Here is a 127,375-nt window from a genome sequence, read left to right on the forward strand (position 1 = left end):
GCACAGTCCTGCCTCGAGCCCCAGTCCTGCCCCCGGGGCCTCTGGGCAGGTCCAGGGGAGCAGTGTCTCTCTTCAGAGCCTGTGCATAGCGCCCAGAGGCCCAGGGGGAGTCAGAGGCGCTGGATGGGGAGGAATGAACTCTGGGCTCCTCTGTCCTGAATGAGAATCCTTCACCGAGAGGCCTGTCCAGAGGAGGGGCAGAGGAGAGGCCTGTCCAGAGGAGGAGAGGAGGAGAGGCCTGCACAGGGGTGCAAAGGAGGAGAGGAGGAGAGGAGGAGAGGAGGAGAGGAGGAGAGGAGGAGAGGAGGAGAGGCCTGTCCAGAGGAGGGGCAGAGGAAGAGAGGCCTGTCCAGAGGAGGAGAGGAGGTGAGGCCTGTCCAGGGGAGCAGTGTCTCTCTTCAGAGCCTGTGCATAGCGCCCCGAGGCTCAGGGGGAGTCAGAGGCGCTGGACGGGGAGGAATGAACTCTGGGCTCCTCTGTCCTGAATGAGAATCCTTCACCGAGAGGCCTGTCCAGAGGAGGGGCAGAGGAGGAGAGGCCTGTCCAGAGGAGGAGAGGAGGTGAGGCCTGTCCAGAGGAGGGCAGAGGAGGAGAGGCCTGCACAGGGGAGGGGCAGAGGAGGTGAGGCCTGTCCAGGGGTGCAGAGGAGGAGACGCCTGTCCAGAGGAGGAGAGGAGGAGAGGCCAGTCCAGGGGTAAATTTAGGAAGTGAGGCCAGTCCAGGGGTGCAGAGGAGGAGAGGCCTGTCCAGGGGTGCAGAGGAGCAGAGGCCTGTCCATGGATGAAGAGGACATGAGGCCTGTCCAGGGGCAGAGGAGCAGAGGCCTGTCCAGGGGTGCAGTGGAGGTGAGGCCTGTTCAGGGGTGCAGAGGAGGAGAGGCCTGTCCAGGGGTGCAGAAGAGGTGAGGCCTGTCCAGGTGTGCAGAAGAGGTGAGACTTGTCCAGGGGTGTAGAAGAGGTGAGGCCTGTCCAGGTGTGCAGAAGAGGTGAGACTTGTCCAGGGGTGCAGAAGAGGTGAGGCCTGTCCAGGTGTGCAGAAGGGGTGAGACTTGTCCAGGGGTGCAGAGGAGGTGAGGCCTGTCCAGGGGTGCAGAGGAGGTGAGGCCTTTCCAGGTGTGCACAGGAGCTGAGGCTTGTCCAGATGTGCACAGGAGGTGAGGCCTGTCCAGGGGTGCAGAGGTGGAGAGGCCTGTCCAGGAGTGCAGAGGTGATGCCTATCCAGGGGTGCAGCGGAGGTGAGGCCTGTTCAGGGGTGCAGAGGAGGAGAGGCCTGTCCAGGGGTGCAGAGGAGGTGAGGCCTGTCCGGGAGTGCAGAAGAGGTGAGACTTGTCCAGGGGTGTAGAAGAGGTGAGGCCTGTCAAGGGGTGCAGAGGAGGTGAGGCCTGTCCAGGGCTGCAGAGGTGAGGCCTGTCCAGGGGTGCAGAGGAGGTGAGGCCTTTCCAGGTGTGCACAGGAGCTGAGGCCTGTCCAGATGTGCACAGGAGGTGAGGCCTGTCCAGGGGTGCAGAGGAGGTGAGGCCTGTCCTGGGGTCAGAGTGGATGAGGCCTGTCCAGGGATGCAGAGGAGGTGGGGCCGGTGCAGGGGGTGCAGAGGAGGTGAGGTCTGTCCAGGGGTGCGGAGGAGGAGAGGCCTATACAGGGATACAGAGGAGGAGAGGCCTGTCCAGGAGTGCAGAGGTGAGGCCTGTCCAGGGGTGCAAAGGACGTGAGGCCTGTTCAGGGGTGCAGAAGAGGAGAGGCCTGTGCAGGGGTGCAGAGGAGGTGAGGCCTGTCCAGGGGTGCAGAAGAGGTGAGTCCTGTGCAGGGGTACAGAGGAGGAGAGGAGGAGAGGCCTGTCCAGGGGTGCAGAGGAGTTGAGGCCTGTCCAGGAGTGTAGAGGAGGTGAGCCCTGTCCATGTGTGCACAGGAGGTGAGGCCTGTCCAGATGTGCACAGGAGGTGAGGCCTTTCCAGGGATGCAGAGGAGGTGGGTCCGGTGCAGGGGGGTGCAGAGGAGGTGAGGTCTGTCCAGGGGTGCAGAGTAGGTGAGGCATGTCCAGGGGTGCAGAGGAGCTGAGGCCTGTCCAGTGGTCAGAGGGGGTGAGGTCTGCCCAGGGATGCAGAGGAGGTGGGGCTGGTGCAAAGGGGTGCAGAGGAGGTAAGGCCTGTCCAGATGTGCCCAGGAGGTGAGGCCTGTCCAGGGATGCAGAGGAGGTGAGGCCTGTCCAGTGGTCAGAGGAGCTGAGGCCTGTCCAGATGTGCACAGGAGGTGAGGCCTGTCCAGGGGTGCAGAGGAGGTGAGCCCTGCCCATGGGTGCGAAGGAGGAGAGGCCTTTCCCGGTGTGCACAGGAGTTCAGGCCTGTCCAGGGGTAAATTTAGGAAGTGAGGCCAGTCCAGGGGTGCAGAGGAGGAGAGGCCTGTCCAGGGGTGCAGAGGAGCAGAGGCCTGTCCAAGGATGCAGAGGACATGAGGCCTGTCCAGGGGTGAGGAGGAGGAGAGGCCAGTCCAGAGGTGCAGAGGAAGCCAGGCCTGTCCAGGGGTCAGAGGAGGTGAGGCCTGTCCAGAGGAGCAGAGGAGGAGAGGCCTGTCCAGGGGTCAGAGGAGGTGAGGCCTGTCCAGGGGTGCAGAGGAGGTGAGGCCTGTCCAGGGGTCAGTGAAGGAGAGGCCTGTCCAGGGGTGCAGAGGAGGAGGGGCCTATCCAGGGGTGCAGAGGAGGTGAGGCCTGTCCAGGGGTGCGGAGGAGGAGAGGCCTATACAGGGGTGCAGAGGAGGAGAGGCCTGTCCAGGATTGCAGAGGTGAGGCCTGTCCAGGGGTGCAGAGGAAGTGAGGCCTGTTCAGGGGTGCAGAGGAGGAGAGGCCTGTGCAGGGGTGCAGAGGAGGTGAGGCCTGTCCAGGGGTGCAGAAGAGGTGAGTCCTGTGCAGTGGTACAGAGGAGGAGAGGAGGAGAGGCCTGTCCAGGGGTGCAGAGGAGTTGAGGCCTGTCCAGGAGTGCAGAGGAGGTGAGCTCTGTCCAGGTGTGCACAGGAGGTGAGGCCTGTCCAGATGTGCACAGGAGGTGAGGCCTGTCCAGGGATGCAGAGGAGGTGGGTCCGGTGCAGGGGGGTGCAGAGGAGGTGAGGTCTGTCCAGGGGTGCAGAGTAAGTGAGGCCTGTCCAGGGGTGCAGAGGAGCTGAGGCCTGTCCAGTGGTCAGAGGGGGTGAGGTCTGTCCAGGGATGCAGAGGAGGTGGGGCTGGTGCAGAGGGGTGCAGAGGAGGTAAGGCCTGTCCAGATGTGCACAGGAGGTGAGGCCTGTCCAGGGATGCAGAGGAGGTGAGGCCTGTCCAGTGGTCAGAGGAGCTGAGGCCTGTCCAGATGTGCACAGGAGGTGAGGCCTGTCCAGGGGTGCAGAGGAGGTGAGGCCTGTCCTGGGGTCAGAGGGGGCGAGGCCTGTCCAGGGGTGCAGAGGAGGAGAGGCCTATCCAGGGATGCAGAGGAGGTGGGTCCGGTGCAGGGGGGTGCAGAGGAGGTGGGTCCGGTGCAGGGGGGTGCAGAGGAGGTGAGGTCTGTTCAGGGGTGCAGAGGGGGTGAGGTCTGTCAAGGGGTGCAGAGGAGGTGAGGTCTGTCCAGGGGGTAGGCGTAGAGGGCTGTCCTGGCTTGTCCTCTGGGTAGGAGGAGTGTGGACTGCCTCAGCCGCGGTTCTCACCACCCAGAGATGCTCCTTTCCAGATGGCTCTTTACAAAGGCCCACATCTCCTCGATTCATTGAGTTTATTTTTGAAACCACTGTCTTTAGTGAAGTCACGGAGACTACAACTCCCAGAATGCACTTACGTATTACATGAAATTAATGGAGAATATTCCCTCAGTCTCTGGCGTATTGCCACTGATGCTGCCTCTCCTGTAATATTTGCTAACATTATAGCTGATACCTTGGAATAATTACTGTTGGACTTGGCCCATCTGGCAGGTTCACCCCTAAACTTTTTGCTTTTAATTGCGACATGGTGCTAGTTATTTTATTGGCTTCTGCGCACTTTCACTGTGTCCCAGTGGAAAGTGCGTGCGCACTCTGAGTGCGTGTGGTGAGACTGGCCTGCCCTCCCTTTGGAATGCATGGGGAGGGTTATTATATGTGCTATGTTCTAAGTGTTATTCCTACAAAGTGCTAATTCTACCAAGTGCTAGTTCTAAAAGTGCATAATCCTGACAGTGGTCCATGTGGCCCTGTCCCATGTATATAATCCCCTGTAAATCCTGCCCAGGCCTCTGGCACATTGTAAAGTGTGTGTTTCTTATCTAATGTGTTTGGTATAATACAAAGGCTATTTTTATATATAAACTTGTGTGGAGTTTCCTTTGTGGTGGGCCTTGGGTGTTGTTACTGGGTGCGCGCACAAACACTTAACCTACATTGCCTCCGGGATAAGCTTTCCTGCTCGCGTCACGTTACCTAGAGGGCGAGCAGGGGTTATCTTTGGCGTGTAACTCCCTTGCCCTGACTTGAGTGGTGGTTTCTGCTTGACTTTGGCGCAAGCCTTAGCCAATCGGAAATCCCATTTCTAACAATTACCTGGTAATTTCATCATCAAGGTTCTGCTCCGTACTCATTCTATATCTGTCTTAATACTTCCGGTATCACTACTAAGGAGGGAATACCATGAGGTCTGGTTTATATGGCAGTGAAAACTGTACCCCAAGAGGTGCAATCGTCTATAAGGGGCGCTACTCCCATTGGCAAGCCGATTGTTAACATTCTGTGTTTTTCATGTGGGGTAGTGTGTAGGAACACTGCCTCCAGCTGTGTTATTTTCTGAGCTAGCCACAAAGGCATTTGCTCACGTTTTGTGGGCAATTTGCCCATTACTGCATGTAATGTTTGTGGTGTGATCGTGGTTGTAGAAGGCTGGACTGGGCCTGTTGTTGTTGTAGCCGGTGTTGGCTGTAGTGTGAGTGTTCTCATCACAAATTGTCATGTTTCTGTATAGTCTTATTAGTTCTTTGTGGAGTATAAGTAAATCTCCTCCTGGCATTGTCTCAATGTCAGGGTGTGGCGTATAGGTCGCTAATACTGGCCATGTTGCTCCGTGTCTTCCGAGCAGACCCAGTCTGACTCTGTTCCTAGTATGGGGCAGGGCGCCTTTAAACCAGAATAGTTGCTCTGGTAAGTTAGTGGAATTTCAATATATTCGTAAGGATTATAGTCATTTGCTACTTCATCTTCTGTGTAGAAATGAAATGTTTTTGTTACTGCATTTGCTGCTGGGATTGTAACCCACGAACAGAAAACCTCTGTTCTATATGATTTGTGTGCCTCAATCACAAATGTTACTGGTTCACCCATGGATTTTGAACCATAAGCACCCAATTTTAATGACGACATTTCTGACGTTTGGTGTCACTTGATTTGCATCTGCATCATTTTCATCATCTGTGGCATTTAACTGCAGTCGTTGCTCCACTGCCTCTCAGTTTAAAGACATGGGCCAGATTTACAAGCCCCTTGCGCCACTTTTATGCCGCCGTTGTGTCACTTTTGTGACGCAGCGGCAGCACAAAGCCAGCGCCATGTTGTGGGGTATTTGCAACGTGACGCATCTGGGAGATGCATCACGTTGTAAAGCCCTGCGCCACATGTGGGCGTTCCGGCGCAGGGAGGGGGCGTTCCGGCGCAGGGAGGGGGGGGGGCGTTCTGGCGCAGAAACGCCTCCTAAAAGTGGCTGAGTGAAATCTACAAGATTTCACTCAGTCACTTTTAAGGCCAAGCTGCGTCAAAACCCTGCGCCTGCTTGAAGCAGGCGCAAGGATTGATGCAGCATGTTGGGGATAGGGCATCCCGGGCCTTGCTGGAGCTGCATCGCGCTTGCGACGCAACTCCAGCAATGCGCTGCCGCCAGCAATGCATCGCCTTTCCGACGGTGGATACGACATGCATCTGCCCATCCGTGTGCCACGGTGCGCCGCATTGTAAATGCGGCGCATCAGTGGTGGCGCACGGGTGGGCAGATGCTTCGCAGCTCTTCTGGAGCATCCCTGCTGATTAGCAGAGATGCGCCAGAAGTAGTAAATCTGCCCCATTTTATTTTATTTAAGAAGAGCCTTGTTAGGGTTTGAGATAAGGTGTTTATGCACTATTCTAGGAACAATGTGTCCTTCGAGCTTGAGTAACCAGCAGCCAATAAATAGCATTTAGACGACTCAGCTGTGGCGGAGTTTATGTGTCCTCCCACTCCAGACGTCTCTGGAATATGTGAGTAGGGTCTCTGACGATAGCACGACTGAACTACTCAGCTTCTATTATTAAATAAGGACACAACCAACGTTGGTGGCACCATGTCGCGTAGTTCCTTTATACCTGTATAGGTTCTGCACGTTTAGACATCATAGACTATAGGATTGGTGTCAGACTGATTCTGGACACCTCTATCTGGTATGTTGGCGTGTACACCAGCCAGCTCACAGTGCCACTAGAAACTCCTCTTACCAAGGAGGGAATCGTTCCTGGCAACTATCAAACACGACAACTCTGATCCCTCTGGACCGTGGAAATAATGTACCACTATTCGCTCGTGCTCACTTTTTCCCAGATAGATCCACAGAATAAAAGGTTGGGACGTTTTCAATAAGTATTTATTGAACAGTCGTTATTCTAGTGTAAAATAGATGTGCTGAGACAATCAATAGACAGCACGGGATATAGATAACTAGAAACACTAGAAATATAAAATGATAGATTTCTACCATTCTGCTAAAATCACGAATGCATACAAGCATATAAAATACATTACAGTAAATTGTGTAGTCCTACGATGCAATCCTAACTAGATGTACCTAAGTGTACCTAGCATGTGTGTAGGTGTTGAGCCAAGAATCCTCCTAGGATAAGTCAAACCCCATGACCTGAATTGAGAGACTGTGGGACCCCCATTCTGGTCTCGAGCTGGACACCCTGCAAGGAATGCTCAGACCTCTGGGAGCTGGAGTGTCTGCATGCAGGAACCTCAGCGTCTCGCGGCAGTGTGTCGGCATGGACGTCCTGATCTCCTCTCTCTTAACTCAGTAAGATGTGCTGTATTTATAAACAAGGTATCTAGGGTTTCTTTGTCCCTTGTGTTAGCCATTGTTGGATTTGAGGATGACGTATGGGATGAACCTTGTATATGGATATTATGCAGGTGGTGTAACTTCTGCCTGGTTTCCAAGAACCCTCATGAATATTCATTCATACTGTGTGAGTCCATTGATGAAGTTACAGGAGGCTCTTGTTCAGGGAAACCCCTCCTGCTGCACCCAGGACTAGAACTAGGTAAAGGTTCAATCCTAAAAGCTCAAGATTGTGTAGTGTAGGGGAAATAATGTAGGTGAAGGTATATGATATTACCCGGGCCTATATTAGGGTATCTATAAGGAACATAACAGGTCCTCACCAGGCCACGGCTTACATCCTGGTCCTCACAGGGCCCTGACTCACATCCTGGTCCACCAGGCCCCGGCTCACATCCTGGTCCTCCAGGACCCGGCTCACGTCCTGGTCCACCAGGCCCTCACTCACGTCCTTGTCCTCACAGGACCCTGACTCACGTCCTGGTCCTCACAGGGCCCTGACTCACGTCCTGGTCCCCACAGGGCCCTGACTCACGTCCTGGTCCTCACAAGGCCCTGACTCACGTCCTGGTCCACCAGGCCCTGCCTCACATCCTGGTCCTCACAGGGCCCTGACTCACGTCCTGGTCCACCAGGCCCCGGCTCACGTCCTGGTCCACCAGGCCCCGGCTCACATCTAGGTCCTCACCAGGCCCTGACTCACGTCCTGGTCCTCACAGGGCCCTGACTCACGTCCTGGTCCTCACAAGGCCTTGGCTCACGTCCTGGTCCTCACAAGCCCCCGGCTCACGTCCTGAGCCTCACAAGACCCCAGCTTACGTCTGTGTCCACACAAGGCCCCGGCTCACGCCCTGGTCCTCACAAGGCCCCGGCTCACGTCTTGGTCCTCACAAGGCTCTGGCTCACGTCCTGGTCCTCACAAGGCCCCGGCTCACGTCCTGGTCCTCACAAGGCCCCATCTCACGTCCTGGTCCTCACAAGGCCCCAGCTCACGCCCTGGTCCTCACAAGGCCCCGGCTCACGTCCTGGTCCTCACAAGGCCCTGGCTCACGTCCTGGTCCTCACAAGCCCCCGGCTCACGTCTTGAGCCTCACAAGACCCCAGCTTACGTCTGTGTCCACACAAGGCCCCGGCTCACGCCCTGGTTCTCACCAGGCCCCGGCTCACGTCCTTGTCCTCACAGGGCCCTGACTCACGTCCTGGTCCTCACAAGGCCCCCGGCTCACGTCTTGGTCCTCTGGCTCACGTCCTGGTCCTCACAAGGCCCCGGCTCACGTCCTGGTCCTCACAAGGCCCCAGCTCACGTCCTGGTCCTCACAAGGCCCCAGCTCACGTCCTGGTCTGTTTTGAGTCTTATTTGGGGTTTCATTTTGATCAGAGCGCTCGACTGTTGGGTGCAATTGTAATTGACTGCTGCTGAAGATCGTAGCGCTTGCTCACTGCTGCTGGTTGCTTAATTTTAACATAGCGCTCAATTGCTCGCCCCAACCTCACCCTGATTGCTTTTGTTTTCATTGCTGCCATTTTGTTGTTGTGCCGTCCGAGCCCGTCCCCCCAACACGCTCCCGCCTCCCAGCTGACCCCACCTCGCCCCGTCCCCCCCCCACTATTCACTTATGTCGCTACTGCTGACGCGCAGCGTTCACGTGCAGCGGTCGCGCCCCATGCGCGCCGAAGGTGCACCAAAGGTAAGCCCGTCTACGCCCGTCCGCGCCTGGACCACGTCCAGCGCCAGACCCCCTGGTCCCCGCATCACCCACTCCTCCCGCATTACATACGACGCCTTCACCCTCTTAGCACTTAACCCCGGCCTACTCCCTAACTGCGCCCAAGCAGCACCAGGACTCACTCATGGACCCTTCACCTGCCACTCCTGCAAATTCACCTGCATCAAGACCCACACCAAACCCACAAACACCAAACAGAGATCCAACACCAACCACCTTAAATGCATCCTTCTCAACACCCGCTCGGTTCACAAACACGCCATCGACCTTTGGAATCTACTCGACACCGTTTCTCCGGACATCGCCTTCCTAACAGAAACCTGGATGAATGCCTCTTCAGCTCCAGACATCACCATAGCCATCCCGGACGGCTACAAGATTATCCGCAAGGACCGCACCATCCAAACAGGAGGAGGCATCGCAATCGTCCACAAGAACACCATCCGCGTCTCAACCAGCTCAGAAGTCAACCTCGCTATCGCCGAACACCTTCACTTCCAGATCCACACCGACCCCAAGACCACACTCAGAGGCACCCTCCTCTACAGGCCACCAGGACCCCGTACAAAATTCAGCGAAGACATCACTGACTTCATCACCCCACACGCCCTCCCCTCGGAAGAATACATTCTACTGGGAGACCTCAATTTCCATCTGGAAAAGAGCAACGACAGTAACACTACCACCCTTCTGGACAATCTCGCCAATCTCGGACTCAAACAACTTGTTAACACCCCCACACACTATGCAGGACACACACTCGACCCTATCTTCACTTCCAGTAAGTATATCTCCTTCACTCACACCACACCCCTCCACTGGACGGACCACAGTTGCATCCACTTCATCTTCAATAAGACCACGATCCACAACCACCCTCAACCAACTCTGCGAAGAAATTGGAACAAAATCACCATCGACCAGATCTCCACATCGCTTCTTCAAATACCCCCTGCCTATTCAACGAACCCTAACCATGCCGCCATCAACCTCACACAATGGTTAACCCAAACCGCTGACAAACTAGCACCCTTGAAAAAACATCAAATCAAACAAGGAAGCAAGAACGCCCCCTGGTTCAACGATGACCTTAAGAAATCCAACAAGTTCTGTCGTTCCCTTGGAAAAACTTGGAAAAAAGACCCAAACACTACCACCCAAGCCGCCTTCAAAAACGCCACCCGCAAACACCACCAACTAATCCGGACAGCCAAGAAATCAGCACTCAAAGACCGACTAGACAACAAAGCCCACAACAGCAAGGAACTTTTCAACATCATCAAAGAATTGACCAACCCCACCGCCAGCTCCAACGACATCACCCCCTCTCAAGTCCTCTGCGACTCCCTCGCCTCTTTCTTCCATGACAAAATCGCCGACATTCATAACAGCTTTGACAACCAACCCGCAAACCAGTCCACCCCACTCACCTCCGAACCTGTCCCTCCTCCGAATAACCTTTTCGACTGGAACCCAATCACCACAGAAGACACCATTCGCCTGATGAACTCCATCCACTCAGGATCCCCTACAGACCCATGTCCCCACTACATCTTCAACAAAGCAGACTCCATCATCGCACCCCATCTCCGAGACGTCATCAACTGCTCCCTCAACTCCGCCACATTCCCAGAAAGCTGGAAACATGCCGAACTCAGCGCCCTTCTGAAAAAACCCACAGCTGACCCCACCGAACTCAAAAACTACCGCCCCATCTCGCTCCTCCCATTCCCTGCCAAAGTCATTGAGAAAGCCATCAACAATCAGCTCGCCGCCTTCCTCGAAACCAACAAATCACTCGACTCCTCACAGTCTGGCTTCCGAGCCAAACACAGCACCGAGACCGCCCTCATCGCAGCAACAGACGACATTCGAACACTACTGGACAACGGAAACACAGTCGCCCTCATCCTCCTTGACCTCTCTGCAGCCTTCGACACAGTCTGCCATAGCACCCTGATACAACGACTCAGAAACATCGGAATTCAAGGAAAAGCATTGGACTGGATCATCTCGTTCCTCGCTGGAAGAACTCAAAGAGTCCGCCTCCCCCTTTTAAATCAGAGGCCACCGAAGTCATCTGCGGCATCCCGCAAGGATCATCACTCAGCCCCACCCTCTTCAACGTCTACATGAGCCCCCTTGCAACCATCGCACGTCAACACAACCTCAACATCATCTCCTACGCTGATGACACTCAGCTGATCCTCTCACTCACCAAAGACCCAATCACCGCCAAAACCAACCTACATGAAGGGATGAAAGAAGTAGCTGAGTGGATGAAGCGCAGCCGTCTGAAACTGAACTCGGACAAAACGGAAGTCCTCATCTTAGGTGCATCCCCTTCCGCCTGGGACGAATCTTGGTGGCCAACGGCCCTAGGAAAAGCCCCCGTACCGATGGACCACGCACGGAACCTGGGCATCATCCTGGACTTCTCACTCTCGATGACCAGACAAGTCAACGCCGTCTCATCATCATGCTTCAACATCCTACGCATGCTCAAAAAAACATTTCGATGGATCCCCACCGAAACAAGAAAAACGGTCACCCACACACTGGTTACAAGCCGTCTGGACTACGGAAACACCCTTTACGCCGGTACCACTGCAAAACTGCAGAAAAAACTCCAACGCATCCAAAATGCTTCAGCCAGACTCATACTAGACATCCCCCGCACAGACCACATTTCCGTTCACCTGAAAGACCTTCACTGGCTCCCCGTCAACAAGAGGATAACGTTCCGTCTCCTCACCCACGCACACAAAGCCCTGTACGAACTTGGACCTGATTGTCTGAACACGCGCCTTTCCTTTTACACCCCCACCCGCCAGCTGCGTTCGTCCAACCAAGCCCTCGCCGCTGTTCCGCGCATCCACAAAGCCACCATGGGTGGTAGATCCTTCTCCTACTTAGCGGCCAAAGCCTGGAATGCCCTTCCCATCCACCTCCGCCTTACTCAAAACCACCTAGCCTTCAGAAAACAGCTTAAAACCTGGATATACGATAAGTAATCCCCCCCCCCCTTCCTCAAGCGCCTTGAGACCCTCTGGGTATGTAGTGCGCTATATAAATTATGACTTGACTTGACTTGACTTGGTCCTCACAAGGCCCCGGCTCACGTCCAGGTCCTCACAAGGCTCCGGCTCACGTCCAGGTCCTCACAAGGCCCCGGCTCACGTCCTGGTCCTCACAAAACCCAGCTCACGTCCTGGTTCATACCAGGCCCTGACTCACGTCCTGGTCCTCACAAGGCCCCGGCTCACGTCCAGGTCCTCACCAGTCCAAGCCGGAGAGGGCGATCAACTGGTTTTGGCCCACAATGCCACCTTAAACAGGAAGCAGACATATGCAAATCAGCTTTAGACTCCTTCCAATAGAAGCAGTGCAGCCTGAAGAGCCAATCCAGATCATTTCTGGACTGGAACACAAGCATCCCTGGAGCGGTTTCAGCCTATCTGGGCCTCGACTGTAGGGTGCGGCTTGATTCCAGGGGTGCAGCGAGCACGGGACCCACATCTGGACCCTAACTGTAGGGTGCGGCTTGATTCCAGCAGTGCAGCGAGTACGGGACCCACATCTGAGCCCTGACTGTAGGGTGCGGCTTGATTTCAGCGTTGCAGCGAGCACGGGACCCACGTCTGGACCCTGACTGTAGGGTGCGGCTTGATTCCAGCAGTGCAGCGAGCACGGGACCCACATCTGGACCCTAACTGTAGGGTGCGGCTTGATTCCAGCGGTGCAGCGAGTACGGGACCCACATCTGGACCCTGACTGTAGGGTGCGGCTTGATTCCAGCGGTGCAGCGAGCACGGGACCCACATCTGGGCCTCGACTGTAGGGTGCGGCTTGATTTCAGCGGTGCAGCGAGCACGGAATCAACATATGGGCCCTGACTGTAGGGTGCGGCTTGATTCCAGCAGTGCAGCGAGCACGGGACCCACATCTGGGCCTCGACTGTAGGGTGCGGCTTGATTTCAGCGGTGCAGCGAGCACGGGACCCACATCTGGACCCTAACTGTAGGGTGCGGCTTGATTCCAGCGGTGCAGCGAGCACGGGACCCACGTCTGGGCCCCGACTGTAGGATGCGGCTTGATTCCAGCGGTGCAGCAAGCACGGGACCCACATCTGGGCCCTGACTGTAGGATGCGGCTTGATTCCAGCGGTGCAGCGAGCACGGGACCCACGTCTGGGCCCCGACTGTAGGATGCGGCTTTATTTCAGCGGTGCAGCGAGCACGGGGACGAAATCTGGGTCCTGGCTGTAGGGTGCGGCTTGATTCCAGTGGTGCAGCAAGCACGGAACCCACGTCTGGGCCCTGACTGTAGGCTGCGGCTTGATTTCAGCAGTGCAGCGAACACGGGACCCACATCTGGGCACACCTGCAGTATTTATGAATACGGAAAATGATGGGTGGAATGGTTGAGTTCATCTCTGCCACTGGTAATTACTCTGGGACACATCCCTGCCCAACCTTCTTCTTCTTGCCCTCCATCACACCTCAGCATGCAGCCAATCAGAGAGTTTTTACCAACATTACTTCGAGATGTCTGCTCCAGGAGTCACTGCAGTTCTAACTCTAAAGATTGGCCTGTCTCTCTGCTCCTGACGTTCACCAAAGTAACTGAGGCCACGGTGAACAAGCAGCTCACCAAATACCTTGAGTCCACCTCTGCACAAAGTCCACCCAGGGCTCCAACAGAGCTCTCTGCAGAGACCGTGCTGGCTAAAGCCACGTGGGATATTGGAGACATTATGTATGGGGGTGGGGGCTCTGAGTTGATCAGATCTGTCAGCAGCCTTTGACACCATCTCCCCCTTCACTTTACTAGCGAGATTGGGGATTGTGGGTGTTAGGGGAAAGTGCTTGCTTGGTTCTTATCCTTTTTGAAAGATCTGACACAAGGGGTGGCATCAGCTAACTTCAGCCCCTCAGACGATCACCACAGGAGGCCCCCAGGGATGTGTTTTGAGCCACAATCTTTTCAATCTTTACATGGCCCACTTGGCCAGCCTGATCGAGTCATTCGATATCACCTCCACTCGAATATACACAAATCATTAGACTAGAATTAAATACAGATAAGATGGCCAGTAATTTCAGGATCTGCCACAGAGAAGTCACTGATTGGAGGAGCTCACAGCCCTTGCGCTGAACAGTGGAAAAAACGGAAATAGCGATATTTGGTTCCGGAGCCTCGCGGCACAAGGGTGGCGGCCGGTGTCGTTGAGAGATCTGTCCACCACATTCCATCAGGTCAGCAAACTGGGAGTTTGGGTGAACTCACATCTGTCCTTCAATGGATACATTAAAATCACCTGCTCTTCAGGCTTCTGACTCTGAAAGTTATCAGAAAAATACTTCCGTTCATCCCTGCTTCATCTAGGAGGGACCAGGCTCTAGCCCTGATCCTATCGAGAAGGGATTTCTGCATCTCTTTATACATAGGCATATCTAAAAATCACCTACATAGGTTGCAGCGGCTACAAACACAGCAGTTGGGCTGGTTCTGAGGTTAAAAAAATCAACATCGATCTCCAACAAACTGGTCAAATTGCACCGGCTTCCTGTCCTGAAAAGATGTTAATATGAAGCACTTTATGTCATAAACGCTCTACAATCAGGGGTTCATTCATATATGTCCTCGCTCTTTGCCTTGTGTCAGCTGCCTGAGGGGTGAGATCCCACCGTGCTTTGCTGCGTAAAGTCTCTAAGTTTAGGAAAATCAGAATAGATGGCTGCTCTCTGCCTGTGGTGACTGCAGGTACCTGGAATGGAATGCGCTCCCACCTGCCCTGTGCGCCCAAGAAAACATGAGTTCTTTCAGGAAACAAATCAAAACCTTTCTGTTCGTGTTCAGGGACTGTGTGATTTTGATACTTATGTTCTCATACTAGCGGCAGGACACCTCTTTCCCGAACTAGCTGTGCAGCGCTATATAAATTGGCTCTCACATCCCGTCATAAGTCATCCATCTCTGGGCAACAGTTTGTTGCAGCTATAGACGCCCTAGGAGGAGGAAAGGCTCCGGGATCTGAAGGTCTGGTGTAGAGTTTTACAAAGCTTAGAAATAAATACCGGCCGCATATCTGCTAGAGGTGTATGCCGAGGCATTAAAGGGTGTTGTGTCGCTGCCGTCAATAAGTGACACAATCATATCAGCACTCCCCAAGACTGGTAAAAACCCTGCTAAGTGTACCTCTTATCACCCTCTGTCACTGCTTCACTGTGATTATAAATTCCTGCCTGAGGTGATCCGACTTGGCTATCCCTCCTACTAGAGAAAATAGCCTCCCCGGTACAGTCGGGATTTGTCCCACACAAATCCACAGCGCTTCATCTACGGACGGTATACGCAGTGCTGTATCGGGAAAACACACACATGAAGGCTGGTGATGCTGATAAGGTGTTTGACTCTCTGGAATAGCCTTTTATGATCGAGACGTTTAGGCGCCTTGGTATGTCAGGGAGTTTGAGATCACGTATGAAGCTGCTGGACACAGAGCCTATGGCCTGAGTTTACGTAAATGGGCTCAATTCCAACGCCATTTAGATCGCCTGGGGCACTGGGCTGGGACGCCCTCTGTCACCCATTCTTTATACCAGGAATGAACCCTTAGGCCTGTGAACTCCAGGAGAGGCGTACCATAACCATACTGGGCATACACCTTTTAAACACTGAAACTAAGAAGAAAACAAATCTTTACAAACTGACAGGTTTATAGTCACTGTGGCCAGGCCTGGAGGTGGATTGAGAGTTGAGAAGGTCGATTGACGGAACTTCAGAGTTCAGTCAAGTGATCTTTCAGTGCTAACCGTAGTTTGGTAAATCACTGGTAGCTCTTATCTGAGTGGAGCGAGTGCTCCAAACTAGAGGTCTAAGTGTAGGAAGCTGGCTTGGTATACAATATACCAAATTAAGGTATAGTCTGCACAGAGCCCAGTGATTCCCCTGAGGTTTACAGAGGCTAAAGTAGATAATACTAAAATAGATAATACTAAAAGCTCTATTTTTGGTAGTGTGGTCGAGCAATAAGGCTTTACCAGAGGGTAGTGATGTGCATTTATTGTACACACTCAGGCAAAAAATGATTGTACACACTCAAAGACTGAATCCAGACCAATTGTTTTGTATAAAAAGTTACTGTTTGGTTATTTTTTTTCTAGAACCAAATAATTCCTGATTTGCAGGTAGGTAACAGCTTTCAAAGTAGTAACACTTTTAAAATTGCAGTAATAATTTGTTTTACATGGCGGAAGAAATGCTTTACAGTCTTAGGAATACTGTGGTATCTGTCAGTCAGACCCAGTAGCACTTAGCAATGTGAAAGATAGTCAGTTGTATGCAATAGATTGAATGTAGGGCGTAGAGCCGAAAACAGTGTTATGCATTAGCAGGTAAGTACTCGACTTACAATCCCGGTCTTCATGGGTTTGGACCAACACTGGGCAAGGTTCAGTTCCAGGTCGGTACTGCACCACCAGCAGCACTGGGGCGGCCAGGTGCAGAGGTCACTGGGCCCATTGTAAATCAATGGAGACTGGGGCACCTCAAAGAGGCACGGTTTGCAGGTATGTATCCGTGGTTTCAAGGCACAGACCCCAGGAGTTAAGATCAGCACAGGGGGCCACAAGGCAGCACCAAAGCTACACCTGCACAGGGGAGGCTGGGTGTAGGGTGCAAATCAGTATTGGGCACCCACTGCGTTTCAATGGAGTATCTCTGTTGTACAAGGAGGCCGCAGGCTCGGATCAGGAGGCTGGCTGAAGGTGACCACCGGCTGGGCAGGTACATTGGAGGACTAAGGGAGGTTAAGGCACCGTCGGTTGGGCTCCCTAAGGCCGGAGGGTTGAGGATGCTGGGGTGTCTTTTGGTGTCAGGTTGGTGTCAGGTTTTTGTGGTTGGAGCCTGTCGCGGTCACGGGGTCCCTTTGTGTAGAGGCTGCAGGAGACTTTGTGGGGTCCAGGAGTCGTCAGCCTCTGATGGAGACAAGGTCAGGATTGCTGGGGAGACTTCACAGGACAGGTGAGACACTCAAACTCGAGCCATGGGCATCGGGTACAGAGTGGGCAGGGGTCGCGGATCCACCTGGATCCGGAATCCTTGAAGTTAGAGGTTGTCTGGACAGGTCCGTTGTCCTCTGGAGATCTGGTCTTTATTGAAGAGTAGAAAATAAAATATCCTCTTGGAATCAAAAATATCACCAAATAGGTATAGCCACCATTCAATCCACTCTACTCAATCACATCTACACTAGATCATTTAATTAAACATATATACCACCAAGAAAGGAATTCCACATAATAACTTTAATATAATAAAATCCAACTTATGTTATTTCCTTTGTATGTAAAAAGGAGATTATATCTGTGACTCCCTATAAACCGTTCTAATTTTACCCCCCCTTGTACAAAACACTGGGGCATATTACCACCAACTAGCGATATTTATCGCTAAATGCACTTAGCGACTTTTTTTTTATCGCTGCCTATCGCTGGATATTTTAGCGGAGAAAACATGCTATTAGCAACGTTTTTCTCCATAGCGCTAAAATATCCAGCGATAGTGGCGTAATGCGAGAATATCGCTTAGAATATAGCGATATTCGCGCATTAGCGACGAAATGCTCTTAGCCGTGTTATCCACCTCCCATTGGATACCATGGCTAAGAACTGGTTAGAGCAGGCATTAGTTTTTGGCAATAGCGGGAATATTTCCATCGCTACGCCAGCCTTGTGAATAGGCGATAGCGACGTTATCGACTGCTTTCAGTCGCTAACGGGTTGGGTACGCCCACTTTGCATTGCATTAGCGATAAATATCGCTGACATGCAAAGCGGGCCCCAAACCGCTCACTATCGCCTTCAAGCTGTCGCTAACTGCTGTTAGCGACAGCTTGATAATAGGGCGATAGAATTTTCGCTGCTTAGCAGCCGAAAATGGCAGCTAAACCGGCAAAAAGTGCCTATCGCCCCCCTTGATAATATGCCCCACAATTTGGCTAATTAAAAACACTTCAGATAAAAATACATGATGTACAAATTGGACCCCAACTCACAAACGGGAGGACCCTAATGCTGTTAGAATGCCTTTTCATCCCACTTGCATAGAGACAGAGTGACGTAGGACCAAACACCCCTCTAAGGCTTCTCCGCCACCAGTATATTAACCTGGTACTATTAACAACCCTCGGGGGGAAAGGGGTAGGGGACAGAGAAGAGACTGCCAAGTCTTCACCAGGTCTTCTTTCTTCCAGAACACTTATGGTTGTGGTAACTTCTTGCTGCTACTCGTGGTGAAGCTGTAATAATTTTCATAAGACAACATGTGATCTTTGCACTCCTTAACTTAACTACAACTTGTACTATACGTATACTATAATTAATTAACATACGTGTATGTTCTTGGCCTTTGCCTCTCTTCTGTTTTTGGAAGATTAGAAAACTATTCTGCTCATTCTCTTATTCTTTTCTGAAACATAGAATAGTACTATTAATATTCTTTATTACTCTTGTAACTTCTTATGTACTAAATGTTATAATTTTCCTTACCTATAGCCTTCTTATCTTATTCTTAATCTATTCCTTATGTGTTCTTTGTTTTCTTTTTTTTAAATTTCTAATACTCCTTGTCTTGCTTTCTTTCAGGAGATGATTTCTTCACAACTTTATACTGAGGTGAATAAATCTTCTTAGGTAAGTATTTTTTCTGTATGTCTTAGCCTAATATAATGTAGTAAGTATTTTTCTGTTTTGAAACCTTTCCAACTATGCACACTGTGACTCAACCCTCAAGTTGCCTTAAGTCTTTACTGAAACTAACCAATGATCAAATTAACGTATCTCATTTATAGCTCACAATCCTTTCACAACTATTACTAAGGTAAGTATAGTCTTAACTAATGATTTCAACTAACTATGGCTTCCATAACTCTAATTGTTCAAATCAGAATCAAACTGTTATTTCTCACAGTTTTATTGTTTCTATTCACAATGACTCTAAGCGCATTTTAACCTTCAGGTTTTCCTCTCTAGCTGCCTGTGAAACTCTGAAAATACAATAGTCAATTGCGCAGGCTCATTGACTGAAACACTGCTCTCCAAGAAATGTGCAGACTCCTCACAATATGGAACAACCTTACTTGGAATTCACACTGCCGACTCTTCCTGGGTAAGCTTCTTGTCGTAACACAACGGAACTAGAAACGTCGAATTTAAACACCCGCACTACCCTAACTTTCACACCGCTTCAATACTGCAACCGTTTCCTCTGGAATCTCAGGTGAAGTGCGAGATTGCAGAGGGAGCACCTCATGACGTTCTAACGAACGCCTGCTGCTGTGTTGACTAGAATGCTGACCTTGTCTCCTCTCTCCGTGGCAATATTAGAATTCACACGAATTCTAATTGACTTGTTTTGAACCCTTTGCTGCATATAACGGGGAACTTTCCATATAATGGCATTGACTGTTCTCTTAACTCGCCTTGGTTTTCTACGGACTCTGACAAACGCACAGTATGTACACTTCTATTACATATACTGATCCAAGAATTAACATCCAGCCTGAGCCCTGGTGGAAATGAATTAGTTCATTATAGTTTCTCTTCGTAATTGGATCCAGTCAAAACCCAGAGTCGACACGTTTCAGTGGATTCTAATCCACACTCCCCACCTTCTTCAGGACAGTACTAATTTGAGATTTATCTCCCACAATCAAATTGACAAATTCATGAAGTATCTAAACAGATGGTAAACACATTTTTAATAATGACATTTTTAGGATATAGGAAAAAACAAAGATAAAAGACTTTCTTAAAAACAAGATCAGATGTGCCTTTATGTCTCATCTCTACTTTGTGGCATTCATCATATCCCTTCTCAAGCTGTATTCACCACATGCCCGTGTTCACTCTTAAATATTAACAAGATGCCCCCAGATTTCGGCACATCTCTCCGTTATGGGCTCACATCTCCAGTTGTCTATGCTCCTCATTCAGTCACTGTTTATCAGAAAGCACAGAATTCAATGAAGTAATGATGCTCACTCTCATTCACCCTCTAACGCGGCCTTAAATTAGTGGTGCTCAGGTATTTATTCATGGAGCCGGGCACTCTGACTGTCCGCGGCACCCTCCTCCAGGGCCAACGGGATGGGCTCCATGGGTCCCGGGCAGTCCTCCCCCGGGCGTCCGGGGATCCCTCCTCCAGGGCCATCGGCACGGCCAAGTGCCCGGGACGGGCTCCATGGGTCCTGGGCAGTCTTCCCCCAGGCATCTGGGGCTCCTTCCTCCAGGGCAAACGGCACGGGCGAGAGGCCGGGACGGGCTCCATGGGTCCCGGGCAGTCCTGCCCCGGGCGTCCAGGCCCGAGAGCCCTTGAGCCCTGCCCTGCGTGGGCAAGCGGGAGACCTACCGTGAAGGCTCGGGGTGGGCAGCTGGGAGTCCTTTCGGTCCTGCCCATCTGGTCGCACCGATCCCCTCGGCCATCTGGTCGCACCCGATGCTTTCCTATGGGGTGACCAGATGGCCAGTCTTCCCTGGAAGTACCGATGAGGGTCCATTTGCCTCCCCGATCCCAGGGAGGGCTCTAGGAGGTCGGGCGTCTCTGCGCCCTTGATATCCTCCATCGCTCTGTGTGCATGGGTTACAAGAAAGAGCGGTAGCCTTCCTTCGGATTACTAGGGGCAGAGTATGCCCGGACACTCCTCCAAGGCTGGCGGTTCTCTGCCAGGGACCAGATAGACTATGCCTGGGCTGCACTTCCCTGGGCGTCCGGGGCTCCCTCCTCCAGGGCCAATGGCACGGCCGAGTGCCCGAGACGGGCTACATGGGTCCCGGGCAGTCCTCTACCCCGGGCGTCTGGGGCTCCCTCCTCCAGGGCAAACGGCATGGGCCAGTAGCCGGGACAGGTTCCATGGGTCCCGGGCAGTCCTCCCCGGGTGTCCGGGCCCGAGAGACCCTGAGCCCTGCTCTGCATGGGCAGGCGGCAGCCATACCGTGAAGGCTCGGGTGGGCAGCTGGGAGTCCTTTCGGTCCCGGCCATCTGGTCACACTAATCCCCTTGGCCATCTGGTCACACCCAATGCTTTCCTATGGGGTGACCAGATGGCCAGGCTTCCCTGGAAGTCCCAATGAGGGTCCACTTGCCTCCCCGATCCCAGCGAGGGCTCCAGGAGGTCGGGCGTCTCTGCGCCCTAGGTCCCCTCCGTCACTCTGTGCGCACGGGTTCCAAGAAAGAGGGGCAGCCTTCCTCCGGATTACTAGGGGCAGGGTATGCCCGGACACTCCTTCCAGGCTGACGGTTCTCTGCAGGGGACCAGATGGGCTATGCCTGGGCAGCACCTCCCTGGGCGTCTGGGGCTCCCTCCTCCAGGGCCAGGGTCGGGTGCTCCGGCCCTGGACCCTGTCCCCCAGGCTGCCACACTGCCAAAGGCCCAGAACGGGGGTCCGTTGTGCCTTGGGAGCCTCCCCTTGCTTGGCTGGGTTCAGGAGCTTCATCCGGGGCCCCTGAGGGCCCCAAAGAAGGTGGCCTCTCCTCCCGAGGCTCCGTCCTCAGTCCTGCCGTGTGGCAGGGTGCCCAGGACGGTGTCCGGCAGGACCGGGGAGGCTTTGCCTGTGCCTCGGGGCCTGGGAGCCCTGGCTGGGTCCAGGGGCACCGCCGGGCCCCTGGGTTGGGTGCTCCGGCCCTGGGTTGGGTGCTCCGGCCCTGGGACGGGTGCTCCGGCCCTGGGTCGGGTGCTCCGGCCCAGGGCCCTGTCCCCTGGGCTGTCACACTGCCAAAGGCCCAGGACGGGGATCCGTTGTGCCCAGGGAGCCTCCCTTTGCTTGGCTGGGTTCAGGAGCTCCATCCGGGGCCCCTGAGGGTCCCAGGGAGGGTGGCCTCCCCTCCCCAGGCTCCGTCCAAGGTCCTGCCATGTGGCAGGGGGCCCGGGACGGTGTCCGGCAGCCCAGGGTGGCTTCCCCTGTGCCTCCGGGCCTGGGAGCCCTGGCTGGGTCCAGGGGCCCTCCGCGCCCCGGGTCGAGTGCTCCGGCCCTGGGCCCTGTCCCCCGGGCTGCTGTGCTGCCAAAGGCCCAGGACGGGGTCCGTCGGTCTCGGGCTGGCCTCCCTTTCTTGTCCGGGTGTCCACGGGCCCTGGGTCGGAGCCCTGTCGGGTCCCCCTCGCAGCCTCCATGGCTGGGGCCCAGCTGGGGCCCAGCTGGGGCCCTGGGCCTCCGGTCCCCCATGCCATGGCGCCCGCTTGCTTTCGTTGGGGCACAGAGCGACCAGATGGCTTCCCTTTCACCCTCGGCCTTCTGGTCGCCTCAAATGCTTTCCTATGGTGCGATCAGATGGCCGAGCTTCCCTGGAAGTCCTGATGAGGTGCCATTTGCCTCCCCGATCCCAGCGAGGGTTCCAGGAGGTCGGGTACTTTCACGCCTTGGGTCCCCTCTGTCACCTCGAGTGCACGGATTACAAGAAAGGGGGGTAATTCTCCTCTGGATTATTAGGGAGAGGCTCAGTCAGATCTCCATGAGGCGATTCTGAAACAGGGGAAGACAGCAACCGGCCCTGCCCGCCAGGGCCCCCAGGGGCCTGGGTACGCACCTGCCTCTCAGCCCCTTGCTGGTGGTCCTTTTTCTCCGAGTTTGCTCAGGCAGACCTCTGTGAGGTCCGGCCATGCTGAGAAGGGGAAGGCAGTCTCGAGCTTACAAAGAAGCCATGGCCAGTTTGGGTGTAGCATTGCGGTATCTTCCATACCATTCCATCCTGAGGGAAATTCTGTTGTGGAAAGAAAAAAACGAGACATAAAGCATTCTAGGGTTTTAGGTTCGGGTGATGGGTGGGTAAAACATCTTTATGGGGTCCAAAGCTCATTAAACAATTTGCTGAGAAGTTCTCCAGGGTGTGTCACTCCATATGAGGTCCTATTTGGGACTAAAATGTTGATACCGGACCTTGACATGAAAGGCACAGTGGTAGAAAATAAGACTTTTAATATCAAAGATCGTTTGGCTGTTTTACAGGACTTAAATGAACTAAGATCGAAACAAAGCAATGTGTTCCTGAAGCCAACCACCACTAGGGAAAAACAATCCGTCCCAGCAAGGCCTGTCTGAATCCCAAAGCTTGGTGATCTAGTCAGAGAAAAGATCGCAGGCAAGAAGGAATTTGGGCCTTCTTACAAACAACCAGTATCTGTCCTAGCAATCCACGGAACAAGAACAGTACTTTTGCCGCCCCTTGCTGGAAAAAAGGAGAAAATATTTGTGTCCATCGACCTGATCAAACCACACTATGTGGCCGATACTAAGCAGTAGGCAAAGTGGACTCCGACAATGTAGCAGACGCACTCCTCTAACTACAATCCAAGAGGTTCAAACTGAGAAACTCATCACCTTTGAAGATTCTACAGTGAGAAATGAAGGTCTAAGCAACACTGCTATGGAACTTATCCCTCTTGAGACGCAAATAACAGTTGGTCCTGATACACTTGTCTACAACGAAGTAACAAGTGATCAAGTGGTTCCAGCGATTTCAATGAATCCTGATGCAATTCTAACCATTAAGAGAACTGCCTCTGGCTATTTCATGAACTTTAATACATTTTCTAAGGATCCCAGCGAACCTGAAACGACGCCAGCACAAAGAACTTTCAAAGATCAAGCAAATTACTTTTTTCACCATGGATTGAACTATGGATTTTTTGGGGAATATTCTTCTATCTACTTTGGTTAGCTCTGGTAATAACTCTGGGTATGCTGATAAATGGAAGCTATATTCAAATGGACACAGCAATTAAAAGAGTGAACTTACTTCTCCAGCCAAACAAATCGTCCCATTGTGAAGCAAGAGAATTGTCAGCACTGAACATCGCAGCAACTCCTATACCAGATGGTATAGTTTGGGACAAAACTGATTATGACATTTTTGGTCCATCGGAACTCTTGAGGATTCCACACTTATTTAAAATATCACTAAGTGACGTTATTACCTCTAGTACCTTTTCTGATGATTGGGACTTCGAGACTGTTAATAACATGATGTCTGATCTAGAAATGTCTGCAGTATTCACAAATCATGAATATTTAGAAGGGTCATCTGACTATCAAGAAATGTATTGTTATAATCACTATGAACATCATTTCTTGCACAGAATTGCATCACCTAGAAATGTATTAATGTACAACCAATGGGAACACTGTCCTACTCCTCCAAAAGGTAGCTCAACAACTTTTGCAAAGAAGTTTCCATATTTTTAAGGGTTCAACTTGTCAAATCCAGAAATGTTTTTCTTTAAAAATGTAAACAAAATAGGAACGACAAATATGTTGACCAATACAAAACAGATTTATTTTGCAGCCTTTATTGTCCAACTGTCTAGACAGGGTTTCAACTTTTGGAAAGACATGATTGAGACAAAAACTGTCTGGGGTACCAAAGATTGGCCAGTACAGGGAATAGAAGCTTTGTTTAGAGCCTGTATCATCCCTGAGCAAATTATGTTTTTGAATGACACTGTCCAACAGACGTCCTGCCTTGGGATTGGAGAACCTGACCTTATGGGCCAAGTGGCGCAGGGCACGCCTAAGATCTCCGGGTTCACCTGCCTTGACAGACAGAGACACGAGACACTCTGTTAGGCGTAGAATAACAAGTTTATTAGCTGCAGCTAAGCACAGTTGTCTAAAAAGTACCAAACGGTAAGTTCTCTAGAGACTGCTACTTCATTCCGTAGCGCACAGTCTTTTATACAGAACAAGTTTACAATGACAAGCCCCAAAGCACACAAAACTGACAAACAGGAATAATTCGAAAACAAGCTATCGGATGTCTAAAACACACCTTCCTTTCAGACCCCGTGTGCTCACCTCTCCTCAAGTTAATCAACACTAGTGCCCGTAATTTAATTTGCAGGAGGTAAAACATGTGTAGAATGCTTCAAAGGATAGGCTATGTAACAAGAGAACACACGAAGAGAATAGTGAAGGCCATCTAAACAAGATAAAGTCGAAAAGAATGGTGGGACTCAAACAGTGGAGTAAGGCATGGATTAATCAATCTAGACATGGCTTTGCGAACTCGGCCAGACCCTGACATCAGTTTTGTAAACATGGACAAGGGTTACTCTTTAATCAAAAAGACACACAGCAGCTGAAAAGGCAAATACACCACATTTACCACATTTAGCCGTGCTGCCTGAGTGAGGCAACACAAAATGGCGGCTAAGCACAAAATGGCGGCTGAGTATGAAGCAAAATCGAGAACCACGTAACCTCAGACCCTCCTTTTGCCATACTCAGGCAAAGCACAAGGAGACCCACGTTACTCTGAGTCGATATCAATGGTCTTGAGGTCATTGAGTTGTTGCTGCAACATCATCCTAATATTCTCAGTTTTCTGTGCGTCTGGCTCAGAAACACAGACGTTGGCACAAAGTCCACAAATAGCTGGGCCACACTGTAAACAGAGATAGCAAGAAAAGATGATTGCTAGAATCTGTCATGCCTCGAGACTCCCATACACTGTCCCTTTAAGAAAAGTGCTATTCAGAGCACCAGGAAACAAGGAGCGACGCTTCACGTTCATTGCGTCAAGCTCCCTTTGTTTTCCGCATCCGTCTGGATCCTGTTGCCTGACTTCCGAATTCCCTCTTGGATCTTCCTGTTTGGTTTGTGCTGTGCGTTATCGGCCCCCGTGCTCCTGAGCGGGCTTCGATTCTACGCTTACAGGCTGCAGCTATTCGCTGCCTGCAGGCGTTCAGACTTGGGCGCCTGTTTCCCCCTTGCCCTTGAGTCTCGCCCGGCGGCCGGGTTTTGCTCCGCCATCCGGCTGGGCTCAGCCTTGCTCCCCCCTAGTGTTGTTTGTTCACGTTACTTGGCGTGAACCTTCCTTTCCCCCCTGGCCCTTGAGTCTCGCCCGGCGGCCGGGTTTTGCTCCGCCATCCGGCTGGGCTCATCCTTTCATCTCTGTTCGAGTGTGCTTCATCAGACAGCCGGGCTTGTGCTCCGCTGTCCGGTGTAGTTTTTTCATTATCCCTCCTGTTTTCCCAATTAGACAGTTAGCTAGTGTCCTTTTATTCCCGTCCCCTTCCTATTAGCCTACAAACCCCCTGGTACCTATTTACTTCCCTTCACTTGATTTGTTTACTGGATTTCCGCTCCTTGGCATTTGGAGTGATTCTTGCGTGGACCAGGGTGGGTGCATTTCTGCTACACTACAGGGAATCACGGTAAGAGCGCTTTTGCGCTACTTATACTTTTGTTACGATTGGCACACATATGATTTATATATTCCGTTTTGGTTTTCATAGATGGTCATAAACAACAGCAGAAGAAGTGGGCTGAAGGTTCTTTTCATGCCATACGTTAGTGAATGTTTCTTCAAAGCCTGTTACAAGACAGTTGAAGTAAGAAGGGGACAAGTTAGACCATATTATTATTACCAGTATCTAGTTTACAAGTGCTCATTTACATATTGTGTCATCCCTACCACAGCTCCAGAAGATGTTCCTTATATAAGATTCCATATGTTTAATTCAGCGACACGTTAAGAACCTGGGGTATGTGATAATTTTTATGTAAAGGTATCTTAGAGTATTCCAGATAAGGTGTTATAGCTAGAGTACTTACTCACCTTTTATTACAGCCTACCTGTTATCCAGTTCCCTTCATTGAAGCACCACGCATCCAATCCTGGAGATCACCATCGAACATTTTTCCCCCCCAAAACTTTCCTTGTTTTGTCTCCCTGTTTTCCCCTGGCGTGTCTCTCGTACTCTAGTGCTTGATAGAGTCGGAAGGCCGTAGGGGAAGGCTGTGGAATATTCTTCGGATTCCTGACGCTCCTGTGGAACCAACCTGCAATCCTTACAGAATCATTCCAAGGAAATTTAGCACTTTCCATCCCCAAGTAGACAGTAGTCCCCAAAACCATCCCATCACAGACCATTCTCCAGTGTCCTGATGAATCGAGATGACATGTAGCTTAGAGATGGCTTGGTATACTGTAGGGGCATTGTCAGGAACATAAACGCAGCAGCTAGACCCAATCAGTTTACAGACTCCTCCTCTATCTGCAAGAACAATGTCTAGAACCATCCGGTTCTGTAAAGTCATAAGACGATCCGCCTGAAGTTCAGTCGTCAAATTGTTCAATGCTCCAGAAATTACATTTATGGTAGCATCGACCACACGAACTAGGTGTCTAATGTTTCTGCTATTGATCATTGGACCCCAAAAGGGAAGAAACCCTTTCAGAAAATCCATTCCCTCTTGTCCAGATGTGTCTTCAGAATCTACAACTCCTCTACCAAATCTCTTTCTATGGTGATCAGCAGGAGCAGTATATGTAGGGGGAAGGAGAAAAGCTATATAACATGTTCCCGAGAAATATGTGGTAAGTCATGTATAAGCCCTATCATGACAAATGAAATATGTACCTTGAGCTGGCACTAATGGTGGAGCAATCAGGGGTGCATAAACATACGTATGGGAACAATTACTCTTCTCTTGCTTAATTTTGGTATTCTGGCCATTTATTTGTAAACACAAATAACCTCATTGGGGAAGAACCCAAATTGGTGTGAATTTCTTCTGTTTAACTTTATCAGAAAGGCTAGTAACATATCGAGTCACATTCCATCCATCATAGGCTGTTTTCTCATCTTTAGGAATTGTACTAATGTCAGCAATCTTTGCCATCTTTACTATTCCCTTTATCAAAGGGCTATGACTGAAATCCACTCCATCATTATAAGACCCACCAGGAGGATATCGAAGTTGATTCTGGTATGCATTAGAAAACATAGCCAGATAAGCCAAAGCAGAACCTTCATACGAAAATGGAAGGACTAAATACGGCATCCCTCTCTCTGTATTATGTGGTATGAGACCACAAACCCAACAATCAGTAGTATTTACTATTAATTGCTGCTGGTGTAACAATTGAATGAACGAATTGTTAAAATATTCCATTCTTCTCATTTGCTCGTGGTCTGGGAGTGAGTAAAATTTATGCGGAGACATAGTAGTAGAGGAAATCAAAGAGACAGAAGTAGGAACAGGTGTTGGCTGTACAATATGTATAAGCCATCCTATGCATGCTAATAAACTACATAAACATACTAAAACACATAATGCTACGCCACAACGACTGAATAATAATTTCTTATAATGATCTCTTTTCATTATTTTAATAGCATTCCCTTTCCCTGCATTATCCATTACTCTAAAGGCGTTGCTCACGATAATCTTCCTTAATCACTTGGCTGTGATTGTTAGCCGTCCTATGACACTGCAAGTCCTGTTGACCTAGTCACTATTCAGGTCACAGCTCAAGACTCCTACCGTGACCCTGCAACTTGATGGATAAAGGAAAAAGGAACGTTTCTCTTTTAATACAAACAGAATTATAAAACACAAAATGAACTGTCCTTAGGCAACCTTCTTCTTAAATTGTATCGTGTTTTGCCAGGTGCTGTTTGATCCCTAAACTGAGTCTCTGGATCTGTTGTATTTAGTCTCAAAGGTAAAGGTACAGCTTCCTGTAAAATGTCGTCGTGTTCTTTCTCTAAGCTAGTCCAATCCAGGCGTGCACTGCTGAACGGTACAAATCTGGGTACCTTTTCGCACTCGGTATCACCAACACCTTCTCGGACCCACTGGTCAAAAGGTAGAGGCAATGGTACCCGTTTGCAATGCACGCCGTGGATCCAGTTCTTCTTTCCGACGACTTTCACAGCTGTACGAGTACTTAGTAGAACTTGTCTCGGCGGCCCCCAACGAGGTTCCAAATTCTTCTTCCTCTGGAAGTTTTTGAGACAAACCCAGTCTCCAGGTTGAATGGAGAGTCCTGGATCCAAGGAGTCCTCCGGCAAAGCGTTTTGGACCTGTTGATGAATAACATGTAATTTTGTGGTGAGGTCATGCAAATAGTCAACCAACAATGGGTACGGAATTTCTGAGTATTTCTTGGGGCGAGGGACTCCCCAAACATTAGCTGGACGTCCAAAAACTATTTCGTATGGGCTAAGCCCCAAACGGGAATTAACAGTCATTCTCGTTGAAAGAAGTGCCAAAGGCAAGGCATCAGGCCAAGAAAGGCCTGTACTAGCCTGAATCTTTGCTAACTTGAGTTTAAGAGTGCCATTATAGCACTCTACCAGACCCGCTGACTGAGGATGGTGTGCCGCATGGAATTTCTGTCTAATACCAAGGCCCACACATAGTTTCTGCATAATTTGGCCTACGAATTCACTCCCATTGTCAGTCCAGACAATGCGCAGCAAACCAAACCTTGGGAAAAATTCCTTCAAAAGAACCTTAGCAGTGGACTAGGCAGTGTTGTCCTTTAGGGGGTAGGCCTCTATCCATCGGGAAAAAGCACAAACCACCACTAAGACATACTTAAGGTTGTTAAAACGTTCCATATGGATATAGTCTATTTGCAGTACCTCGAATGGATACGTAGGGGGAGCAAAGTGACCTGCTGGAGTTGGAGCTCCCTTTCCTGGATTGTGCATCATTGAGTTGTTGCTGCAACATCATCCTAATATTCTCTGTTTTCTGTGCTACTGGCTCAGAAACACAGACGTTGGCACAAAGTCCACAAATAGCTGGGCCACACTGTAAACAGAGACAGCAAGAAAAGATGATTGCTGGAATCATTCCAAGGAAAGTTAGCACTTTCCATCCCCAAGTAGACAGTAGTCCCCAAAGCCATCCCATCACAGACCAGTCTCCAGTGTCCTGATGAATGGAATTCACCACATTTTCTGCACATTTAGGAATACCTTCATTTTGCCATACTGGGGCTAGAAGTTTACATATACCCCTTGCATTAATATGGGCTGGTCCATGAGCCATAGTAACCACAGGTAGTACGTACGCATCTGGCAACAACCATCGCTGATGCTCTGATAATTCCGTCCAACATCCCATCGTGTCCAACATTCACGTACTCTCCTTCCACTTACTCAATTCTTTCTCAGTGGCCTCTTTCTGAATCGCTTTCACGCTTTCTACTGTGTCTTCATACATTCCACCTTCTGCGATTCATCTTGCAGGGCCTGCAACATACATGCGACTTTCAACATTCTTCGCCGTTTCCCTTGCTATTTCATCTGCAAATGCATTTCCTTGACCTACGTCATCAGTAATCTTTTTATGGGCACTGCACCTCACAATCGCTATTTGAGTGGGCAAAGCAAGTGATTCGAGAAGGTCAGTCTCCAACTGACCATGCTGTATTTTAGTGCCGTGGGAGGTAAAGAATCCTCTTTCCCTCCACAAACGACCAAAACTATGGGAAACGCCAAACGCATATTGGCTGTCTGTATAAACAGTCACTCTTTTCCCTTTCGCCAACACACATGCTCTCGTCAATGCAATCAATTCTGCAGCTTGCGCTGAATTCTGTGAAATACGTGCAGTTTCTACCACTGTCTGAAAAGTCGTAACAGCATAAGCAGCTGTCGTCTCACCATTAGGAAGCTTAAAACAAGACCCATCTGCCCACAGGATCCCATCCGGATCCACAAGTGGCGTATCCTTTAGATCAATTCGACCTTTTGTTTCCTCTTCTGTGCGAAGAAAACAATCATGCTGATCTTGTACATTTTTCTCATCCAAAACAGGCAACAATGTTGCTGGATTCAGAACATTACATCTTTTGATATATATATGACTAGCTAAAAGCGTCAACTCATATCCAGACAAGCGGGCACTCGTTAAGTGCTGATTTTTTGTCCTGTTAAGAAGAGTATCTACTGCATGAGGCACCATAACATTAAGAGTATGATCCAGCACCAATCCAGCAGATTGACGAATAGAAAGCGCCGCTTCTGCTGTTGCTCTGAGACAACTGGGTAATGCTTTAGCTACCGGATCTAATGTAGCCGAAAAATAGGCACATGGCCTTTGTTTGTCCCCCAATTGTTGTGTCAGGACTGATAATGCACAACCTTCCCTTTCATGAACATAGAGTGTAAAAGGTTTACTGTAATTCGGAGTACCCAACACAGGAGCAGAACACAAAGCAGTACGTAAATCAGAGAAACTCTTTTGACATTCATCAGTCCAAGGAAGAGGCTGAGGCGTATCTTTAAGAGTAAGTGCTAACAGGGGTTTAGCAAGTAGAGAAAAATTTGGAATCCATTGTCTACAATAAGAGGTAATGCCTAGGAAAGCACGCACCTCTCTTTGTGTAGATGGTACAGGCATTCGTGCAGTTGCATGAATACGTTCTGGGGTCAATCACCTTCCCTCCTTCGACAAGAGATGACCTAAATAGGTAACCTCTTGGCGGCAATATTGCAACTTAGAAGGTGATACTTTATGGTGTAAATCAGACAGATGTCGCAAAAGCGACACAGTCGCAGTTCTACAGACATCTTCCGAATCAGTAGCTATTAACAAATCATCTACGTATTGGATAAGAGTAGCACCCGAGGGTAAAGAAAAGGTGTCGAGCTGGGATTTCAAAGCTTGACTATATATAGAAGGACTTTCACAATAGCCTTGGGGTGCACGCTTAAATCGTAACCTTCGGCCTCCGAGAGAGAAGCCAAAAAGATCCCTACTCTCTTTAGCAATAGGAATGCTAAAGAAAGCATTTTTGAGATCAATAACCGAAAACCAAGCTGCCGAAGCAGGAATCATAGTTAGCAAAGCAGTGATGTCCAGCACAACAGGAAATTGAGGGACAACAATTTTGTAGACCTCTCGAAGATCAATCACAAAACGGTACACAGGTGGCTGGGAAGGATCAGTACGTTTAAGAATAGGCAAAACAGGGCTATTGCAAACATTTCCTCTGGTCTCTTTGACCACACCCTTCTGAACCAAGTCATGAACAATAGCCAACAAAGCTCTCTCACCATCGTTAGATATTTTGTATTGAGGAACACGTGGCAACTTAACGTCAGGCTTAAAAGTGATCACATAAGGTGGAATTTGCAACAAACCAACATCATTCGGACCCGTAGCCCAAAGCGTAGCAGGAAGTGAACGCAGTTCAAGTGGCAGTTGTTCTTTAGATACATACATCGGAGAAGTCAATTTATCACCCAAAGTAAGATGCACACCAGAAGGTGAACAATACAACGTAGCATGCAAGCGTTTCAATAAGTCCAAACCCAATAAATTCTCTCCACAACCCGTTGTTAAAAGAAGTGAAGCTTCCAAATCATACGGACCAATAGAAATGGGCAAAGGACAGGAAACCGGGTTAGTAACTGGGGCGCCAGAGAATCCCACAGAAACATTTGTTAAGCCAGACAAAGATGCCCCAGGGAGTTTGGAACGCATTATAGAACTTCTCATTGCACCAGTATCCAAGAGAAATGGTTCTGTAACACCCACTGCTACAACATTAACATAAGGTCCCTCCTGATCCCCTGGAACTGATACGACTCCCTTACTTTGTCTATGGCTGTCCTAGCTGGTATGAAAATCAGCATTCTCACTATCTAAACAATAGTCATCGTTGTAATACTGTGCAGACTGAGAACTTCGCTGATCAAAATAATTCATAGAGTCCTGAGGGGGAGAGGGACGTCGGTCCTGAGACGATGCACCACGTCCTTTACCCCTAGACACAGACCGAGAATCACCACGACCCCGTGGTGCTAATGATCCACCATAGCGCTGCAATAATATCGGACAAGCATTCTTAAAATGACCATCCTCTTTGCAATAGGCGCATTGATTAGGACCCAACGGAAATCGCGGAGCTGAAGATACCGGTTTCTGCAACAACTTTTGAAACTGTGGGGGCTGTTGAAATTGGGGCTGAGCAGAACGAGGGGGATAAGCCTGTTGCAGAAGAACCTTCGTTTTTAATTCCTTAGTTTTTTTCTCCACTTTTTCCTTACCTTCCTTATCCCTATTTTTGTAATACTGAGCAGTAGCTAATATCTGGGCAGTTGAAGAAACGGCCCATGAACTCTCTGATGTTTCAATTTATGCGACAACTCTGGAAGTAGATTAAAGACAAACTTATCTACAAACAACCGCTGTCCACCTTCAGTACTGATATCCTGACCACTATGGTCGATGAAAGTCTCTTCGAAACGAGTAAAGAAATGGGAGACACTTTCATCGGTCTTTTGTTTGCATGCTGCTACCTTATCCCAATTAACCCGTACAGCAGGCATCATCGTTTTCATAAGATCTATTATTCTACCAGGTAATTCCGTAATTAAATCATCAGGTTTGGCACCACCTATTTGTCCCGCATCTGCAGCCGTAATAGCAGCCCAATTACCACCTAAAGCTTGATCATGATCTTGTCTACGAATCTTAGTCCAGATTGCATGTGGAACTACATTTCCCATAAGTAAATCAATATCTGCCAGATTCATGATACATGCATCAACAGTCTGGGACAACTCTTTATAATACCCAGCAGGATTGTTATGAGGGTCCAGTAAAGACTGTTTTAGTACCAAAACTTCTGATCTTTTCCAAGGATCATGTACCCATATACGCTGAAAATTAGCTGGAATGGCTGGATTAGCACCTGCTTGAGGAACTTCATCTCTCCATATCGGAGGAACTTCTCGCATCGGATATTGTGCCATTTTACGACGAACCGCAGGATCAGACTCAAGAGAATTTTGAGAGAAAAAGGAAGAACGAAGAGTAACAAGCTTATGAATAGCGCTCTCCACAGCAGGACCCACAATAAGTCCCTTATCAAATTGATCCTGTACTTCAAATAAATCCTGAGGAGGTGAATCCAGATCCACATTTCCCCATCCTTTAATAAGGATATTGCACATAGCATTGAAAACATACCACCGTGTAGGCGCATTCCATTAAAGGAAAGTATCCAAAATATCACGCACACTATACTGTACACTACTCACGATCCAATTACGAGCAAGGGAATCTAACTTAGTCCGTTCTTCCAAATCTGGAATCTGACTACGGGATTGTCTTCGAGATGACGCAGGAGAAAAATACATAGACCCAAGAAAAGGTGACAGAAGACCTGAAACTGTGTCGACTAAACGTTGTCGAGCTGTAGGGGAATCCGACACTAAAACAGGAGACAACGTATTCTGTAAAACAGAAGAAGAATCGATAGCAAAAGAAACACCAGGTAAAGGAGACTGAGGCACAGAAGATTGGGGTACAGAAGTCGCTGGCAAAGGGGGCTGTGGTGAAATCACAGGAATAGGCAATTGTGCAGGAACCGGAGCAGCTGGATTAGCAACAGGTTGTAATGGGGGTGCGGTAGCACCTAACACATAAGGTGGAGGTAACGTCAATAAATGGGAAATAAATGAATCTTCGTCAGGATTCTTACTCTTTGATGCAGTAGGTAACACAGGATAACACCTATCTAGTGCCATACGATGCTGTCTTTCCGATACCTCAATCACCTGATCAGCTTCGTCATTCTTAAACTGTTTTGCAGCCTGTAAAATCGTCATACTCTGCTCTTTCTTATCTTTTTTCATCTGCTTAATTTCTTTCTGTTTGGCTTCCTTACGCCAAAGGCGGAAAGAGTCAAACATTGCCGGCCGGGCTTTTCTCTTAAATAGAACTGCTTCCAGATTATCTAGTATATCAGACTCAAAAGAACCATTCTGTGGCCACTGTAGGACACCATCCTTCTTTGTGTATCGGATCCATATTTCGGTAAAAACAATAGGACCCAGACCATGTTTTGAATAGAGCTCGTAAATGGGAGTTCCAACTGGAGGAATCGGACAAGAATCCTCTAGCCGGGAATCCCTAGAACAACCAAAACAACAAAATGTCCTAAACTTACTAAATCCAGGCATTTCGTAACGAACTGGACATCCTTACAAACATCAAGGGGGTTTAGACAATATAGTCACAGCACAAACGTACTTACCCCTTGGCTTCGGTTAGCTCGCTAATCGAATAACAAAAACAAAAACAAAGAGTGGGCGCTACCCACGAATACTTAACTAAATGTTCTTCTCACGCTAACAGATGTCCGTCTAACGTCTCGCAATACCGATCAACACCAGAGGGCCAAGGCAGGGCGACAGTCAGGGCAGCAGTCGTCAGCAGCCATCGGGAAGGAGTATCTGCGCTTCAAAAGACCTTCGGTCCACTTCGACATGCAGGGGTCGCTCACGTGGTTCGCGAAATTCTCTGGAATTTTCTTCGAAGCTCCTCACGACCTTCGGGCAAAAACTACTACCACTGAAGTAGCCCTACGTTGGGCGCCAATTGGAGAACCTGATCTTATGGGCCAAGCGGCGCAGGGCACGCCTAAGATCTCCGGGTTCACCTGCCTTGACAGACAGAGACACGAGACACTCTGTTAGGCGTAGAATAACAAGTTTATTAGCTGCAGCTAAGCACAGTTGTCTAAAAAGTACCAAACGGTAAGTTCTCTAGAGACTGCTACTTCATTCCGTAGCGCACAGTCTTTTATACAGAACAAGTTTATAATGACAAGCCCCAAAGCACACAAAACTGACAAACAGGAATAATTCGAAAACAAGCTATCGGATGTCTAAAACACATTTTCCTTTCAGACCCCGTGTGCTCACCTCCCCTCAAGTTAATCAACACTAGTGCCCGTAATTTAATTTGCAGGTGGTAAAACATGTGTAGAATGCTTCAAAGGATAGGCTATGTAACAAGAGAACACACAAAGAGAATAGTGAAGGCCAGCTAAACAAGATAAAGTCGAAAAGAATGGTGGGACTCAAACAGTGGCGTAAGGCATGGATTAATCAGTCTAGACATGGCTTTGCGAACTCGGCCAGACCCTGACATTGGTTTCGTAAACATGGACAAGGGTTACTCTTTAATCAAAAAGACACACAGCAGGCTGAAAAGGCAAAAACACCACGTTTACCGCGTTAGCCGTGCTGCCTGAGTGAGGCAACACAAAATGGCAGCTAAGCAGGAAACGGCGGCTGAATATGAAGCGAAATCGAGAACCACGTAACCTCAGGTTAGCCAAGATCAAAGACATGAACACTCCACACCTGCACCTGCAAGTATTAGCACTAAACAGGTGGAGATCGAAGTACATACTATTTTGCTTCACAACAGATCAGACCCAGATTGGAACAAATGATTGCTGTGGCACACATACACAAACAACTGTCAAGATAGATTCCAGACCAAAACACAGGTTTTCACCATCAATAGGCCAGACTCACGCTATATTCAAATACAGCATCCAGGGGTAATACCAACATATAGTGTAGGGAAACTTTGCCTTGATTGGCTACAGAAAGCTACACTAGAGGATGTGAAACCACACTTGACTTTACTTTAAGAAGGCGCAGACTTTAGGGATTTCTTGCTAGGACCAAGAAAACTGCGTCAAAAACATTTTATATTTGCCGGTATCTACCCTGCCTTTAATGAAGTATGGAAGGTTACCCAAGCAGAGACTGCAGAAAGAATACAAGAAATTGATTGTATTCATTTAGAGAAATATCTCGCTGTTGTAGATAATGGGTTAACGACTCTGTTGTCCAGAATATATTCATTGGACAGAATTGTGTCTTCTGCCATAGACATTATGGAACAAGACTTGGCCATGTTGCAACATGGTCAGTCTCAACTATGTTCTATCATGCTATTAGGCTGGACATTATGTGGTTCTGAAAATCTGGACCCTGTTGTTATCCCAATATCGAGGTCCAATACCCGTGTCACAAAATATCAACGTACCATGACGAATTTAGTGTCCATGAACCGATAATGATTAGGACATCATTCCTATGTATTTGCGTCACAATCGAGGGTTGCCAACACCCCTAAATCGTAGTTTCCGTCCCAATCCCTTAGACTCCATTTTGTGAACGGCATCCATCTTACGTCTTGCCCTCATGTTAAGTCAATTAAAGGTCGAGCTTGATCCAAAGGGACACGTCCACCTTCCCTGACTTCCCCCTGACCTGTCCCAACTGACTCCATTGCCTTAAGCCAAACCTGTTTGGGCAGCTCCTCGCCCAGTGGCCGAATACGATAACATCGACACATAACATTCCACAAACCATTCACCCCATACAGAACATGCTTTCTACAAACATGCACCTGTCCATATTCCTTGTTTATGGCCAGTTTTATGACTGGGTGGTACCTGCCTTTATTGGTGTTTCATCGATATCTGATGGGAGTCCCGGATCTTGCTGGGTAATCTATCACGAACTGGACATCTAAAATGTGGGCTTGCTTACATGACTCCGCACTTTGTATTATTGCAGAAATATGTTTAAAGCCATATCATAAACTCAAGAATTCTTGCTTGAAGCCATTATTTCTGTATAAAAGGAGAAGGCTGGTTCTGTAAAAACGAACACGTACAGTCTCCTGAGAATACATGACCCGTGTTTGTCGTGCTTCTAGGACACGTGTTACTTGGTAGCTACCAATAAAACTTGATCTCTGACTGCGACTTGAAGACTCATTGTTTCTGTGGTCCGGAACAAGGGAGAACTCAGAGGTCTTCGGGTGTTATCCCCTGGCACCACCGGGTTCCTAAAAACCCGGCACCTCAGTTGGCGCCCAACTCGGGGCGATATCAAGCGGCGACGGTCCAAGCCAGATGTTCGTGAGGAGCTTCGTGTGAAAATTCCGGAGGACGCCAGCCACTTCAGCGACCCCTGTATGTTGACGTGGTTCCGAAGGTCTTTGCTGCGAGGTTGCCCGCGTCCCGACGGCTACGAAGGACTGCTGCCCTGACTATCGCCTTGTTTTGGACCCAGTGATCCTTGGTAGAGCGAAACGATAGACGAGTCTTCTAGCGACGTCACCGATCTTCAAATACTTCAGTTAAGTATAAGTGGAGCGTCTCCCAGTCCTTAGTTTGTCCTTAGTTTTTGGTATCCTTGAGATACGACTTGATTTGGTACTTGCAAGCCCCAAAGCCGAAGGACTCGTGTTTTCACGAGAAATATCGTAATAGATAAACCTTTGAAGTTTGAAGCTAGACTAGTGAGCGAAGATGCCTGGTTTTAGCAGACTTGGAAACTTGTTTTGTCTTGGTTATAATAAGGACTCCCGATTAGAGGATTCTTGTCCGGTTCCTCCGATTGGAACTCCAACGTATGAGCTCTATGTAAAACATGGCGTAGGTCCTATCACATATAATGAAGTGTGGATAAAATACACCCGTAAGGATGGTGTTTTAAAATGGCCCCAATATGGTAGTTTCGACTCAGAAGTTTTAGATAACCTAGAGGTCAAACTGTTCAAAAAGAAAGCCCGACCGGCGATGTTTGACTCTTTCCGCTTATGGCGTAAAGAGGCCAAACAAAAGGAAATTAAATTAGAAAAGAAGAATAAGAGGGAAAGAGGTATTTCAGTAATGCAAGCCGCGATAAAATTTAAAGACAACGAAGAGGATCGAATAAGTGAGCAGTTGCACAGGCAACGTAAAATGGCAATAGATAAATGCTATCCTGTTTTACGATCTCTTCAGCAAGAGACAGTAAAAGAGCGTGAAAAAGATCCATTAATGGCGCATTTGCTAAGTTCGCCACCACCCTATGCGCAAAATGCCACAGCACCTCCGCAACCTTTAGTTGCACCTCTGGTAGCTGTTATACCAGCTCCTCTACAGCACTCACCAGCTACTCTTCAGCTGGCTTCTATTTCTCTAGTGCAGCCTCCTCAAGGCTCACCAGTCACATCTACTTCTCCTACTGTTCCTTCTACAACTTCGCCTAGCGCACCTTCTATTTCTTCTGATACTAGTTCTGCGAATGCTTCTGTTTCTGCTTTGCGTGACTCTGTTCTTCCACCAGTTATTCCTCCGCTTTCACCTTCCGTCTGGCATAAAACGGCCAGCATTGTTACTAACATTCCTTCATCACTTTTTCGGTCGCCTAAAACGACCCCTAATACGGGACAAAGACAGTTACAAAGCCAAATGCCTGATTATCAAGAGAGGGAATCCCTGAATAAGTTAGCACGGAATTGGGCTCTGTATACAGCCAGATATGATGTAGAGTCCGTCATGAACGTCTTCCGTCAATGGGATGAACCGACGCAAAGATATGTTTTTGAACAGATGTGTGTTTTTCTGTGTGAGGATTTGGAAGATAATGGTCAAGAGAGCAACGCTCGAGAGTTGTGTAATGTACGATTTAAATTTGGGGAAGGGATGATTGTAGGTCCCGATGTCGACAAAGCAGTTGAGGTATTAATATCATATCGAAGTACAGGTGGTAACTCTGGGTCATCGTCTGAATGTGGTACGTCTGGTGGGAAAAGAGCGAGACAGTACCCCATGAGAGAGGTTCCTCCAGTTTGGAGGGAAGGTGATGCGAATGCTAATCCACCAATTCTGCCCCATTTCCAGCGTGTATGGGTACATGTCCCATGGAAAAGATCGGAAGTATTAGCACTCAAGGAGTCACTACCTGACCCTCGTAAAAACCCAACTGGGTATTATAAGGAGTTATCGCAAACTGCAAGCTCATGTATAATGAATTTAGCGGATGTAGACATGTTATTTGGGAACGTTGTTCCACATCCTTTATGGAGCAAGATACGTCATACGGATCACGATCAGGAACTAGGTGACTCGTGGGCGAACATTGCGACTACAGATGCTAGACAAGTCGGTGGTTTTAAACATGAGCCGTTAATAGCTGAACTTCCCGGTAGAATTATAGCGTACATGAAGACAATAATGCCTGAAGTACGCGTAAATTGGGACAAGCTATCAGCATGTAAACAAAAGAAAGATGAGAATGTGTCTGACTTTTTCACGAGATTTGAGGAAACATTCACCGACCACAGTGGTCAAGATATGGCTACCGAGGGTGGCCAAAGATTGTTCGTGGACAAGTTCGTACATAATTTGCTCCCTGAACTATGTAATAAACTAAAAGACTCTGAGAGTGCTTGGGCTGTCTCTACGTCAGCGCAGATTTTAGCTACAGCCCAGTACTATGAAAATAGGCGTAAAGACGAGCTAGACAAGGCAGATAAAAAGACGAAAGATTTGAAAACTAAGGTTCTCCTCCAGCAGGCCTATCCGCCTCGCACGGCTAGTCAGCCCGACTATCAACCACGACAGCAGTATTCGAGGAACGCGCAAGGTAACGAGTTTTCCCATCAGCGTCCTACATATGGCCCGAATCAATGTGCGTATTGCAAGGAAGAGGGTCATTTTAAAGGTAATTGTCCGGCTCTTGCGCAACGTTTAAACGGTGCTCAAGGTGTAAGGGGAAGAGGTGTACAGCATGCCCCTAGAGGTAGAGGCTGTGGAAATTTCACTCAGAATGCAATTTCTTTTCCGCCTCAGAAGTCCATGAATAGCTTTGACCAACAGAATAATTCATCGCCTAAGTCAGCTCAGTACTATGCTGACGACTATTACGCCGAACACGAAAATGAGGGTAATGATTGCTAGGACAGCCATGGACAAAGAGAGGGAGTTGTCTCAGTTCCGGTAGATCAGAATGGACCTTATGTCGAGGTGATTACCTCAGGAGTGTCAGAGCCATTTCTGCTGGATACTGGTGCTACAAAAAGTTCTATTATGCACTCGAAACTTCCTGGCGCACCTTTGTCTGGCGAAATGAATGTCTCAGTAGGTTTCTCTGGCGCCCCTGTTAGAAACCCGATCTCTAGTCCTATATCCCTTTCTGTTGGCCCATGCGAATTAGAAGCACCCCTCATTTTGACAACAGGTTGTGGTGAAAATTTGTTAGGTTTGGATTTACTAAAAAGGTTATATGCGACCTTGTACTGTTCTCCCTCGGGAGTACAACTTACTTTAGGTAAGAAGGTCATTTCTTCGATGTATTTGTCAAAGGAAAATATTCCAACTGAATTATTGTCACTTCCTGATATACTTTGGGCTAATGGTTCTAATGATGTAGGTCGTTTGGAGATAACACCATATGTCATAACCTTGAAAGCCGACGTTAGGTTGCCACGTATTCCCCAATACAAAATATCTAGCGAATGCGAAAAAGCATTGTTGAAAATTGTTTATGATTTGATTGATAAAGACGTCATCGAAGAAACGACAGGAAATGTCTGTAACAGTCCGGTTTTGCCCGTCTTAAAACGCACTGATCATTCACAACCACCTGCATACAGGTTCGTGATCGACCTCAGAGAAGTGAACAAGGTAGTTATTCCACAGTTTCCAGTCGTCCCCGACATTACTGCTTTATTGACAATGGTTCCAGCTTCAGCAAATTGGTTCTCGGTGATTGACCTGAAGAACGCTTTCTTCAGCATCCCGATTGCCGAGGAGAGTAGAGACATTTTCGGCTTCAATTTAGGAGGACGAAGCTTCCGCTTCAAGTGCGCTCCTCAAGGCTACTGCGAAAGCCCATCAATATTCAGTCAGGCCCTGAAAACACAACTGGACACGATTATTCTACCAGATGGTTCGACTCTGATTCAGTATGTCGACGATCTGCTGATCGCCGCAGACACTAAGGAAATTTGCAAGCGAGCTACATTGTCATTATTACGTCACTTATGTGACATGAAGCACAAAGTATCTCTTTCCAAACTACAATTTTGCCGACAAGAAGTAACCTACTTAGGTCACATCTTGTCGAAGGAGGGAAGGAGACTGACACCAGAAAGAATACAGGCAATTGCAGAACTGAGTGCCCCAAGGACACAGAGAGAAGTTCGAGCCTTTTTGGGCATTACATCGTACTGTAGACAATGGATACCGAATTTCTCACTACTAGCTAAACCCTTGCTGGCACTACTCCGTAAAGATACGCCCAATCCTATGCCCTGGTCTGAAGATTGTCAGACGAGTTTCCACAAGTTGCGTGATGCATTGTGTTCGGCCCCTGTGTTGGGAAACCCCAACTACAGTAAGTCTTTCACATTATATGTCCATGAGAAGGAAGGCTGTGCATTATCAGTCCTAACACAACACTTTGGGGACAAACAGCGCCCATGCGCGTATTTTTCGGCAACTCTAGATCCTGTGGCTAAGGCACTACCAAGTTGTCTGAGAGCCACCGCCGCAGCAGCTGTCTGGATTCGACAGTCTGCTGGATTAGTCATGAATAATACTCTGATTGTTATGGTTCCACATGCAGTAGACATTTTGCTAAACAGGACAAAGACACAACACCTTACTAGCGCTCGACTATCCAGTTACGAACTTACACTGCTAGCAAGTCACATACACATAAAGAGGTGTGATACACTCAACCCTGCTACGCTATTACCCATCCCGACAGAAACAGACACAGACAAGATTGATAAACATGACTGCTGCTTCAAGACAGAAGAAGAGACAAAAGGGAGAGTAGACTTACAGGACACTCCCCTTCCTGAATGCAACGATACTTTATGGGTTGATGGTTCATGTTTCAAGTTACCGAATGGTGATACGACTGCCGCATATGCCATAACAACATTACACACCATTATAGAGACCGCACGTATTTCCCACAACTCTGCACAAGCTGCGGAAATTATTGCACTTACCAGAGCATGCGTGTTAGCAAAAGGAAAGCGAGTGAATGTGTACACGGACAGCCAATACGCCTTTGGCGTGGCTCACAGTTTTGGGAGATTATGGCGTGAACGTGGCTTCCTTACATCACATGGTGCAAAGATACAACATGGTCAGCTAGTTAATGAGCTCCTTGAGTCACTGACCATGCCACTACAAGTTGCCATTATGAAATGCAGTGCACACAAGAAAATTCAAGACGATGTTGGCCGCGGGAATGCATTTGCAGACGAGGTTGCGAAAGAGACCGCAAGGAACACGATGAGTCGAATGTATGTTGCGGGTCCCGCTAGATGTATTGCTGATGTGGGAATGTGTGAGGACACCATTGAAAGCGTGAAATCTATACAAGCTGAGGCAACTGAGAATGAGTTGAATGAGTGGAGAGAAAGTAAGGGTAGATTGGATGCGAATGGTTGTTGGGTCGAATTATCGGAACACCAGCGATGGCTACTACCTAATGCATACGTACTTGCAGTAGTAACAATGGCTCACGGCATGGCACACATCAGTTCGAAAGGAATATGTAAGCTATTGGCCCCAGTATGGTAGAATAGCAATATCCCAAAATATGCAGAAAATGTGGTCAGAAACTGTATGATATGCCTGAAACACAATCCCGGTAAAGGAACTCCAACTCCAGCTGGTCATTTTGCGCCTCCTACGTATCCGTTCGAGGTTTTGCAGCTCGATTTCATCCACATGGAGAGGTGCAACAATCTAAAGTATGTGCTCGTTGTTGTTTGCGCCTTTTCAAGGTGGGTGGAAGCGTACCCCCTTAAAGACAATACCGCTTTGACAACTGCCAAAGCTCTTGTCAAAGAGTTCTTCCCGAGATTCGGTATTCAGTACAGCGCCGAGACGCCTGCGGGCAATTGTTCGCACTTAACAAATGTTAAAAATAAATAAATAAATAAATAAATAAATAAATAAATATGCCTAGAATTGTCTGGAGTGATAATGGAAGTGAATTCATAGGACGAGTGATGAAGAGAGTGTGTGAGTGTCTAGGCATACACCAGAAATTCCACGCTGCAAATCACCCCCAATCAGCTGGATTAGTAGAGTGCTACAATGGCACATTGAAACTCAAGCTAGCCAAGATCCAAGCCAGTACGGGTCTTAAATGGCCTGACGCCTTGCCCCTAGCACTCTTGTCAACTAGGATGACTGTCCATTCCAGATTAGGTCTTAGCCCCCACGAGATAGTGTTTGGCCGCCCAGCCAACGTCTTGGGCGTGCCAAGACCAAAGAAACTCTGTGAAATAGAACACCCCGTACTGCTTGATTATTTGTGCGAATTGACAGCTAAATTGCGTGTTTTACACCAACAGGTTCACAGTTCCTCTCCTCCAGCCTCTGACGATCCAGGTCATACAATCAAACCCGGCACGTGGGTCTTGGTGCGGAACTTCCAGCGCACCAGCAACGGACAGCCGAGGTGGACCGGACCGTATTTGGTGCTTCTTTCCAAGAGGTCAGCTGTTCGGGTGGACGGCAAAAAGAACTGGGTGCATGGGACCCATTGCAAACGGGTCCCTCTGCCCCTTCCATACGACAGGTGGGTCGATAAAGGACTTGCCGACTCTGAGACTGAATCCGTACCTCGTTTCATCCCTTTCAGCGATGCACGTTTAAAAGAGACTGGTACCGAAAAGGATAGTGATCGTATTTTGCAAGGACTTGTGTCACCGTCTATGCAGTTGGACACTACCGAACCTGAGACATTGTTTAAAGACCACACCGTACCTGAGAAGCGACAGTACGACCTGAGATCTAGCCCCAGAGACTAATAAAAACTTGATCTAACGTGATTTCCCTTTTCCCCCAAGAACTATTTTTGATCTTCCAGCTCTCTCGTCCCAGGGAACTAGCTCATTTTTGATTTTCGAACCGCCATCCGGTTCCGCTGCTAGGGTCGCGGTTGAAGTGTGGGGAGTGCAACCAAGGAAGTTTTAGGTCCACGGTTCTGGTTGGTCCGAGGGAGTCACCCCGGACTGAACGGAGCACACTCCCTGGCAGAATCAACCTACCACCGCGGGCAGCAAGTAGAGGATGGAGTTTCCAAGGGTAGAGAGACCTGTCAAACTTACGAACTTTGAAAAACAATTGTGTACTATACTGTCCAAGAGAATATTTTTAATAATATGTGTTCTAATGCTGTGTAGCACTGTGATGCTTTTGATTGGTTATGCTCTATTCGTATTTTGAGTTTCCCTATTCTCAAATGACACTCTGCCAACGCCTCCTCCCACTCTCTCCCCACACTCTTTTCACCCTCTACCTGAACACGAGTCTGCCAGAAGACTCGAATTTGTAAATAACTCTTTAATCCAACTCCTACACCAACACCAGTCTATAATGAACACATCAAACTGTTGGATATGCGGACTCATGCCGCTCACGACTGATAAGGGTATCCCATACTTCACTGGAACGTAACCAAACATGGCGTTTACCTGATCAAGAGCCAAGCAGCAAAGAAATCCCGCCCAGTTTGGATAGTGCCCCAGCGAGGTCACTTATGTTTACAAGGTATTGGTAGGGATCCCACAGCACAGTTAGGAAAGAGCATTTGCACAGAAACATACGTGTTCACCTCCCGAACTTCCCCTATACTCTTAGCAGCCAAAGGCACGTATTTCGTCTGCCACGACCAAGCCTATACATGGTTACCCCCTGACTTCTCAGGCACGTGTTTCATCTCATTTCTGCTGCCTCCCACCTACACGGCCCGAGCAGATTACCATCGGACAAGGACAGCTAGAGGTGTCGTGAGTAAAGACGACACCGCGTGTCAGGAATTCGCTGACTTCGCAAAAGGTTTTCTGCCATTTTGGGGGCCTATGGTGAACAGCAGGAATATTCGCCAGTTAGGAAGGATAGTTGAATCCGCCGTGACTACAACAGCCGGAGCACTTGGCAATTTGACAACCGAGCTTCAGTCAGATCGACTTATGACCCTTCAGAACCGAATTGCCCTTGATATCATACTCGCCGATCGTGGTGGTGTGTGTAGAGTCATCCAATCCAGTTGTTGCATATTCATCCCTGATAATGCGCCGACAGTATACCAGGCCATCTCTAAACTACATGAAATATCTGGTTCCCTTCACGTTGAGAAAGGGGATTGGTCCTTGCTAGGGTGGTTCTGGGGACTGATCGCTGCCTGGGGATGGAAAGCACTAATCTTCATTGGGATGATCTTAACACTTCTGTTTATGTTCTGCCTATGTGTACAGTGCGCTCCTGCACTCTGTGGCCTCTGTGCTACTTCATGTGTACGGAAGCCTGTATCAAGGGACGAACTGAGCAACAGAATGATGTTACAGCAGCATCTCCACGAATTCCTTCATACAGATTTGGACTCGGATTAACATGAGTTATTGCCTTACATAAGGGCAAAAGGAGGGTCTGTGGTTCTGAAAATCTGGACCCTGTTGTTATCCCAATATCGAGGTCCAATACCCGTGTCACAAAATATCAACGTACCATGACGAATTTAGTGTCCATGAACCGATAATGATTAGGACATCATTCCTATGTATTTGCGTCACAATCGAGGGTTGCCAACATCCCTAAATCGTAGTTTCCGTCCCAATCCCTTAGACTTCATTTTGTGAACGGCATCCATCTTACGTCTTGCCCTCATGTTAAGTCAATTAAAGGTCGAGCTTGATCCAAAGGGACACGTCCACCTTCCCTGACTTCCCCCTGACCTGTCCCAACTGACTCCATTGCCTTAAGCCAAACCTGTTTGGGCAGCTCCTCGCCCAGTGGCCGAATACGATAACATCGACACATAACATTCCACAAACCATTCAAACCATACAGAACATGCTTTCTACAAACATGCACCTGTCCATATTCCTTGTTTATGGCCAGTTTTATGACTGGGTGGTACCTGCCTTTATTGGTGTTTCATCGATATCTGATGGGAGTCCCGGATCATGCTGGGTAATCTATCACGAACTGGACATCTAAAATGTGGGCTTGCTTACATGACTCCGCACTTTGTATTATTGCAGAAATATGTTTACAGCCATATCATAAACTCAAGAATTCTTGCTTGAAGCCATTATTTCTGTATAAAAGGAGAAGGCTGGTTCTGTAAAAACGAACACGTAGAGTCTCCTGAGAATACATGACCCGTGTTTGTCGTGCTTCTAGGACACGTGTTACTTGGTAGCTACCAATAAAACTTGATCTCTGACTGCGACTAGAAGACTCATTGTTTCTGTGGTCCGGAACAAGGGAGAACTCAGAGGTCTTCGGGTGTTATCCCCTGGCACCACCGGGTTCCTAAAAACCCGGCACCTCAATTACAAAACTTGCGTGCAGGCTATGTGCCTTGGCGTTTAATCAATACTACATCACTGTTTTCAGAATTCAATCTTACTGATAAACAGATCAAACTGGCACAAAGGGGAGCAGAATACATGGTGCTTAGCTTTGAAAAACTGGAAAGATTACCATTCACCGTGGCAGAAAAACCAGCTACTGAGTGGATAATACATGGTAAAATCACTCTGCCTGTTACAACTTTCCATTTCAGTATTGCCTAAAACATATACCAGCAGGCAAATATGAAAGGTTGAGTAAAGGATACATCAAGACATCCTGGGATTTACCTTACACACACAGATGTTGGAGTGGGGGGCTTGAAGTGTTTCTGAGCGGTACTAACTGTGAAAACGCACTACGCGGTTCTCTCATATGCCAGGGTATTAACTTACACGGGGCCTGTGATGGTTCCACTTCAAAGGTATCCTGCCACCTGCAAGGTTCACCGACTACAGTGATTAATCCAACTTTCGAATGGGAGTTACTTTATGTTGAATGATCACAGCTGCTGTGGCATGTTGCCAGGTATTCCATATCTAGTAACGGTTACATCCAGGTTCGCTTGCTGTATGCAGGTCTTGTTCCCCCAAATAGACACAGTCAGGGAGTCGCCACTATGGCCTTCATTGAACATCTCTTCTATACAAATTGATACTCTAAGCAGAATGAAAGCCATTCTTTTACAACAAACTGTGCCTATTACCTCGGCCAAAGAAACCTTTGCTCTACAAGTTGAAAGGACCTCTGCAGAGATACAAGCCCTTTTGAATATAAACTGCCCTATACATTTCTCAGAAATGTTGCAATGTATCTTAAACATGTCTAATACGAGCGATATTGTTCATGTATTTAAGAACGTGTGTGCAGGAGTGTTAACACCGTTTGAAGCAGTTCTCAGAATACTCCCAAATTTCGTGCACTCTGTGTTTGGCGGGCTGCTGCTTCTTTTGAGACTTGTTGCAGGGATACTCTTTTTACTCCTACTGCTAAGATATGGCAAGCCAAATCACTAGCACCACTCCAAGCACCATAGAGCAAGCTCTACTGGAGATGAAATGTCATGAGCGCATCGTCCAAATTTGAGGTTAACCTCCTCTACGAGACCTAAATACCACATGGTTTGTGTTGTTTGGACCAATTTGGCAAGATTGCATCTTACCTGTCCTACGCTGCCTGCTTTGAGGTGAAGAATGCATGCTAGACATCTGTCTAACACTCCCATCAGTCATGCCTACGGATATCAATGCTCTGCTGGGCCCAGTAACGGCCCATGCTATGTGTTGTCCCCAGAGGCTACCAATCCTGATGACAGCATTCATTGAGACCTCACAGACGCAAATTGCTGCTGCTGAGGTATGAGAGGAAACAACAGGCACTCAGGTAACTTCCGATTTGAACATTCCTGATGCGTCCAATGCTGAAGACGATGATTCTCATCTGTGTGTGATTGATCTTCTAAATGAGGTAAATTGAACTTTCACCTACAATGGTAGATGACTTTTTGTCTACAGGACTGGAAGGTTTTATGTTTTCTCCAACTCCGAACACTGACTTTTGATTAAGGCACACAGTGTACCGTGAGACTCTAAATTTGACCTTCAATTTTTTTAAAACAAGAGATAGGGGGGCTGATTCACAGAACTAACTTAAGACAAAATCCTAAACTTACTACTTTTGGTACTCACAGAAGTTAGGATTTTGTCTTAAGACAGACTTAAGACAGAATCCTAACTTAAGTCGGTCTTAAGTCTGTCTTAAGTCTGTCTTAAGACAAAATCCTAACTTCTATGAATACCAAAAGTAGTAAGTTTAGGATTTTGTCTTAAGTTAGTACTGTGAATCGGGCCCTAAACTTGGAACTTTTTCCGATGATTCATTTTTTTCTCCAAATTTTTATTTTTCATTTTTGGCACAGTAATCTACATATAGTAGACCTATTCTTAGAGAACAGATTTTTTTGAAACACTTTCTAGACAATAACATTTGATTTATGTAATCTGACATGAAATGTTTTCGGCCTTTTTTCTTCTGTATTTACGAGCCATTTCATCATGTGGGTATAATCATGGTTCATTCATTTAGCATTCACTGCCAATTTATGCTTAGAATGAAACATTGCTTTAATATGTACAGCACCATTGCCATTTTATACATAGCAATAGTTTTAACATTCATGCTTTAGCTAAATGTTTTAAGAAATGATTTTAGCATATCATGTGAAAACTCTATTTTAGATATGTTTGACATATTTAGGATTTAGTAATGTCGTTCATGCGAAACTGGAGTGGGTGTTGTGTGTCGATTTAGATACCGCATGTAGGTTTCCCGATTTACGCCCTTATATCGGCACAATTCTCAATGTCCTTATATAGGCATAGAAATCATACCCTTATTTAGGCATTATCCATGCAAACCAAATATAGGCATGGTCACCAACATCCGCTCATCTACATCACAGTGAGTTCTTGGAAAACAAGACTCTTAAGCCTTTAGGACTTCCCCTTGCTTGGAATATTGATTTCTCCAAGAACTCATTTATTATGTATGAACATCTATTCCTTAGGGGTTCATTCATGACGTTCCTCTGCCCGACTTTTACGTTAAAACTGGCATTCCTAAACACCTTCAAGGTATAAATATACCTTCAATTACAATTTTTCGGCAACTCTAGATCCTGTGGCTAAGGCACTACCAAGTTGTCTCAGAGCCACCGCCGCAGCAGCTGTCTGGATTCGACAGTCTGCTGGATTAGTCATGAATAATACTCTGATTGTTATGGTTCCACATGCAGTAGACATTTTGCTAAACAGGACAAAGACACAACACCTTACTAGCGCTCGACTATCCAGTTACGAACTTACACTGCTAGCAAGTCACATACACATAAAGAGGTGTGATACACTCAACCCTGCTACGCTATTACCCATCCCGACAGAAACAGACACAGACAAGATTGATAAACATGACTGCTGCTTCAAGACAGAAGAAGAGACAAAAGGGAGAGTAGACTTACAGGACACTCCCCTTCCTGAATGCAACGATACTTTATGGGTTGATGGTTCATGTTTCAAGTTACCGAATGGTGATACGACTGCCGCATATGCCATAACAACATTACACACCATTATAGAGACCGCACGTATTTCCCACAACTCTGCACAAGCTGTGGAAATTATTGCACTTACCAGAGCATGCGTGTTAGCAAAAGGAAAGCGAGTGAATGTGTACACAGACAGCCAATACGCCTTTGGCGTGGCTCACAGTTTTGGGAGATTATGGCGTGAATGTGGCTTCCTTACATCACATGGTACAAAGATACAACATGGTCAGCTAGTTAATGAGCTCCTTGAGTCACTGACCATGCCACTACAAGTTGCCATTATGAAATGCAGTGCACACAAGAAAATTCAAGACGATGTTGGCCGCGGGAATGCATTTGCAGACGAGGTTGCGAAAGAGACCGCAAGGAACACGATGAGTCGAATGTATGTTGCGGGTCCCGCTAGATGTATTGCTGATGTGGGAATGTGTGAGGACACCATTGAAAGCGTGAAATCTATACAAGCTGAGGCAACTGAGAATCAGTTGAATGAGTGGAGAGAAAGTAAGGGTAGATTGGATGCGAATGGTTGTTGGGTCGAATTATCGGAACACCAGCGATGGCTACTACCTAATGCATACGTACTTGCAGTAGTAACAATGGCTCACGGCATGGCACACATCAGTTCGAAAGGAATATGTAAGCTATTGGCCCCAGTATGGCAGAATAGCAATATCCCAAAATATGCAGAAAATGTGGTCAGAAACTGTACGATATGCCTGAAACACAATCCCGGTAAAGGAACTCCAACTCCAGCTGGTCATTTTGCGCCTCCTACGTATCTGTTCGAGGTTTTGCAGCTCGATTTCATCCACATGGAGAGGTGCAACAATCTAAAGTATGTGCTCGTTGTTGTTTGCACCTTTTCAAGGTGGGTGGAAGCGTACCCCCTTAAAGACAATACCGCTTTGACAACTGCCAAAGCTCTTGTCAAAGAGTTCTTCCCGAGATTCGGTATTCAGTACAGCGCCGAGACGCCTGCGGGCAATTGTTCGCGCTTAACAAATGTTAAAAATAAATAAATAAATAAATAAATATGCCTAGAATTGTCTGGAGTGATAATGGAAGTGAATTCATAGGACGAGTGATGAAGAGAGTGTGTGAGTGTCTAGGCATACACCAGAAATTCCACGCTGCAAATCACCCCCAATCAGCTGGATTAGTAGAGTGCTACAATGGCACATTGAAACTCAAGCTAGCCAAGATCCAAGCCAGTACGGGTCTTAAATGGCCTGACGCCTTGCCCCTAGCACTCTTGTCAACTAGGATGACTGTCCATTCCAGATTAGGTCTTAGCCCCCACGAGATAGTGTTTGGCCGCCCAGCCAACGTCTTGGGCGTGCCAAGACCAAAGAAACTCTGTGAAATAGAACACCCCGTACTGCTTGATTATTTGTGCGAATTGACAGCTAAATTGCGTGTTTTACACCAACAGGTTCACAGTTCCTCTCCGCCAGCCTCTGACGATCCAGGTCATACAATCAAACCCGGCACGTGGGTCTTGGTGCGGAACTTCCAGCGCACCAGCAACGGACAGCCGAGGTGGACCGGACCGTATTTGGTGCTTCTTTCCAAGAGGTCAGCTGTTCGGGTGGACGGCAAAAAGAACTGGGTGCATGGGACCCATTGCAAACGGGTCCCTCTGCCCCTTCCATACGACAGGTGGGTCGATAAAGGACTTGCCGACTCTGAGACTGAATCCGTACCTCGTTTCATCCCTTTCAGCGATGCACGTTTAAAAGAGACTGGTACCGAAAAGGATAGTGATCGTATTTTGCAAGGACTTGTGTCACCGTCTATGCAGTTGGACACTACCGAACCTGAGACATTGTTTAAAGACCACACCGTACCTGAGAAGCGACAGTACGACCTGAGATCTAGCCCCAGAGACTTATAAAAACTTGATCTAACGTGATTTCCCTTTTCCCCCAAGAACTATTTTTGATCTTCCAGCTCTCTCGTCCCAGGGAACTAGCTCATTTTTGATTTTCGAACCGCCATCCGGTTCCGCTGCTAGGGTCGCGGTTGAAGTGTGGGGAGTGCAACCAAGGAAGTTTTAGGTCCACGGTTCTGGTTGGTCCGAGGGAGTCACCCCGGACTGAACGGAGCACACTCCCTGGCAGAATCAACCTACCACCGCGGGCAGCAAGTAGAGGATGGAGTTTCCAAGGGTAGAGAGACCTGTCAAACTTACGAACTTTGAAAAACAATTGTGTACTATACTGTCCAAGAGAATATTTTTAATAATATGTGTTCTAATGCTGTGTAGCACTGTGATGCTTTTGATTGGTTATGCTCTATTCGTATTTCGAGTTTCCCTATTCTCAAATGACACTCTGCCAACGCCTCCTCCCACTCTCTCCCCACACTCTTTTCACCCTCTACCTGAACACGAGTCTGCCAGAAGACTCGAATTTGTAAATAACTCTTTAATCCAACTCCTACACCAACACCAGTCTATAATGAACACATCAAACTGTTGGATATGCGGACTCATGCCGCACACGACTGATAAGGGTATCCCATACTTCATCCTGCCATTTAGTTATTATGGTTCTCTGTGGGCTTTTCAGACCATGTTCCTATTCGCCCTAGAACCATACCCGACCCGTTCCACTGAGAGCGATTCCAGTAACAAGGCACTAATAGCAGGGATAAGAAATATGAGTAGGGATATCGACACATATCTGACTATCCCCAAAGATGAACTGACTCCATACACTCGTTGGAACGTAACCAAACATGGCGTTTACCTGATCAAGAGCCAAGCAGCAAAGAAATCCCGCCCAGTTTGGATAGTGCCCCACCGAGGTCACTTATGTTTACAAGGTATTGGTAGGGATCCCACAGCACAGTTAGGAAAGAGCATTTGCACAGAAACATACGTGTTCGCCTCCCGAACTTCCCCTATACTCTTAGCAGCCAAAGGCACGTATTTCGTCTGCCACGACCAAGCCTATACATGGTTACCCCCTGACTTCTCAGGCACGTGTTTCATCTCATTTCTGCTGCCTCCCACCTACACGGCCCGAGCAGATTACCATCGGACAAGCACAGCTAGAGGTGTTGTGAGTAAAGACGACACCGCGTGTCAGGAATTCGCTGACTTCGCAAAAGGTTTTCTGCCATTTTGGGGGCCTATGGTGAACAGCAGGAATATTCGCCAGTTAGCAAGGATATTTGAATCCGCCGTGACTACAACGGCCGGAGCACTTGGCAATTTGACAACCGAGCTTCAGTCGGATCGACTTATGACCCTTCAGAACCGAATTGCCCTTGATATCATACTCGCTGATCGTGGTGGTGTGTGTAGAGTCATCCAATCCAGTTGTTGCATATTCATCCCTGATAATGCGCCGACAGTATACCAGGCCATCTCTAAACTACATGAAATATCTGGTTGCCTTCACGTTGAGAAAGGGGATTGGTCCTTGCTAGGGTGGTTCTGGGGACTGATCGCTGCCTGGGGATGGAAAGCACTAATCTTCATTGGGATGATCTTAACACTTCTGTTTATGTTCTGCCTATGTGTACAGTGCGCTCCTGCACTCTGTGGCCTCTGTGCTACTTCATGTGTACGGAAGCCTGTGTCAAGGGACGAACTGAGCAACAGAATGATGTTACAGCAGCATCTCCACGAATTCCTTCATACAGATTTGGACTCGGATTAACATGAGTTATTGCCTTACATAAGGGCAAAAGGAGGGTCTGTGGTTCTGAAAATCTGGACCCTGTTGTTATCCCAATATCGAGGTCCAATACCCGTGTCACAAAATATCAACGTAGCATGACGAATTTAGTGTCCATGAACCGATAATGATTAGGACATCATTCCTATGTATTTGCGTCACAATCGAGGGTTGCCAACATCCCTAAATCGTAGTTTCCGTCCCAATCCCTTAGACTTCATTTTGTGAACGGCATCCATCTTACGTCTTGCCCTCATGTTAAGTCAATTAAAGGTCGAGCTTGATCCAAAGGGACACGTCCACCTTCCCTGACTTCCCCCTGACCTGTCCCAACTGACTCCATTGCCTTAAGCCAAACCTGTTTGGGCAGCTCCTCGCCCAGTGGCCGAATACGATAACATCGACACATAACATTCCACAAACCATTCAAACCATACAGAACATGCTTTCTACAAACATGCACCTGTCCATATTCCTTGTTTATGGCCAGTTTTATGACTGGGTGGTACCTGCCTTTATTGGTGTTTCATCGATATCTGATGGGAGTCCCGGATCTTGCTGGGTAATCTATCACGAACTGGACATCTAAAATGTGGGCTTGCTTACATGACTCCGCACTTTGTATTATTGCAGAAATATGTTTACAGCCATATCATAAACTCAAGAATTCTTGCTTGAAGCCATTATTTCTGTATAAAAGGAGAAGGCTGGTTCTGTAAAAACGAACACGTACAGTCTCCTGAGAATACATGACCCGTGTTTGTCGTGCTTCTAGGACACGTGTTACTTGGTAGCTACCAATAAAACTTGATCTCTGACTGCGACTAGAAGACTCATTGTTTCTGTGGTCCGGAACAAGGGAGAACTCAGAGGTCTTCGGGTGTTATCCCCTGGCACCACCGGGTTCCTAAAAACCCGGCACCTCAATTACAAAACTTGCGTGCAGGCTATGTGCCTTGGCGTTTAATCAATACTACATCACTGTTTTCAGAATTCAATCTTACTGATAAACAGATCAAACTGGCACAAAGGGGAGCAGAATACATGGTGCTTAGCTTTGAAAAACTGGAAAGATTACCATTCACCGTGGCAGAAAAACCAGCTACTGAGTGGATAATACATGGTAAAATCACTCTGCCTGTTACAACTTTCCATTTCAGTATTGCCTAAAACATATACCAGCAGGCAAATATGAAAGGTTGAGTAAAGGATACATCAAGACATCCTGGGATTTACCTTACACACACAGATGTTGGAGTGGGGGGCTTGAAGTGTTTCTGAGCGGTACTAACTGTGAAAACGCACTACGCGGTTCTCTCATATGCCAGGGTATTAACTTACACGGGGCCTGTGATGGTTCCACTTCAAAGGTATCCTGCCACCTGCAAGGTTCACCGACTACAGTGATTAATCCAACTTTCGAATGGGAGTTACTTTATGTTGAATGATCACAGCTGCTGTGGCATGTTGCCAGGTATTCCATATCTAGTAACGGTTACATCCAGGTTCGCTTGCTGTATGCAGGTCTTGTTCCCCCAAATAGACACAGTCAGGGAGTCGCCACTATGGCCTTCATTGAACATCTCTTCTATACAAATTGATACTCTAAGCAGAATGAAAGCCATTCTTTTACAACAAACTGTGCCTATTACCTCGGCCAAAGAAACCTTTGCTCTACAAGTTGAAAGGACCTCTGCAGAGATACAAGCCCTTTTGAATATAAACTGCCCTATACATTTCTCAGAAATGTTGCAATGTATCTTAAACATGTCTAATACGAGCGATATTGTTCATGTATTTAAGAACGTGTGTGCAGGAGTGTTAACACCGTTTGAAGCAGTTCTCAGAATACTCCCAAATTTCGGGCACTCTTTGTTTGGCGGGCTGCTGCTTCTTTTGAGACTTGTTGCAGGGATACTCTTTTTACTCCTACTGCTAAGATATGGCAAGCCAAATCACTAGCACCACTCCAAGCACCATAGAGCAAGCTCTACTGGAGATGAAATGTCATGAGCGCATCGTCCAAATTTGAGGTTAACCTCCTCTACGAGACCTAAATACCACATGGTTTGTGTTGTTTGGACCAATTTGGCAAGATTGCATCTTACCTGTCCTACGCTGCCTGCTTTGAGGTGAAGAATGCATGCTAGACATCTGTCTAACACTCCCATCAGTCATGCCTACGGATATCAATGCTCTGCTGGGCCCAGTAACGGCCCATGCTATGTGTTGTCCCCAGAGGCTACCAATCCTGATGACAGCATTCATTGAGACCTCACAGACGCAAATTGCTGCTGCTGAGGTATGAGAGGAAACAACAGGCACTCAGGTAACTTCCGATTTGAACATTCCTGATGCGTCCAATGCTGAAGACGATGATTCTCATCTGTGTGTGATTGATCTTCTAAATGAGGTAAATTGAACTTTCACCTACAATGGTAGATGACTTTTTGTCTACAGGACTGGAAGGTTTTATGTTTTCTCCAACTCCGAACACTGACTTTTGATTAAGGCACACAGTGTACCGTGAGACTCTAAATTTGACCTTCAATTTTTTTAAAACAAGAGATAGGGGGGCTGATTCACAGAACTAACTTAAGACAAAATCCTAAACTTACTACTTTTGGTACTCACAGAAGTTAGGATTTTGTCTTAAGACAGACTTAAGACAGAATCCTAACTTAAGTCGGTCTTAAGTCTGTCTTAAGTCTGTCTTAAGACAAAATCCTAACTTCTATGAATACCAAAAGTAGTAAGTTTAGGATTTTGTCTTAAGTTAGTACTGTGAATCGGGCCCTAAACTTGGAACTTTTTCCGATGATTCATTTTTTTTCTCCAAATTTTTATTTTTCATTTTTGGCACAGTAATCTACATATAGTAGACCTATTCTTAGAGAACAGATTTTTTTGAAACACTTTCTAGACAATAACATTTGATTTATGTAATCTGACATGAAATGTTTTCGGCCTTTTTTCTTCTGTATTTACGAGCCATTTCATCATGTGGGTATAATCATGGTTCATTCATTTAGCATTCACTGCCAATTTATGCTTAGAATGAAACATTGCTTTAATATGTACAGCACCATTGCCATTTTATACATAGCAATAGTTTTAACATTCATGCTTTAGCTAAATGTTTTAAGAAATGATTTTAGCATATCATGTGAAAGCTCTATTTTAGATATGTTTGACATATTTAGGATTTAGTAATGTCGTTCATGCGAAACTGGAGTGGGTGTTGTGTGTCGATTTAGATACCGCATGTAGGTTTCCCGATTTACGCCCTTATATCGGCACAATTCTCAATGTCCTTATATAGGCATAGAAATCATACCCTTATTTAGGCATTATCCATGCAAACCAAATATAGGCATGGTCACCAACATCCGCTCATCTACATCACAGTGAGTTCTTGGAAAACAAGACTCTTAAGCCTTTAGGACTTCCCCTTGCTTGGAATATTGATTTCTCCAAGAACTCATTTATTATGTATGAACATCTATTCCTTAGGGGTTCATTCATGACGTTCCTCTGCCCGACTTTTACGTTAAAACTGGCATTCCTAAACACCTTCAAGGTATAAATATACCTTCAATTACAATTTTTCGGCAACTCTAGATCCTGTGGCTAAGGCACTACCAAGTTGTCTCAGAGCCACCGCCGCAGCAGCTGTCTGGATTCGACAGTCTGCTGGATTAGTCATGAATAATACTCTGATTGTTATGGTTCCACATGCAGTAGACATTTTGCTAAACAGGACAAAGACACAACACCTTACTAGTGCTCGACTATCCAGTTACGAACTTACACTGCTAGCAAGTCACATACACATAAAGAGGTGTGATACACTCAACCCTGCTACGCTATTACCCATCCCGACAGAAACAGACACAGACAAGATTGATAAACATGACTGCTGCTTCAAGACAGAAGAAGAGACAAAAGGGAGAGTAGACTTACAGGACACTCCCCTTCCTGAATGCAACGATACTTTATGGGTTGATGGTTCATGTTTCAAGTTACCGAATGGTGATACGACTGCCGCATATGCCATAACAACATTACACACCATTATAGAGACCGCACGTATTTCCCACAACTCTGCACAAGCTGCGGAAATTATTGCACTTACCAGAGAATGCGTGTTAGCAAAAGGAAAGCGAGTGAATGTGTACACGGACAGCCAATACGCCTTTGGCGTGGCTCACAGTTTTGGGAGATTATGGCGTGAACGTGGCTTCCTTACATCACATGGTGCAAAGATACAACATGGTCAGCTAGTTAATGAGCTCCTTGAGTCACTGACCATGCCACTACAAGTTGCCATTATGAAATGCAGTGCACACAAGAAAATTCAAGACGATGTTGGCCGCGGGAATACATTTGCAGATGAGGTTGCGAAAGAGACCGCAAGGAACACGATGAGTCGAATGTATGTTGCGGGTCCCGCTAGATGTATTGCTGATGTGGGAATGTGTGAGGACACCATTGAAAGCGTGAAATCTATACAAGCTGAGGCAACTGAGAATGAGTTGAATGAGTGGAGAGAAAGTAAGGGTAGATTGGATGCGAATGGTTGTTGGGTCGAATTATCGGAACACCAGCGATGGCTACTACCTAATGCATACGTACTTGCAGTAGTAACAATGGCTCACGGCATGGCACACATCAGTTCGAAAGGAATATGTAAGCTATTGGCCCCAGTATGGCAGAATAGCAATATCCCAAAATATGCAGAAAATGTGGTCAGAAACGGTATGATATGCCTGAAACACAATCCCGGTAAAGGAACTCCAACTCCAGCTGGTCATTTTGCGCCTCCTACGTATCCGTTCGAGGTTTTGCAGCTCGATTTCATCCACATGGAGAGGTGCAACAATCTAAAGTATGTGCTCGTTGTTGTTTGCGCCTTTTCAAGGTGGGTGGAAGCGTACCCCCTTAAAGACAATACCGCTTTGACAACTGCCAAAGCTCTTGTCAAAGAGTTCTTCCCGAGATTCGGTATTCAGTACAGCGCCGAGACGCCTGCGGGCAATTGTTCGCGCTTAACAAATGTTAAAAATAAATAAATAAATAAATAAATAAATAAATATGCCTAGAATTGTCTGGAGTGATAATGGAAGTGAATTCATAGGACGAGTGATGAAGAGAGTGTGTGAGTGTCTAGGCATACACCAGAAATTCCACGCTGCAAATCACCCCCAATCAGCTGGATTAGTAGAGTGCTACAATGGCACATTGAAACTCAAGCTAGCCAAGATCCAAGCCAGTACGGGTCTTAAATGGCCTGACGCCTTGCCCCTAGCACTCTTGTCAACTAGGATGACTGTCCATTCCAGATTAGGTCTTAGCCCCCACGAGATAGTGTTTGGCCGCCCAGCCAACGTCTTGGGCGTGCCAAGACCAAAGAAACTCTGTGAAATAGAACACCCCGTACTGCTTGATTATTTGTGCGAATTGACAGCTAAATTGCGTGTTTTACACCAACAGGTTCACAGTTCCTCTCCGCCAGCCTCTGACGATCCAGGTCATACAATCAAACCCGGCACGTGGGTCTTGGTGCGGAACTTCCAGCGCACCAGCAACGGACAGCCGAGGTGGACCGGACCGTATTTGGTGCTTCTTTCCAAGAGGTCAGCTGTTCGGGTGGACGGCAAAAAGAACTGGGTGCATGGGACCCATTGCAAACGGGTCCCTCTGCCCCTTCCATACGACAGGTGGGTCGATAAAGGACTTGCCGACTCTGAGACTGAATCCGTACCTCGTTTCATCCCTTTCAGCGATGCACGTTTAAAAGAGACTGGTACCGAAAAGGATAGTGATCGTATTTTGCAAGGACTTGTGTCACCGTCTATGCAGTTGGACACTACCGAACCTGAGACATTGTTTAAAGACCACACCGTACCTGAGAAGCGACAGTACGACCTGAGATCTAGCCCCAGAGACTAATAAAAACTTGACCTAACATGATTTCCCTTTTCCCCCAAGAACTATTTTTGATCTTCCAGCTCTCTCGTCCCAGGGAACTAGCTCATTTTTGATTTTCGAACCGCCATCCGGTTCCGCTGCTAGGGTCGCGGTTGAAGTGTGGGGAGGGCAACCAAGGAAGTTTTAGGTCCACGGTTCTGGTTGGTCCGAGGGAGTCACCCCGGACTGAACGGAGCACACTCCCTGGCAGAATCAACCTACCACCGCGGGCAGCAAGTAGAGGATGGAGTTTCCAAGGGTAGAGAGACCTGTCAAACTTACGAACTTTGAAAAACAATTGTGTACTATACTGTCCAAGAGAATATTTTTAATAATATGTGTTCTAATGCTGTGTAGCACTGTGATGCTTTTGATTGGTTATGCTCTATTCGTATTTCGAGTTTCCCTATTCTCAAATGACACTCTGCCAACGCCTCCTCCCACTCTCTCCCCACACTCTTTTCACCCTCTACCTGAACACGAGTCTGCCAGAAGACTCGAATTTGTAAATAACTCTTTAATCCAACTACTACACCAACACCAGTCTATAATGAACACATCAAACTGTTGGATATGCGGACTCATGCCGCACACGACTGATAAGGGTATCCCATACTTCATCCTGCCATTTAGTTATTATGGTTCTCTGTGGGCTTTTCAGACCATGTTCCTATTCGCCCTAGAACCATACCCGACCCGTTCCACTGAGAGCGATTCCAGTAACAAAGCACTAATAGCAGGGATAAGAAATATGAGTAGGGATATCGACACATATCTGACTATCCCCAAAGATGAACTGACTCCATACACTCGTTGGAACGTAACCAAACATGGCGTTTACCTGATCAAGAGCCAAGCAGCAAAGAAATCCCGCCCAGTTTGGATAGTGCCCCACCGAGGTCGCTTATGTTTACAAGGTATTGGTAGGGATCCCACAGCACAGTTAGGAAAGAGCATTTGCACAGAAACATACGTGTTCGCCTCCCGAACTTCCCCTATACTCTTAGCAGCCAAAGGCACGTATTTCGTCTGCCACGACCAAGCCTATACATGGTTACCCCCTGACTTCTCAGGCACGTGTTTCATCTCATTTCTGCTGCCTCCCACCTACACGGCCCGAGCAGATTACCATCGGACAAGGACAGCTAGAGGTGTCGTGAGTAAAGACGACACCGCGTGTCAGGAATTCGCTGACTTCGCAAAAGGTTTTCTGCCATTTTGGGGGCCTATGGTGAACAGCAGGAATATTCGCCAGTTAGCAAGGATAGTTGAATCCGCCGTGACTACAACGGCCGGAGCACTTGGCAATTTGACAACCGAGCTTCAGTCGGATCGACTTATGACCCTTCAGAACCGAATTGCCCTTGATATCATACTCGCCGATCGTGGTGGTGTGTGTAGAGTCATCCAATCCAGTTGTTGCATATTCATCCCTGATAATGCGCCGACAGTATACCAGGCCATCTCTAAACTACATGAAATATCTGGTTCCCTTCACGTTGAGAAAGGGGATTGGTCCTTGCTAGGGTGGTTCTGGGGACTGATCGCTGCCTGGGGATGGAAAGCACTAATCTTCATTGGGATGATCTTAACACTTCTGTTTATGTTCTGCCTATGTGTACAGTGCGCTCCTGCACTCTGTGGCCTCTGTGCTACTTCATGTGTACGGAAGCCTGTGTCAAGGGACGAACTGAGCAACAGAATGATGTTACAGCAGCATCTCCACGAATTCCTTCATACAGATTTGGACTCGGATTAACATGAGTTATTGCCTTACATAAGGGCAAAAGGAGGGTCTGTGGTTCTGAAAATCTGGACCCTGTTGTTATCCCAATATCGAGGTCCAATACCCGTGTCACAAAATATCAACGTACCATGACGAATTTAGTGTCCATGAACCGATAATGATTAGGACATCATTCCTATGTATTTGCGTCACAATCGAGGGTTGCCAACATCCCTAAATCGTAGTTTCCGTCCCAATCCCTTAGACTTCATTTTGTGAACGGCATCCATCTTACGTCTTGCCCTCATGTTAAGTCAATTAAAGGTCGAGCTTGATCCAAAGGGACACGTCCACCTTCCCTGACTTCCCCCTGACCTGTCCCAACTGACTCCATTGCCTTAAGCCAAACCTGTTTGGGCAGCTCCTCGCCCAGTGGCCGAATACGATAACATCGACACATAACATTTCACAAACCATTCAAACCATACAGAACATGCTTTCTACAAACATGCACCTGTCCATATTCCTTGTTTATGGCCAGTTTTATGACTGGGTGGTACCTGCCTTTATTGGTGTTTCATCGATATCTGATGGGAGTCCCGGATCTTGCTGGGTAATCTATCACGAACTGGACATCTAAAATGTGGGCTTGCTTACATGACTCCGCACTTTGTATTATTGCAGAAATATGTTTACAGCCATATCATAAACTCAAGAATTCTTGCTTGAAGCCATTATTTCTGTATAAAAGGAGAAGGCTGGTTCTGTAAAAACGAACACGCACAGTCTCCTGAGAATACATGACCCGTGTTTGTCGTGCTTCTAGGACACGTGTTACTTGGTAGCTACCAATAAAACTTGATCTCTGACTGCGACTAGAAGACTCATTGTTTCTGTGGTCCGGAACAAGGGAGAACTCAGAGGTCTTCGGGTGTTATCCCCTGGCACCACCGGGTTCCTAAAAACCCGGCACCTCAATTACAAAACTTGCGTGCAGGCTATGTGCCTTGGCGTTTAATCAATACTACATCACTGTTTTCAGAATTCAATCTTACTGATAAACAGATCAAACTGGCACAAAGGGGAGCAGAATACATGGTGCTTAGCTTTGAAAAACTGGAAAGATTACCATTCACTGTGGCAGAAAAACCAGCTACTGAGTGGATAATACATGGTAAAATCACTCTGCCTGTTACAACTTTCCATTTCAGTATTGCCTAAAACATATACCAGCAGGCAAATATGAAAGGTTGAGTAAAGGATACATCAAGACATCCTGGGATTTACCTTACACACACAGATGTTGGAGTGGGGGGCTTGAAGTGTTTCTGAGCGGTACTAACTGTGAAAACGCACTACGCGGTTCTCTCATATGCCAGGGTATTAACTTACACGGGGCCTGTGATGGTTCCACTTCAAAGGTATCCTGCCACCTGCAAGGTTCACCGACTACAGTGATTAATCCAACTTTCGAATGGGAGTTACTTTATGTTGAATGATCACAGCTGCTGTGGCATGTTGCCAGGTATTCCATATCTAGTAACGGTTACATCCAGGTTCGCTTGCTGTATGCAGGTCTTGTTCCCCCAAATAGACACAGTCAGGGAGTCGCCACTATGGCCTTCATTGAACATCTCTTCTATACAAATTGATACTCTAAGCAGAATGAAAGCCATTCTTTTACAACAAACTGTGCCTATTACCTCGGCCAAAGAAACCTTTGCTCTACAAGTTGAAAGGACCTCTGCAGAGATACAAGCCTTTTGAATATAAACTGCCCTATACATTTCTCAGAAATGTTGCAATGTATCTTAAACATGTCTAATACGAGCGATATTGTTCATGTATTTAAGAACGTGTGTGCAGGAGTGTTAACACCGTTTGAAGCAGTTCTCAGAATACTCCCAAATTTCGTGCACTCTGTGTTTGGCGGGCTGCTGCTTCTTTTGAGACTTGTTGCAGGGATACTCTTTTTACTCCTACTGCTAAGATATGGCAAGCCAAATCACTAGCACCACTCCAAGCACCATAGAGCAAGCTCTACTGGAGATGAAATGTCATGAGCGCATCGTCCAAATTTGAGGTTAACCTCCTCTACGAGACCTAAATACCACATGGTTTGTGTTGTTTGGACCAATTTGGCAAGATTGCATCTTACCTGTCCTACGCTGCCTGCTTTGAGGTGAAGAATGCATGCTAGACATCTGTCTAACACTCCCATCAGTCATGCCTACGGATATCAATGCTCTGCTGGGCCCAGTAACAGCCCATGCTATGTGTTGTCCCCAGAGGCTACCAATCCTGATGACAGCATTCATTGAGACCTCACAGACGCAAATTGCTGCTGCTGAGGTATGAGAGGAAACAACAGGCACTCAGGTAACTTCCGATTTGAACATTCCTGATGCGTCCAATCCTGAAGACGATGATTCTCATCTGTGTGTGATTGATCTTCTAAATGAGGTAAATTGAACTTTCACCTACAATGGTAGATGACTTTTTGTCTACAGGACTGGAAGGTTTTATGTTTTCTCCAACTCCGAACACTGACTTTTGATTAAGGCACACAGTGTACCGTGAGACTCTAAATTTGACCTTCAATTTTTTTAAAACAAGAGATAGGGGGGCTGATTCACAGCACTAACTTAAGACAAAATCCTAAACTTACTACTTTTGGTACTCACAGAAGTTAGGATTTTGTCTTAAGACAGACTTAAGACAGAATCCTAACTTAAGTCGGTCTTAACCTGATGCGTGCTTGGTGGATTCATCTGGCACGCTGAGAATTTGTAAATCCCATTGTTCATGACGAGCTGGGCTCGTCATGAGCGTGCGAGGAGGCTACCTCATGACGAGCCCAGCTCGTCATGAGCGTCGAAGGGGTTAAGTCTGTCTTAAGTCTGTCTTAAGACAAAATCCTAACTTCTATGAATACCAAAAGTAGTAAGTTTAGGATTTTGTCTTAAGTTAGTACTGTGAATCGGGCCCTAAACTTGGAACTTTTTCCGATGATTCATTTTTTTTCTCCAAATTTTTATTTTTCATTTTTGGCACAGTAATCTACATATAGTAGACCTATTCTTAGAGAACAGATTTTTTTGAAACACTTTCTAGACAATAACATTTGATTTATGTAATCTGACATGAAATGTTTTCGGCCTTTTTTCTTCTGTATTTACGAGCCATTTCATCATGTGGGTATAATCATGGTTCATTCATTTAGCATTCACTGCCAATTTATGCTTAGAATGAAACATTGCTTTAATATGTACAGCACCATTGCCATTTTATACATAGCAATAGTTTTAACATTCATGCTTTAGCTAAATGTTTTAAGAAATGATTTTAGCATATCATGTGAAAGCTCTATTTTAGATATGTTTGACATATTTAGGATTTAGTAATGTCGTTCATGCGAAACTGGAGTGGGTGTTGTGTGTCGATTTAGATACCGCATGTAGGTTTCCCGATTTACGCCCTTATATCGGCACAATTCTCAATGTCCTTATATAGGCATAGAAATCATACCCTTATTTAGGCATTATCCATGCAAACCAAATATAGGCATGGTCACCAACATCCGCTCATCTACATCACAGTGAGTTCTTGGAAAACAAGACTCTTAAGCCTTTAGGACTTCCTCTTGCTTGGAATATTGATTTCTCCAAGAACTCATTTATTATGTATGAACATCTATTCCTTAGGGGTTCATTCATGACGTTCCTCTGCCCGACTTTTACGTTAAAACTGGCATTCCTAAACACCTTCAAGGTATAAATATACCTTCAATTACAATTTTTCGGCAACTCTAGATCCTGTGGCTAAGGCACTACCAAGTTGTCTCAGAGCCACCGCCGCAGCAGCTGTCTGGATTCGACAGTCTGCTGGATTAGTCATGAATAATACTCTGATTGTTATGGTTCCACATGCAGTAGACATTTTGCTAAACAGGACAAAGACACAACACCTTACTAGCGCTCGACTATCCAGTTACGGACTTACACTGCTAGCAAGTCACATACACATAAAGAGGTGTGATACACTCAACCCTGCTACGCTATTACCCATCCCGACAGAAACAGACACAGACAAGATTGATAAACATGACTGCTGCTTCAAGACAGAAGAAGAGACAAAAGGGAGAGTAGACTTACAGGACACTCCCCTTCCTGAATGCAACGATACTTTATGGGTTGATGGTTCATGTTTCAAGTTACCGAATGGTGATACGACTGCCGCATATGCCATAACAACATTACACACCATTATAGAGACCGCACGTATTTCCCACAACTCTGCACAAGCTGTGGAAATTATTGCACTTACCAGAGCATGCGTGTTAGCAAAAGGAAAGCGAGTGAATGTGTACACGGACAGCCAATACGCCTTTGGCGTGGCTCACAGTTTTGGGAGATTATGGCGTGAATGTGGCTTCCTTACATCACATGGTGCAAAGATACAACATGGTCAGCTAGTTAATGAGCTCCTTGAGTCACTGACCATGCCACTACAAGTTGCCATTATGAAATGCAGTGCACACAAGAAAATTCAAGACGATGTTGGCCGCGGGAATGCATTTGCAGACGAGGTTGCGAAAGAGACCGCAAGGAACACGATGAGTCGAATGTATGTTGCGGGTCCCGCTAGATGTATTGCTGATGTGGGAATGTGTGAGGACACCATTGAAAGCGTGAAATCTATACAAGCTGAGGCAACTGAGGTTGAGTTGAATGAGTGGAGAGAAAGTAAGGGTAGATTGGATGCGAATGGTTGTTGGGTCGAATTATCGGAACACCAGCGATGGCTACTACCTAATGCATACGTACTTGCAGTAGTAACAATGGCTCACGGCATGGCACACATCAGTTCGAAAGGAATATGTAAGCTATTGGCCCCAGTATGGCAGAATAGCAATATCCCAAAATATGCAGAAAATGTGGTCAGAAACTGTATGATATGCCTGAAACACAATCCCGGTAAAGGAACTCCAACTCCAGCTGGTCATTTTGCGCCTCCTACGTATCCGTTCGAGGTTTTGCAGCTCGATTTCATCCACATGGAGAGGTGCAACAATCTAAAGTATGTGCTCGTTGTTGTTTGCGCCTTTTCAAGGTGGGTGGAAGCGTACCCCCTTAAAGACAATACTGCTTTGACAACTGCCAAAGCTCTTGTCAAAGAGTTCTTCCCGAGATTCGGTATTCAGTACAGCGCCGAGACGCCTGCGGGCAATTGTTCGCGCTTAACAAATGTTAAAAATAAATAAATAAATAAATAAATAAATAAATAAATAAATAAATATGCCTAGAATTGTCTGGAGTGATAATGGAAGTGAATTCATAGGACGAGTGATGAAGAGAGTATGTGAGTGTCTAGGCATACACCAGAAATTCCACGCTGCAAATCACCCCCAATCAGCTGGATTAGTAGAGTGCTACAATGGCACATTGAAACTCAAGCTAGCCAAGATCCAAGCCAGTACGGGTCTTAAATGGCCTGACGCCTTGCCCCTAGCACTCTTGTCAACTAGGATGACTGTCCATTCCAGATTAGGTCTTAGCCCCCACGAGATAGTGTTTGGCTGCCCAGCCAACGTCTGGGGCGTGCCAAGACCAAAGAAACTCTGTGAAATAGAACACCTCGTACTGCTTGATTATTTGTGCGAATTGACAGCTAAATTGCGTGTTTTACACCAACAGGTTCACAGTTCCTCTCCGCCAGCCTCTGACGATCCAGGTCATACAATCAAACCCGGCACGTGGGTCTTGGTGCGGAACTTCCAGCGCACCAGCAACGGACAGCCGAGGTGGACCGGACCGTATTTGGTGCTTCTTTCCACAAGGTCAGCTGTTCGGGTGGACGGCAAAAAGAACTGGGTGCATGGGACCCATTGCAAACGGGTCCCTCTGCCCCTTCCATACGACAGGTGGGTCGATAAAGGACTTGCCGACTCTGAGACTGAATCCGTACCTCGTTTCATCCCTTTCAGCGATGCACGTTTAAAAGAGACTGGTACCGAAAAGGATAGTGATCGTATTTTGCAAGGACTTGTGTCACCGTCTATGCAGTTGGACACTACCGAACCTGAGACATTGTTTAAAGACCACACCGTACCTGAGAAGCGACGGTACGACCTGAGATCTAGCCCCAGAGACTAATAAAAACTTGATCTAACGTGATTTCCCTTTTCCCCCAAGAACTATTTTTGATCTTCCAGCTCTCTCGTCCCAGGGAACTAGCTCATTTTTGATTTTCGAACCGCCATCCGGTTCCGCTGCTAGGGTCGCGGTTGAAGTGTGGGGAGTGCAACCAAGGAAGTTTTAGGTCCACGGTTCTGGTTGGTCCGAGGGAGTCACCCCGGACTGAACGGAGCACACTCCCTGGCAGAATCAACCTACCACCGCGGGCAGCAAGTAGAGGATGGAGTTTCCAAGGGTAGAGAGACCTGTCAAACTTACGAACTTTGAAAAACAATTGTGTACTATACTGTCCAAGAGAATATTTTTAATAATATGTGTTCTAATGCTGTGTAGCACTGTGATGCTTTTGATTGGTTATGCTCTATTCGTATTTCGAGTTTCCCTATTCTCAAATGACACTCTGCCAACGCCTCCTCCCACTCTCTCCCCACACTCTTTTCACCCTCTACCTGAACACGAGTCTGCCAGAAGACTCGAATTTGTAAATAACTCTTTAATCCAACTCCTACACCAACACCAGTCTATAATGAACACATCAAACTGTTGGATATGCGGACTCATGCCGCACACGACTGATAAGGGTATCCCATACTTCATCCTGCCATTTAGTTATTATGGTTCTCTGTGGGCTTTTCAGACCATGTTCCTATTCGCCCTAGAACCATACCCGACCCGTTCCACTAAGAGCGATTCCAGTAACAAGGCACTAATAGCAGGGATAAGAAATATGAGTAGGGATATCGACACATATCTGACTATCCCCAAAGATGAACTGACTCCATACACTCGTTGGAACGTAACCAAACATGGCGTTTACCTGATCAAGAGCCAAGCAGCAAAGAAATCCCGCCCAGTTTGGATAGTGCCCCACCGAGGTGTGGTAAATAAATAATTAATTACCGGTTCTATTTTTCAGAATAATCAATAAACAGATAGCTCAATAAATAAGAGTCAAGATTCGAGGTATCTGGAGTTTACAGGCTTTAATCAGGCATAAAGGACAGGAACAGGACAGCCTGCATGGGAATAGGATGGCAGCTGCCGGGGACAGGATCTGGGAGCATAAGGGGGGTAACTTTTAATAACAGTGCACAATATTTATAGTTAAACAAATACATTACATTCAATACAGTAGGCGTAGCAGTAGGCGTGGTTTCGTAGCAGTCGCGAAAGATAAGGGCAAAATGATGTAACAAGAAGGCGTGTACAGGGCGTATACATAGACATGTGATGTAAACGTAACAGAATATGTCATAAATGGGGCGGAAACATGGAGGGGGCTACCTGAGCAGCTGGGACCTCTAACCTAGTGGTGCGCGCAAACTGGCAATGACGTGTTACCAGGGAGAACTGGGGGCTATGACTTCTGTGCCAGAAGAGGAGACTAAAAGTCTGGAGTGTCAGAGCGACATGTACCCAGGCATATCTAGTATCTGGTGTTTAGAGTACATGTTGATAGAATCCAAAAGTTATCAGGGCAAAGGCTAACAGACACTAGAACTGGTGCATGCATTATTCTAAATGTATTGCATGTGCGAGGAATATTCTATGAATATGAATACAGTATTTCTCTTACAGGGAGACATAAAGGCTAGACTATGACGGAAACTATTGATGTGATGCAGTAGCTTAGGAATGCAGAGAAGGAGGGCTGGACTGATAACTAGAAACATAACATACTCTTGGCAGACTGGGAGGCAGAGCCAGGCCGGGCCGGGCACTGCGTGGCAAGAAGTAAGCTAAGGGTCAGGGATACAGGTGGGGGCTGTATCGCTCCTCGGAGAGGGTTCAGAAGACAGGAGCTGAATCTGAGTCCGGGCCCTTTTGAGGCCTAGAAACGGGGACAATTCAATGAATTAACGTGCACACTATAAAACGTGGCAACGTAGGTTTACATGGGCCTAATATTCGTAGCTTTCATGATGACTGGAAACTGGCATACTAGAGATGGACACAACTGTAATTGCGTCTTTAATCGATCAGAGGGGGATACATATGCATATTGATCATGCACATATGGCAAAAGATGGGGAACACGTAGGCACATACAACATGGCAAAATTTACTTTTCCACATTCCCTCCTTGTGCCCTACGTTTCCATCAGGAAACATCAATATTCATGATACCATCTATCATTTCATATAGCATCATTTGCTCGTCTCGAATTGTCTTGGAACGGGACTTAGGACTAGGAATACAAGAGGTAGCACAAATGCCGCAAATCGCAGGGCCACATTGTATACAGAGGCAGCAACTGAATATGATCATTACTGCAATACCTAGAAATGACAACACTTTCCATCCCCAGGCAGATATGATACTCCAGAGCCAACCGGACCATGTCCAGGTGCCTGGATTCTGGTGTAACTGATGGGCAATTTTATGAAGTCTGGTTATAGCTGAATAAACAGACGGCGCGTTATTAGGAATGAAAATGCAGCAACTAGATCCGATGACTCTACATGCTCCTCCTCTATCGGCCAGTATGACGTCAAGAACGAGACGATTTTGGAGCACGACAAATCTCATAGCAGATTGCTCTTCGGTTAAGTTACCTAGAGCAGAAGTAGTCTCATTCACTACTGCTTCAAGGGTTCTGGTTAATCTACGTATTAACTTACTATTCTGGACAGGGCCTATAAAGAAGAAGAAACCTTTATTAAAGTCTTGATATTGTTCTAGAGTAGTTTCAGTTTGATCGACAATCGGGGACTCAATCTCCCTTCTATGTCTGACGTGTACTAGATGTGTGTTTCTGTGATAATCAGATGGGGCTAGGAAAACTGGTGGCAGTAGGAAGGCAATGTAACATGTTCCATCCCAATCGAGGGGCAGACGAACATATGCGGTCTGACCACAAACAAAATAAGAATGACGTGAGGCTTTGAAAATAAATTTCCCACTGTCACTATACTCGACAGTAGTAGTACAATCACTATGTCCTACATGTGCGGAACCATTCTTTCTGACACATAATTCGCCTTTGACTGGTAGTATTGAAATAGCAGGCAAATCTGGAGTAGTATCGGACTGAACATTCAGGACCATAAAATTCGAAGAATAATTACCTAAATCATATACTTCATTTTCTAGATCTAACCCTGTTCTACGGGAAAGACCTTGCTTGTCTGGAAAACATTTTCTATTCAGAAGGGACATATCATTGGAGGATGATGTTAAAGTGGACCATGCTCCACACGAACCATTATGTGAAAATGGATAAGGAAAGAGTGGCAGAACTCCCTTCGGTGTCTGGAAAGGGGGGAGTCGACCACACACCCAACAATTAGTGGCATTGCTGGTCTGGTGTGAATAGTGTAACATTCTTATAAATGTATTATTTCTCATAGCAAGACGATAGGATAACTCGTGAGGAGGCAGATCACTAAATGTGTGCTCTACTGTAGCATTAGAAAACTTATTTACATGAGAAATTGGAAAACATAAATGTAATGCATAACTTGTGCAGGTAACCATTAAACTTAGAAACAATAAGAAACTTAGAATGATGATACATCGTATAGAGTTTTGACTAACTCTCTCACTATGGGGGTCTATCTCATACATGTCAGAAACCTGTCTAACCGTTTCACCCGAGAGGGACTTAGACAATTAAACTGGCTGACTTATTTTACTAGACCTCAACTTCAATTTATACTCCTGCTGCAGAGTTTTCTCTAACAGAGGAACTTTCAGTTCAGAATCAAGTTCAAAGTCTGGTTTCAGGCAGTCTTTAGAAATGTCCTTAGAAAATGTTTTTTCTCAAATTCCATGAAACTTCTTTACATGGGACAGATGGACCCACCCCTTGCGGCCCTCCAACTTCACTGCCGTGCGGGTGGTCAGAAGGACAAGTCGTGGCTCCTTCCAACGGGGCTCCAGCGGACTTGAACGATCAAAGTTCCTGACGAGGACAAGGTCGCCTGGAATGACCTCATGCGGTTTCACTTCGGTATTGTCTGGAAATGCAGCGGCAACCTGTGAACGACAAGAGTGTAGGGCAGACATCAAGGAAGCTAGGTAATCTGTCAGCATATTACTGGAAACATCTGTAATACTGCGGGGTCTAGGTGTACCCCACATGTTTGGGGGGCGGCCGAATACGACCTCATAAGGGGACAGACCTGATCTGGAATGTGCAACCATCCGCATATAAAATAGGGCTACTGGCAAGGCAACTAGCCAGTCTACACCTTTCTCTTTACATGTCTTGGCAATACGGATTTTCAGGGTCTGATTATGTCTCTCTACGAGACCGGCGGCTTCAGGATGGCGCACACAATGGAACTTCCACTGGTACCCTAACAAAAGGGAAACATGTTTCATTAACTCGGATGAGAATGGCTGGCCGTTATCTGAATACACGACCCTAGGGAGTCCATAACGGGGAAAGAATTCACGAACCAACTGCCTGGCAGTGGTCGCTGCTGTGTAATCTGGGACTGGATATGCTTCTGTCCACCTGGACAAAGCGCATACAACTACGAGGACATACTTGAAACCTCGACATCGCTCCATCTGAATATAATCCATCTGGAGGACTTCAAAAGGGTGGTCAGGAGGTTGGAATCCACCTTGTTCCACCGGGACACTTTTACCTGGATTGAACTGACAACATATCATACAGGTACGGACTTTCTGCTTGGCTGCAGCTCGTAAATGCTTGTTGAACCAAAGGTTCTGAATACTGTCTAACATAGCTTTTTCTCCTAGATGTGCTGGACTATGTGCGGTATTGATAATGACTTGAACCATAGAGTCGGGGAGAAACCATATGGCTTTTCCCTTCGTCACCCATCCTTGATCTGTCTGGACCCCTCCTTGTTCGGACCATTTCTTTATTTCTTCGGGAGTAGCGTGCAACTGTATGTCTATGACATCTTGTGTAGGGTCCTTAACTGTCATACAAGTAGCCTGATCTAGAGTTAGTGTCTGTGTCGTGTTAACTGGAATGTCTGGTGTCTGAGCTGTAAGCTTGGCTGTTCGATCTGCTAGATCGTTACCTTGGGAAATGATGTCAGTAACTTTCGTATGTGCCTTGCACTTCATGATAGCAATAGCTGTCGGCAAATGTATTGCATCTAACAGAGCTTGAATGAGGAGATCATGCTGAATCTTGGTTCCATGAGAAGTCATGAAACCTCTCTCCTGCCAGAGCACTCCGAAGTCGTGTACAACTCCGAATGCGTAACGTGAATCTGTATATATGTTTACCTTCAGGTTCTTAGCACGTATGCAGGCTTGGGTCAGAGCAACTAGCTCTGCTGCTTGAGCAGACAGGGTGTCAATACGGTGTGTTTCTATAACTTCGGTTTCAGTAGTCACTGCATACGCGGCTACTAGATCTCCTGTACTAGTTCTCATACATGAACCATCCACATAGAGTGTCAGGTCGGGGTGAGGTAATGCAATGTCTGTCAGGTCTTGTCTTGGCTTGGTCATAGTGTTAACAACTTCCACACAGTCATGTGTGGCAGGATTTGAAGTAACTGACGGTAACAGTGTAGCAGGATTTAGAATGTTGCAGCGTCTAATTTCTATGTGTGGCTGGAACAGCGTCAGTTCATAACCTGTTAAACGTGCAATTGTCAAGTGCTGAGTCTGTGTTCGGTTTAAAAGAACTTCCACGGAGTGTGGAACTTGTACTGTCAGGGAGTGTCCTAACACTATGGAATCACTTTGTCTGATAGCTAGAGCTGTGGCTGCAACTGACTTGAGGCACGCAGGCAGAGCCTGGGCTACTGGATCTAATGTGCTCGAAAAATAAGCACAGGGCTTGTACTGTCCTGCTTGATCTTGTGTGAGAACAGATAATGCAGTACCATCACGTTCTGTGACAAAAAGTGTAAAAGGCTTACTATAGTTCGGTGTAGCTAGAACAGGTGCTTGGCATAAGGCTTTCTTTAATTCATTAAAAACAAGTGTATGTTCAGATGTCCAAGGGAGGACAGTCTATACGGCTGCCTCCTGTGTCGTTAACTGTATCAGTGGCTTGGCTAGAAATGCATACTGAGGAATCCATTGTCTGCAATAAGAAGTGAGGCCAATAAAAGCTCGTACCTCCTTCTGTGTCTTGGGCTGTGGAAGACTCGCTATTAACTGGATACGGTCTGGTGTCAACTGCCTACCCCACTTGGACAGTAAGTGGCCTAAGTAGATCACTTGCTGGACACAGAATTGTAATTTGGAAGGGGACACCTTGTGCCCCTGCTCGGCCAGAAAATACAGGACTGTAAGTGACGCACGCTCGCAGTCACGTTCAGAACGGGCTGTGATCAGTAGATCATCGACATACTGGAGCAGGGCAGTGTCAGTTGGCATGTGAATATTGTCTAGTTGTCTCTTAAGTGCTTGACTGTAAATACTAGGACTTTCTGTGAAACCTTGAGGAGCTCGTGTGAATTTATAGCTCCTTCCATTTAAACAAAAACCAAAAAGGTACTGGCTGTCTGGATGAATGGGGACACTGAAAAATGCATTCTTGAGATCGATAACAGTGAAAAATGTAGCTTCAGAATCAATGGCTGTCAATAGGGAAGAAATATCTGGGACTACTGGGTACTGGGGTATGATACATTTATTAAGTTCTCGAAGGTCAATCACTAATCGATATACTGGAGGTGCATTTGGATCAGTACGTTTCATGACTGGAATGATAGGAGAATTACATACATTGGAGTCGGTTTCTACAACCACTCCTTGAGCAATAAGTTCGTCAATAATTTTGGATAAGGCTGCTACAGCCTCAGGTGGCAATCTGTACTGTCTGATTCGTGGCAAAACTATACCTTGTTTGAGAGTCACACGATGGGGTGTGATTTGCATAAAACCTACATCAGTTGGACCATGCGCCCATAAATGCTGCGGTACATTCAATAGTCTTGGATCAAAATCACGTAATACATAGTGACCTTTAAAGTCTCGTAAAAACAATCGGACTCCTTCTGGGGAACAGCATATAACTGCACCTAATTCTTTTAATGTCTTGATGCCTAACAAATTTTCGGGACATGATTTAGTAAGTAACAAATCAGTAGTTCGGGACAATGGACCTACTTCTAGAGTAACTGGTTTTGAAATATCATTAACAATCGGTTTTCCTGAAAATCCAAGGGAAACATTTTTAGAGCCTGAGAGCGGAGCCCCTGGAACCTCGTCATGACTGATAGTAGTCCTACTTGCCCCTGTATCAATCAAAAACTTTCTGTCTTTCCCCAATACTTGACTGTGTACATAGGGACCCTCTTGATCTACAGGTATCTCGATGAGAGGCAAGCCTACCTCCCTCTCTAGGCTGTTTCATGAATACTGTTGATACTCTGGATACTCTGTCTGGGCATACTGGTACATCTGTTGTGTAACATGCTGTGTTGCAGCGATAGGCTGCGGTGCTGAAACTGTCTGTTGTGCATTCTGTGGTGACTGAGAAGTCTGTGAAACTTGTTCTTGTCTAGGCGGACGTGGTCTTTCTTTAGTTTTACCAGTAGCTATATTGTGTTTCAGAACTGCACACTCGTTTATGAAATGACCTGGCTGTTTACAATAATTGCAAGTCCCTTTAACGGGAGCTGCAGGATGACTGGCTTGATTCGGACCCCTCTTCTGACTGTCTTGTGGAACAGATTGTGCAACTAAAACTTTCATTTTCGTGTCTTTCATACGTCTCCTTTCGTGTTCTTGCTCTTCCCTGATTCTGTTCTGGTGATACTGGAGCATTTGAAGCATTTGTGACGGGGTACTAGCTTGCCAGGTACTTTCGACTTTCAATACTCGATTTTTAACTTGTGGACTTGAATTCTCGACTAGTTTAGTAACAAAAAGATGAGGGTATGACTCGCTACTTGTCTTCAGACCACTGGTAATGATAAAACATTTTTCAAATCTAGAATAAAAATCACTAGTGTCTTCATCCTGTTTCTGTTTGCATGCTGAGATTGCATCCCAATCTTCCTTTTTCGTGGACAATAACCTTGGCAAAACTTGTATCAATAACTCGGGCAATTCTTTACATTTGTCCCCAAGACCGGTACCTGGTACTCGTGAATTATCTTCAGCTTCTAGAGCTGTCCAATCAATCTTTTTCTCTCCCACCTCCCATTCTTTTTCCTTGAGTTTTTCATATACCCCTGCGGGCAACAGGACCTTTAGCATTTTAATGATATCAGGATATGTATATTCTCCCATACGGAGCATGTCTTTTAATTCTCGATGGAACCCTGCCGGATCTTTGTCATGACAGGGAATTAATTTCTTCATCTCTAAGAGTTCCATCTTTGTGATAGGGGTGTAAACAAATACTCGTTTCATTTCACCACCCGCTGTCCTAACTGGGTGTACTTCTCGTAACGGATGCTGTCTATCTATGTAAAACGGTTTACTTTCTAGAGGTGAGGCGTGAACAAAATGCGGATTCAGAAACGTTCTATATTTGTGGCGCTGTTCTAGAATAACACTAATTAAATCGGTACCTAAACCTCTCCATTTATACTGGAGTAACTCGTTCAGAACATTATGCAACGGACCTGGATCAGAATGTTGTCCCTCATACAGTGTAATGAGGTGCTGGATCACATACATACCCACCAGTCGTTGCTCGGCTGGGGGCAGTTTCAGAAACATTTGTGCCACTATTTCGTCAGGAAAAGTGGTAGAATCAGTAGCCCATCGGACCGCTGATCGGGCTAGTTCTTGTTCATGCATGGTACTAAGTTCACTATAACCGATTCGTGATTTCAGAATGTGATCGGTAACTTGAAATACTTGTACTAGAGAACCTTGTTCTGGGGCTGGAAGAGGAAATACATTCTTGTGTTCCAGACGTGAATGTCGGTCGGGAAGTCTAGTTCTACCTACATACGCTATTCTGGTAGGATTCTCGTCGTTTACCTCTTCAGTATCAGAGTCGTCTTCTTTCTCGCTTACTTGTGCTGCTTTGCGTTTCTCGTGTAACCTTATTATTTCCTTGCGAATTTTCTTGTACATACTCTCTATACTACTGAGTGTCTTGTGTCTTCCCTCGGCTATATGATCACTCCACTTTGTCAGAACTCTCATTTCAGTCGGATCTTTAGTCGGATAATCTTGTTCTCTTATTAAACAATTAATTAGAAACTTTAAAAGCATGAGCTGAGTCTCAGCTTTCCTTTGAGACATGGCTTCGCCAATACTTTCTGGGTCTGTTCCTGTACGGATGAAACGATATATTCTGTCTAGATCTTCTTTCATATTGGGTAGGGTGTCCAAATACTCGGTCACCCGTCTTACACGCAATGAATATATGACCATATTATCATCCCCTGGGACTGGATCATAACGGCATTCAGTAAGAGCTCGTTTGATATCTGCAACGGACTGCTGTTTGGGCGTACGCTGTAACGCACGTTCATGTAACTCAAGTAACGTTACACGTTTGTGTGGCGGCGGGGTACGAGGAGGATCTCCCCCCGCGGCTCCTAAACTCGAATCGTCGACTGGTACTATTCGTGCTGGCAGAGTGACTGATGTAGCGGGTACTTGTACTGTGGGCTGGACCGGGGGTACCGTAACAGGTACTGTAACAGGTGCCCCGGTGGCTGGAGGAACAGGAATGACATTATTTACAGGAGCTGGCGGAACAGGATTTGCATATTCTGGGACTGTGTCGTCCAAGTAGGACGAGAGAAAAATATCAGCTGCGGTCGGTTTGTGACGTAGCTTAATCGGAACTAATGGCGGCGGGAAATTACTGGATGCTTCCGGGTTTGCTTTTTGCAAGCCCTCGGCAAGAAGAGGATACATACCCTTAATGAGGGCATTTCTCTGTCTGTCTGACTGTTCGGCTTTTACTCGTTCACCTACTTCGATTAATTCCCTTTATTGGGCCCTTTCTGAGGATTCTCTACTTAATTCTGACTTTCTGATTTCTTTTTCGGTTCTTTTATGAGATTCTTTACGCCATAACTCGATGGCATCTTTCTGGGACTGTCTGGCTTTCTTTTTCCATAATGCTTCTTCTACTCGCATGATGCACTCGGCATCCCACGTACCTGATACGGGCCATCTATATTTCTGTTCTAATTCCTTGGTGTACTCCACCCATAAGTCTAGATATAATATGGCACTTATGCCATGCTTATGATACATGAAATGACCTGGACTGTCCCTAGGCGGGACAGGAACTGCTTCCTCGAGCAGACCTTTTCTAGTTCTTAACTGACGTAATTTCGAGAACAAAGGCATAATTTAGACTGGAGTCTGAACACAATACAATACACGATAAACACAATAATAACTTAAGAGAACAAATCACTCATACCACGACATTGAAAACACATGGAATAACATTTAAAATAACAGTTCGGACAGAATATTACCTGAAATACTGAAAACAGAACACATGAATTTCTCGAGAACAGAACTTACTAGAATGACTAGATGCACTGCTAAAACAGCACGAAACTTACCGGTCCCATAAAGAGACGCGTCAGGACCCGCATCCACCTAGGTGGACACTTCGTGTTGGATTTGCGTACCCAAACCCACGGACCAGAGACAAATTAATTGACCCTGTCTAGATACTACCCCAGCAACGGTACTCACCGGGCAGCAAGAACGGAAGGCCTCGGACTGGACTGGACTGCTACGACGACGGACGGACGAACTTCGGACTTCAGTTACAGGTGGGCCTCCGGATACCTCGGACCTTGGACTCTCGGCTTGGGCTCTGGTCGGGACTCGCCGCGTTCCTCCACCGCCTCGTCTGGACGCTGGACCGCAACCTCCGTCTCCTCAGTGGGCCTGAGGGATACTTGAAGCAGAAATATCTGCACGTGCACGATATGGTTCCGTCACGGCTGCAGAGGATCAGGGGGCCTGCGTGGCTTCTCCGGCGCGTGGGGAAAGGGCAAGTCCCTGTTCGGGCGCCATTATGTGGTAAATAAATAATTAATTACCGGTTCTATTTTTCAGAATAATCAATAAACAGATAGCTCAATAAATAAGAGTCAAGATTCGAGGTAGCTGGAGTTTACAGGCTTTAATCAGGCATAAAGGACAGGAACAGGACAGCCTGCATGGGAATAGGATGGCAGCTGCCGGGGACAGGATCTGGGAGCATAAGGGGGGTAACTTTTAATAACAGTGCACAATATTTATAGTTAAACAAATACATTACATTCAATACAGTAGGCGTAGCAGTAGGCGTGGTTTCGTAGCAGTCGCGAAAGATAAGGGCAAAATGATGTAACAAGAAGGCGTGTACAGGGCGTATACATAGACATGTGATGTAAACGTAACAGAATATGTCATAAATGGGGCGGAAACATGGAGGGGGCTACCTGAGCAGCTGGGACCTCTAACCTAGTGGTGCGCGCAAACTGGCAATGACGTGTTACCAGGGAGAACTGGGGGCTATGACTTCTGTGCCAGAAGAGGAGACTAAAAGTCTGGAGAGTCAGAGCGACATGTACCCAGGCATATCTAGTATCTGGTGTTTAGAGTACATGTTGATAGAATCCAAAAGTTATCAGGGCAAAGGCTAACAGACACTAGAACTGGTGCATGCATAATTCTATATGTATTGCATGTGCGAGGAAGATTCTATGAATATTAATACAGTATTTCTCTTACAGGGAGACATAAAGGCTAGACTATGACGGAAACTATTGATGTGATGCAGTAGCTTAGGAATGCAGAGAAGGAGGGCTGGACTGATAACTAGAAACATAACATACTCTTGGCAGACTGGGAGGCAGAGCCAGGCCGGGCCGGGCACTGCGTGGCAAGAAGTAAGCTAAGGGTCAGGGATACAGGTGGGGGCTGTATCGCTCCTCAGAGAGGGTTCAGAAGACAGGAGCTGAATCTGAGTCCGGGCCCTTTTGAGGCCTAGAAACGGGGACAATTCAATGAATTAACGTGCACACTATAAAACGTGGCAACGTAGGTTTACATGGGCCTAATATTCGTAGCTTTCATGATGACTGGAAACTGGCATACTAGAGATGGAAACAACTGTAATTGCGTCTTTAATCGATCAGAGGGGGATACATATGCATATTGATCATGCACATATGGCAAAAGATGGGGAACACGTAGGCACATACAACATGGCAAAATTTACTTTTCCACAGAGGTCACTTATGTTTACAAGGTATTGGTAGGGATCCCACAGCACAGTTAGGAAAGAGCATTTGCACAGAAACATACGTGTTCGCCTCCCGAACTTCCCCTATACTCTTAGCAGCCAAAGGCACGTATTTCGTCTGCCACGACCAAGCCTATACATGGTTACCCCCTAACTTCTCAGGCACGTGTTTCATCTCATTTCTGCTGCCTCCCACCTACACGGCCCGAGCAGATTACCATCGGACAAGGACAGCTAGAGGTGTCGTGAGTAAAGACGACACCGCGTGTCAGGAATTCGCTGACTTCGCAAAAGGTTTTCTGCCATTTTGGGGGCCTATGGTGAACAGCAGGAATATTCGCCAGTTAGCAAGGATAGTTGAATCTGCCGTGACTACAACGGCCGGAGCACTTGGCAATTTGACAACCGAGCTTCAGTCGGATCGACTTATGACCCTTCAGAACCGAATTGCCCTTGATATCATACTCGCCGATCGTGGTGGTGTGTGTAGAGTCATCCAATCCAGTTGTTGCATATTCATCCCTGATAATGTGCCGACAGTATACCAGGCCATCTCTAAACTACATGAAATATCTGGTTCCCTTCACGTTGAGAAAGGGGATTGGTCCTTGCTAGGGTGGTTCTGGGGACTGATCGCTGCCTGGGGATGGAAAGCACTAATCTTCATTGGGATGATCTTAACACTTCTGTTTATGTTCTGCCTATGTGTACAGTGCGCTCCTGCACTCTGTGGCCTCTGTGCTACTTCATGTGTACGGAAGCCTGTGTCAAGGGACGAACTGAGCAACAGAATGATGTTACAGCAGCATCTCCACGAATTCCTTCATACAGATTTGGACTCGGATTAACATGAGTTATTGCCTTACATAAGGGCAAAAGGAGGGTCTGTGGTTCTGAAAATCTGGACCCTGTTGTTATCCCAATATCGAGGTCCAATACCCGTGTCACAAAATATCAACGTACCATGACGAATTTAGTGTCCATGAACCGATAATGATTAGGACATCATTCCTATGTATTTGCGTCACAATCGAGGGTTGCCAACACCCCTAAATCGTAGTTTCCGTCCCAATCCCTTAGACTCCATTTTGTGAACGGCATCCATCTTACGTCTTGCCCTCATGTTAAGTCAATTAAAGGTCGAGCTTGATCCAAAGGGACACGTCCACCTTCCCTGACTTCCCCCTGACCTGTCCCAACTGACTCCATTGCCTTAAGCCAAACCTGTTTGGGCAGCTCCTCGCCCAGTGGCCGAATACGATAACATCGACACATAACATTCCACAAACCATTCAAACCATACAGAACATGCTTTCTACAAACATGCACCTGTCCATATTCCTTGTTTATGGCCAGTTTTATGACTGGGTGGTACCTGCCTTTATTGGTGTTTCATCGATATCTGATGTGAGTCCCGGATCTTGCTGGGTAATCTATCACGAACTGGACATCTAAAATGTGGGCTTGCTTACATGACTCCGCACTTTGTATTATTGCAGAAATATGTTTACAGCCATATCATAAACTCAAGAATTCTTGCTTGAAGCCATTATTTCTGTATAAAAGGAGAAGGCTGGTTCTGTAAAAACGAACACGTACAGTCTCCTGAGAATACATGACCCGTGTTTGTCGTGCTTCTAGGACACGTGTTACTTGGTAGCTACCAATAAAACTTGATCTCTGACTGCGACTAGAAGACTCATTGTTTCTGTGGTCCGGAACAAGGGAGAACTCAGAGGTCTTCGGGTGTTATCCCCTGGCACCACCGGGTTCCTAAAAACCCGGCACCTCAATTACAAAACTTGCGTGCAGGCTATGTGCCTTGGCGTTTAATCAATACTACATCACTGTTTTCAGAATTCAATCTTACTGATAAACAGATCAAACTGGCACAAAGGGGAGCAGAATACATGGTGCTTAGCTTTGAAAAAGTGGAAAGATTACCATTCACCGTGGCAGAAAAACCAGCTACTGAGTGGATAATACATGGTAAACTCACTCTGCCTGTTACAACTTTCCATTTCAGTATTGCCTAAAACATATACCAGCAGGCAAATATGAAAGGTTGAGTAAAGGATACATCAAGACATCCTGGGATTTACCTTACACACACAGATGTTGGAGTGGGGGGCTTGAAGTGTTTCTGAGCGGTACTAACTGTGAAAACGCACTACGCGGTTCTCTCATATGCCAGGGCATTAACTTACACGGGGCCTGTGATGGTTCCACTTCAAAGGTATCCTGCCACCTGCAAGGTTCACCGACTACAGTGATTAATCCAACTTTCGAATGGGAGTTACTTTATGTTGAATGATCACAGCTGCTGTGGCATGTTGCCAGGTATTCCATATCTAGTAACGGTTACATCCAGGTTCGCTTGCTGTATGCAGGTCTTGTTCCCCCAAATAGACACAGTCAAGGAGTCGCCACTATGGCCTTCATTGAACATCTCTTCTATACAAATTGATACTCTAAGCAGAATGAAAGCCATTCTTTTACAACAAACTGTGCCTATTACCTCGGCCAAAGAAACCTTTGCTCTACAAGTTGAAAGGACCTCTGCAGAGATACAAGCCCTTTTGAATATAAACTGCCCTATACATTTCTCAGAAATGTTGCAATGTATCTTAAACATGTCTAATACGAGCGATATTGTTCATGTATTTAAGAACGTGTGTGCAGGAGTGTTAACACCGTTTGAAGCAGTTCTCAGAATACTCCCAAATTTCGTGCACTCTGTGTTTGGCGGGCTGCTGCTTCTTTTGAGACTTGTTGCAGGGATACTCTTTTTACTCCTACTGCTAAGATATGGCAAGCCAAATCACTAGCACCACTCCAAGCACCATAGAGCAAGCTCTACTGGAGATGAAATGTCATGAGCGCATCGTCCAAATTTGAGGTTAACCTCCTCTACGAGACCTAAATACCACATGGTTTGTGTTGTTTGGACCAATTTGGCAAGATTGCATCTTACCTGTCCTACGCTGCCTGCTTTGAGGTGAAGAATGCATGCTAGACATCTGTCTAACACTCCCATCAGTCATGCCTACGGATATCAATGCTCTGCTGGGCCCAGTAACGGCCCATGCTATGTGTTGTCCCCAGAGGCTACCAATCCTGATAACAGCATTCATTGAGACCTCACAGACGCAAATTGCTGCTGCTGAGGTACGAGAGGAAACAACAGGCACTCAGGTAACTTCCGATTTGAACATTCCTGATGCGTCCAATGCTGAAGACGATGATTCTCATCTGTGTGTGATTGATCTTCTAAATGAGGTAAATTGAACTTTCACCTACAATGGTAGATGACTTTTTGTCTACAGGACTGGAAGGTTTTATGTTTTCTCCAACTCCGAACACTGACTTTTGATTAAGGCACACAGTGTACCGTGAGACTCTAAATTTGACCTTCAATTTTTTTAAAACAAGAGATAGGGGGGCTGATTCACAGAACTAACTTAAGACAAAATCCTAAACTTACTACTTTTGGTACTCACAGAAGTTAGGATTTTGTCTTAAGACAGACTTAAGACAGAATCCTAACTTAAGTCGGTCTTAAGTCTGTCTTAAGTCTGTCTTAAGACAAAATCCTAACTTCTATGAATACCAAAAGTAGTAAGTTTAGGATTTTGTCTTAAGTTAGTACTGTGAATCGGGCCCTAAACTTGGAACTTTTTCCGATGATTCATTTTTTTTCTCCAAATTTTTATTTTTCATTTTTGGCACAGTAATCTACATATAGTAGACCTATTCTTAGAGAACAGATTTTTTTGAAACACTTTCTAGACAATAACATTTGATTTATGTAATCTGACATGAAATGTTTTCGGCCTTTTTTCTTCTGTATTTACGAGCCATTTCATCATGTGGGTATAATCATGGTTCATTCATTTAGCATTCACTGCCAATGTATGCTTAGAATGAAACATTGCTTTAATATGTACAGCACCATTGCCATTTTATACATAGCAATAGTTTTAACATTCATGCTTTAGCTAAATGTTTTAAGAAATGATTTTAGCATATCATGTGAAAGCTCTATTTTAGATATGTTTGACATATTTAGGATTTAGTAATGTCGTTCATGCGAAACTGGAGTGGGTGTTGTGTGTCGATTTAGATACCGCATGTAGGTTTCCCGATTTACGCCCTTATATCGGCACAATTCTCAATGTCCTTATATAGGCATAGAAATCATACCCTTATTTCGGCATTATCCATGCAAACCAAATATAGGCATGGTCACCAACATCCGCTCATCTACATCACAGTGAGTTCTTGGAAAACAAGACTCTTAAGCCTTTAGGACTTCCCCTTGCTTGGAATATTGATTTCTCCAAGAACTCATTTATTATGTATGAACATCTATTCCTTAGGGGTTCATTCATGACGTTCCTCTGCCCGACTTTTACGTTAAAACTGGCATTCCTAAACACCTTCAAGGTATAAATATACCTTCAATTACTATGGCAAGCTACGGCTGTATACTTGCACGGCTGGGCCACTTCAAGTTCTGAAGGAAGTACGAATCCCCGCCTGACTCACTGACCAGATGCTGCCATCCTCCTCGCAAAGAATCCAGCTCCAGTGTTTTCTGATTCCCCTTGCGGGGTATTAAAAGATCGAGACCCGTAAAGAGATTCCAACCTCTCTCATTCTAAAGTATGAAGCAGACTAGAACCTAGAAGGACTATTGGCAACTATAGCAAACTAAACCATAGCTATATATACTTTGGAGCACCTACTTCTTACCTCGTACTACACTTAGGTTAGGTACACTGGGGTAGAAATATTTAGAAGCGCCAGATGAGTATTCAGATTTTAACCTGCGTTATTTATGTATGTGTTTTTATGAATGTATCTACAAGCCAATCGGAATTTGCTTTCGCACTCTGAGTATTTTTTAGGTTTAGTTGAGTCAAGTAATATTCATAAAATTCAGTGGTGCATAGGATGGCAATCCTACTGAGCTCCAACATTGAAAAAATGTCACATCAAACGTATGAATCCTGTGTCCACAAGATACATTCCAACCTTGCACTCCTTACTATTTCAACAATGAATTAATCCATATATTCTGATGATTTCATGATTCCAATGTATATTTATTGGTAACAAAGATTTTCAAATTTCTTCCAAATTTTCATTTGAATATTTCATTTCATATTCAACAATTCTTTCTTTGCCCAATGCATTTCAAGCATATAGCCCTTCACCAGGGGACTTCTTAATATCTAGAAACAGTGTCATATGTCATTATAAATGTCTTATATTGTTAAACACATAAACATAAACAGGTACTTTAAATGTTTTCAATTACATCCACATAGATATCCATATCATATTAAATGTTCATCATATGATCCATTTGGTCTTTTAACGCAATCACCTTCTTATATACCCAGTTTTACCTTATATCCCTTGTGATGTTAAACCTTATTATGCCCTAGAGTGTATAGTCGCCGTAATGTTTACACTGACCTTATATTTTTTAGCGAGGTTCTTTTTAGTGCTGTGTGGTGAGAATAATCACGGTGTTAAAGTTGCATGAATTTAAGTAACTGTTTACCGATGCTCTCTATTTGTATTAGAAAACCTTTTTTCATACGTGTTCTCACCTTGTTTTAGTGAAGATTCACCCTCTCCTCGTTATCGTCGGCGTGCGACGCTCTCTACGTAACGTCTCTATGATCCGCTCTCTAATGCCCTGTTTTAGTCACGTGGGAATCGTGTAATAGACATAGAGGACGTCTAACCTAAATTTTACGGAAGTTACAGAGTACTGTTCTATTCGAAAAAAAAGAACCTGTGTAAATAACTTCATTAACACCCGGAACGGGCTTAGCTGTTAAACATATAGCTAGGTGTCTCCCTGGCTGTGATATGTATGTGATGTTGTATGTACAACTCTATTGTATTTCATGTTATAAAACCACCATATGTCATGAAGATGATATCAAGGATATTCTGGGGTCAAGAACATATTTAAAACCGTATTTAAAACGGTGTAGCGTATATGTGCATGTGTATACCATACAAATTCAATACTACTACGTAAACCAACGTAAATAAATTATATACATATTCTGTGTATTGCTGTACAATGAAAAAGTATACAGTGATTCATATTGATAATACAACTTATAATTCTGATTTCTGTATTGTCCATCAGTTTATAGGAAACAATTTAAATCCATCCTTTCATTTAATCCCTTCGGATGAAGGGTACATAAATGGTTTATCCAAAAGATTTCTCGTCTCAGCAATTGGCTATTGTTGTCTCTTCCTGGAAGTATTGCTACTTTCTCTAAAATACAAAAATTTTGTTGGCTTGCATTATGTTTCGCTTCATTGAAGTGTACTGCCACCGTTGATTTAAGATTATTCAAATGGATGTTGCTTTTATGTTCGATTATTCTAGTTTTAATTTTTCTTTGTGTCTTTCCCACATATGATAAGCCACAAGGGCATCTTAGCATGTAGATGACATTACTTGTGTCACATGTTCCTGATACTTTTAATTTCACTGGAGTTCTTTTTGTCGGGTGGTTAATTACATTGTTCTTGATTATTGAACAGTTTCCACAATTGTGACATGGTAATGTGCCTTTATATTTGCTTTGCTCTGGTTTAAGTGGTTCTTTTAACAATTCCTTTAAATTTTTTGTTCTTTCATATGCAAAAATTGGTTGATTTTCAAATATCCCATTAAAATCTTCCTCTAATGCCAGTAATGGCCAGTGCTTTGTGATTATTTTTTTGATTTTAGTACTTTGTGTTGAAAATCTTGAGCCGAAAACTGATCTTTGTTCTGTGCCTTTCTTTGTGGTTGTCAACAGATGTTTGCGTTGTAATTTATCAGCTCTTTCTGATGCAGATTCCAAGATGGGTTTGGGATATCCTCTTTTTCTGAATTTCTCCAATGTGTCTTCTTTGTGTTTTGTATATAAGTCATTAGTTGATGCAATTCGTTTTATTCTTAGTAGTTGTGAAAAAGGTAGATGCTGTTTAAGTGAATTTTGATGGAAACTTCTATAATGGAGTAAGTTGTTCCTGTCTGTAGTCTTCGCAAATACACTTGTAATGATGGTTCCTTCATTGTTTGTGATTTGTACATCCAAAAATGATATAGATTCTTTTTGTATTGTATATGTGAATTGTATTCTTTCATTCTCCGTGTTTAGATGTTGTATAGCCTGTGTTAGATTTTCTTGGCTACCTTTCCATAATACAAATATATCGTCAATATATCTTTTGTACAGTATTGAATTCCTGGTCCATTCTTCATTATTCAATATATGATCTAATTCGAACCTGTGCATGAATGTATTTGCGTAAGTAGGTGCCGCACAATTGCCCATGGATGTTCCTGACGCCTGCACGTAATATTTGTCCTTCCATTTAAAGTAGCTATGGAATAGCGTGAAATGTAATAATTCCATGAGAAATATCTTTAATCCTTCCGGTTTGTCTTCGTGTATCAAAAAACTTTCTACAGCCGTCATACTTAAATCATGAGGTATGGATGTGTGTAATGATTTTACATCGATACTTGCCATTATCATATTCTTTGTGAACTTCATTTTTTTTCCCTCTAATATATTCAAAAAATGCGTGGTATCCTTGATGTAGGTAGAAGTATTTTGTACGATATTCTGTAAGTGTTTATCAATGTATTTCCCCACTGGTTCATGAATTGATCCTATTGTTGATACAATGGGTCGTAGAGGAGGCAATGTAGCGTATTTATGTATTTTTGGTGTCATATATATATAAGGAATGGTGGGATTATCCTTTATAAGATACTCTTTTTCTTTTTGGCCTATTGTGCCATGGTTCACAGCTTTTTGAACAATGGTGGTTAAGACATTCATGAATTCTTTAGTAGGGTCCGTTGTCATTACAGTGTATGTATTCCTGTCTTGAACGTGTGTTTCTACTTTCTGATCATAGAAGGTTGTATCCATTATCACTAATGCTCCACCCTTGTCAGCTTGTCCTATGGTAATGGATTGATTGTTCGCCAGATTTTGTAAAACTTGTCTTTCTTTGTTGGTCATGTTTGTATGTTTGGGTCTTGGAAGTTTAAATGTCTCTTCAATTTCTGACATAACCACTTTCTCAAATGCGTCAAGAACTTTATGACTTGCCGGTGCTATAAGTTTACTCTTTGTTCTTAATCCCATCAGTGTGTTTTCCTTAATATCTGTACTTGTTGTTGGTTTATCAATTATGTTACTGAAAAAGTGTCGAAGTCTTAATGATCTTAGAAATGTATACATACAGACTTTTGTTTCCAACAGATTTCAGTGGTACACAGGGACATAAGATGATCATTTTTGTAAAGTCTGAAGTTCCAAATTGCTCAGTTTGTGTTTTGAAATGTTTATTACTGAGTTTTCTGGCTCCGCGTGTGTTGGGAAACTGACTCGGTGTTTTGCTGTGTTTTTGCTCCTCCGGATTCTACTTGCGGTCCTGGACCTGTCAATAAAAAAGTAGGCGGGTCTTTTTGTGATATTGTTGTAGATGTACTTGCTACTTCTGTTTTTTGACTCTGTAGTTCTGTGGATTGGCCTGGTTTCGGTCTTCTATTATTGAATGTCGTTCATATTTGTTGTGAATCTTCTGAAGAAGATGTCTCATCCGTAGATTTGTCAACATTTGATCTTTGTTGATGCCTTTTGGCATATATCTCTGCCCATGAGTATACTTCACCTAAACAGTAATCTGTGGTATCCCTTTTAAATTTTCTCAACTTCCTGTTGTTTATTTCCTTAGTGTATTCTTCCAATTTTTTGTTTGTGTCTGCTAGTACTTGTTCCCATTCCTCTTTGGTTACTAGTTTGTTTAGATCATCTTTTAGTTGATTGACTTCTTTCACTAGATCTTCTATTAGTTTGGCCAATTCCTCTATGATAAGCAGTATTAAGTCTAATGAACATTTGTTCAATATAGCATACCAGCGTTCAGTAAATCTTGCGTTATTTTTGCATAAGGTTGATTTTAATGATATCCGTAATCCTCGAGGAATCCTTTGTGCTTTGTGGTATTTTATTAAGGTACTTGCATGAAGTTTTTGGTTTACGATTCGTTTTGATATGTATAGTAGTTGTTTGATGTTAGCTTCTTTTGAACCTGTACCTGGACATATTTCCTCTGTTTCTTCTATTAAAGAATATATACGATTTGTGTCTTCCTCTGTGAATGCTAATATATCGGCTCTTTGTTCTGTAGAGTGTGCTATATCCGCAAATTGCATTTCTGTTGGTGTGAGAACCGTTTAGCTCAGAACTAAGTAACTACAAACCAATCGGAATTTGGTTTCACACTCTGAGTATTTTTTAGGTTTAGTTGAGTCAAGTAATATTCATAAAATTCAGTGGTGCATAGGATGGCAATCCTACTGAGCTCCTGGATTGAAAAAATGTCACATCAAACGTATGAATCCTGTGTCCACAAGGGATTAAATGAAAGGATGGATTTAAATTGTTTCCTATAAACTGATGGACAATACAGAAATCAGAATTATATGTTGTATTATCAATATGAATCACTGTATACTTTTTCATTGTACAGCAATACACAGAATATGTATATAATTTATTTACGTTGGTTTACGTAGTAGTATTGAATTTGTATGGTATACACATGCACATATACGCTACACCATTTTAAATACGGTTTTAAATATGTTCTTGACCCCAGAATATCCTTGATATCATCTTCATGACATATGGTGGTTTTATAACATGAAATACAATAGAGTTGTACATACAACATCACATAAATAGCACAGCCAGGGAGACACCAAGCTATATGTCTAACAGCTAAGCCCGTTCCGGGTGTTAATAAAGTTATTTACACACGTTCTTTTTTTTCCGAAAAGAACAGTACTCGATAACTCCCGTAAAATTTAGGTTAGACGTCCTCTATGTCTATTACACGATTTCCATGTGACTAGAACAGGGAATTAGAGAGCGGATCATAGAGACGTTAGGTAGAGAGCGTCGCACGCCGACGATAATGAGGAGAGGGTGAATCTTCACTAAAACAAGGTGAAAACACGACACGTATGAAAAAAGGTTTTCTAATACAAATAGAGAGCATCGGTAAACAGTTACTTAAATTCATGCAACTTTAACACCGTGATTATTCTCACCACACAGCACTAAAAAGAACCTCGCTAAAAAATATAAGGTCAGTGTAAATATTACGGCGACTATACACTCTAGGGCGTAATAAGGTTTAACATCACAAGGGATATAAGGTAAAACTGGGTATATAAGAAGGTGATTGCGTTAAAAGACCAAATGGATCATATGATGAACATTTAATATGATATGGATATCTATGTGGATGTAATTGAAAACATTTAAAGTACCAGTTTATGTTTATGTGTTTAACAATATAAGACATTTATAATGACATATGACACTGTTTCTAGATATTAAGAAGTCCCCTGATGAAGGGCTATATGCTTGAAATGCATTGGGCAAAGAAAGAATTGTTGAATATGAAATGAAATATTCAAATGAAAATTTGGAAAAAATGTGAAAATCTTTGTTACCAATAAATGTACAATGGAATCATGAAATCATCTGAATATATGGATTAATTCATTGTTGAAATAGAAAGGAGTGCAAGGTTGGAATGTATCTTGTGGACACAGGATTCATGCGTTTGATTTGACATTTTTATGAATGTATGTCATAGCTACAAACCATGCTATTGCAGTATTATCTAATCCTTCTGCTAACGCTGTACGTATTATACTTTGCATTCTGTCTTACGATTGTAGCAGTTCATATCACTTGTACGAGAAATAAGACTGTTCCCCTTTTTATTGAAATGCCTGTCTATCTATTTCTGTGTACCACTCTGTAGAAACGAAGCATGCACGATTGATGAAACTGTTTTCTATTGTTTCCACGATTCTGAGACTGTTCCCATTCTAAAGGGAAACATAGTTGTCATGTTTATGCAGTTGTCAGAAACTAATCCCTTCTTGTAATTTTGAGAAGTTTCTAGTGACCTCTGAGTTAGATGGCACACACAAGTAATTAAGTTTAATGTACTCGATAGGAGCATACTGACCTCAGTCCTATGCTAAAACTATAATGTATATTATTCCAATGCGCAGAGCCTATTAGGGATATAGGAACTACACTGCAAGCGCTCTGGTGCTAAGGTGTGTGCATGGCACAGGGCTGCTGTAATCAGTGCCAGTGCAAGGGAAAGGGAAGGAGAGAGCCATATCTTTGAAAATATGATGCTCTCCTGCTCCCTCCCTGTTGTGCAACGCATCGCAGCCTCGCTCGGGGAGGGTGGGTTGCGCTGTATTGCGTTGAGATTTGGTAAATCTCCCCCAAAATGTCTTTTACAACCAGTTAAACATTGTGAATTCTTATTCCATTCTGTTTCAATTCAGTAATTTTAGATATCTTTACATTCAACAGAAAACAAGCCTTGAATGTGTGAAATGACCATCAATAATGAAGCGAATGCGGTAAATCTTCAATAACAGCAGAAATAATGAGCTTCAGTATTCAGGAAAACATCAGCGCAGTCGGCTACAGAGGAACCTGAACACACACTGACAGATCCCGGATGAAGCATCAAGGGCATTTCAGTGATTGTAAGAGTCTGAGCTGTGCACCTCCACGCCACAAGACGAAGAAATGACCTTAGGAAAATGAAGGCAACAACAATAAGAAACTGCCTCCTGTATAAACAAGTGCCTAACACCAGCTTTGATCATGGGATCGGTATGAGGTGATTACCAGAGTGTTCTGTTTTGTCAAATGATGACAAGCCATCATTCCGTGCTCTAGGTGTATTGTAAACTCTTTCTGGCCAAACCACAGTAACCAGAGAAAAGCACAACAGAGCGGAGCCAGACAACAGAAGGGTAAAGGAAAGAGGAGTTTTTATATCTACAATACAACAGACTGTCCCAATTTGCACCGGCCAGAAGGAAGATACATCTTTACCCGCAAGCGTGCATAGCCATAATCCAATCTAAAGTCACAATCGCCTACAAAGACACCTTCTACGTATTTGGAGTGTGGCAAATATTTGGTGGCTATTGCATTTAAATGTTAAAACTGAAATCAAACATGCAAAATGCAGCACACATATAAAGTGTGCAAGAAAAACACAAGTGCTTTATCAGCCATGTTGGCCCATCAGGAAATGCAGTCATGGGCTGTAGACAAATATATACCCGACCCGCAGACACTACCCAAGAAAGAAGAATCACACACATGCAGCAACAGCTTTAGTTTGTCATCAAAACGCAAGCTTCATCAGCAAACCTACACAGGACAAAAACCATTCAAGTGCAATGAATGTGGGAAGAGCTTTAGTCGATTATCGGACCTACAAAGCCATCAGCGAACACACACAGGGGAAAAGCCATTTAAATGCAGTGAATGCGTGAAGTGCTTTCGTCTGTTATCACACCTACAAAGACATCAGCGAACACACACAGGGGAAAAGCCATTTAAATGCAGTGAATGCGTGAAGTGCTTTAGTAACTTATCAAACCTCCAAACACATCAGCGAACACACACAGGAAAAAAGCCATTCAAGTGCAGTGAATGTTCAAAGTGCTTTAGTCAGTTATCAAGTCTTCAAACACATCAGCGAACACACACAGGGGAAAAACCCTATAATTGTAGTGAATGTGACCGTAGTTTTCGCTTCTCTTCGGCATTAAGGTATCATCAGCTAACTCACACAGGAGAAAAACCATTCAAGTGCAATGAATGTGGGATGAGATTTAGTCAGTTATCACTTCTACGAAGACATCAGCGAACGCACACAGGGGAAAAACCATTCAAGTGCTGTGAATGTGTGAAGAGCTTTAGTCAGTCATCACACCTTCAAAGACATCAGCGAACACACACAGGAGAAAAACCTTTTAAATGCAGTGAATGTGTGAAGAGCTTCAGTTGATTTTCAGACCTACAAAGTCATCAGAGAACACACACAGGGGAAAAACCCTATCATTGTAGTGAATGTGACAGTAGTTTTCGCTTCTCTTCGGCATTAAGGTATCATCAGCTAACTCACACAGGAGAAAAACCATTCAAGTGCAATGAATGTGGGATGAGATTTAGTCAGTTATCACTTCTACGAAGACATCAGCGAACGCACACAGGGGAAAAACCATTCAAGTGCTGTGAATGTGTGAAGAGCTTTAGTCAGTCATCATACCTTCAAAGACATCAGCGAACACACACAGGAGAAAAACCTTTTAAATGCAGTGAATGTGGGAAGAGCTTTAGTCGATTATCGGACCTACAAAGCCATCAGCGAACACACACAGGGGAAAAGCCATTTAAATGCAGTGAATGCGTGAAGTGCTTTCGTCTGTTATCACACCTACAAAGACATCAGCGAACACACACAGGGGAAAAGCCATTTAAATGCAGTGAATGCGTGAAGTGCTTTAGTAACTTATCAAACCTCCAAACACATCAGCGAACACACACAGGAAAAAAGCCATTCAAGTGCAGTGAATGTTCAAAGTGCTTTAGTCAGTTATCACACCTTCAAAGACATCAGCGAACACACACAGGGGAAAAGCCATTCAAGTGCAGTGAATGTTCAAAGTGCTTTAGTGAGTTATCAAGTCTTCAAACACATCAGCGAACACACACAGGGGAAAAACCCTATAATTGTAGTGAATGTGACCGTAGTTTTCGCTTCTCTTCGGCATTAAGGTATCATCAGCTAACTCACACAGGAGAAAAACCATTCAAGTGCAATGAATGTGGGATGAGATTTAGTCAGTTATCACTTCTACGAAGACATCAGCGAACGCACACAGGGGAAAAACCATTCAAGTGCTGTGAATGTGTGAAGAGCTTTAGTCAGTCATCATACCTTCAAAGACATCAGCGAACACACACAGGAGAAAAACCTTTTAAATGCAGTGAATGTGTGAAGAGCTTCAGTCGATTTTCAGACCTACAAAGTCATCAGAGAACACACACAGGGGAAAAACCCTATCATTGTAGTGAATGTGACAGTAGTTTTTGCTTCTCTTCAGCACTAAGGCATCATCAGAAAACTCACACAGGATTCAAGTGCAGTGAATGTGCAAAGTGCTTTAGTGAGTTATCACACCTTCACAGACATAATCAAACACACACAGGGGAAAAGCCATTCAACTGCAGTGAATGTGGGAAGAGCTTTAGTCGATTATCACACCTTCAAAGTCATCAGCGAACACACACTGGAGAAAAACCATTCAAGTGCAGTGAATGTGTGAAGAGCTTTAGTCAGTTATCAAACCTTAAAAGTCATCAGCGAACACACACAGGGGAAAAAACATTTAAATGCAGTGTATGTGTGAAGAGCTTTAGTGAGTTATCAAACCTTCAAAGTCATCAGCGAATACACACGGGGGAAAAACCATTTAAATGCAGTGTATGTGTGAAGAGCTTTAGTCGATTACCAGACCTACAAAGTCATCAGCGAACACACACAGGGGAAAAACCCTATCATTGTAGTGAATGTGGCAGTAGTTTTCGCTTCTCTTCAGCATTAAGGTATCATCAGCGAACTCACACAGGAGAAAAACCATTCAAGTGTAATGAATGTGGGAAGAGCTTTAGACAATTATCAAACCTACAAAAACATCAGCGAACACATAATATTGTTGATTTTTTTTTGGGTTGAGAAGAGATATAAAGAAAAATATTCAATCGCACCTGATCACACTACCAGTAAAAGCAACACTGAACAATACTGGGACTAAAAACGGTACTTTCAACTAACTTGTCGGATTAGTGATAAAACCTATAAACCCAACACACCCAGAGTGGACATGTTGTCAGGGCTCTGGAGATGGAAGCTTCATTGGTAAAATGTATGTATTACTATTAACAAATGTCACTTCAGTATATGTAATGAAATAAAGCAAAGCACAGGTGTTTAAGAAATAGCCAATTGTTAGATATAAAAGAGCATATACCTTATTTTTAAGTATAGTTTGCTGCATCTTTTACAGACTGGTACCGGTTGATGGATCAGCTCGTGCCTCGAGCCTTATAACTAAGTGTGATCTGTGGCTCCTCTCCGACTTGGCTCTCCCTATTCATTTTGTGTCTTGCCAAACTCTACTTTTTACAAGAATTGAGCCACTGTAAGCAGCAGACTCTGTTTGAAGAATGTGGTGAAATAGCGAAATCCCACATCAAAAGCCTATATGTTGTAATGTGCCAATTTAGATGTTTGAGATTCAATAAAACAGAGTTAAACTCCCAGCAACTCGTTTTCCACACTTGATTGTTCCTTGGTCTCAAATGTTCTGAAGGATTTGTCGTATAAATGCCAGAAGTGGCAGTGACATTCATGAAGCTAAAGCTAACAGGAGTGTGTGAGAGATAGAGAGGGGGAGAGATAAAGAGAGCGAGAAAGAGAAAGAAAGGGGGAGAAAAAGAAAGAGAAATTGAAGGAGGGGGAACGGCATGTGATTAGTATTCACCTAAAAATAGAAGAACCAGCCAAATACATGTCAATGTGTGACATCACCAGAGAAACACACTGAACACCTGTGAATTTATATATTTATTTGTTATACTTATAGACCCATGTCATGCCAATAAGCAAAGCACAAGTAAGGAAAATAGTGAAGGAGCCCATTATCATATGCGAATTACAATGACGTCACATGTAATGACGTCACAAAAAGTGATGCCAGGCCCGTATAATAATTTTCACATAAAAGGTCGACGGCCTGTTTTAAAAACAAAAAATAAGAAACGTAAAATAATGTAAAAAGAAGTTTTTGGTTTCAGTATTGTTGTAGAGCAATTTAGGACACTAGTGTAATTTTCCCGATTCATGCCCATATATAGGTATAAATCACCCTATCCTTATATAGGCATAGAAATCATAACCATATTTAGACTTAACCCATGCAGTCCAAATACGGGATGGCTACTTCCACTAGTTCCAAAAATCCACAACGATTTCTTGGAAAAACTCGCCTTCAGCAGTCAGGGACTATCCCTTGCTTGAATATTGATTTGTCCAAGAACTCATGGAGTTTTCAAGAACTGCAAGTCTTTGATGATGTTATTATATCCAACCTTACGTCAAACTTGGCACCTTCAAGGTATAAATATGCCCACACATGCCCTAGCAGACACACAGTGGTTTGGAGCAGTTCGACTATCTACTTGCCCGACGCATCTCGTTGCAGCAAGTGCCGAAGGAAGCCGACCCTCCATCAGACGCACTGAGAGAGACGCCGTCTTTTCTCTTGCCGAGAAATCCAGCTCCAGTGTTTCCAAGCTCCCCTTGCGGGGTGTTGGGAAATCAAGTCCTGAGACAGAGAGATACCAGACCTCCTTCATTCTAAACCAAGGTACGGAGCTGATTTGTCCCTAAAAGAAATCTTGGATAGATTCTTGACAAAAGAATACTAAAAACCTATGCTACACCATACTTACTTCTTCCCTTGTACTAGACTTAAGTTAGGTACATTGGGGTAGGCGTATTTTAGAAGCACCAGTTGAGTACTTTTAGTCTTTATTTATTTATGTATGTATTTTATGGCTTAGAAACCATACCATGCTTTTACAGTATTGTTTTATAATACTCTTCTTGCTGTACGCATTATACTTTGCAGCAGGTATTACGATTGTAGCAGTTAATTTTTTCTGCATGAGAAAGAAGACTGTTCAATAAATACTTTTTATTGAAAACGCCTGTCTCTCTATTTCTCTGCACCTCTGGTAAAACGAAGCATGCACGATTGACTAAGTGAAATATCTATCTATTGTTTCCATGACTCTAGAGATACGTTTTATCTTGGGGAAACAAAGTTGTCAATTTTATGCGGTTGTCAGAAACTAATCCCTTCTTGTTTATTCGAGAAAGTTTCTAGTGACCTCTGAGCTAGTTGGCACTCACAATTAATATATTCAATAGAGACCTAGTCGACCTCAGTCCTATGTCAATTCTATAGGATATATTATTCCAATGCGCAGAACCTATTGGGAATATAGGAACTACAGTACAGTTTTTATACATCATGTGTTTTCCCACTATCAGTTTGTAACTAAACTCGGAAATGACTGAAAGTGTAAATATTTTTAAACAGATATGTGGAACTTGGAAATTACATTTTAAAACAGTTTTCAGCGAATAAATAAAATGTGCTTTTAATTCGTGTTTGTTTCCCGATGTTGTTCTTTAGCCAGCCCCTAAGTCCCAAAGTGTTTCACATTTATAGTGTATTAAGCAATAGAAGGGCTAATTTTGTCAAGTTCTCTGTTCCGCTCTTGCGCCACTCACACAAATAAACAAGCATTTACAATGCAATCGGTCTAGCAGTGACATGTTCAAAGCTATTAGCATTGTAAATGACATTGTTTTTTATATTGTTTTTATTTTCTAAAAAGTATACAGTATATATTATTAATTATGCGCCATTAGACTGGAGATGAATTAGAGAGTAAAAAAAAGTAAAGCACCAGGAAATCTCATCTATATCCCACTGATAAAACAAACTGGATTACATGCATTTGTGATTGTTTCACTTATTTGAGAGGGGTCAGTGTTTTATTGACAAATTACGTGACACTGCTAAATTATTAGGTGTGTTTGCTTAGAATCTTTTAATTAAAACAGCTGGTGTTTCCTCTGCTGAAATTAGTATAGTCGTAGATTGTGAGAAGAAATATCTGGAAAACAGATATTAACTTTTGTGATTTATGTGGTATTTTATGTGAATTCTATTTTTCTTGCAACCCAAAGAAAGCTTAGTCAAAACATAACATGTTCCTTTAAAGGCAATGGACAGCTTACACATTTGAGAGGTTCATAGTAGGACACAGGTTGTTAATTGTCTATGTATGCGATGCCCACACGTACAGAGGGAATTTGCACATTCAGGACAATTTTGAGTATCAACAATGGTAATGCAAGGGCAAAATGAATACTTTACAGGTGATAGTAGTGTCTTTAGCTCGACCCCCTTGCCCCGCCCTCTAAGTTAATTTGAGTGGCACCTGCACTTATTTTTCTCATTTATACGCTGCACGCAGCGCTTTAAGTGGGACGAGTCTTGCGGTGCTGACTAAAAAGCAGGCGCTGAGACAAGTCGCTATTGGGCTCTCGATTTTTGCCCTCAACGTCAGGATGAAATAAAATACTGTTAACCCTGCAGCACTGCCTGTGATGCACCTTCAAAGAGACTCGTTGTAGTTCTGTCACTGTCTCCCCATTTCAGAACTGAAGCATTTTCAATGCGCTATGCTACGAAGTCATGGCTGTTGCTTATTTATGTTATGCAACAAACAACCATTAACAATACCAATAGTACCTGAGTGTTGTAAGTGTAATGTTACTTGCTGTATTATACATATAGATGTAATGACAGAAGTAGCAAAATACCAGTTGGGCGGCACATTATGCTAAGTATAGATTTTCAGTGCTTTTAAGCCACGCCCTTAATTACATATCTCATGTCCCTATAAGAGGTCCTACAGTTTTTTCATCCCTCTTAAAGCCCTAACTGCATATAACCTCTAATTGCATCTACATTATTAAAGCTCGACTAATGCTTATTTTTCCAGACGTATTCTGTAGCTTTGTACCGAAAAATACAGTCTGTTTACAAAAGACATTGCCATTGAAGATGTTATTTTACGAGTAAGAATAATATGTTAGAGCTATCAAAGATGTCACGTGACCTCGTGCCATTCGAAAGAAGAATACATAATCCCTTTTGTTATGTTATGTTATGTTAACAAATATTTATTGAGCGCGTGTACACCCTTGGGTTTCATGGCGCTGAGAGAAGAAGGCTGTTATGGCAGGAACGCTTAGCCAGCCGCTTGCACGAATAGCCATGTTTTCAAAGATTTTCTGAAGCTGATAAGGTCTTTGCAGCTTCGGAGTGCCAGAGGCAGAGAATTCCAGAGTTTTGGGGCCAGATGGGAAAAGCTACAGCCACCCAGACGTTTCCGTCTAAAAGACGAGGCTGTAAGCAGAAGGTGGTGGGCTGAGCGGAGGCAGCTCCTCTGGATGTATTTGGTAAGCCGGCTGCTGATAAATTTGAGGCAGTTGCCGTGCACAGCTTTGAAGGCCAAACAGCCAGTCTTAAAGGACACTCTATGGGCCAACGGGAGCCAATGGAGTTGAGCAAGGCAAGGACTGGCCGAGTGCATTCTGGTACTGGTAGTTTTACTTTTCAGGCTTCATAAAACCATTCCGTACTACTGTTATTTGCATTTCTGTATGTGTACAGCCTTCGAACACGCTTGGCAGGCAACAAAAAAAGAATTACACAGTTTTCAAAATATAACGTAGCGCATTATAAATTAACATAGCGCTATAAAGTTTCCCCCGGGCTGAACATTGGCGCTACGGAAAACTACACTACGATGTTGCAGAGCATGGCCTGTCTCATGTCCGAAACGTCTCCAATAATTTAAAACAGAAAAAGTGTCCTGGGGGGGGGGGGGGGGGTTCAGAGAGCCGGGGAATAGTGGGACAGTTACCATATGGAGCACTTTGAACATCGCCTGCACAGTCCGTAGGGAGCCCCGCTCCATGGTACCGGAGTCCTGGGACACCCTCACGGTGCTGGCACTGGTCCGGGCAACGTGCACACTCATGGCTGGTTCTGGGGTGTCCAGTGCTGCAGCAGCCTGCCCTGTCACTACAGCTACCTTCTCTCTCACTACAACTGCTGCTGACCCCTTTCGGCACCTTCCCCCACACCCTCACTTGAGCATTCGCTCAAGCCCTGTGCACCCTCTCTCGACACATAGGCCAGCCCCTTGTGTTCCCGACCCTCTCAACTGGTCCTCTCTTCCTCTGCCACTCTGCTGGTACCCCACAGCCCACTTCTGCTTTTATTGATCTCTGTCTCGGCCCTCCACTTCCTTAGCACTCGGCTGGTAGCATCAACTCCACCCATTTGCCTAAGCCATATATCCCCCTTTTCTCAGTGCCGTGCAGCACCCGTACTCTTTAACGTGCCTCCGGACGGAATGCACGCATCAGGGTACCTGGGACTTAAAGTCCTGCTCATTGGCCGTTCCCCACGGTGGAAGAATTAAGGGCTACACACTTCTTTACCCCCCACAGAGCAGTTGCTCATCAGGCAGTACAACAACCTACCCTGGAGACAAACCTCAATCAGTGCTTATATGATGCAGTTCTTGTGCACTTAAAGTCAGTCCTGGACTCCAGGCCCCAGACCCACGTTACTCTGTTTCCCATAGCACAGATGTTCATTAGGCAGTGCACGGCTGCGGTTGCCCGCGTCTCCCACTACTTATTTACTGTATCTGCATCAGTTCAATGATACTTAACAGGCTGGATCACTGCAGCCCCATGGTGCACAGGACACAGATAAGGACACAGTTGAGTGCATTCATGCAGGGGTGTGACAAATGATGACCCGGTAACCGGGCACAGCTGCGCAACACCGTGGGAATTCTCATGCAGCCACACGTTACCACAAACGGATTAAGATCCCCCGGGCAGCTCAGTTAGTATAGCGGCATCACTCACCATGCGTGTGCCGATGCCTCCGCAGTGCCGCGGCTCAGGCTCCCACCTCCGAGGCGCCTTCACCTTTGCTACGCTTTCCCATTCACTGCGTGGGCACGCTGGTTGTGTGCGCGGCCAGAGGACTCCACACTCAGAAGTACGTCACTGCAGATGGCGGAAGATAAGCGGCACCCTGGCGAGTTGTGAGCAGAGCACTAAGCAAAGCAACATGGGTAAAGTTGGTAGCAGACTTTAAAAGGCTGACGCAGGTGAGAACTAGAAGTGCGTAAACAAAAACTGCAGCCGAAGGAGTATTTGCTGCATTAGAGCTGGACGGAAAACAAAGACACCGTGGAGCAGGGGAAAGTGAAAGTGCACCATGCACAGGCTGTAGCACGCCGTGAGCGCGCACACCGTCGTGGCTTGCGGCTCGTGCCCAGTGGCGGCGCGTACAACTTGGTGAAACAGGTGCAGGCGCTGCTGCAGTTCAGCAGGGGAGAGCAGTTGTCGCGGTCCAACATGACCAGCGGGCCTTTTCAGGAGTACATGCCGGCCCAGCCAAGGGTCCAGAGGAGCCACAGCACTCGCATCTTGGGCATCATTCTACTGGTAACAGCGCTGCAGGGCCGGTAGGAGACAAGCCATAGAGAAGGCGGAGGGAGGGAAAGCACGCTGTGCTTGTTGAGGGAGACGAGTACGCATGTAGGGGTGTGGGGGTGTGGGTGTTTTTTTTTTTTTGGGCGCGTGTGTTTTGGTGCAGTTACTGCATGCAGCTAAGAGACATTTGTAATGGTTGGTGAATTTAGAAACGTTACTGTTATGTATGAGGCAATCTTTACACAATACGCAAATAAAGCATACTAGTTGCATGTTAAAAGCTATTATTTTTGCCTTTGATGCTTTGTTTTAGTGCGGCCACAGGAATCAGAAGCAATATTGTGTTGACTGCTAAAAGATGCTGCTAAAGTATTTTAGTTTGCATGTTTAGCTTTAGTGTTCTTGGCACGTGTTTTTTTAGTGAAGGCAAGGCGCCACAAATACGCCACTTATTTCCTCTCCTGACAGTCGGTAAAAGAAAACACATTAAAGCCGGATTTGCAGTGCACGTTGTTAAATCACACTTCCATTTCTCATGTGCCTGTTACTAAAGAACACAACTAAAGCCGCATTTCAAACGCACGCTGTTAAAGCACACTTTCATTTCTCATGTGCCTGTATGTTGCAGATAGCAAGCACCAGTTCAACATGATTAAGAATGAAAGCTAAAGTTACAAAGTTAATGAACGTCAGACGGCAACAGCTCACAGTCACAGTGGATGTTAGCGCGTGTTCACGCGCGCGTCCACTTTTCCGATCCGGCCTGCAGCCTGCGCGTGCCCATCTCCTGTCTCCCTTGAGAGCAATTGAAAGTCTAGTCGATGACAATAGGTCTCGCTGGTTACAGCGCTTCACGCTGCATCGCCAGGTGCGAGACCTAATAAAGGAGACACTGCTGGTGGGACAGATAGTTACAAACACTCTGAGACACCTGTGTCCGCAGATGCAAGAAACAAAGTAACAATTCCCAGTCGCAGGCTAAGGAGCTAGGTGGAACTGAGTCCCTCTTCATGATAATAGTAGGGGGACCCCATCAAACTGTGCCGACCCCTGGCTTGTGCCGTTCTGATAAAGCAGTAGTGAATTTGAGTAATTTACGATGAATTGAATTGGGAGAAAGAGAAGAAGAGAGCGAGGTGCAGAATATATTAAAGAAAATGAAAAAAAGAGACACAAGACTTTACCCTGTTCAGTGTACAACCACCTCAGTTGCTACTTCCCCCTCCCATACCCACCCACCTCCTTGAGCCCATCACACCACATAGCACAAACACCTACACGAGCCCCATATACACTTTGCGACCCACAACGTCTCACCAATTGTGCTGGTCATAACATGGAGCTCACAGGCACGCATACCTACACAATCATTTTCCCCCCTAACATCTCAAGAAAATCAGCCAAATGATTTTAGCACAATTTTATAATACTTCACCCTGAAACACCCTTTGTAGATCCCTATTTCTCAATACACAACTGACATACAACCACTGATATCATCTTCCACACAAAATGAAGAGCGCATTGGAGGAAAGCATTCCTAGCCTCATTTGTGATCTCCTCCACTAGGAAAACCGCGCATGGTCTAGTTATTTATTTTCCCCCCTCCCAGCACTTCCAAGTGACAGCAACCATCACCAACCAACTACAATAACGGAACCATCCTCATGCAATCCACAGACCGTGGTTTAAATCTCCTGGATAACATCTTCCCCATTATTAAGGAACAAGGGGCATATTATCAACAAATAGCGATAATTATCGCTAAATGCGCTTAGCACATTTTTTTTTATTGCCGCTTATCGCCGGATATTATCGCTGAGATAACGTGCTATTAGCAGAGTTTATCTCTAAAGCGATAAAATATCCGGTGATAACGGCTCAATGCGTGAATATTGCTGGAAATCCAGCGATATTCAGGCATTATCGCAAATGGGGACTTAACCTGAATATCCACCTCCTATTCGATATACTGGTTAAGAAGTGGTCTGAGCAGGCGTTAGGTTTTGGCGATATTCGCGGTTAGCGCACATTTTTTTTATCGCTTCACCTGCCATGCTAATAGGTGATAGCTGTGTTAGCGACTGCTTTCAGTCGCTAACAGGTTGGGTACGTCCACTTTGCATGTCATTAGCGATAAATATTGCTAACATGCGAAGCAGACCCAGACCTGTAGCTATCGCCTATAAGCTGTCGCTAACTGATAATAGCGCAGCTTGCTAATATGGCGATAAAAATATTGCAGGTTTAGCGGGAAAAAGTCTCACTAAAGCGGCGATATCGCCCTTGATAATATGCCCCCATGTGCCTAAACCCCAAACTGCCACCCAGGCTACTCCAGGCCACTCCCTTCTGACAGCCACGCCCCCAATACCACTCCGACCATTGCTTGCATCGGAATCATACGCTACTTCCACCCAGACTACCCCCCACCAACACACAACATATCAACTCACCAAGCCCTCCCTCCAACCACACTCCTCTATTACATCGACCACTGCTCACATTGGAGACACATGCCACTACCACGTCGCCTGACCCACACATAATACTTCCACCCAGCATGACTGAGACAGCATACGCACCCCCAATTGATAGTGAATCCCCTCTGTGTACGATCATAGCTCCCCCCTGTTATCATCTTCACTTCCATAACCAACTCTCCCGCTTCTCCATTCTTGCTGCACACTGATATTCCTAGCACGTCCATCCCCCATCTCAGCCCACCCCCCAGGTCAGTTGCTGGAACACAATAGGACACTCCATTATCACATAGAAAAACGCCGATCACACATTGGACCCAAGTACACTTCCCACACCCACACCCCAGCCAGCCACATCCACAAAGCAGCCATCTACAGCCACAACTCACCCATCCACATCCATAACACAGCCGCCAACTCTACTCATACCTGCACCTGACCACAGACTTGACCAGACCACAACGCAGCCATTCACATCCATAACACAGCCGCCAACCCTACCTATAACCGCTCCAGACTGGATGAGATTATGATCTCATTACATCAAATCAAGAAGAACTCCAAGCATTTAAAGAGTGATATCGAGACAACCTTGCTTCACCAGAGCTACAAGACCGTCTAAATCTAGCGGGCACCCAAACCACCTAACAATCACCTCGAAACTTACTCTACCCAGTTGGAAATCAGTTCCCTCCCCTAATAAATCCACCCGCCCAATTCGAAGCCCCAATTCATTTTCGGAGCGCAATCTACTTTCTCTACTACACTCATATGAACCCTCTCTCACGAACCCCCACACTCCCACTTCTATGACTATCCCAACTATCCCCCCAACCCTCACAGGACCACCAAACACAACACTAGAGGAATCACCGACAACATCCTAAGAAGAGTCCCATTCAGGAACCTACCTCATCCCTCATCACATCCCGTCTTAAATGCATACTCCTAAACTGTAGACATGCAGCGGACATCGCTGACCTCATTATCATACAAGAACCAGACCTGATAATGTTAACCGAAACCTGGCTAACGGAATTCTCCACACCAACCATTGACATACTAGTACCCCCAAATTACAACGTCATCAGACTGAACAGAATTGATAAGACAGGGGGAGGTATCGCCTGTATACACCGTAGTAATAGCTCTGTAAACAGATCCATATCCCCCGAATTCCCTTCTTGCGAATACATATGCCTCAACATCACCAGTAATAGCAAACCATTATGCTCTTTACACGCCATCTATAATCCACCAGGTGACAACCTCACCTTCACCGAACACTTCATGGATATGGTCTCAACGAACACTGGACATCAAAATACCCAAATACTCCTTGGCGACGTCAATCTCCATTGGAATGACCATAATAATGCAGTGGTCAATAGTCTCAAAAATGTCCTCGATGATCTAGACCTCACCCACATTTGCAACAGCCCTACACACGACAAAGGCTCAATCCTGGATTTAATAATCTCCAAAAGTGATTCCATTCAGCTTGAGTCGATACAACCCTGCGACTTGTCACACCATCATATTATCACCTTCTTTTTCAAGGAACTAGTGAAACTTAACTCGGTTCAATCCACAAGACCAAAAGTATGGAAAAGAGACCTGACAAAAATCAACTCTAACATATTACCATCTTTCAGCTTAAAGCTACTTCTGCCCCCTGCAGGTTCTTCTGAAGTCCATGATGTCACCAACCACCACCTCAATTCCATGACCGCGATAATAAATGAGGTAGCCCCCCTTCAACTAAAGAGAGTCTCCATAGAAGATTCTAAGCCCTGGTACAATGGATTACTCAACGAAGATAGGCGGTCTCTTAGAACTTCTGAACTCAATTGGAGATCAGTTCCATCCGCCAATCACCTCACGATACTAAGGAAAAAGAGAAATGCATATTACAGAAAGATCAAGCACACTAAAGCAGACTTCTTAAGCCACCAACTAGACCAAGCAAGAAATTGTCCCCAAAAACTTTTTGAATTAATCAAAATCCAATCTAAAGATGCACCTCAACGTCTACAAGACATTGCTTGCCCGCAACCCAACTGTGAAGAATGTTCTGCCTTCTTTACTCAGAAGACTGACAACATCAAGAAGGATCTCCTCAATGTCCTAATCTTACACTCTGGACCTCATACGAAAACCTCCCCAGCACTTCCAATTTCGCCACACCAAATCCCATCAAAGTTTGACCTAAAAAAGGACACAGCTTGGTCAGACTTTGCTACTTACACTGAAGAAGCTATATGCAAGATTCTTAGTGCCCTGAACCCTGCCAATCACTTCACCGATCCTCACCCCGCAAACGCTGTTAAAGACCTAATGCCACTGCTTCTGCCTCTCTGGACCAAGATCATAAACAGCTCACTTCAACAAGGTTGCATCCCGGACACCCTCAAAGACGGACAGGTATCACCCATTCTAAAGAAACCAACAGCTGACCCTACGGACCTAAACAACTACAGCCCTATTTCCAATATTCCTACCTTGGCCAAACTATTGGAAACATGTGTACACCTCCAGCTGACAAGGCATACTGATCACTTTGGCCTTCTTAACAAACACCAATCAGGCTTCCAAGCAGGTCACAGCACTGAATCAGCCATGACACATACAATTGACGACGTGCTACAAATCCTTGATCAGAATGGAACATGCCTACTCATCCTGTTAGACCTCTCCTCAGACTTTGATACGGTCAAATATGAGAACTGATAGATCTTCTGAAACACAAAATGGGACTATCAAGGTCTGCGCTAAAATGGTTTGCCTCATTTCTCCAAAACCGGACACAAAAATTCAAGTTCAACAACTCCCTGTCCAAACCCGTCCCAGTTACGTTGGGAGTCCCGCAAGGGTCCGCACTATCCCCGAGATTGTTTAATCTTTTCATGGAACCACTCACCGAAATTCTACACGCGTCTAACGTGCAATATCACATGTACGCTGACGACACACAACTATAACTTAAGATCCACACCCTAGAAGACATCAAATTGCTTAACATAACACTTGGGAACACCCAGACATGGCTGGCAGAAAACCATCTAAAATTGAATGCCCTAAAAACCGAATTCCTCCTAATAGCTCCACCCGCCCGAGTCCCCATAATGCAAGACTGGATCAAACATCTTACGGCACTCAACGTTCAACACTTCTTTCATTCACAGGGGACAGCACCTGCACTTCTTTCATTCACAGGGGACAGGACTGGCACTTCTTTCATTCACAGGGGACAGCACCTGCACGCCTTTCTTTCACAGGGGACAGGACTGGCACTTCTTTCATTCACAAGTGACAGCACCTGCACTTCTTTCATTCACAAGGGACAGAACCTGCACTTCTTTCATTCACAAGGGACAGCACCTGCACTTCTTTCATTCACAAGGGACGGCACCTGCACTTCTTTCATTAACAAGGGACAGCATTGGCACTTCTTTCATTCACAGAGGACAGCACTGGCACTTCTTTCATTAGCAAGGGACAACACTGGCACTTCTTTTATATACAATGGACGGCACCTGCACTTCTTTCATTCACAAGGGACAGCACCTGCACTTCTTTCATTCACAAGTGACAGCACCTGCACTTCTTTCATTCACAAGTGACAGCACCTGCACTCCTTTCATTCACAAGGGACAGAACCTGCACTTCTTTCATTTACAGGGGACAGCACCTGCACTTCTTTCATTCACAAGGGACAGCACCTGCACTTCTTTCATTCACAAGGGTAGGAACCTGCACTTATATCATTCACAAGGGTAGGAACCTGCACTTATATCATTCACAGAGGACAGCACTGGCACTTCTTTCATTCACAAGGGACAGCACCTGCACTTCTTTCATTCACAAGGGACAGCACCTGCACTTCTTTCATTCACAAGGGACAGCACCTGCACTTCTTTCATTTACAGGGGACAGCACCTGCACTTCTTTCATTTACAGGGGACAGCACCTGCACTTCTTTCATTTTCAGGGGACAGAACCTGCACTTCTTTCATTTACAGGGGACGGTACCTGCACTTCTTTCATTAACAAGGGACAGCATCGGCACTTCTTTCATTCACAAGGGACAGAACCTGCACTTCTTTCATTAGCAAGGGACAACACTGGCACTTCTTTTATATACAATGGACGGCACCTGCACTTCTTCCATTCACAAGGGACAGCACCTGCACTTCTTTCATTCACAAGGGACAGCACCTGCACTTCTTTCATTCACAAGGGACAACACTGGCACTTCTTTCATTCACAAGGGACAGCACCTGCACCTCTTTCATTCACAAGGGACAGAACCTGCACTTCTTTCATTCACAAGGGACGGCACCTGCACTTCTTTCATTCACAAGGGACAGAACCTGCACTTCTTTCATTCACAGAGGACAGCACCTGCACCTTTTTCATTCACAGGGGACAGCACCTGCACCTCTTTCATTCACAAGGGACAGAACCTGCACTTCTTTCATTCACAAGGGATGGCACCTGCACTTCTTTCATTCACAAGGGACAGAACCTGCACTTCTTTCATTCACATGGTCCAGCACCTGCACTTCTTTCATTCACAGGGAACAGCACTTGCACGTCTTTCATTCACGAGGGACAGCACCTGCACTTCTTTCATTCACAAGGGACAACACTGGCACTTCTTTCATTCCCAAGGGACAGCACCTGCACTTCTTTCATTCACAGAGGACAGCACCTGCACCTCTTTCATTCACAAGGGACAGACCCTGCACTTCTTTCATTCACAAGGGACAACACTGGCACTTCTTTCATTCCCAAGGGACAACACTGGCACTTCTTTCATTCACAAGGGACAGCACCTGCACTTCTTTCATTCACAGAGGACAGCACCTGCACCTCTTTCATTCACAAGGGACAGACCCTGCACTTCTTTCATTCACAAGGGACAACACTGGCACTTCTTTCATTCCCAAGGGACAACACTGGCACTTCTTTCATTCACAAGGGACAGCACCTGCACCTCTTTCATTCACAAGGGACAGAACCTGCACTTCTTTCATTCACAGAGGACAGCACCTGCACCTCTTTCATTCACAAGGGACAGACCCTGCACTTCTTTCATTCACAGGGGACAGGACTGGCACTTCTTTCATTCACAAGGGATAGAACCTCCACTTCTTTCATTCTCAAGGGACAGCACCTGCACTTCTTTCATTCACAAGGGACACACCAGCACTTGTTTCATTAACAAGTGACAGCACCTGCACTTGTTTCATTAACAAGGGACAGCACCTGCACTTCTTTCATGCAAAGGGGACAGCACCTGCACTTCTTTCATTCACAAGGGACACACCTGCACTTCTTTCATTCACAAGGAACAGCAACTGCACTTCTTTAATTCACACGGGACGGCACCTGCACTTCTTTCATTCACAAGGGACACACCAGCACTTCTTTCATTCACAAGGACACCTGCACTTCTTGCATTCACAAGGGACGGCACCTGCACTTCTTTCATTCACAGGGGACAGCACCGGCACTTCTTTCATTCACAAGGGACAGCACCGGCACAAATTTCATTCACACGGGACACACCAGCACTTCTTTCATTCACAAGGACACCTGCACTTCTTTCATTCAAAAGGGACACACCAGCACTTCTTTCATTCACAAGGACACCTGCACTTCTTTCATTCAAAAGGGACGGCACCTGCACTTCTTTCATTCACAGGGGACAGCACCCGCACTTCTTTCATTCACAGGGGACAGCACCGGCACTTCTCAGTACTGGTATGATACCCTAAATGGGAGAGTACGGCACTTTTGGATTTCAATTTAATTCACTGCCAATAGAGGCAGGAACCTGGAAGCATCAGCAACCTGGCTCTGCACTTTGAAGAATGAACGCCATGGAGGGAGCTGGCGACCAGGAATAGAAAAGAGCAAATGTTGCCGAATGCAGAGTCCAATGGCGAGCCAAACTGTAATGAGTTTCAACACATCCTCTGCACATCGCTCTGGCTGCGGAGCAGGTTGATGAGGTCTGTGTCCCACTCTACTCTCTGTGGACAGAGCTGTGTCCCACTCTACTCTCTGCGGAGTGAGCTGCGTCTCACTCTACTCTCTGTGGACAGAGCTGCGTCTCACTCTACTCTCTGCGGAGTGAGCTGCGTCTCACTCTACTCTCTGCAGAGAGAGCTGCAGCCCACTCTACTGTCTGCGGACAGAGCTGTGTCCCACTCTACTCTCTGTGGACAGAGCTGTGTCCCACTCCACTCTCTGCAGACAGAGCTGTGTCCCACTCTACTCTCCGTGGAGAGGGCTGTGTCCCACTCTACTCTCTGGGGACAGAGCTGCGTCTCACTCTACTCTCTGCGGACAGAGCTGCTTCCCACTCTACTGTCTGCGGAGAGAGCTGCGTCCCACTGTACTCTCTGCGGAGAGAGCTGCGTCCCACTCTACTCTCTGGGGACAGAGCTGCGTCTCACTCTACTCTCTGCGGACAGAGCTGCTTCCCACTCTACTGTCTGCGGAGAGAGCTGCGTCCCACTCTACTCTCTGCGGAGAGAGCTGCGTCCCACTCTACTGTCTGTGGACAGAGCTGCGTCTCACTCTACTCTCTGTGGACAGAGCTGCGTCCCACTCTACTGTCTGCGGACAGAGCTGCGTCCCACTCTACTCTCTGCGGACAGAGCTGTGTCCCACTCTACTCTCTGCGGAGAGAGCTGTGTCCCACTCTACTCTCTGCGGACAGAGCTGTGTCCCACTCTACTCTCTGTGGACAGAGCAGTGTCCCACTCTACTCTCTGCGGACAGAGCTGCGTCCCACTCTACTCTCTGTGGACAGAGCTGCATCCCACTCTACTCTCTGTGGACAGAGCAGTGTCCCACTCTACTCTCTGCGGACAGAGCTGCGTCCCACTCTACTCTCTGTGGACAGAGCTGCATCCCACTCTACTCTCCGCGGAGAGTGCTGCTTCCCACTCTACTCTCTGTGGACAGAGCAGTGTCCCACTCTACTCTCTGTGGACAGAGCAGTGTCCCACTCTACTCTCTGTGGACAGAGCAGTGTCCCACTCTACTCTCTGCGGACAGAGCTGCATCCCACTCTACTCTCTGGGGACAGAGCTGCATCCCACTCTACTCTCTGTGGACAGAGCTGCATCCCGCTCTACTCTCTGTGGACAGAGCTGTGTTCCACTCTACTCTCTGCGGACAGAGCTGCATCCCACTCTACTGTCTGCGGACAGAGCTGCGTCCCACTCTACTCTCTGTGGACAGAGCTGCATCCCACTCTACTCTCTGTGGACAGAGCTGCATCCCACTCTACTCTCTGTGGACAGAGCTGTGTTCCACTCTACTCTCTGCGGACAGAGCTGCATCCCACTCTACTCTCTGCGGACAGAGCTGCATCCAACTCTACTCTCTGCGGACAGAGCTGCGTCCCACTCTACTCTCTGTGGACAGAGCTGCGTCCCACTCTACTCTCTGTAGACAGAGCTGCGTCCCACTCTACTCTCTGTGGACAGAGCAGTGTCCCACTCTACTCTCTGCGGACAGAGCTGCGTCCCACTCTACTCTCTGTGGACAGAGCTGCATCCCACTCTACTCTCCGCGGAGAGTGCTGCTTCCCACTCTACTCTCTGTGGACAGAGCTGCGTCCCACTCTACTCTCCTTGGACAGAGCTGCGTCTCACGCTACTGTTTGCGGAGAGAGCTGTGTACTACTCTAATCTCTGCAGACAGAGCTGCATCCAACTCTACTCTCTGCGGACAAAGCAGTGTCCCTCTCTACAAGGGACAGCACCAGCACGTCTTTCATTCGCAGGGGACGTGCACTACTTACCCGTGAGGGTCTCAAGGCACTGAGGGGAGGGAGGGTGCTGCTACTGCTTGAAGTGCCAGGTCTTGAGGAGTCTTCTGAAGTTGAGCAGGTCTTGGGTCTGCCGTAGGTGGGTGGGGAGGGTGTTCCAGGTCTTGGTGGCGAGGAAGGAGAAGGATCTGCCGGCAGTCGCTCTTTGGATACGTGGGACAGCGGCGAGGGTGAGGTTGGCTGAGTGGAGCTGGCCGGTGGGGGTGTAGAAGTTGAGTCGGACGTTGAGGAAGGCTGCGCCTGTGTTATGGAGGGCTTTGTGTGCGTGGGTGAGTAGCTTGAAGGTGATCCTCTTTTTGACGGGGAGCCAGTGTAGGTCTCTCAGGTACGAGGTGATGTGGTTTCGGCGAGGGACATTGAGGATCATTCGGGCGGAGGCGTTTTGAATGCGTTGCAGTCGTCGCAGGTGTTTAGTCGGAATACCTGCGTAGAGTTACCTATCCAAGAGGAGCCGCGCGCATAGGGGTCAAGTGGTGTCGGAAACCCTCATCGTTTTCAATGGCGTGCTGGAGATAAGTACGGCTGCCGTGGAAGTGGAAAGTGTCCGGAGGAACCCAAGCATGGATTTCAGGTGAGAGGAACCTGAGAGCAGAGGGGACAGAGTCTGGGTCAATTCACGTGACCAGGGGCTCAGTAGCCGAATGCTCACCGATGTCGGGTGCTTCAGGTGAGATGAGGACCAGGAGACGTCGAGGACGACCAAGTCCAGAGGTGAGCTGTCCAAGGATGTCGGATACTGAGGGGTCGATGTCCAGATGGAACACCAACAAGCATTGGCCAAGGCAACCCACGCTGAAAGAGGAAACAGGTTACGGAGTCGACCAGCAAGGCAGGCCTCTCCTCCACTGCACCCCTGGACAGGCCTCTCCTCCACTGCACCCCTGGACAGGCCTCTCCTCCACTGCACCCCTGGACAGGCCTCTCCTCCACTGCACCCCTAGACAGGCCTCTCCTCCTATGAACCCCTGGACAGGCCTCACCTCCTCTGCACCTATGGACAGGCCTCACCTCCTCAGCCCCCTGGACAGGCCTCACCTCCTCTGTACCTATGGACAGGCCTCACCTCCTCTGCACCCCTGGACAGGCGTCTCCTCCTATGAACCCCTGGACAGGCCTCTCCTCCTCTGCACCCCTGTGGACAGGCCTCACCTCCTCTGCACCTATGGACAGGCCTCTCCTCCTCTGCACCCCTGTGGACAGGCCTCACCTCCTCTGCACCTATGGACAGGCCTCACCTCCTCAGCAACCCTGAGCAGGCCTCACCTCCTCTGCACCCCTGGACAGGCGTCTCCTCCTATGAACCCCTGGACAGGCCTCTCCTCCTCTGCACCCCTAGACAGGCCTCTCCTCCTATGAACCCCTGGACAGGCCTCACCTCCTCAGCACCCCTGGACAGGTCTGACCTCCTTTGACCCCTGGACATGCCTCTCCTCCTCTGCACCCCTGGACAGGCGTCTCCTCCTATGAACCCCTGGACAGGCCTCTCCTCCTCTCCTCCTCTGGACAGGCCTCTGCTCCTCTGCCCCTCCTCTAAACAGGCCTCTCCTCCTCTTCTCCTCTGGACAGGCCTCTCCTCCTCTGCCCCTCCTCTGGACAGGCCTCTCCTCCTCTCCTCCACTGGACAGGCCTCTCCTCCTCTGCCCCTCCTCTAAACAGGCCTCTCCTCCTCTTCTCCTCTGGACAGGCCTCTCCTCCTCTGCCCCTCCTCTGGACAGGCCTCTCCTCCTTTGCCCCTCCTCTGGACAGGCCTCTCCTCCTCTGACCCCTGGACAGGCCTCTCCTCCTCTGCACCCCTGGACAGGGCTCACCTCCTCTGCCCCTCCTCTGGACAGGCCTCTCCTCCTCTGCCCCTCCTCTGGACAGGTCTCTCCTCCTCTGCACCCCTGGACAGGCCTCTCCTCCTCTGAACCCCTGGACAGGCCTCTCCTCCTCTGCACCCCTGGACAGGCCTCTCCTTCTCTGCCCCTCCTCTGGACAGGCCTCACCTCCTCTGCATCCCTGGACAGGCCTCTCCTCCTCTGCACCCCTGGACAGGCCTCTCCTCCTCTGGACAGGCCTCTCCTCCTTTGCCCCTCCTCTGGACAGGCCTCTCCTCCTCTGCCCCTCCTCTGGACAGGCCTCTCCTCCTCTGCCCCTCCTCTGGACAGGCCTCTCCTCCTCTGGACAGGCCTCTCCTCCTCTCCTCCTCTGGACAGGCCTCTCCTCCTCTGGTTAGGCCTCTCCTCCTCTCCTCCTCTGGACAGGCCTCTCCTCCTCTGCACCCCTGGACAGGCCTCTCCTCCTCTGCCCCCTGGACAGGCCTCTCATCCTCTCCTCCTCTGGACAGGCCTCTCCTCCTCTGCACCCCTGGACAGGCCTCTCCTCCTCTGCTCCTCCTCTGGACAGGCCTCTCCTCCTCTGCCCCTCCCCTGGTCAGGCCTCTTCTCCTCTGCACCCCTGTGCAGGCCTCTCCTCCTCTCCTACTCTGGACAGGCCTCTCCTCCTCTCCTCCTCTGGACAGGCCTCTCCTCCTCTGCCCCTCCTCTGGACAGGCCTCTCCTCCTCTCCTCCTCTGGACAGGCCTCTCCTCTGCCCCTCCTCTGGACAGGCCTCTCCTCCTCTGCCCCTCCTCTGGACAGGCCTCTCCTCCTCTGCCCCTCCTCTGGACAGGCCTCTCGGTGATGGATTCTCATTCAGGACAGAGGAGCCCAGAGTTCATTCCACCCCATCCAGCGCCTCTGATTCCCCCTGGGCCTCTAGGCGCTATGCACAGGCCCCGAAGAGAGACACTGCTCCCCTGGACCTGCCCAGAGCCCCGGATGCAGCTGTGGCTCGAGGCGCTTTAATCCCAGGGTCTCCAGCATTGTTCAAACCCTGGGTTTAAAGCTCCCTCCAGATACAAGGTGCTACACACTGACAGGTGTCACTCAAAGTGATGGAATGACAGAAATGTCCTGATTCAGCCCCGGGCCTGATCCAAAAGAGTGACCTTTAACCCCTCAGTGTCCTCTCCGGGAGGGGGAGGGGTTAGATCTGGAGGTGTTCCTGGCTGGTGCTGATGCTCGTGTCTTGTGCAGCTGAATCTGCCCCCCCTGCCCCCACTCCTGGTGTCTGTCCCTCTGGGGGTCACAGTGTGCCCCCCTCCTGCCCCCCACTCCTGGTGTCTGTCCCTCTGGGGGGTCACTGTGTGCCCCCCTCTGCCCCCCACTCCTGGTGTCTGTCCCTCTGGGGGGGTTACTGTGTGCCCCCCCTCCTGCCCCCCACTCCTGGTGTCTGTCCCTCTGGGGGTCTCACTGTAATCTACCCCAGACACTCTCGGCTCCTTTATCTCACTCTTGATTCCACCTCGTGGCTCTTTAATCCACCCCCAGACACTCTCGGCTCCTTTATCTCACTCTTGATTCCACCTCGTGGCTCTTTAATCCACCCCAGACACTCTCGGCTCCTTTATCTCACTCTTGATTCCACCTCGTGGCTCTTTAATCCACCCCCAGACACTCTCGGCTCCTTTATCTCACTCTTGATTCCACCTCGTGGCTCTTTAATCCACCCCCAGACACTCTCGGCTCCTTTATCTCACTCTTGATTCCACCTCGTGGCTCTTTAATCCACCCCCAGACACTCTTGGCTCCTTTATCTCACTCTTGATTTCACCTCGTGGCTCTTTAATCCACCCAGACACTCTCGGCTCCTTTATCTGACTCTTGATTCTACCTCGTGACTCTTTAATCCACCCCCAGACACTCTTGGCTCCTTTATCTCACTCTTTATTCCACCTCATGGCTCTTTAACTCACCCCAGACACTCTCGGCTCCTTTATCTGACTCTTGATTCCACCTCATGGCTCTGTAATCCACCCCAGACACCCTCGGCTCCTTTATCTCACTCTTGATTCCACCTCATGGCTCTTTAATCCACCCCCAGACACTCTCTGCTCCTTTATCTCACTCTTGATTCCACCTCGTGGCTCTTTAATCCACCCCCAGACACTCTCTGCTCCTTTATCTCACTCTTGATTCCACCTCAAGGCTCTTTAATCCACCCCCAGACACTCTCTGCTCCTTTATCTCACTCTTGATTCCACCTTGTGGCTCTTTAATCCACCGCAAGACACGCTCGGCTCCTTTATCACACTCTTGATTCCACCTCAAGGCTCTTTAATCCACCCCCAGACACTCTTGGCTCCTTTATCTCACTCTTGATTCCACCTCATGGCTCTTTAATCCACCCCCAGACACTCTCGGCTCCTTTATCTCACTCTTGATTCCACCTCAAGGCTCTTTAATCCACCCCCAGACACTCTTCGCTCCTTTATCACACTCTTTATTCCACCTCATGGCTCTTTAATCCACCCCCAGACACTCTCGGCTCCTTTATCTCACTCTTGATTCCACCTCGTTGCTCTTTAATCCACCCCCAGACACTCTTGGCTCCTTTATCTCACTCTTGATTCCACCTCATGGCTCTTTAATCCACCCCCAGACACTCTCGGCTCCTTTATCTCACTCTTGCTTCCACCTCGTGGCTCTTTAATCCACCCACAGACACTCTCGGCTCCTTTATCTCACTCTTGATTCCACCTCGTGGCTCTGTAATCCACCCACAGACACTCTTGGCTCCTTTATCTCACTCTTGATTCCACCTTGTGGCTCTTTAATCCACCCCAGACATTCTCGGCTACTTTATCTCACTCTTGATTCTACCTCGTTTCTCTTTAATCCACCCCCAGACACTCTTGGCTTCTTTATCACACTCTTGATTCCACCTCGTGGCTCTTTAATCCACCCGCAGACACTCTCTGCTCCTTTATCTCACTCTTGATTCCACCTTGTGGCTCTTTAATCCACCCCAGACACTCTCGGCTCCTTTATCTCACTCTTGATTCCACCTCATGGCTCTTTAATCCACCCCCAGACACTCTCGGCTCCTTTATCTCACTCTTGATTCCACCTCATGGCTCTTTAATCCACCCCCAGACACTCTCGGCTCCTTTATCTCACTCTTGTTTCCACCTCGTGGCTCTTTAATCCACCACCAGACACTCTCGGCTCCTTTATCTCACTCTTGATTCCACCTCGAGGCTCTTTAATCCACCCCCAGACACTCTCGGCTCCTTTATCTCACTCTTGATTCCACCTTGTCGCTCTTTAATCCACCCGCAGACACTCCCGGCTCCTTTATCTCACTCCTGTAGGTCCATGCTTTCTCCCTTTGGCATTTTTTTTTCATCTTTCTTCCCCTCGTGTGTTTTTCACTCCCTCACTATGGGTCAAAGTCTGATGAGGAAAAATAAGTGCCGGCCCGAAAAAGAGAGTGCTGATGGGCCCCACCTGCAACCACCGGCTCAAATTAAGCTCTAATCAACATCTTACCCCTTGGTTGACAAATTAAAAAATGTAGGTCCGTCCATGTGGGGGGAATAAGAAAAACAGACAGGAAGGAGAAAATGAAAGGAAAGAAAACACGAAAAAGAGAATGCTGAGGAAGAGAATACGCGCGAGTCACTCCATGACCGCATCTCCACGACCCGTCACTGTGGACTTCTGATACAACGAATGTCCGCGTCTTAGCTGTTGCTTCTTGCTCAAACGCTATGTTGGTCTCATGATCCTACAGGTGGCTGTAATTCCCTATCAGGACATGCCACAGACATCAGAGCATGTCCTACCTTTCACATACAAAGCACCCTGCCCATGGGGGTACCCTGGGCCTTCCTTAGGCGTGATCAGCATGTAGAAAGGGGAAGGTTTAGGGACTGGCACGTGTGTGCACTTGCCAAGTCGCCATGGCAGTACCAGACTGCACACAGGCTTTGCAATGGCAAACCTTAGACAAACTTTACAGGCCGCTTCTGTGGGTGGCACAACCAGTGCTGCAAGCCCACCAGCAGCAGTTAATTTACAGGCCCCGGGCACTGTACTACGGTCTGCCAAGTAAATCAAATAAGCCAATCAAGGAGCCACTAATTCAATACAACAATTTACAATAGAGAGCACATGCACTTTAGCACTGATCAGCAGTGGTAATTTATTTATTTATTTAGTGTTTTATAGAGCGCGAACCAGACCGATGCGGCTATGAGAGCGCTTTACAGTAGTAACAGGTGGGATACAAGGTCATTGGGGGGAAGAGAGTCACAGGGAGAGGGAGAGGTAGATACAGTATATTGGTAAAACAAACAATCATAATACCCGGATAAATTTTGGATAAGAACAACTCGATACATTAAGCTACGAAAAGCAGTCTCAACACCCGAGAGGGTTGTTCGGGAGTGCCGGGTGGGTGTCATAAGGAGAAAAGGCCCAGGGACAGTGCCATGGCGATAGGTGAAGCCAGGTGATGGAGGTGATTGTAACGTGAGCGTTAGGAGAGGTATTTGCCCATTAGGAAAGTTTTGGCCTCCTTTTTGAAGTGAGCTAGAGACGATATTCTTCTGATGGCGGGTGGGAGTGAGTTACATATTCTTGGGGCAGGCCCAGAGAAGGCCCGATTGTACGTTCTTTTTTATTGTACGTTCTTTTTTAATGAAGCGAGCTGTGAGAAGTTGGCCTGGCATATGTTGTCCACTATTCTAGTGGGCACCTTGCACCAGTCCAAACGACCCTTATTGATGGTAGGTTAAAGACAACCTTTATAGAAAGCTATCCTAGTGGTAGCTGTGGAGAGCAGCCTTCAGGCTAAGTCTTGGAAGAATGTAAAGCAGCTTGTTTTACCAGTCTATAATCTCGTGAATGACCAAATGAAAGGAGAACCACACCAGGTATATATAAAAAATATATGTATTTATTCTAAACACATCCCACAAGTCTCTTTATGAGGCTAGATGCAAAAGTACATTCAGTAAACTTAATATCAAACAGTCATTTAGCACAATATACGTTGAGCCCTAGGGGCGTACCAAACCATATATTAAGAAAGTGGCATAAGAACCACAACTTGCATAGACACAAGGCCTAGAGCCTTTAGAGCCGCTGGGGCCACAGGAACCACCCAAGGTAGTGACACAGGGGACCCACGGGGGACGCATGCAGTGTGAGAACAAAGCTGCGAATTACCATTAACTTCTATGGGGAAAGTCACGGTTGGAATTTTAAAGATTAAGGACACTTAGGAGAGGACTTTGAGCAAACCCCTTTAGACTGAAGGGGTTCTAGGGGGAAGCACCGGATTACTCGAGTTACCTCACCCAGGGAAGCCGGGTGCATAGGTGTCTTTTGGTGTCGGGTTTCATCATCGTTTTCAATGGCGATCTGCAACAAAGTGCTGCTGCCGTCATAGAGGAAAGTGTCCAGAGTGATCTAAGCCTGGATCAAAGATGAGAAGAACCTGAAAGCAGAGGGGACAGAGTCTGGATCACTAGCCAGTGACCAGGAGCACGATAGGCGGATGCCCTCCGATGTCGGGTGATTTCAGGTGAAGAAGGTGAAGCTTGACTCTTCAGCCACAAGTTCCCACAAAGGATGCAAATGCTACGGTGTCAGTTTCCAGATTGGGCCCAACAAGCCTTGGTAACAGCAACCCACTTAGAAAGCAGAGATAGGCTTCGGTGCTGACCAGCAAAGTCTGATGGAATCACCACTGGGTAGGGAGTCAGGGCACGTCTGGAGCAACCACGGAAGCTGAAGCTAAATCAGAATGGCCTTCGTGGGGACCCACCAGTCACCGGATCAGGGATTGCAAAGGAGCCTCGAGTGGAAATGCAAGAAGCGGGCTCACGGAACACTCGTGGAGTGTAGGCTCACAATCTTTGGTGCAGATGGTGCTCGGGGCTTGAGCTACAAGTAACCCAAAGCACAACTTCAGGAAAGCTTGGGAAGTCAATGCACTTGCAAATGGGCACGGTGTCCAGGGGTTCCGGTTCCACGTCACTCGTGAGGGCTGTGGGTCTCAGCTTTGCTGGGGACTCGTGTCAGCCTTCGAAAAGTCTGGAAATCCTCTTCCTGGGCTGTCAATACTTCGGAGTCCAGCGGGAGCTTCGGAGATGCAGTCCAGCAAATGCTGCGTTGGTGCCTGATTGAGCAGGGAAGACACTATTTGACTCCAAGGAAGATTCTCCCGTCCTCTAGTCTTTAGTAGGGCATCTAAGTTCCAGGATTCAGTGTCAGAGTTTCGTCCAGGTGTAATCTAAAGTCCTGTTGGGTTTCCTTACTTACACTAAAGAAAGGAATTGGACATACTCTGAGGACCCACCTATGGGAGGGTTTGGAAAGAGGGGTGGCTACACCCATTTCCTTTGTCCAGTTTCGCACCAGAGCAGGGGCTGATTCTCAATGCAACCGGTTTGAACTGGACTATGCACAGGGACACCATATCTGCCCCCCAGTGCAGACATCAAGGCACTCTCGGAGTGCACCCACCCAGACCCAATACACTAAAGCCTGTCTGGGAGGTGGTTACACCTCCTTGTGACAGGAAACCTATTGTCCAGGCCTCCCCTGCCGTAGTTTCATCCAGCAGCGGGTCAGACTCATGTCTGTGGCAGCAGCATCCATTTTGTAATGCTGAGGCTCGTTTAAACTATTACCAGGCAGACCAGTGTGTACATGTTTCTCACTCTAGATGGGTGGAATTCTACCCCCGCCACCAGGACTGGTGGGGGAGGGGGTAGGATTCCAAACCGTTTGACACCAAACACGACATGTTTCCATGCAGCCATTCCAAAGTTAGCATTTATAGCAAAGTCATCGAGAAGATCGTCAACAGACAGCTGACCGCCTTCCTCGAGACGAACGGACCCCTCGACCCCTCGCAGTCCGGCTTCAGAGCCAACCACAGCACCGAGACCGCCCTCATCGCAGCCACCGACGACATCCGGACCCTGCTCGACAAGGGGGAAACAGTGGCCCTCATCCTCCTGGACCTCTCCGCTGCGTTCGACACTGTCTGCCACCGCACCCTAGTCCAGTGCCTCAGCAACATCGGTATCCAAGAGAAGGCACTGGAATGGATCATCTCGTTCCTCGCAGGAAGAACACAAATAGTCGGCCTCCCCCCATTTCGCTCCGAGGCCACCAAAGTCATCTGCGGCGTCCCGCAAGGATCTTCCCTCAGCCCCACCCTCTTCAACATCTACATGAGACCTCTTGCAGCCATCGCACGCCAGCACAACCTCAACATCATCTCTTACGCCGACGACACCCAGCTGATCCTCTCCCTCACCAGAGACCCCGACACCGCCAGAACCTGCCTACACGAAGGGATGAAAGACGTCGCCGAGTGGATGAAGGACAGCCGCCTGAAACTGAACTCGGACAAGACGGAAGTCCTCATCCTGGGATCTTCGCCCTCCGCCTGGGACGACTCCTAGTGGCCCCCAGCCCTGGGCACTGCACCCAAGCCAACCGACCACGCACGCAACCTGGGCTTCATCCTGGACTCCTCCCTCTCGATGACCAGACAAGTCAACGCCGTCTCCTCATCGTGCTTCAACCCCCTGCGTATGCTTCGCAAGATCTTCCGCTGGATCCCGACCGAGACCAGGAAGACTGTCACCCAGGCACTCGTCACCAGCCGACTGGACTACGGAAACGCTCTCTACGCCGGAACCACAGCGAAGCTACAGAAAAGACTGCAGCGTATCCAAAACGCCTCCGCCCGACTCATCCTGGATGTCCCCCGACACAGCCACATCTCCAGCCACCTGAGGAACCTGCACTGGCTCCCCGTCGACAAGAGGATCACGTTCCGGCTCCTCACCCATGCACACAAGTCTCTCCACGACCTGGGTCCCAAGTACCTCAACGACCGCCTGACCTTCTACACACCCACCCACCAGCTACGGTCCACCAGCCTCGCCCTTGCAGCCGTACCACGCATCCGAAGAGCCACCGCCGGAAGAAGATCCTTCTCCTACCTGGCTGCCAAGACATGGAACTCCCTCCCCATCCACCTTCGGCTGACCCAGGACCATCTCGCCTTCAGGAAACAACTCAAGACCTGGCTGTTCAAGCAGTAGCATCCCCCTGCCCCCAAGCGCCTTGAGACCCTCCCGGGTGAGTAGTGCGCTATACAAATGTTATGATTGATTGATTGATTGATTATAGTGCACTTAAGAGTATATGGTCTGGCTGCATCACAGTGCAGCCTTTGAGAATAGGCTCCGAAAGCTGCAGAGGGGCCCTGCTCATGCATGGGCACCCTCTCACACAAAACAAAGCACTCTGCCTTCAGGATTGATAAGGCCTGCCATAGAAGTGACGGATAGGTTTATATGTGTCAGTGATTAAAGGTTGATATAGGTAACCTATATCTTAGTAAGGGGTACATGAACCAGCCTGCCCAGGCTGCAGTAGCAGTCCTGTAGTGCCATTTTGGAAGGCTTCTCAGGGGTGGGAATACATGTTACAGCCCTTGGCAGGCCTCTGGGGTACCTATGCCCTTGGTACCTAAGGTACCATATACTAGGGACTCACAAGGGTACCCCAGTAACCAAACTGGAGTGTACCTAAAGTACATGCCATCATTTTAGAGAGGAAGCAGCTAGGCCGGGGTCCTGGATAGCAGGGCCCCAGCCAGACTAGAGTCGAAAAACAGTGAAACATCAGCAGTGGGAGTAACCATAGTAAGCAGATCCTACTCTCCTACATGTGTGGCTTGGAGCAAAAGGTCTCTGGCGGACCGGGAGTTTCTGGCTCCTCCGGATATCACGAGTTTCTGGGCAAGAAATGCAGGTGACTTGGAGTAAAGAGCCTTGTGGGTCATGCAAGCCAGCTTAAATTGGATTCTGGTCTCAAGAGGAAGCAAGTTCAGAGCTTTAAGGTGGGGCGAGATATGGTTGAACTTCTTAGAGCCAATTAGGAGTCTGGCAGAGGCATTGAGGCAAGCTTTCAAGGGTGCCAGAGAGATGTTGGGTAGGCCTGCGAGGTTGGAGCAACCATATTCTAGCCTAGAGATGACTATAGCCTGAGTTGCCGATTTTAGATCTGGGGTGTCGAGGAATGGTTTCAGGTTTCTTAGATAGTTCAAATGAAATGGTAACATGCCCGGATTCATAAAAAAACCAACAACAGGTCAGAAAAAATACAGGAGGAAGGCAAAAAGTTCAAGGATGACCCTGCAAAAAGGGCACAGTCCAACATTAACTATAAATCCAAAGGATGCAAAGAACATAATAGAAAATGCAGTTACGATCTTTGAAGAACTCAACAGAACCCATTTAATAGGCAAAGAGAAAATTGGAATGTATGGGAAATGGGAAAGCGCTCACCACAGGGGCATATTCTCAAGGAGCCATGGCCGAGTTAACGGCACTTTATCGCAGCCAAATTCGCGATAAATTTATCGCCCCATTCACAAGCTGTTGCGAACAGCCTATAGCACCAGTTTACCTGCGATAGCAGCCGCAAAAAACATCGCCACAGATGACCTCTGCAACTATCGCTAATAAGATTCAAAATAGGCGTTCCTGAGCATAAAAGCTGTGACGACACCACCCCGCAACATTCACAACAACCAGCCAGATCGGCGATAAGACCACAAAACATGTGAAAAGGTGCGTTAGCAGCAGGAAACTAACACCTGCTCTGACCTGGTGTAAAGTCGGACCACAGCCTGCACCACAAACGGGAGCCCAGCCCAGAGCTACACCATGGAGCCACTGATCATGAGGCCGGACACCCAAGAGGGCCACAACACCCAGGGCCATCCCCCCCTGGGCCCTACCCCACCACCACTGGACCAGAGCACTGCACATCAACGGGCCGAATATATGAAAAAAGCAGCCAGCCGATGTCGCACAATTGCAGCAATCAACACACATGTGAGTACAGAAATACTGAGTCATTCATGCACCATTGAAAGACCAAACTAAATGCCACATAATAATTTATCTCAAAACATCTATTGTGAAGAGTCATGGCAGGGCATCCCTGGACAATCTGAGAGTCGCAGTCTGCAAGACAATATCCAAGATAAGAAGATGTGTCAGACACACATCAAAGGACAGGAAGAGAGAGAAAGAGAGAGAAAGAGAGAGACTGAACAAGCAGCGAAATGCCAACAGCTGCGTGTGTCCTAAAATCCGTGCACCCCAAATCACAGGCCTGGCATCAAAGTCAGCGCGAAGGCCACATCACGTCTCAGAAATGCAAGCAGTAGTCAATGAAAGCTCCATTGCCCATACATACAATGCGGAAGGCCAACCGAAACCCCGACCTTGGTCCTGAATGTGGCCGGGACACCCTGTGTGAGATTCCAAAGCAGCCTCCGATGACTCCCACACCACAAACAGCGCTAATGAAAGACCAACGTGCCCACCCCCACACACACTTGTCCCTGCGCGACTTACACCTGGAAGGGCTGGCCTTGACACATTGGTCACAAACTACCCATATGTCCAAACGTTGCACACACATTCGACTCTTTGCCCTGAGCCGTGGCATATCGTCCAAAGAACTTCCATCGGTCTGAGGAGTGCCCGTGCTACGAGACCAACAAACGCAATAGCAGGCATTCCCGGGACATGCCCAAACCCTGTCACGTGGAACTGTACAGTGCACGAATGCTGCATCTGTTGGGATCCCTGCCAATGGCAGAGTTGCAAATCAGTTACCGTCTGAGTTTCCGTCTTGCCAACGTCACCTGCATCCAGCCCTTGTTCCACTATCGAACATGCACATTCGAGTGCCCCATGGAGGTCTTCCTATCCAACGCAACGGTAGCTGAATTGGACTATGACCTGACAGTGCGCCCGCTGTTGGCCCACGAACAAGGGTGTCACTGGGATACCGAGCATGGGAATCACTGATCTTTGGAGTATGTGCCGGCAGTTGTGCATGGGAGGTTGCACACCTCGTGTGCAGTGAGCACATCGAGGCGCTACCCTATTGGGCTGTGCTGTGGTTTGGGGAAACGGCTTGGACTGAGTACATTTGCCCGGTCCAGTTAATGGATTGGGTCACCCTGGTGTCCCTTGAATCAGACAACAACGTACTATTGGAACACATTGCCCATGAAGCTGCGCTCGCATTTATGGACGAGTAACTATGTTCCTGCAGCCACACCGGATTGTCATCCACAGCACAGGTCCAAATACCTTGTTGTATTGTGGGGAATGCTCACATATCCCACCACAACAGTGGACATGTCTGCCTTCGTCTTGACTCAGAATGCATGTGCGAAGAACTATGAGTGTGTACACACACCTGTGCAAGCTGAGGCATTTTCTTGGGCGGAACAGCACAGCGTCGGTTGGTAACATTCACAAATCGGACATACTGCTGGGGGAGTACACACATGGCAACGTAGCACAAGATGTGACCTTGACAGACCCTCCGACCTGATCACTGTCAATAGAGCAGACCGTCGGCGCAGTCCGGTGGCACAGCACTGTGCAGACCCCATGGGCTGTTAGTCGTGTCCCATGACACGGGGCAATGAGCAGACGCCAAACATCACATGACTCGTCCAGCAAGGCAAGGTGGGCTGAGACCGCTGCCATCCGTAACGATTTGTGTACATTTTTGCAACGCCATGTCTTGCACCTCAAGATGTTTACATGCTGCGTGTAAGTATCTCAAGCATATCCCTGCTTGTTGTGGCCCTTGCTTTGTCCGTACTGACACACACATGACAATAACGTCTCCGCAAATTCACTACTGTCCAAATGTGATGAGTGTTAATTAGATGTACGAATCGTGTGCCACAATGAGCATCGTCCCTACACATGGAGGGACTGAGTGATGCCTGTACAATGGGGGTTGGTCCCTTTTGCCTGCCCCACCTCAGTGAGCCAAACCCTGTGTTTGGGATTGTTGCTGGCAAGGCCTGTGCGCTTACGTGTCTCCACAAATGTGAGTATGGTGTCCAACCTCTGACCATGTGGAGCAATGATATGAATCAAAACAGATTGTGTCCACACAGATGTGTGTGAGTAGGTATGCCATGTGATGTTCTGGTGACACATGTGATGAAGGACACCACTTCTGTCCTGCTACCGATTTGGTCATTCCTACACACAGCCCTATTCGATACATGGGCGTGTGCCTACGTTGGGGGGTAGCAAGATTTTCGTTAATGTGTAACCAGGCCACAGCTAGTGCTCACCTTCACAGACGTCCAACTGGCCATGTGGCTCAGGGTTCAACATGCGCATTGATGTCATTTACACGGGTGTACCTTCTTGTGCAATCATTGTCCATACATACATACATTCTTTTACACTTGAGTGAACATAGTCATGACACATCTGTGTGATTTCAAATGTTTTATTCACATTCTGGTGCATTCTGGAGCTGGAGCTGTACATGGCCGTGCCAAGCCCACATTACATGGGAGCCCAGTGGTGGGCCAACTAGAGTCCGCTGGGGATTGGTAAGTGATTTGGGAGAGGGAGAGTGCAGTCCGCTGCAGGAGTGCTGTGTTATTGTCCACCAGTGAAGATATGCCAGGCCACGTTGGGCTCCAGGTGTATGTCGCTGAGTGTTATGGGGGTCAGTGGAAGGTGTTGTCCCAGGGCATGATGCATAGGGCTGAACCAGGCAGGGACAGGTCATATGGCGGTGATGGAGGATACCACCTCCTTCCTCACATACTAATTACCAGCCACATCTTAGCCCTCTGATACTTCCTCAGTGTCTGGTGTGTGTGTGGCAGGGTAATGGCTGCATCACTGTGTGCCACTGACACATCAGGGTGCGATGGTGATCGGGCTGCATCACTGTGTGCCACTGACAGATCAGGGGTCGGAGAGGTGTGTGTCGTAGTTCCTACTACAGTTATCTGGGCCAAGCTCAGTGGCAGCAATGGCAGGATGATGAACTGCAAGGCATGGAAGATCCCAGCTACATCTCACTGGTGTTCAGCCGAGGCAGCCATACTTCCAGGCTGCATCTGTTCCATGGTCTCCATTGTCCTGCGCATCTGCGCCAACTCTGTGCTGTCGTCGCTAGAACCTGTCTGGCTAGACAGTTCTTGTATCCGAGTAATGGCCCCAGCAATGTCAGCCAAGGATTGTCGTGGAGCATGGTGTGGACAGTGGGAGCTGTTAGGGACTGTACGTGGTCCCTGATGGGACTCCGACACCCACGTATGGCATCGAGTTTGGCTGAACGAGCTCGAAACCCACCCGCAGCTGATCAGCCAACTCCACCTGGCACCCTAACACACGGTGTTGGAATTCCATGTGCTGTTTGTGGGGGTCCTGGGAGACAGCCGTGGTGGTGTGTGTTTCCTGCTGCGTGGTCTGTGCAGGTGGTGGGGTCACCTCGAGGCAGCAGGAATGCCCTGCTCCTGGAGTTGGGGTGCGGAGGCTGTCCATTAGCAATTAGAGGGTGTCTGCACAGATGTGCAGGGTGTCCTCTTCATCACCACTGATGGGATTTTTGGTCTGCTCTGTGGTGTTGTTTGTCCCCCTGCAATGTTAAGGGGAGATGCATGTTAACAGAGGTTCCCATGTATGTAGCCGCTTTGCAGAGGTTTACATACGGCTGCATGACAATGCACATTGTGACTGTTTTTGTGGAGCTGGCTATTTGATGGCAGACAGTGGGTTTTCCGAGTACATGATGGACGTGTGGTGGTACCCGTACATTGTCATCACACAGTATCAGGCAATGCCAGATGTGAGTGGCCAGTTACTACGAACAAGCGGAACCTGTTGTGTCCTCTGGTGTAGTTGTTGCACTGTGTCTGACATTGCAGTCATTGGTGATGTTCTGTGGTTGCTATGTGTGTGCGCTGCATTGTGGGGGGAGTTGGTCCTGTAGCTCTGATTTCGTGGACCCTTTGAGGTGGTGTGCTTTTGAATTGTGTGCTTTTCGCGGTCTGGGATGTTTGCGACTTGGGTCATTTGTGCTCTTGCACACATTTGGTGGCCTTGTGCATTGTATGTCTGCTGCGTGTATTGGACAGCATGGGTTGTGTCAGAGTGTGAACTGCTCCTTTAAGGATGTGATCCACACTGGATTACCTCCATTTCGATTTGTGCACAAGTTCAGTTATTTGGGCTGCTGCCATGCTATCGGTCATGCAGTGTCACTTGCTTCGTCAGTGTGGCTCACACAGCCCCTGCTTTTCTGGTTTCATCACATGTGCATCGATTGGTAGTGTAAAGACAAGAAGGGGTGGGGAGGACAAACAATAAATATACACGTGTAGCTAGACAGCACGAGACAGACAAAACAAATCTGTTTTGAAAACTGCCCTCACTCACACACACAAGTGTGTGACATGCTTCATCATCGGGTCTGCTTACAAAATGCCCTGGCGTAGCCACGCTCAGGGCGGAGCATAAGGGAGGGGGAAAAACAAAAAAAGACACAATGACAAGACACAACACAAATGTGACAAACACAGTAATAGACCAGTGAATATCACCCTGTGACTTGGTATGGTGATAGAACAAAGTGCAGCATGAAAAATGTGCTTTAAAACTGGCTTTACGGATACCATATGAGCTTTATTTGTAGGTTCTACATCCAGAGTTAAAAAAGTGAAGGATGGGCCGTGTAAGGAGAGAATGTTAAGTTCTCACAACACCCTTCCTGGTACTGCTTGTGCCAACATGTTTCGACCGACTAACTGTGCCAAAAAGGTCACCCCGGTTTTCTTCAGGACATTTA

The 127,375-nt window shown here is 46.7% G+C and overlaps 1 protein-coding gene across 1 annotated transcript; it reads left to right on the forward strand.

Moving 5' to 3' along the window:
* The first annotated feature begins 437 nt into the window (after nt 1-437).
* Nucleotides 438-94,070, forward strand: LOC144805751 (uncharacterized). The gene is given in 3 exon segments (XM_078672234.1): nt 438-560; nt 18,441-18,485; nt 90,839-94,070. A coding segment is annotated over 1 exon segment (2,565 nt). The 5' UTR covers nt 438-560; nt 18,441-18,485; nt 90,839-91,505.
* The last annotated feature ends 33,305 nt before the right edge of the window (nt 94,071-127,375 follow it).

Source organism: Lissotriton helveticus, chromosome 1_2, assembly GCF_964261635.1.
Source record: "Lissotriton helveticus chromosome 1_2, aLisHel1.1, whole genome shotgun sequence".
Lineage (NCBI taxonomy): Eukaryota > Metazoa > Chordata > Amphibia > Caudata > Salamandridae > Lissotriton > Lissotriton helveticus.